The 144,179-nt window shown below is 31.9% G+C and overlaps 1 protein-coding gene and 2 long non-coding RNA genes across 10 annotated transcripts; 1 reads left to right on the plus strand and 2 right to left on the minus strand.

Annotated features, from left to right (window-relative positions):
- Positions 1-3,838: 3,838 nt before the first annotated feature.
- Positions 3,839-4,866, minus strand: LOC143062466 (uncharacterized). The gene is made up of 2 exons (XR_012974766.1): positions 4,664-4,866; positions 3,839-4,452 (listed from the first exon to the last, which is right to left on the minus strand). It is a non-coding gene; the product is annotated as an uncharacterized LOC143062466 (long non-coding RNA).
- A 22,769-nt stretch (positions 4,867-27,635) lies between these two features.
- LOC143065005 (secretin receptor-like) lies at positions 27,636-121,022 on the plus strand. Of its 8 annotated transcripts, none has more exons than XM_076238265.1 (15): positions 27,636-27,865; positions 66,733-66,796; positions 85,762-85,820; positions 92,957-93,056; positions 97,169-97,279; positions 97,909-98,036; positions 100,555-100,649; positions 102,726-102,891; positions 103,659-103,815; positions 106,389-106,449; positions 106,716-106,785; positions 107,416-107,507; positions 114,109-114,247; positions 117,730-117,771; positions 118,441-121,022. In XM_076238265.1, the coding sequence occupies exons 3-15, from the start codon at positions 85,767-85,769 to the stop codon at positions 118,765-118,767; spliced, it is 1,542 nt and encodes a 513-aa protein (XP_076094380.1). In that variant the 5' UTR covers positions 27,636-27,865; positions 66,733-66,796; positions 85,762-85,766; the 3' UTR covers positions 118,768-121,022. The 8 variants fall into 8 exon arrangements, with proteins under 8 accessions (XP_076094380.1, XP_076094379.1, XP_076094381.1 ...); XM_076238264.1 differs by lacking the exon at positions 27,636-27,865 and adding an exon at positions 51,106-51,280; XM_076238266.1 differs by lacking the exon at positions 27,636-27,865 and adding an exon at positions 51,519-51,858.
- Positions 121,023-126,408: 5,386 nt separating this feature from the next.
- LOC143062467 (uncharacterized) lies at positions 126,409-144,103 on the minus strand. Its single transcript, XR_012974767.1, has 4 exons — positions 144,042-144,103; positions 129,514-129,593; positions 127,910-128,035; positions 126,409-126,795 (listed from the first exon to the last, which is right to left on the minus strand). It is a non-coding gene; the product is annotated as an uncharacterized LOC143062467 (long non-coding RNA).
- Between the last annotated feature and the right edge of the window lie 76 nt (positions 144,104-144,179).

The following is a 144,179-nucleotide window of genomic DNA, read 5'->3' on the forward strand; positions in this document are numbered from 1 at the left end:
TTTAGCATACTAGTTGCATACACGATATAAAAACGATAAAAATAAAGGGACACGCCAATCTGTCTTATAGTTTGATTAAAAAGGCTGTTATCATTAGGAGAACAGGCATGTATAATAATAAGGAGATTTTGTAGGTCAATACACATTATAAATTGTTAATATTCATTTATATTAATATTGACTTTAGAATACCATTATGATATCTTATTGATAAACCCTTTATTTCTTGTGTATAAAACCAGTCAATAAGATTACCAAGTACTGAATAACTATTTTAAGGCTTACAGTTATTATGATTTATTAAAATCAAATATGAAATAACCTTTGATGTTCAAAACATTTCAACGGTAACATACCTCTTTTCAATCTCTACTTCAAATTTCACACGTTTTTGTCAACACTTCAAATCTGTAAATTCACTGACAAATATAAGTGAGCCTATTTAGGCATGCTAAGTGTTTTATTAACAAGTGGTTCTATATGGAATAATATATGTTGAATAATATACTTTGTTTTGAGCTAAATGCTTCTGATGTTGTTTATTTTTTTTAGATCATGTAAGCTGTGGAGCTTCTATATTTTTTTTGTTCTATGCTGCTTTTTTTTTTGGTTCTAAATATAGAGTATACTGAAAATGATATATTTATCATCTAATTGGTGTCTTTTCATAACAATTTGCACTACAAAAATTGAAAACATTAGTAGCAAGAGGCACGGTTTCATCCGCCTCATTTTGAGACATATACCCCGAATTTGACATACACTGGCTAGAGGTATAGGGAGAGGGTTGAAACATGTTTAACCCCGCCGCATTTTAGCGCCTGTCCTAAGACAGGAGCCTCTGGCCTTCATTATTCTTGTATGATTTTTTTATTTTAGTACATTTACAATGTATATGTCCATTTATATATATGTTTTGGAGTTAAGTATGACGTCAATTATCACTGAACTAGTACACCGTTTTTGTTTTGTTTAGGGGCTAGCAGAAGCACCCCTGTGGGTGTGTCGCTGTGTTGAAGGCTCGTTGGTGACCTTCTGCTGTTCTCTTACATATGGTCGGGTTGACGTATCTTTAACACATTCCTCATTTCAATTATCAGTTTTACGGTCATTTCAATACCAGAATCTATTACAAAAAAGACCTTGTCGATACATATTTCGTTTCAACTTCACAAGTAATACGCGATGGTCTTGATGTATAGGTACTGAGGTTTTTTATCATCTTAATAATGTGTTATAGTATTATTTTTAATGTCATTGTGAATATTACTGTTTGTTATGATATCCATATGACGTGACTCCGTACTTATACATCCCGTCATTGAGTTAAAATTGTTCTATTATATTGTATTGTATTCTTGTTTCATTTTCGCCAATGTGCCTTGTCTATATGCCTTTTAAATTTTCTTTGATACATATGACGTGGCTCTGTACTTGTAAATCCGCATTGTTTTATATTATTGTAAAATAAAACGTGTATTCCTTTCTTTCATTTTAGCTATTTGCTTTGTCTAAATGCTTTATTTGTTTCTTTAATAAACATGACGTGGCTCAGTACCTATCCATCACGTTTTTGTGTTATGGTAAATTTTTGTTCTCTTGTCTTTAATTTTTGCTGATGTGCTTTGTCTATACGCCTTTTTGTGATTCTTCATTACATATTTGTTTTTATAGTGATGAAGTTTATAACACAATGTTAGCCGCTGTACCCCTATTTTTGACATTTTTTTTACCTATCATGCCTGTTTGTTTTGTGTACACATCGTTGTCAATAGCTAGATACAAAGCACGGTTTAAAAAGCACGGTTTAATCCACCATTTTATATCTAAGAAAAAAGACTGCACACCTAGTCAGGAATGTGGCAGATGTTATCCATTTGTTTTATGTGTTTGAGCTTTTGATTTTGCCATTTGAATACGGACTTTCCGGTTTGAATTTTCCTCGAAGTTCATTTTTTTGGTGATATTACTTTTGTTGTAGATGATATTGAAAATGCGACAAAAAGTATTTTATGTAAAACTTGTCACAAGATTGATGGTATTTCGCTACACTTTGATAAACACATGTATAATATATATAGAGAGGTAAAGGAAAGATAAAATTATCTTGTAGGCACATCTGAACCGACTGACTATTACTATTATTGGCCATAACACATCATGGTACAGAGAGGAAGGGGTCAATCCAGAACGATTTTTGATCTGGGAGTTAGAAACGTTGGAAGTAATTGGAATCAATAAAAAGAGGTAGTTGGTACAACTTATCAAGAATTCTATATGTGTCACTTCAGTTTAAAACGTTTAACTACGAAGTCCCGGCAGTTGTCAGTTCTTAATTTGCATTTAAGGTTCATGTGGACCCTATGGCTAAAATGGCCGTATTTTCACCTCAAAATTTACTCAGAGTACAGAGTGCATTTGTAAAACTTTTCAGGCATAGCATGCCCTAGTTAAATAAATTTCAAATATGTTTTATGTTTTAGAAAAATAAAAACTTCCAAGGAATTTGCCGTGCACTTTTTTCATTCCCCCAGAAGGTGCCAAAATAAACTAAGTTGGGGAACAGGTTTCAGAACTTCCCCACAGGTAATTATAGAAGTGAGCTGTTTTGTTTGACATGGACATGAGATGAACAATCGATACCTGACAATAATTGGTTATTTAAACTGTGTACCTGAGTGGACCATATCAAGGTAAACTCAACTGTTTGTTAATTTTATCATCTTCTGCAGTGTATGTTAAAATCTAGTTAAGTTATGAATTTTCTAAATCTTGCATTTGAATTCTATTTATCTAGGGCATGCTATGCTTTAAAACGTTTCTAAATGCACAGGTTTGCCTGTACTCAGAGTTAATTTGAGGTGAAAATACGGCCATTTAGCCATAGAGTCCACATGAACCTTAAGTTCACAAGATTATAGAATACAAACAAAAGCAACTGTACGTGTTTTGTTTGTGATTAATTTATATGGAATTCAAGATTATTGAATTGTTCCTGTAATTTTTCTAAACTCGATGTGTGGTGTTTAATTTGTATAACAATCAAGATTTGTGAGAAAAAAAAACACAATAGTTAGTGAAGCTATTTAACATCAAGCTGCTAATACTATTCATTGAATTTTTAAATTTCTAATTATTGTTTATATATCACTGGTTTGACGGTACACTTATCAGACGTGTATACAATGAATCTCATCGTATATTAGAATGTCTTCAAGATTCACTAGTTAAATTATGGTTGATAATCGTTAGAAGGTTTAACCCTGCATTTAAATAGTATTAATTGTTCTGTCAATGACCTATACATAGTATATCTTAGTCCATGCATAACTATATAACTATACATGGAATATTTGTGGGGTAGCTTAACAGGTTTGATTCATGTAATAAAAGATGGGGCTATTCCAGGTTTATATGGTAAACCCGTTTTTCTTGTATTGATAAACTCGCTTAAACTGGGGTATAAAACTTCGTACATTTTTTTCCCAGTATTTGTTGAAAAGCGCATCATATCAGTTGTTGTGATAAGAGTTTTCTAACATGAGCTTTAAGGTTCATGTGTACCCTTCGCTGAAATGGGTGCATTTTCCCCTCAAAATTAACTCTTTTAAGTACAGACAAACCTGGGAATCTTGAAAAGTTTTAAGGCATAGCATGCCCTAGATAAATAAATTTCAAATATTTAGAAAAATAAACTTATTAAAGAGGATTTTGCAGTACACTTCTTTCATTCCCCCAGAAGGTGCCAAATAAACTAGGTTGGTAAAGATGTGCCTTATCAAGTACATCGAAATGAGAATATGTAACAAATAAAAGTATTGGCATGTATGAAAAATGTAGTTTTAAGATTTAAATGTCACACCACTGATTAACACAAAAATAAATATGTTTCTAATTATGAATCATCTTCAACTTGTACCTAGTTTGTAAAAATGTTAGAAAATCAGCTTTCGTCTTCCGTTTGATCTTTGTCCATTTTTCATCTCATGTTTGGTCACCCATGTATTTCAGTTGTTCTTCGACAAAATTAGAAATTTCGGCTTTCATCTAATTTGATACAGCTTCGTCATTTGCTCGATCATCAGGCAATACAAAACAGGTTCATACTTCTTCTTAGTGCCTAGTGGTTTATCGTGTAACCACAAAATGTGTTGTCGCCGATGTTCTTTGTCTTTTTGAGACATGTTGATTAAATCGTTGTCAAAGTCTTTTCCACTAAATGACTTCAGGGTTGGTTGTTCCAAGAATTTAGAATTTTTGAAAAGTGTCCGAACGTTTGAGATTTATCTACTGATGTTATATGCATACATATAATCCTCATCCACAGAAGTAAAACCTAGCAAATTGGACAAAGAGCAATACACACGGGTGCCACATGTTGAGCAGGATATGTTTACTCTCACGGAGCACTTGAGTGGGAATCGTGTTGCTTAATTTTTTAAAGACCTGGTCCTGTAACAGAAAAAAAATATACTATTAAATAACAAAATAAAATAAGATGTTGTATGAGAGTCAATAAGACATAGATCGACCCAAGACACAATGCAGTTTCAGTAGGCAATTGTTGGATACAGTATGGTCTTCAACGTGATTCTTTGTCAAACACCGAAGAGTAAGCTAAAAATAATAAATAAATTGATGAGACACTTGTGTGTAAACTTACCTGGAAGTAATAAAATATTGTACTTTCAGCAGTTCTTAATTGGAGTTACTAGACACTGATATTTGTCTCTTATGTGCTCTAAGAACGTTTCCTCGTCCTCAAATTCCATTTCACAATTTAGGAAAACCATATGATTGTCAATCACTTTGTTTCATATGATGTAAGGCAGAGCAATACCATCAAGAAATTAACTGGAAAAAGTAAGCAACTGTACGTACCGTTTCTACAGATTAAAACAAGGATGATCTAAGCATGGGTCTCCCATTACCACTTGATTTTATCATCTGGATGGCCGATTGTTACCAAGCTGTATCTTAAATATATATTTGCACACATGACATATATGATATGAAATATTTAAATGAGATAAACGTTGCTTTGGTGGATTAAAACCCATATTTTCAATTGTAGCAAGTTCAGTCTTTAATTTCATTTTTCTTTAAAACAACACATATAACACTCCTTTTTAATTTAACAACGAATGTGTCAACCTCCTTAAAGACTATTAAATGTTTACTTATCATGTGGATTGCAATTCCCATCAATGTTCCCTATCTTCAACTAAGAATAATCGAATTTTAAAGTAAATTTGGATTTAGTATATAAATACTTATCATCATAAATTCTGAGTATACCCCAACTGCGTCATAAGGTCAGATGGCTATACCCGTCTAACAATAAACGTACTGTGACTTGTCTGGACATATACCCCTGTGTACCCATATCCTCCCATCCAATTTCCTCAAGACAGATAAGACAGGACGGACCTACTGCATATGTTTGTCACCCGCAAAGCGTGACGATGGAGAAAAATAAACAGTTTAATACCCAGCCTATATAGGATTTTTAGACACTTTTTTTTTTACAATAAATCAAATAAGCAAGGTCATCGTTTTCATCCTATCATTATCCTAATTTATTCCTTACTTACCTGTTACGTTTAAAGATTCCAGGTATTCATCATCATTAAATTTTCCACCAACATTCTTTGAATTCTCGTATATGGCTCTAGTTTGACATTTCCCTATGGCTCTTACAAGTTGTTGCTGTTCAATAGAGCACTCATCCCTTTCTAAAAGGGAAATAACAGCTTGAACCTCTTCTGACAAGTCAATCTTTTTTCGTGGCATTTCCATGTATTCATGAAAATTTTTCTCAGCATACTTCACACAGCCTTGGCTGAGGTAAATGATATGGGCAAATATGTCACCGCTCTCAATGATGACATCTACAACAGCCATTCTCATCGTGTCTGCCTTTACCTTACTGATGTTGTCAACAGTGATATCACTGGTGTAGTTGTCGTGGCTTTTACAGCTGCAATGTTTATATGATTCCATGTCGACTATTAAAAGTAGTAATTTGAATTCATAAATCAATTTTACTCTTAATTATTATTTTCTTATAAAAATATAAATGTACCCACATTTCGAGTTAAGGTACATCATCTGTCTTCCTCCAGCGTCGATTGTATAATAGATGTACACAGTCTGTATAGTTCTTAAATGTGATTTTCAAAACTAATAGATAATGGTCATACATTCCCTGGTTTTATCAGGCAACCCCATTTAAACACCATTAAAGCAAACACCTTATAAAACACTAGTATGATAATTACACGCCTGTTGCATGTGAATAGATATATACTAGTTGTATTTTACATGTATTAATAAACATAATTCTCAACAGTTATCGGGAAACCAACAGCTATATTCTAAGAATGTTTATGTGTGCATTTTGACCACCCATTACATCTAACGGCAGTAATTAATAAATATTTGTTTTAATTCTATTGCCAAACGCCTTATTTACCCATAGTCACCACATCTCTTTATCTAATTCGCCGTGCCTTTTCTTCAAAAATTAATTTTATGAATATGCCATAATATACAAATTTTTTTCACGGCACTCAGATGAACAGGTGATTTCTCCGACCAATGGGTTAGTTCAGTCTCAATGAATGCAAATGTGTTTGTTGTTGAATCATCAATTTTTCTGGAATGGGAATATGTGTGCCATATTTGAAAACTGATGCTTGATTTATTTGTTTTTGTTACATTCATGAAACTGTAATCTGAAAATGTCAATCTTTGCTGCATATTGCAAACAAAGAAAATAGAAGAAATCATGAACAAAGAAAATCTAAAGATTGTTAGTTTTCGAAGAGAACCACAAAGTCCTTTTAATGTTTCAATTTCGCCAAACTACCTATTTTACTTTTGTTTTTAACTACATAATAATTTTATTCATCAAATATTGCTTGTTACATAAACCAGCAAGATTCGAAGCTTCTCTTGACGTACCCTGTTACAATCCACTGACTACCCAGGGAATCAGCTGATTAAATTAATTGACATACATTTTGTTTACAAAACTCTATATTAACAATATGAAAAAATCATTCATTGATTATGTTTCTTTTAATTGAAAGTAACATTGGACTTATTGTCTTATGTCCATTAATATTGGTATCTACTCTCTTGGTGTATTCATTAACAAAAAATCAGTAGACGTCTTAGTTTTTTGTTTTCTGCTCAGATACATACTACGACTTTTATATTGAAAAACTAATAATTGAAACAAACAAATTTATTGGGTAATACTTGCTGTCTGTAGTTTTGTATCCAAATATCATGTGTTGTAATTTTATTGAAAAATCTAAATTACCCTTTTTTAAGAGATCGTATATTTGTTGCCAAAATCTTGTCAAATAAGAGCAGTTGAAAAAATAATGAGCATAGTCTTCTTCTATGTTACAAAAACTACACAAACTGTTATTAGTTATTTTCCATTGTTATAAATGCTTTTTGGTTGGTACACTAAACTGCAGTAGTTTTCATCTGTATATTTTTAATTTTATTTTCAGTTAAGAATTTGTAAATAAAGTTATATAATGAATTCATATTTGAAGTTTCTTGCAATAGTAGAATTTTGAGCCACTTGTTTTTGCCTACTGACGTTTCTTTTTTACTATTCACTAGAGAGTCATATAACATTTTATTTGAAAAAAATGTAGTCTCAAAATAACGATCTTTCCATGTGATCTTATTTCTCTGGATATTTACTTTACTTTGGACAGAATTTTCTTGTTTGACTATGCCAATCCAATTTTGTGGAATGGATTGTTTCAATTTATGAAATTTAGCAATCCAGTTTACTTTACACTTTAATTTGTTCAAAGTATAATTTTCTGTAATAGTGACATAGTGTTATCAAGAATGTCATTCAAGTATATTATATCACTTTTAATCAAGTTTTCAAAGATAATTGGTTTCTTATGAAATGCAATAAACGTATTCCCCCAAATTGTTTGTTTTCTTATATCAGCATATGTCACTGCTTGTTTTGTTTGGCCACCCCAAGTCAAAATCCAGGACTTTATTACTTCTCTATAAAATTCTGGAACATATTTAAAATATTCTAAATGTTTTATATCATTTAAATTCATATGAAACATAACTAAAATAATGTTAGACACTTTTAAATATTTAAAAGGTATAAGCTTCCAGTTGGTAAATTTACCATTAACTAGTCTATATACCCATGATGCTTTAAGTGATATAAAATAACTTTTAAAATCGACTATTTGTAGGCCTCCTTTTTCATAAGGAAGAGTTATCAGTTTTTACTTTGTCTGGCTTCCATCCCAAATATATTTAAAGCTTCTTGTTTCTGTAAGATAATTTTCAGGAGTTAAGCAAACCCTTCCCAAGAATGTAAACGGCAAAATTAATGCTTTAAAAAGAAGTATTTTCCCTAAAATTGAAAGATTCTGTTTTCCCCATGTCTTGAAAAAAGTTATCAAAGGTACCAGGATTATAATTTAGTACGCCAGACGCGCGTTTTGTCTACATAAGACTCATCAGTGACGCTCATATCAAAAAATTTATAAAGCCAAACAATTACAAAGTTGAAGAGCATTGAGGATCCAAAATTCCAAAAAGTTGTGCCAAATACGGCTAAGGTAATCTATGCCTGGGATAAGAAAATCCTTAGTTTTTCGAAAACTCAAAGTTTTGTAAACAGGAAATTTATAAAAATGACCACATTATTGATATTCATGTCAACACCGAAGTGTTGACTACTGGGCTGGTGATACCCTCGGGGACGAAACGTCCACCAGCAGTGGCATCGACCCAGTGGTGTAAAAAGTTATCAAAGGTACCAGGATTATAATTTAGTACGCCAGACGCTTGAACAATTTCATCATTTTCTCTATTTTACAATTCCAATTTAATTTTTTGCATTCATCTTTATCATGTCCAAAAACACCCCTAATGCTTTAATAGGTTTATCTCCCCAATTAATCCCCGCAATTTTGTCTTTACATGATTTCAATTTCCCGATCCATAATCTTTCTGTTTTATTTCTATTTACCAATAGTCCTGAGAATGAGCCAAAAATTTCTATTATATTCATTGCAGATATTACATCGTTTTTATCTTTACAAAATAATGTTGTGTCATCTGCTAGTTGTGAAATTTTAATGCTGATAAAGGACAGCCTTGTCGGATTCCCCTTGAATTTTTGAAATTTTCTGATACCCACCCATAGTTCATAACACATGTTTAAACGTCTGTATACATGGTTTTAATCCACTTAATGAATAATTCATTAAACCCAAATGTTTCAAAGTTCTAACAATAAAATCCCATTCCAAGGAATCAAATGCTTTTGTTAAATCCACAAAAACAATTGTTCCCTCTATTTTGTATGTTTCTGAGTAGTCTATTACATCTTGGATTTGTCTCAGATTAAACCCAATCAATCCATTTTTGACATAACCGGTTTGATCCTCATTTATAATTTTTGGAAGTACATTTTTTAAACATTGCGCAAGAACATATGACAAAATTTTAAAATCTATATTAAGAAGTGATATTGGACGATAATTTTCCAAAAGTAATGGATCCCCCTTTTTAAATATCAAAGTTAATATACTGGTACGTTGTGAATATGAAAGACTGTTTCTATCGTATCCTGTATTTAAGACATTTACCAGTAGTGATTTAAGTTTATTCCAAAAAAATCGATAAAAGTCCATCAAGACCTGGAGATTTATTTAATTTCATTTTAAAGATACCATGTGTGCATTCCTCCACTGTAATTTTCCCATCGCATATTAGTTTGTCATTTTCAACAACGGTATTTTCTAATTTTGTATCGCTGATATAGTCTTCTGTTAAATCTTTATTTAAACTTTTTTTTTTGTTATACAAGTTTTCATAATAATCTTTTATTTTTTGTAAAAGTTTCTATTGATCCCAAGGAAGTAAGAATTATTTTTTTCACTTGAGCTCCCTTCGCTTTTTCTTCATATATCTTATTTAGTTCTTCTTCAATACCCATTTCTTTTTCTATTTCATTGTCATCTATATTTGTCTCGTCTCTTAATTTTATTTTTTCTTCTGATTCTTTTTCCAGAGTATATCTCCGCCCCTTGGTTAACTTTGCTTTATTTTTACAATAATTTGTGGTTACTTCCCTTACTGGGATTTTAAAACCATCCAATAATACTATCTACAATCCAATGTTTCCTTTTCGAAATTATATTTATATATCAAAGTATTAATCAGTTCTTTGTCATCTTTTTCGTGCAAACTACCTATTTTTTACATCTAAGTATTCAAGTACGCCGGTCTGTATTTGTAGCGAAAAAATGCATATACAAATATTGTCTTTTCGTCAATGTAACCATTTAATAGGTTTAAAACCCCGGTAAATATTTATTTTGAGATAAGTAGGTTATCTGGTTAAAGATGCTTTGTTATTGTTTGCTCTTTGGTTTGGTTGTTGTCTCTTTGACATAATTCCGATTTCCATTCTCAATATTATTTCTATTTTTCATTTTTATGGCACAATAACCAAAGACGCAAATTCAGCTAGAAGCTTTAGGACACAACTCCAGCCTCCATATCGTTAAATCATTCTTGAGACTATGTTTGAATTATTGTCAGTTACATCATCAATGCTTGATATTTGCATTTTAAGTCATTAAAATCCTTTCAATCTAACTCTTTTGTGTGGCGAAAAAAATATTTCGAAACATTTTTACTAAAACAGAGTTCATTTGATTTACTATTGTTGCCACCGGTTAGTTTATGCAGTCACTACAAGGCCTTTACAATGCTTCCAAATACTGCCCACATTGAACAAAAGGTATTTTCTGGCAAGTATGTATTTGAGTATATACAATGGACTGATTGATGTTTTGCTAAGAAGAAAGTAGTATGAATTTGACGTCGTAATTTTAAGGTCGCAGGTACAGATGTACAAACGCATATCGCATATTATGAGATCAATCTGTTGTGCTATGTTTTGTTTTAGCCAAGTGTTACCCTGCTGTGAAGTGCGTGAAGATTTACACCACCATCTGATATCTAATTCTATATGACTATTCACTTTATCCTATTAAACGAATCCTTAACTGTCAGTTAGGACAACGGGTGTAAGTGTTTTATCGCCTATAATAAGCGTCGATGCTCTTTTTAAGTATTTCTTCAATTTTCTTTTGGACATCAATAGCAGGAGAAAGTAATAATGTTTAATTTGTTACTATGTTTAATAAGTATGAGCAAATATTAAGTGAAGATGCGAAGCAAATCAGTAGCGTATTCCATGCAGTGAAATGAGGATTTGTATAAGTTTAGACCAAATTCTGTTTTCAGATGAACATATAACTATGAGCGAAAAACAAAAGGCCCAAAGAGTCAACACGTCATGGATATACCCACCGTTGGAAGGCTCAATTTGGTGACGGTTTTAACTTCTGTTTGGTAACTACAGAAAAGTCAATATCACTTTTTTTTGTTGATTTACAATTTATTTGTGTTTACAATTGTCTGTATTATCTACTAAAATCGACTTTGGTGCACTACTAGGGTACAATGTGTAAAGTATAAGTTCTTCTAAAAAAAAAAATAAAATAAGAAAAAGTCTTCTAGATTTTTAAACATGTATTTCCGATTTTCTCGATTCATTCAATTTAATATTATATATCGAAATAAGGTCCGTTTGCATTTTCTTAACTTACTTTAAAAGTGTTAATCTGTTGCATATCAAAAAGTAAAATCACAAAAATACTGAACTCAGAGGAAAATCTATTCGGAAAGTCCATAGTCACATGGCAAAATCAAATTACAAAACACATAAAAAACGAATGAACAAGAGCTGTTATATTCCTGACGTGGTACAGACGTTTTCAAATGTAGAACATGCTGGATTAAACCTGGTTTATAGCGCTAAACCTCTCATTTTGATGACAGTCTCATCAAATTTCGTTATATTTACGATGATGAGTGAACTAAACAGACATAATAAATGAAATAGTCAAAATAAGGGTACAGCAGTCATCATCGTGTAACAATTTTAAAAGGAACAATTTAACTGAACGCGAAAACATCTATCTACGAACACATTCATTGATTCGCGTGTCTGACGTCAATCGATTCCTTTTCAATTGTCCCCCTGAACGCCTCAAGTATATGCATACACATCCGGATAATTGGTATGTTTTATGGAGGTAGTTGGTACTCCAGGAATTCTAAACATTGTTTTAATTTAAACTTATTATATATTTACTAATTACTAAAACGAAAGAAACATTGATAAAACAAAGTGTACAAAAAAGGGAGGTAATACTTTGTCACTTGTTTCTCACTGTATGGATTCTAGGTGCTGAATTTGTGTATCTAAGTATATACCTAACAGTTTCTAGCTATTATGGTTCAGGGTTTATCACATAATGAGAGTCAGGAAAGGGGAATGAATACGCCATGATATACACATTTTTTTTTACGGCACTCAGAATTAAATAAGTAGTCCACCGCCAATGGTTTGATTCAGTATCAATGGATGCAAATCTGTTTTGTATCATAGATGGCATTAAAATCTTAAAACCAATAATTTATTAATAACATTTTAATGACCACTGTTTTTTTTATGCCAATGGTACAACCTGAACAACGTGTTGACAGAACACAAGCTAAGCCATAGCTTGAAAGGTGCGATTCCAAATTATCTGTTATGTCGCCATTAAAGGAAATTGTTCTTGCTGTTTTACAAAGTATTGTATGGTTAGTTATTTCAGTAAAGTGATGTTACAATGATTTTAAATTGACAATTTTGTATCAAGATGTAGTAGTGTTTGAAATGTTGTGTCTTAGATATTTTCTTCCTTGCTTCGACATATGCACTTCTTATATTCGGAACACTTGTGCTAAAAATGAATTCCCTCTGGTTTAAATTGCTTCAATCTAACCTGTCTAATCAGTTTGATTTTTAAGTCCTGTTCATCTACCTGGCACTCAAACTCACTTTTCTGGCGATAACTAAAAAAGCTTTCACTCTTTTGAGCCTTTCTTCTGAGTTGTTTCCTCTTCTTTGTCATGGATTTTATTTCAGTTTAGAGATGTGATAGCACGAAATGTGTTTTTAAAGTGCCAGCAGCATCAACAGATCTTAATATAGTCGTGTGTGTATACACGAAAGTAATTCGTTTATAATAAAGCAGATTTTCCCACATTCTCGCGTTCAGTGAAAAAGGTACAACTGTAAAGATAAAATGATAAAATAATTACAATACAAAGAGTTGTTAGCAGACACAAAATTGCAGCCATATCTGCTTGTTGTTTCTTACCCGAATGATTAAGAATTATCACTTATTCTGGAATGGAAATACGTGGCCTAAAAAAAGACACGATGCAACATAGAAAACTAAAGACTAAGCAACACGAACTCCACCAAAAACTAAATCTACCTTTAATTATGCAGCTTTTTGTAAATGGAAATAATTGCAGGTAGACCTTTTTCATCCTTTATTCAAATATGCGTATACTTATTTGAACGAAAGAGGAAAGGCCAATTTACCGGGGATTTTTTCACAGAAGTGCCAATTTCAAAAAGTGCCGACAGAATAAAATTTACTATAAAAAAAAAAAAAAAAATGCTTTTTGATCAATATCTCGATTTACATATATTATGATATATGTATATGTGATCAATAGTTAATTTAACCCTCAAAAATGATGACAGTCCAATATGCGGATTTTCGGGTGTTTTTAGGTGGAAAAAAACAGGGAATTCTCCAAGAAAGGACATTTCAAACCAACACAAAGTTATGCTTTTTATGACTGTTGTTATTCATACTACTTTTTCCCTCAAAAATGAAATGGGTTTAGTGTGTCCTTATTACATAAAAACAACTTTTTGAAGAAAAAATTGTAACATCGATCAATTGTATCGATATAGCTTCTTAATAAGAGTTATAATGTAAAGTATCGCGGTAGCTCCATCAGTATTTGCAGGTAGACCTTTTTCATCCTTTATTCAAATATGCTTATACTTATTTGAACGAACCAGTTAAGGAACATGAGTTTATAGGTAATCATAACATTTAACATATATATATTGTGTCAAATTGAGAAAACTTTGCAATTTTATTGACTAACTATAACTAGACAATAGAACAGATAACCTGGCTAGGTTTGGTTAAAGTGGCTGGTATTTTGTCATCATGAATAGCAAGCAGTATGTGTTAAAGATTGACTTCTGTAATCGATCTCAATCTCTTATCATAACGATGAAATATATGGTTATTTTGTTTGTCAATGATATATATTTTTCTACAGCTGTGTTGAAATATCTAATAGGCTTTCCACAAAACTATCAATTCCATAGCCATCTAAATCATCTACTTCTGAACAGGGTCAAAACATCTGGAGAATGCCACCACACCAGTATGAGAAAACCAGCCTTTGATCTGGATGATGCGTTGATGTGTTAGTCATGGGTTTTGAGTGAAGTTGTCGAAATCAATAAATGCAGGAGCCCAGATCGTATTATGTTGTCTGAGTCTGATCTGAAATGACGATCAGGTCTACTGCTGTTGCCCGGAAGCACTAGCTGATATTACTGAGCACGGTTAAGAAGTCGCACAGCATGAAGAGTGTGTAGATGAAGTTCTCTCAGTAAAAAGAAAATAGTTCTTTTGGTTGTAATGCTCTTGACGTGACTCGGTATTTATGTATCCTGCCAACGGGTTTAATTTTAGCGTTACCATAGCAGGTTCCATTCAAGGTGCGATTTGGTGACAAGAGGCTTTTATTTGGTTGACCGTTATGAAATAACGTTTCACAAATGATATCGGATATGTTCCTCACGTCGTGACTACCTTCCCTTTCATGAATGTGACCTACCGAATTAGACTATTTACCGGATTTGATATCACATAAGCAACACGACGGGTGCCACATGTGGAGCAGGATCTGCTTACCCTTCCGGAGCACCTGAGATCACCCCTAGTTTTGGTGGGGGTTCGTGTTGTTTATTCTTTAGTTTTCTATGTTGTGTCATGTGTACTATTGTTTGTCTGTTTGTCTTTTTCATTTTTAGCCATGGCGTTGTCAGTTTATGTTAGATTTCTGAGTTTGACTGTCCCTTTGGTATCTTTCGTCCCTCTTTTACAGCTTTTACAGTGATGTTTTCATTTGGATTCCCTCTTATATCTTTCTTTTAATCTGTATCTGTCATTTTTTTTTAATCAACTACAAACACTTAATATGCGTATTACAATTTAGAACTATTTAGTCAATTGCATTGTGTGTCTGTAATGTATGTATACAAACGTTTGCTGTTGAATACGAATAATGCTCACACAACTGACACTAACGGTACCAATAATTCCGCACTAGGTACACGTGTGCTTACTTTATTTCGTCAATACAACGGAACTATATTCGACTGTCATGCAACTGGGAGGTTTTGCTAGCTTTATTAATTTAAAGAAAATGGTTGCTCCAAATTAGGAATACTACTGTTGTTTTTCATTGGATGCGGTTTCTTTTATAACGTTGATTTTGTCAATTTTTATGGATATACCTTGGAGTTTTGTATTTTTGTTAAAAGTTTATTTTAATGATTTGATTCATAATGCATATGATTGTAATCCTTTAATAGTTCCAACTTTTGTCATTTAGAATCAATGCAGTAATTAAATGCAACATGTTTATTCTACTGAACTTAAACATCTGCTACTCGTGTAGTTCGGTGCAATCCTTTTATATGTAGAAGAAATCCGAACTTCCTTAACCTCTGTTGATAAACACGATTCTAAAAATACAATTTAAAACTAGAAGATCTATCATTTTTGATAGCCTTTATTTATAAAATTGGATCAAGGAATGCTCAAACAATATATACAAGGCCTATGTGGTATCTCTTAACATATCTCTGTACCAAATACCAAATAAATAAAATATTCGAAAAGACGTTTGATAACATGATTATTTAAATAAATAATGCTATCAATAACATATCCTTGACTTAATACAGCAAGGTTTTGCTTGAAATCTTAAACCTACATTTGTACATATTAAAGTTTTTCTTTGATTAAATTGGAAATCCAGTTATTATTAAATATAAAATATGCAAATTACACTGAATATTAGCCTATAGCAAGACAATGGAAGAAATATAAAATTTACAGTAAAGGAGGTAAATAAGGAGCACTATAGTGTTACGCCAAAAAACAACGGGGAAATCATCAAACTAGGAAAAGGGACACACTTTCATAAATAAACTAAATATTAAGCCCGACGAGAAACCAATTTCGGGGAGGTGTCAACGAAGTAAGGATATATAAATAGGTGTCTTAGGATTGTCAACAAAATTAAGATGGCCTAATGAGCTAGAACAAAAACAACAAATATGGCCGCTGTGTATGTTCATGTAAGACGACGAGCGAATAACATTCGCAAAAACCGAGAGTTTTTGAACAGAGACAATCTTAGATTATTTGACGATGCTGATGTTGTTGGTAAATATAGACTTTCAAGACCAATGATTCTATAAATTTGTGGAATGTTTCAAAATGAGCTATTGTGTGTCACTTTCATTTTGGCGTTGCTCATAAATGTTGTTCATTTCTTTTGGCGTTGCTCATAAATGTTGTCCATTTCTTTCGAATTTCTTTAACTGTTCTTTGGTGGTGGGTATTTGAAGAATTTATCTTTATACAAATCCAATCCCATGTCTTTTTGCTAAATTTTGTTCCTTTATGTTTTTCAACTTCAGCTAGCATCATTTGAATTTCGATTTCAGAAAAATTCGAGATTTTTTCTTGCTCATGCTGATCCAATATACGTAATGAAATCGAGTGGACCTAAGCATACTAGTTTATATATTTAAATTTCAGCACAACAATAGCCTTTAAAAAGTGTTGAGACAATCATTTAATCGTTGAAAGAATTCTTTTTCTCAATTAAACTTTAAGCAGTTTGGAGGAAATACAACTAGTTGAAGAGTTTGTCTATTTAAAATGAGGTGTCCATATTATCTCATCCCTTTTTCCCAATTTCTATTTGGAAAACAACTTTCCTGTCTGAAATATTAGTAAGTCTTTGTTGCACAATTTTTCTTTTTCTAGTCTACCAGCAAAGGTTAATTAGGCTTTCATATATCAATAATGCAATTTAGAGAAAAAATCCACAAAATTCATATTTGCTGACTAGGTGTTTGTTTATAATGAAATACTGGTAGATAATTATTTGTCCAAACTGCCTGATCATGAAAGAAAATAGATATGATATTTACAATTGAACGTACTTAAGATGTATATTTCGTACTTAAATCGTCTGCTCTAAGCATAGTCATAATAAGATTCTTAACAATCTATTGGTTTTATAATTCAAGATGAAGAAACTGGATTGACACGAGACAGATTTAAAAGTTTTTTACTTGCCGATATATATGATATACAATATTTCCCCGCAGCATGTCAATAAGAAGCAGACATCTCAAGCTTATTTATTAAACAAACTCATTGTGTGTGTGTGCTTGTAAGTCGCTAGTATCAAATAGACGCAATAAACTGAACACATTGAAATATTAAGATGTTTATGAGCATTTAGACTGTTTTTGTGTTTTGTTATTTTACTCTTATAGTTGATGTGGTTCCCTCGGTTTTAGTTTGTAACCCGGATTTGTTTTCTCTCAATCGATTTATGACTTTCGAACAGCGGTATACTACTGTTGCCTTTATATATCGTGATGACAACACGTTACCCGCACACACCAGCAAGCAGCTTAACCTTCAGAAGGAGTTTGGGATGAACGGACGTATACTACTGTTGCCTTATTTTGCTAATTAAACATGTTTACTTTGCAACACAAAGCTGTGTGACTGGCACATAGCAGATATTGATGGTTTACTTGTACAAGGTCTAATACAGAAGCATGCTTCATACAATTTACACATTACCAGTCGTCTAAAAAAATCAGTCTTAAATTTGAACCTTGACAAATATTATACAGGCGTTAGCGCGTCAATTTTGAAACATTCATTAAGCAAACACTTGTGTTAAGGGGGCTTGCAGGTATATATTTTTTTTAAATATAGGAGTTCGCTAATTTTTTTCTATAAATGAACTTTATCATATACATGTACTTAATAGAAAAATTAAATTTAACAATATGGGGTCATCGTTCATTTAAGCTGCCTTCAAAAGAAACCTGCATTATCATTAATGTACTTTTTTTCTGTTGAACTAATAGGAGAAAAAGAGGTAATAACGAAATAAAAAGAACTACTAGTAAATAACAGAAATCGCTTAAATTTTACATTTTTTAGCTCACCTGGCCCCTTTGGGCCAAGTGAGCTTTTCCCATCACTTGGCGTCCGGCGTCCATCGTCGTCGTCTGTCTTCGTTAACTTTTACAAAAATCTTCTCCTCTGAAACTACTGGGCCAAATTAATCCAAACTTGGCAACAATAATCTTTGGGGTATCTAGTTTAAAAAACATGTGGAGTGACCCGGCCAACCAACCAAGATGGCCGCCATGGCTAAACTAGAGGCTCTAAAGAGCCTGTGTCGCTCACTTTGGTCTGTGAATATTAAACAAAGGAAGCAGATGGATTCGTGACAAAATTGTGTTTTGGTGATGGTGATGTGTTTGTACATCTTACTTTACTAAACAGTCTTGCTGCTTACAATTATCTCTATATCTATAATAAACTTGGCTTAGTAGTTTCAGTGGAAAATGTTAATAAAAATTTACAAATTTTATGAAAATTGTTAAAAATTGACTATAAAGGACAATAACTCCTTAGGGGGTCAATTGACCATTTCGGTCATGTTGACTTATTTGTAAATCTTACTTTGCTGAACATTATTACTGTTCACAGTTTATCTCTATCTATAATAATATTCAAGATAATAACCCAAAACAGCAAAATTCCCTTAAAATTACCGATTCAGGGGCAGCAACCCAACAACGGGTTGTCCGATTCATCTGAAAATTTCAGGTCAGATAAATCTTGACCTGATAAACAATTTTATCCATGTCAGATTTGCTCTAAATTCTTTTGTTTTTGAGTTACAAGCCAAAAACTGCATTTTACCCCTATGTTCTATTTTTAGCCGTGGCGGACATCTTAATTTGATGGCCGGGTCATCGGACAAATTGTTGAAACTAAATACCCTAAAGATGATTGTGGCCAAGTTTGGATTAATTTGGCACATTAGTTTCAGAGGAGAAGATTTTTGTAAAAGATAACTAAGATTGATGAAAAATGGTTAAAAATTGACTATAAAGGGCAATAACTCCTAAAGGGGTCAACTGACCATTTCAGTCACTTGACTTATTTGTATATCTTACTTTGCTGAACATTATTACTGTTTACGGTTTATCTCTATCTATAATAATATTCAAGATAATAACCAAAAACAGCAAAATTTCCTTAAAATTATCGATTCAGGGGCAACAACACAACAACGGGTTTTCCGATTCATCTGAAAGTTTGAGGGCAGATAGATCTTGACCTGATAAACAATTTTACTTCATGTCAGATTTGCTCTAAATGCTTTTGTTTTGAGTTATAAGCCAAAATCTACATTTGACCCATATGTTCTATTTGTAGCCGTGGCTGCCATCTTGGTTGGTTGGCAGGGTCACGCCACACATTTTATAAACTAGATACCCCAATGATGATTGTGGCCAAGTTTGGATTAATTTGGCCCAGTAGTTTCAGAGGAGAAGATTTTTGTAAAAGATTACTAAGATTTACGAAAAATGGTTAAAAATTGACTATAAAGGGCAATAACTCCTAAAGGGGTCAATTGACCATTTCGGTCATGTGGACTTATTTGTAAATCTTACTTTGCTGAACATTATTGCTGTTTACAGTTTATCTCTATCTATAATAATATTCAAGATAATAACCAAAAAACAGTAAAATTTCCTTAAAATTATCATTTTAGGGGCAGCAACCCAACAACGGGTTGTCCGATTCATCTGAAAATTTCAGGGCAGCTAGATCTTGACCTGATAAACAATTTCATGTCAGATTTGCTCTAAATGCTTTGGTTTTTGAGTTATAAGCCAAAAACTGCATTTTACCCCTATGTTCTATTTTTAGCCATGGCGGCCATCTTGGTTGGTTGGCCGGGTCACCGGACACATTTTTTAAACTAGATACCCCAATGATGATTGTGGCCAAGTTTGGTTTAATTTGGTCCAGTAGTTTCAGAGGAGAAGATTTTTGTAAAAGTTAACGACTACGGACGCCGGACGCAAAGTGATGGGAAAAGCTCACTTGGCCCTTTGGGCCAGGTGAGCTAAAAAAGAACATAGGGGTGAAATGTAGATTTTGGCTTATATCTCTGAAACCAAAGCATTTAGAGCAAATCTGAAATGGGATAAAATTAATTATCAGGTCAAAATCTATCTGCCCTGAAATTTTGAAATGAATCGGACAACGGGTTGTTGGGTTGCTGCCCCGAAATCAGTAATTTGAAGGAAATTTTGCAGATTTTCGTTATTATCTTGAATATTATTATAGAAAGAGATAAAATGTAATTAGCAATAATGTTCAGCAAAGTAAGATCTACAAATAAGTTAATATGACTAAAATGGTCAGTTGACCCCTTAAGGAGTTATTGCCCTTTATAGTCAATTTTGACAAATTTTTCGTAAATTTTTGTAATCTTTTACAAAAATCTTCTCTTGAAACTACTGGGCCAAATTAAACCAAACTTGGCCACAATCATCATTGGGGTATATAGTTAAAAAAAAATATGTGATGTGACCCCGCCAACAAACCAAGACGGCTGCCATGAAAAAAAAAAAAAAATTAATTATCAGGTCAAAATTTATCTGCCCTGAAATTTTCAGACAAATCGGACAACCTGTTGTTGGGTTGCTGCCCCCGAATTAGTAATTTTAAGGAAATTTTGAGGATTTTGGTTATTATCTTCAATATTATTACAGATAGAGATAAACTGTAAACAGCAATAATGTTCAGCAAAATAAGATCTACAAATAAGTCAACATGACCAAAATTGTCAATTGACCCCTTAAGGAGTTATTGCTCTTTATAGTTAATTGTTAACAATTTTCAGAAATTTTTATTAATTTTTGTAAAGTTGTAGGAAATATTTTCCACAGTAATTACTTGGCCAAGTTCATTATAGATAGAGATAATTGTAGCAACAAGAATGTTCAGTAAAGAAAGATCTACAAACACATCACCATCACCAAAACACAATTTTGTCATGAATTTAATTTGTGTCCATTGTTAATATGCACATAGACCAAGATGAGCGACACAGGCTCTTGAGAGCCTCTAGTTTAGTTTAAGTACAGCTTTTTGGGAAAAAAAATGAAAAAATATAGGTCACCGATGAGTTAAAAAAAGATATTTCAATTTTAATGCAAAACAATTGCATTTTTGCACCAAAGGGAGATAATTTGGAGCTTTTTCAACAATATAATCATTTTAAAAGTCATCTGGGGCCAAAACGAATTGATATTTTGGTTGATTTTTGTACCATATATTATATAATCAAGTAACAACTAATAGTGTTATCAATAAAATTGATAACGAAAAAAAATGTTTAAAAGTTTGCTGAATTTTTTGTTCCCTCGAGCCTCTTTATAGGACCATCAATTTTAGGTCTCGTTGTAATGCATTTCATACAAATTGAACTTGCATTTAAAGCTCACCTGTCTTGTGAGACCACTTTTTGCTACGTATAAGAAAAGTAAGAAAGTACCATATTGACAATCAAATGTATCTGTTTAAGTTTAAAGTTAATAAGCATAAGGATAATAGAATGATCCCGCAAACATTTTTTTTGGTCAAATATACTTTAATTTCAATAATGACTGCTTACAGTTATTAACATTCAGGTATATTTAAGGCATGTTGAGAACTCCCCCCCCCCCCCCCCCCAAAAAAAAAAGTAAACACATTGTTTTTTGCGAACATCTGTAGATAGACTGCTATATGTTTTCAGCTTAAAACGGAAGAAAAAAAAACCACCACCGCATAGAGCTTTTTAAAATTACATTGAAACCAAAATGAAAAATAGACGCGATACTCATTTCGTTAAAGTCGATATGGAACTTCATATTTGTTTTTTTAGGCATTATTGACGTATATTCAAACTGTTGTAAGATGATAAAGATCGAAATTTAAAGTTGAAGTTACTGAACGATGTTTGTTTATCTGACTAGACAGACAAGGTTGTGATTTTATGACTTATTTTCCACAATCCATTTGTACATGGTATGTTCTTATGTCATATAACTGCCTCTTGGCTAAACTTGTAACTAACACATACTGCTTTGTTCCTTCAATAAATTAGGATTTGAATTTCATTATAATATTGTGATAAATTACTATTGATTTAACCGATGACTTTTAACAAATGTATCAAAGGACCTGACAATTGTTTGTTTAGTCGATACTAGATGTCTGATGCTACCATCTAGAAATAAGATGCTATCAGATGGATATCAGCCTTTATTGAAATTTGAGGCACTAGTTTCGGTTACATTTGAAAATAAATTGTGTCGTAAAACATATAAAAGAAAAAATCCAAAGCCAGAATCAATCTAATAATTTTTTTTTTAATAAAAAGTTCCTGTGCCAAGTATGGAAAATGGTAGTTGTAATCTTAAAATTCGTTTTTGTGTGTGTTACACTTTAGCGTTTCGTTGTTTTCCACTTAAAGCTGATGTGTTTCCCTCGGTTTACGTTTATAACCCAGATTTGTTTTCTCTCAATCGATTTATGACTTTCGAACAGCGGTATACCACTGTTGCCTTTATATATCTTGATAACAACACGTAACCCGCACACACCAGCAGGCAGCTTAACCTTCCGAAGAATTTTGCATGAACGGACGTTGCTTCCAACCAGTGTCCGTGTATTTACTCATGAATCGTTCCATCGAAGCTTTTCAAATTTAAACATGGTGTTCCTGATGTCACCTTGGAGGCCAAGTTTTATATTGAAATTTTTTTCACTCATATTTTTCTATTTGAAAGAATCAATTTTAACTTTATACAATTTAAAATCGTAGTGGTTGAGGGTGTAAGTTCGAAAGTGTGTCAATTCGAAACATTGTTGTCACAATGCTTTTCAATAAATGAATGGTAGCAATGACGCTAAATTTATTGCTGTTGGCTACCATAGCCCAGATATGTTTTGTTCATAGTTATCATACAGACTACAAATGTTACCCAGAGGAACAAGTTATTAGTATACCGATGTTTCTTGTGACAACATAATTATTTGTTGAATTAGAAGGTAACCGTTTTCAACAAATTGTCTACATTCATATGTCAACGAATTGTGCGCCTTTCCTTAAAAGAGGGGCGAAAGATACCAAAGGGTCAGTCAAACTCATAAATCTAAAACGAACTGACAACGCCATGGCTAAAAATGAAAAAGACAAACAAACAACAGCACACACGGCACAACATAGAAAACTAAAGAATAAACAACACGAACCCCACCAAAAAACTAGGGGTGATCTCAGGTGCTCCGGAAGGGTAAGCAGATCCTGCTCCACATGCGGCACCCGTTGTGTTGCTTATGTGATAACAAATCCGGTAAATAGTCTAATTCGGTAGGTCACATTCATGAGAGGGAAGGGGATTGTAGTTAAGTAAGGAACATATCTGATATCATTTGTGAAACGGTTATTCCATAACGGTCAACCAACTCGTGATGGCGTCCGTAAAATTTACGAAGGGATGATTCATTCACCATTTGGAACTCTTGGTTTAATAGCTTCCTTGTGAGCAGCAACCCTCTATCAAAAAAATCATGATAGGAAATGCAAGCACGGGAATATCGCATCAATTGGGAGATATATACCCCGTATGCAGGTGCTGCTGGAATGTTGCTACTTAGAAATGGAAAGTTCACAATTGGAAAGCTGAAATCATTTCTTTTGTCGTAAAGTTTTGTTTTCAACCGACCCTCATTGTCAATTTCTAGATTTAAGTCAAGATATGAGGCCGACTTAACTGTATCTGTAGTACCGCTCCTTCTTATTAACATATGAATCAGAGTTTGAGTTAGACACTTGTTTTTGTCTAAAACAAGAAGACACGAAAAGCCAGATCATTCAATTTCACTTTTTGATATATTGATGATGTCTTTTTTTCATTAACAATCAAAACTTTTTTGATTCGGTTCCATTCATATATCCTCTAGAATTACAATTAAAGAAATAACAGACATGGCTTCCTTCGCCTCAGTTTAAGACTTATACTACGTATATGACAAAAGTGGTTATCTCAGTACCAGAATATATGACAATTGAAACAATGTTTTGTTTTTTTTTCATCAATTCCTCCTAACCGAGCAGCAATATACCGAATTAACCTACGTATGGGATATACATTTCCTAACTTATTCGGTGCTAAAGTGCTGAGCAGAAAGTTGATGATCCAGGATTGTGTCAAATAACATTTCGTTTCTAAAAAAAGTTCATCGGTTTATTAAAACCTTGTTGATGAAAATTCAACTTCACAAATAATACATGATGATTCTAGTTATTCACGTTTTTATCATCTTTAAATGCGTCACTTTAGTGTTTCTGTTGTTTCGTTGGGTTCCTTGGGTTAAGTTTATAATCCGGATTTGTTGTTTACCAATCGATTTATGCCTTTTGAACAGCGGTATACTACTGTTGTCTTTATCAATAACGTGTTATAGTGTGCTATTTATTTATCTTTGTATTTTTGAACCTTTTATGGTTATATCCTTTTAGCGTGGCTCGGTATTTATACATCCCGCCATTGTGATATTCTGCTATGGTATTCTTGTTGTTAATTTTTGCTTATGTGTGTTTTCTATAGAGTGTTAATTCCATTTTGTTTTTATTTGTTGATATATTTTTTTTTTATAGCGATAAAGATTATCAGACAATGTTGACTGTGTTATCACAATTGTTTAACTGTTTGTTTTGTTTACATATTGTTATCAATATACTTGAAATTAAAACGACTGTAATACAAGTGAAAGGTTTAGCTAGGTAACCAGGTTCAATCCACCATTTCAACATAATGAATTTGACTTTACAAAATCAGTAAATTGACAGATGTCCATTGGTTTGATGGTATGACCTTTTGATTTTGCCATTTGATAAAGGTGTTTCCGTTTAGAAATTTCCTTGGAGTTCGGTATTTTATGCTATTTTACTTTTCACCTCGAAAAATATTTAAGGAATGACTGTTCTATTTTAGGAATGACTGTTCTATCTTAGGAATGACTGTTCTATGTTTTCTGTCTATGAAGAAATAACATGAAAGATGTGGTGCACACTAAATAACACGCGTAGTGAGTTGTTTTAAAGTGTGCACCACATTTGTTATGTTATTTCGAATAGACAGATAAAAGAGATAAGCTCACCACATTTGTTATGTTATTTCGAATAGACAGATAAAATAGATAAGCTCTGGGGTCGGCCAAAGGAGCAATAATGGATATATGCCAGTATTTAAAAAAAAATAAAACTCTCCTTTTACTCTGAAATTTTATGCCGGTCACTGATCTTTTTCTCTCTACCAAGTATGTAAAAATCACCATCGAGGGCAATAACTTTAATTCTTGTTCGACTGTCGATTTTCGTCATTTGACAAGTTAGTTTCCAAGGAAACAAGTAAAAACACAAAATATTAAATTTTGTTAAAATTTCAATTATGGGCGATTACTGATATAACCAGTGTTTGGTAATCTTGACAAATTTGTAGATCTGTTAATTATCTTTGCTATTTAAAGTTATCTATTATTATATACTAGTTTTTAAAGATAACAAGCAAAACCGGCAAAAATTAAAAAACTAATCGTCATACAGTGACTAAAACTCCTGATGAGAAGTTTGGCAACGTTTAAAAAAATCGTAAATATTTTGTCCTGCTGATATTTCTTTTCTATAAAATGTGATTTCTCTCGGTTTATGGTCATCAGCTTGATGTAATACACTGATGAAGACATGTTATAGAGGCCACAACATGCATTAGGAGTTGATCAATGATTTTGGTCAAGTTTACTTATTTTTATACGCCCATCAAAATTTTGACGGGACGTATTATGGTATACAAATGTCCGGTGTCCGTCCGTCTGTCCGTCTGTCTGTCCGGCGTAAACATGTCGCATCGTAACTTGAGAACGACTTATCCAAATTTCATGAAACTTAATATGGTTGTTTCTTATGATGGTCAAATGATCTGTATACTTTTTGATGAAAATAAGATTAATACTGTTTGAGTTACGGCACTTTGTAACTAAACCAGGGGGGGGGGGGGGGGGTATTTTTTCACATGTCGCACCGTATCTCAAAAACAATTCTTGATTATGGCTTAAAACTTTAAACACTTCTTAGTTATTTAATCTTAATATCTGTATACTTTTGGTGATGGTTCAAAGTTTCATTTTTGAGTTATTGAGTATTTTGTAAAAAAGAAGGAGGTTTTTTTTACATGTCGCGCCATATCTCAAAAACGATTTATGATTATTGCTTAAAACTTTACACATGTCTTTGTTATATTAATCTGTATACTTTTTGGTGATGATTCAAAATTTCATTTTTGAGTTATTGAGTATTTTATAAAAAAGAGGGAGGTTTTGTTTTACATGTTGTGCCGTATCTCAAAAACAATTGATGATTATTGCTTAAAACTTTCTCAGAAACTATTTATGACTATTGCATAAAACTTCCACACAAAACGTCGGGCGTATCATGCGCTCATAGCGCAGCTGTTTATTTTATCTTGTCTTGCTTATAATGTTTGCAATTAAAGTTTCTTTTTAACATATTAAGGCAATATCCCATTTAAGGGTATTTGACGATGTGATGTAAAAAAAAAACAGGAGATCTAAAATTTGAGCTTTTCTACCAATGTTTGATTTTTACATCTAGAGCGGTTTTCAACATAATAAATAAAAGCTTGCATTTTTCACCCATGATACATTTTATGCTATGTCAGACATGCTGGTTGATAAAGTTTCGTTGCAATTGTCCAAGTATTTTTATATGTATTTGTATTTAATATGATTGCCAATGAGGAAAAATGTGAAATATCAACGAGAACTGTAGTGAAAATAATTTGTTTTCCCTATCGTAATAAACATATAAATCATATTAAAAATCAACTCAAGTAACAGTTTTATCCATGCAAAATAAGAATTAATGAAAAATAACCATGAATAACTCAGACTACTTTGTAAAATGGATAAAATCGATAATGCAATTAAACAAACGTATTTATAAGATCTTTATAATTTATTTGAATTATATATTATCATTTAAACATTCATTAATATCATAATTTGTACACACCAGTTTCCATCCTATTGATCAGTTAAGCATTTAAATATTCAAATGAAATATTAAATATACAAAGCCTGCTTTTCAAGTTTATAGTTAATTAATATAGTATTGATATAAAGTGAGTGGCCCTCTTCTTTCAATGTTGTTGCTTACGTTTTAAATGGTACGAACCAATACTTTATACTGAAAATAAAGTTCAAACATTCATAAATGAAAATCGTATTCAAAAAGTTCTTTCTTGAAGCCTTGGTGAAAGCCCGTATGAGGAACATGATATTTCTAATTTATTTAGATGTATAGTTTTAAGATTATAAATTATAAGAAAATACGAATTAATTGCAGTACATATTTCCAAACCTTATGATAAACATTTCATAAGAAATGAAATTACTGAAATCAGCATATAGAACTGTGTTGACATCTACGTAGATTACAAAACATTATGTAAGTAGTTTTGGTAACAAAATAAGAGGAACATATATTCCATATCTTTATAATGCTGAATTTGTTATGACTTACTGAAACATATACGTTTTCAAACTGGATTTATAGAAAAATATCTTCAATTATTAACGTAAGTAAACATTATTTTGATATTATAGTCGAAACTACCATTTCTTTGTTTTAATTGTAATCTACAGAGATGTACATTTTATTAGAAAAACACAGAGAAAGGAACATTCAGTTATAAGGAACATGGTACAGGTTTTTCATTAACAGTAGAATTCGGGACATTTATTGGTGTGTATAAAGACCGTTTTCAGGCTTTTCTACCTCAGGCATAGATTACCTTAGCTGAATTTGGCAAAACTTTTAGGAATTGTGGTCCTCAATTCTTTGTACTTTATTTGCCCTTTTTAACTTTTTTGGATTCGAGCGTAACTGATGAGTCTTTTGTAGACGAAACGCGCGTCTGGCGTATATACAAAATTTAGTCCTGGTATCTATGATGAGTTTTTTCACATTTTGAAAATAAAACAAACATTGATCTATAATGTCATAGTTGACAATTATTATAGAACCTTCGGCATCACAATTATGATAAAGGATGATGGAATAGATAAATCTGTCAAAGGGAAACCTTGTTCGAAAGATGGTAAAAAGAAAATTGTTGGTTAACTTTCTAGTAGAAAATATTGAACCTTTTGCATTGATTTATCCTTTCAGCTCTTTATATGTCGGCGTTCTATGATAAATGATTGGAAAACAAAACAAAAAATACTGAAGAAATAAAACTTATGATGATTTCTGGTTTATATACCATTAGTCAACAGTTCCCCTTCATTCTAAAAGTGTACATGTAGAGCATAATGCTTTTACTTCTCTGCTGCAAAAGAGTCACATCTGGAAGTAAAGTTTAACAGCATATGATTTTAAATCTATCGTTTATAATTTCTGTATAAGACACAAATTAAGTGGTAGAACCGTCGTTTATAGTATAGAAGAGTTGTAATGTAGATAACTACCCCCTCCTTTCCCGTTCTTTTCTTTTTAGAGAATGGGGATACACCGGTTTATTGGTACACCTCTAAAACCGAAAAATTATAAACTCTTTCTGGATTTGGTCCACATATCAAGCAATACTACAGAAAAAAAAAACGTGTTTTTATATAGATAACACCGTTGGTTTTCCTGTTTGAATGATTTTACACTGGTCATTTTTTTATGCCCTTTATAGTCAAGGCACCGTTTTGAAGACCGTTCTTTGACCTATAATGGTTTAATTTTTAAAATTGTGACTTGGATGGAGATTTGTCTCATTTGCAATCATACCACGTCTTATATCTACTATGAAACGTATGTTATGTATATGTTGTTGAGACTACAAACAAAGTATTACCTTTAGGGCATGATTTAAAAAACTATTTGGAGACGGTTCCAGTTTGAGATTTCATTGAACTAATTGAGCTATGAGTCCAATGTTAAATTGTCTACATTTTGTATAAATAAACAAGGAATTTAAAGGATAAAAAACAGTGAGTCCCTTCACCATTCTTGACCATTCTTGACTTTATTGTTTTGGTGGGCATCGACCAGTAACACAACTGAAAAAAGTTAAGTTTGAAATAATATTTACATACTGTGCAAATATCCCGGGATAAAATATTTGATGGGTTCATGTGTGATTCTTTGTAGTATATGTGTGCTAACATACCAACATTTTTACTCTTTATAATGTGATTAATGGATTTATACTGTGATCTATAAATTGTAGAATATAAAAAAAGATCTAGAGTAATTGTTTTCACTACAAATAAAAAGTAAAATAACAACAACAAAAAAAAAACGAACTCCGAGGAATGTTCTTAACAGAAAGTACTTCAACAAATGGCAAATTCAAAAGCTCAAACACATCAAACGAATGGATCACAAAGACACATTAGTCAGTTAGTTGTCAACTTGTCAGTCTGATTATCCCTTTGGTATTGTCCGATTCTCTTTTAATGTCAGTTTTGCCACCTAAGTCAGTCTACCGTTACAAAATTAAATGAAAAGTTAATCCAGTGAAATTCAAGAACATGGAATTGGTGTATTAGGAATCAAACGGCACGTTTAGTTAATACATCCTATGAATAAATGAACTAAAAAAAAAGCAAATAAAGACAACTTTTTATACCATTTGCATGTAAGGATTAATCTATATATATCTCAAATGTACAAAGGCTGTTTATTTTTTTAGTTGAAATGTTTCTTCTTTAAATTTCGTATACGGGTTATTTTGTACTTACTATGCGTCATGTGTTTTACTTTTCGGTGAAAGTCGTACGACGACTTGAAGATTTCTTAAATTTTCAGTAGATATAATATATAAAAATTATGAAGAAAACTTCGGTTCCAACTCCCTAAGGCAAAGTTAACCTCGAACAAATTGGTCTACTTGATGTCCCTTCTGGTCATATAGTTGTTCGCGTGTTGATGTTTGATACACATTTATCTTTGATACATGTTATGATTTGGACATTTTTGGTGTAGGTTAATCCAAAAAAGTTATATGTTTTATGGTATGGAGATTTTCCAAAATGGATCTTCCTAAAGTTCAACGGTGTGGGTTTGTTCCATCTTGAGGTGTAATAATATTTTATAGAATTTGCTCATAAGTCTTATTTCCAGATTATTTAATCAAGACCAAATTTTTTGTGGAGTCGTACACAATTTGAGACCAACTTCCCAAAGCATTAAAAGGTTAGTAAGGCTGATTTCCTTAACCTATATAGACATACGGTGTCAATACAAAGCAATGACCTTTAAATTATATATACTAAAGTGCGAGTAAAGGTCAATTTCACTACTACATTATAAAGCTTTAAATGATTATAAATAATCTAGAATTATTGTAATTTCAAAATTGTGACTCAAATCCGATGCGTGTTTTTATTTTTACAAATTTAAATAGAATTGATATAAATTACAACAAACTCTACAAAGTGGATACTTGTGTCATTACTAAGACCTCAATCCGATATTTATGTGATCAATTCAACATCAAGCAAAGACATGGAAAATCTTTTCACAAAAAATAATTATTCCGCTCATTTCAATACATTATTTCAGCTTTTGAAGTAGAATTGATGTATGGTGAAAATCTAGATAACAAGTATTAAAGGCTTCAGATAATGGAATTGAATTAGATGACGTCCTACTTTATCACAAATGTACTGGCACAAGTCAGCTATATATTAAATGAGCAAAAGATTGGAATCAATAAATTTACCTTTTTAGAATACATATGTTTATACTTTAATACTTATTTTTATACCTTGGCCAACTTAATAAGGGACATTGAAAATGAAGGACACTAGTCAAGAGATTGTCGGCTATGACATTTTTTGAATGACGCATTACGTTCATTTGATTGGAAAACAACACTAATTATGCATAATAAGAGTATATGTGTAACCTTACTGGAGAATTGCTTAAAAGTAATCTCGTCATATATACCAGAATTATGACTGTGTATGCAAGACACGCTTTTTTTCTACAAAGAACTCGTCATTAATGCTTGAATCAAACAAGATAAATTGAGCAATTAAAGTACGAAGAGTAAGAGCATTTAGAACCCATCCCGAAAGGTTTTGCCAAATACAGTTTAGGTAGCTTATATATATTAATAAAGTGTCTAGTGTTTTTGTTGGTTGGCATGAGAACATTTGTTGCAAAAAAGAAAAAAAATATTCATCTTGAGAGCACTTTTAGTCTTGTCAATTTTAATGTTCTGAAGAAGAAAAAACCCAGATTAGTTCATTGTGTCCTTTATTTATTTTTCGTATATCCATTTTATTCTCAAAATCTCTCAGACTACAAAAATGTCTTCTATACAGTTGTTACATTGTTATCATGCAGACAAACATGCACTCATATTTCCCTATCTAATTAACCGAATAAACAGACGGCATATCACTTCAAAAGGAATTCCCAATAAAAAAAATATAGCTCAGAAAATAAATAACACGTGTTTGGTTGAGCTGTTAACAGTATCAGTTAGACGTGTCACTCATTGTAATACTGATGTAAGTGCCTAACTTGATATTATTAGGTCGACGAACCAGCTTCTGAAGCAATCAAATGCACAGACATTGTTTTTAAAACGGACAGATCGTTTTTATATTGACATGAATTGCTAGTTATTTTGAGTAGAATTGAAATGATAACAACGTATTAAATTGAAAAATGCAATTTTCTATACTTTGTTCTTAGTAAACGTGCATAAAACATGTTTCGATGCTTTTCGTCTGAACAATATCTTTCTTGAATAGTATTTCCTATTCATTTTAGGGATGTGTGACAGTACAAACTTTAGAAAATAATTTCCAATGATTCTGTAAATCTATGCATTCTACCCTAGGAGCAAATGTCGATAAGAATTATGTAGAATGTATTATTTTATATGATTGTTACTTATTGAAGTAAAAAAATGATGTTTATATATCTTCTGATAAGCGATTTCAATTTCCTTTCTGTAATGAAAGTTAAGAATGAAGACCCGTGCTCAGTAACATCCAACATTAATTGAGAGTTTTAGCAAAATTAATGTTAAAATACAAAACCAACTCTAATTGAAAATTCTTAAGATTAAATAACAATGCCAGTTCAGTATTATGAATCAAAGATAAAGAAGGAAAACGGTATGAATTTATAAATCAAAGATCAAAAAGGAAAACATTATGAATTTAAAAATCAATCCTTCCAAAAAATCAGTTGACAAAAAAACAGTCGACCTCTTTGCTAGATCTAATAAAACCAAAACGTATACATTGGCTCTTAAAGAGCATATGTTATCCAATTGTTTGATGTGTTTGGGCGTTTGATTTCCTCTGAGTTCAGTATTTTTGTAAATTTTACTTTTTACATATATATAGTATTTTTGTGATTTTTACTTTTTACATATATATATATATATATATAATGTTTTTGATAATATGAAATTAATCGTAACAATTGTTTTCTTATTGTAAAACATTTATAACAAATCGAAGTTCAAATATTGCATATTGCGTCATGTTAACCTAATCTAATCACGTGTTGTTCTTGTTTGAACTCTTAACATTCCTTCATAACTTGAATTTCTTCTTCAAATGAATGATTGAACAATGTTCTATCAACACTAGTTTCGGATCGTTATTGTTGCCAGCACTACTGTCAAACTATCATATAACATATAATTACTTTGTATAATAGTATCATAATTACATGTATGTGTATGCAGTTACTATATAACATTTATGCACTGCACTGCCAATAAAATAGCCGGTATGAATCTGAATTTCTAAGAAATTATTGGCGCATTTAATGTAATCTAACAACCGATGAAGGATGTACGTGACTTTGAATTTTATTGAAATTACATGCAATTTTATTTCACCTAGATAATGTCGACAAAGCAATATTCTATGAATATACAATGAATGTTTGTAAGTTGAAATCAAGTTAAATTTGCACTCTTTTATGGTTCTCATAAAAAGTAAAATCACAAAAATACCGAACGCCGAGAAAAATTCAAAACGCAAAGTCACAAAAATACCGAACGCCGAGGAAAATTCAAAACGCAAAGTCCCAAACACACCAAACGAATTAAATAAATGTCTAAAATTGGGGCACAGCAGTCAACATTGTGTTATAATCTCAATCACAATTAAACAAAGAAATATGTAACAAAGAAAAACAAAAAGGCATATAGACAAAGCACATTAGTAATAATGAAAAACAATAATACATAAAAGAGGTTTAGTGGACAAATCTTTGCATTACCATTTTTGATCGTTTATTAAACAGACATTTTGATATATTCAGAACAAGATACCATTTACCCATCTCAGTAATGAAAGGATAAAAACTATAACAGCTAAATTTAACAATGTAACCGAGGGAAATCTTTCATAATGCAGTTATATGGGGTCATTTGTATGATTGAAAATGTTTGCTATTAAAATGTGGTTTGAACTTGATGTACCGCAATGTAAAGCACAATTGATTGTACAAAGCACCAACAGAGGCAAAAACAATTAAAGTGGTATCAGTATAAATAGTTGACCATGCTGTACCTAGGATCAAAAACCTTTTATTGCAATGCTTAACCTGACATTCGAGGTAATAGAAGCACATACATAATCTAACCATCAGAACATAGAAAATGAATGGATTGATAAGTAATGTCGCGAAATGGAAGAAAAATACACGTTATATCGATTCTTCAATATCATATTATTTCCAGTTATGATTATTCCGTCTTATTACAAAATACAAAAGTAACTATTTTCGAATCATGTGAACGGAAGCTTGAAGTATGATATCTAAACTCTGTCTGACATGTGGACTGATGATAGACAATTATGTACGTAAAATGTCATATAAATTCCACTAATAATTTGTAATGCCGAGGTAGGATTGGCTTAAACATGTATGGTAGATTAAAAACATAATGAAACAATAACTTAAACTAAATGATAAAATATATTAATATACAGATTAAGAAAATTCATCGAAACTTGTGTAATGATCAATCTTTTAAGGTAAAACTGTGGTAAAATTGTGAATTAATATTCCGTACAGAGATTCTCTAAGAGTACTAGAAAACTTGTTGAAAAATCCTAAGTTAAATAACTTTACAATTGTAAATGTTACAGTTGTTGCCAATGGTCATCACTTCTCATGGTACATTCATGAGAACATCGGGTTTTACAGATGATTTTGATTACTTTTATATTTCATTATGAGGTTGTACCAAAAATACCTGGTAGAGTACACTATATTATTTCTAGTAAAATATTAATAACAAGAATATTTCCCCAGTACACGGATGCCCCACTCGCACTAGCATTTTCTATGTTCAGTGGACCATGAAATTCGGGTCAAAAGACTAATTTTGCATTAAAATTAGAAAGATCATATCATAAGGAACATGTGTAATGAGTTTCAAGTTGATTGGACTTCAACTTCATCAAAAACTATCTTGGCCAAAAACTTTAACCTGAAGCGTGACGAACAAACGAACGAACGGACGAACGGACCAACAGACCAGAAAACATAATGCCCCTCTACTATCGTAGGTGGGGCATAAAAAGTAATGTACTTCTAGTGAAATGACGTCCCGTACGGTATTAGCGATATGGGTTTTGTCTTCCAGTTTGCCTTTATTGTATTTGTTCGAAGTGTTGGAATTGATAACTATACAAATGTATATATCAAAAAGTGCTTAATTAATAGTAGAAATAGAAGATGCTTAAAAATCAGTTTCTTTTTTTTTTACATTTGTAACTCGAATGATCCGCAATAATACTGATTTGGAGCGTGTGGACAAGTAACTACAACATATGACCAATATAAAAAGTCAAGATGATAGCATAGTTTGTGTCATACATCGCGAAGTCGCAATCTTGTTTATGTTATATAAGGCATTTTCACATTAAATTTGCATTGTTATATTTATTGTGTTGTGGATAAGACTTTGTTATTAGTTACATTTTAATGTTGTGTTTCTGTTGTGTCGTATCTCTTAAGCTTATATTAGATACGTTTCCCTCAGTTTTAGTTTGTAACCCAGATTGGTTTTTTTTCTATCGATTTATAAATTTCGAACAGCGAAATACTACTGTTGCCTTTATTTATAAGTATGTTCTACTTGTGTCTGATCCATTTTGCGTTGAGCAAACAAAATATGTAGTTTCCCTTATCTTATTTCCAAGTCATCAGGAAAAGTTATTTGTCATCTGATTAAATCTTTGATTGTAATGGTTAAAACAATAGGTGGATCACGGATTTGTTTTGCGATTCTGGTGGTTTATTTGTATTGTCTTGTAGACTGATAAATTGTCTTTTTCCCCATTTGTCATGATGTCTCTCCTTCTCAGACTTAGACTTATCGCATCGTTGATATCATGTCAGTTTAACGTGATATCTTAATATATTGAAAAAACAACTTGCCATCTTTTGGATCTTTCGAATTTACCTATGGACTATTTAATAGTTTTGTTTTGCTTTCTGCTAAGATGTCTCTCCTCAGACTAAGTGATCGAATCGTTGGTATCGTGCCAGATTTAACTTGAAACCTAAATATATATAAAAATATGTCCAATTGGGTTTTTGGTTTTGACTTATGGACTGATAAATTGTCTTTTATATTTTTTCGTCCGCCAATACGCAGTCTATGAAAGAAGCGTATCGATAAAAACTTTTCTTATATCACATAGCGATATTGTCTAATATCAATTGTAAATATGCAGACATTCCATGCGGAAAATGTTGTTTTCGGCAACGAAAAATTAAGAAAATACTAACTTTAAAACTTATTGTTCAAATATAAACAACAATTGAGTCTAAATATATATTTAGAAGTTAGTTAAAAGCTCAAGTTTATGTCCGTGTAAAATTTGAAGTGCTGTGTTTTTCTTATATACATAAATAAACAAATGCTATTAGTTCTTATATCAATGCGATACTTTTAAAATATCATAGCGGTGTTTTTGTTATACTAATATTAGTACTTATTAGTATTAATATTAGACTGCTGTACCCTTATTTTGACAATTTTACCTATTATGTCTGTTTTGTTCACGCATCGTTGTAAATATGACAGAATTTGATGAGACTGTCATACACGTGAGAGGTTAAGCGCTAAAAAACCAGGTTTAATCCACCATTTTCAAAATTTGAAAATGCCAGTACCGAGTCAGAAATATGACAGTTGTTATCCATTCGTTTAATGTGTTTTATTATTTGATTTTACCATTTCATAAGGGACTTTCTGTTTTGAATTTTCCTCGGAGTTCAGTATTTTTGTGATTTTACTTCTTAGTAGTATTGTATTTAAATAAGCAGTTTTAAGACTGCTTAAATTCAAATGTTTTTTGATAACATCTTGCAAATTTCTCAATTGGTTTTGGAAGCAAAACTAATTAAATAAGGGTTTGATAAACAATGTCGTAATCAAATAGCTTAGTATCAAAAAGATTGTTCACATATATAACATTTAGCAATTTTAACATTTTATAATGAACGCACCGAAATAATATATATCCGATATTCTCGCAATGCACGCATTGAAAACAATGGAACTAACTTGTGACAAAGATGAATCATACTGTCCTCGTTCAGATTGATTCGACAAAATCTGACCAGTACTTTTGAATCTCCTTTTTTATACAAATTAGTTGGTTTTCCTGTTTGAATGGTTTAACACTAGTAATGTGGTGTTCGCTGTGAGCCAAGGCTCTGTGTTTAAGGCCCTACTTTGATCTATAGTGGTTTACTTTAAACAATTATTACTTTGATAGAAAGTTGTCTCATTCGAACTCATGCACCATTTTCTTATATCTATAAATCTTTAAAAATTTCCCCTTATAAATAACTACTGTCCTGTTCTCAAACTGAACGATCTAAATCTATAAATATAGAAAAGATATACACACATTTCTAACGTCAAAAGACATTTACATCTTATTTATTTCAATTTAAATTATTTGTGTTCTTAACATTTTTTTTAGTACTCATTGAAGAAATGAATTTATTACAAGCGATACGTATTGTTATTTTGCACTAAGAAATGTTTGCGTATTTATACCATCGGTTACTAGTCAAAAACGAAAGTCAAATCTCTGTGGCAACAATACATCGGAATGCCCTCACTGTCATCGCGATGTAAAATAAAATCTTTGATATTAAAAAAAGAACTTTTCCTTCTCAATATTTTTTTCTATGCTAATTATAAATACATTTTCTGTTTGACAAGATTTTTGATTTTCATTGTATCTGAAGTTGTTCAATTTATAGCCTGAGGCTACCCAGTTGGTATCTTCAAAGTTCGGGACATCAGCATTTGTGCATTTTAATTTGTTTGGGTTATATATTTTACCATTTGAATATTCATTGTAATTTGGAGGTGTATTGGATTGGATTGTTTGAATGAATGTTTCTTTTAAGTAATGATATTTTTTGTCTATTTCGATATTCCCAAGGTGGATAGGCTATAGCAGTGTGACCAGTATATTAGAATCTAATAGGTCGGAAGACTATTTGCAACTACATTTAAATTCCGCCATTGCATCATCACTTCAAATAGAATAAGTCGGTTAAACCATGTGATTGAAAACAATAGACTGAACAGGTTGTTAACACTTTCAACTATCAATAGGGTCAAGCAACATTTTCGAAATGATAAGTTTATGTAAGCGTCAATTTTGTTGCAGTTACGAAATTTAAGTAATATTGATCCTAAAACATTCAACCGGTCATGATCTAAGATTGTGAATTATGTTTGCAGTTTTCTTGACATGCATTGTGACGTGTCATCGTATTCATTTTATATTAGAAAACTATAGCAGTTATATTAGAAAAGTATCGCATTCATAAATTTTTGATATTAAAAAATCATCGCTATGATATAAGACAAATATTGCAGTGATATAATAAAATATAGCAGTATCTTTGACTTATAGGTGATTTTGGCTTAGCAAACAATTGAATTCATCTCAATTACATTCCACTGAATTTGTTACATGATATTTATAGAATGTGTACACCTACAAATGATAAATGGTGCATTTATGTTTCATTTATTCAACAATTCAATTTTCTCGTTTAAATACACATTGCTTGATATTACATAAAATAATTCATGGAAATTATACACCAGACGAATGTCGTGTTAAATGTCACCCTGTTTTAAGAAAAGAGTCATTACTTTATGCCGAGAAATCTGCCTTTCTTCGTACAAATGCTAACATTCGTCTGAAATTTCCCACAATGCAACTCGTTGATATAAGACAATATCGCTCGTTGATATAAGAAAAGTTTTCATCGAATCGCTTCTTCAATAGACTGATACGTATGATATTGTCATCAACTACAATAGTATTAAAACAGCAAAGATATTGGATAATATAGATGGGCCATCTTTTACATATACCAAGGGGACTGGGCCATTTCAGTTAATGTCTGCTAAAGGGGGATGGACGGTCCTTTCTGAGGGGTGTAACATTTATACATCTTATGGGTGAAATTTTGAATTTTTTCATCTGACACGTACACTTGTGTATAATAATACGCAAAAAAGTTTCTGAGGGTCTTGCAGCAGTAAATAATTAAAAATAATTACATCTTAGATGTTTTTTCTGATACTTATACAAAAATCTCCACATTCATTCCCACCTGTCAGAAATTGACTGGAATGGCCAACTTCGTGCAAAGCGTTATTATTTATTGTTTCATTATATTTAATAGAAAAGGGGGATTTTGTGGCAGATATAAACCAAGATCTGTGTAGAAAATGTAGACTTTTATACATAGACTACTCACTTGTTTCTCAATGATCTGCTAGCGTTTATTGTTTACAAAAAGCCTTGAACGACCAAAAAACCTCGTGCTGATTGACTAAAGTCGAGCACACATTAGAAGGCGTACTTGAGTTGGTCCATATATGTATTTGTTTTAACCAAATATTTGTAATGTCGGATAAAAGCTCTGCAAAGTGTATGTTGTATTGTTTGAAGTATAACCGACTTTGAATAAATCTTTTATGCTTATTTATGCTTATGCCCAATATCTTAATTTATAAACTTGTTTAATTATCTAATTACTACCACAATTTTATATTAATTAGTATTGTAATTTCCATTGTTATTAAAATATGTTATATCAGTATTACAAAACTAATCTGGAATTCTATCCTAACTCTATCCTATTTTGGGGAAATTTTAGAAATTCAAATGTGACGTCACTTTGTGTGTTGATCTCTTTGGCTAACTCGGCTGTGACGTTTTATGTTCTAGTTTAGGTTGTATTTTATATTCGTTTTTTTTTAATTTTTTTTATAAATTCACCCGTTTGCAAATGTATGAATTATTCTAAATAAAAAGGATGTCATATTCCAGGCATAAAACCTTAGCCGTATTAGGCACAGCGTTTTGTAACGTTTGTTCCTCAATGCTGTTCAACTTTGAACTTGTTTTGGCTTTCGAAAATTTTTTATCTGCGCGTCACTGGTTAGTCCTGTGTGGACGAAATGCGCATCTGACGTATTATATTATAAACCTTGTAGCTTTTGATAGCTATTATCCGTGTGTTTCTCTGTCCTATATGTTCTCCCATTTATTTGTGTTGAGGTTTGGCTAGCCACAAAACCAGGTTCAGCCCACCATTTTTTTCTTGAAATGTCCTGTACCCAGTCAGGAAAATGGCCATTGTTATACAGTTCGTTTCTGTGTGTGTTACATTTTAGTGTTGTGTTTTTGTTGTGTCGTAGATCTCCTCTTATATTTGATGTTTTCCCTCAGTTTTAGTTTGTAACCCGGATTTGTTTGGTTTTTTTTCTCAATCGATTTATGAATTTCGAACAACGGTATACCACTGTTGCCTTTATTTAAGGAAATCATTGCTAGCACTGCTCGCATTGAATGCAATAATCCTCTATCTATAAAGCACCGAATTGCCAAATGTTTGAGTACAAGGGAAAAGGCTGAGGATTTTTTATACAATTTCCATATAGTAACCATTGAATCAATACAAGAGTACATAATTCTTAAATGCAAGGTACTATATAGTATCCTAGTAGTTGACAGTTATCTATATAAAAAAAAAAAGTTGTACGAATGCATTATGATGTTTTTCTTATTACGGACCATGTTGATAAAAAAATATTACCGTGTGACAACCAACGTTGGATTTATTCCATTTGTTGTTACAACAATCCCTTCCTTTTTATCCATGATTGTGACATCCCCAACACATTTACATCGAATTGACGTTATCAGCAAAATGATGGGTGCCACTATCAGTGTAGTAACTACACCCGAATCTACATGATTAACGTTAGTATCTAACGTAGTGTTGTGTAGATTTTTGTTTGCCTGTTCGTATTTGTTCATAGTGGTGCTGTCAGCTTTTCTTCTGACATGATTGTAAGTGTCAAATCCTTCTAATATATTCTTATATTCTTTTAAAGAGAAAGTGATGTGCCATTTTAATATCTTGAAGTTGAAAATAAGTATTTGAGAGAAGTAAATTTACAGTTCAATAATTGTGAATGATTTGACCAAATATATGTGTTTACTTTATATTCGTAAGCCACAGTGAACCCCCCGATTATTATTACTTTTCCTTTAAAAATACATGGATACAAATAAATCTTCGGCTTTTACAATCCCGCCGATTATTATAATTCTAAAATCTTCGGCTTTTCAAAATCTAAGGCTTTTCAAAATCTAAGGCTTTTCAAAATCTACTGTTTTTCAAAATCCACGGCTTTTCAAAATCTACTGCTTTTCAAAATCTTCGGCTTTTCATAATCTTCTGTTTTTAAAAATTCACCGCCGATTATTATATTATAAAATCTTCGGCTTTTAATCAAATGGCCGCCGATTATTTTCAATTAAAAAATCTTCGGTTTTTAAAAGTCAGACCCCCGCCGAATATTATCAATTGTAAAATCTTTGATTTTTAAAAGTCAGACCCCCGCCGATTATTTATCAATTGTATAATCTTCGGCTTTTAATCAGGAAAGGAAAAATAATAATAATCGGGGGGTTTACTGTGGCTTTCCATACACTGTACTGTGGCTTTTCATATATTCGAAATGGCCCGATATTTAATTGATTTTATTGCAGGAAGTTAAAACGTTACATGTCATCGTACCTATATGATACGATGGTAATTATGGAAGTCACCGTAAACAATCTGTAGCAACCGAATAAATCTTTCTAAATGTAGTTTGTTGTCACTAAATAGAAAGGGTTGTTGTTCTCCACTGGAGATATTTGGTAACACATATGAAGAAATATTTTGAAATGGAGCCGCTTCAAAACCAAATCCAAATAGAACCGGCTATCCACGAAAACAAATGGCTCTGTCGGGGATTGTACAGTGTCTATAATTAGACTGCCCTCATAAGTAAGGTATTACTTAGGTGACATCAAGGAATGTTGTTTAGCTGGGTTCACTCATCGTAGTAGACTAGCAATGATCTAGGCCGTTGACCTGGTTTAGTGGGTTAGCGATGATGACTGTAGTTCTGGGCGTAGAACTCAAGTAGTTGTTACTGGTAATTGAACCCATTGCTAACGCTTTTATATATGACCTCCTGTTTATGACATATTGCCGGTGAACTTAAAGATCGGTTCAATTGATCTACTACTTGAGACGATGGAAAGACCCAGTTGGTACCATATGTTGAAGATGTTCTTCGTCAAAGAAACATATCAGTCGATGTTCATATGTCTGTACTTCTTGCTTACTGCAATCCCAACTGACAGTTGAACCAGACCAAAACCCTAGCAAGGTAATCTTCGTCATATGATGACGTGTCTTTTCCTGGGACATCATTTCATGTATCGGACACTACCGTTATTGATTCTTTGGTGGCACAACAGCTATAAAATATTTTGAAGGGCCTGCATTTGTCTCCTCTGATTCTGTTTATTCAAAATGCATGACACTCGCTTTTCGGATTAAGTGATAAAACATCCTAGTGTGAACTTATTAAAACCTCTCTTCCATCCTGAAATGAGACAAAATCAAATCATAACATGATAATTGACACAACCATTAGCACTTATAAGGAACTTACAAGAGATATAAGCATATATACATTTTATTAGCTCCCATACAATACCTGTTTTATGCTAGGCCCCTGTTCCAGTTCTAGTGTCATTGTGTATGGGTATAGGACGGGTCATTGTAAGACTATAAGGAACAATAACATTTGAAAAGGTTTATTCGTATGTTTCAAACATGTTTTGGACATAAAATTCGACGCCGTAAGGAGGGGTATTGTCAAGATTATCCCAGCGTATAAAATTAATTTGGAAAGAAAAGAGGGGGATAAAAGTATAAAATAAATATTCTTTTATACAATGTTCAACATGTACATGTTTCCTATCATATCTGTACAACAAAACCTTGTTATACTATGGGATGTCTAGACGGTATTGAACAAGTTTAATTGTTTTTATATCCAACATCATCTGATTTTATCTGAACTATGCTTCCATCCTCAGTTGTTGTCAGCTTTTCCAACCGTCACTCTACAGCATATAATGTTATTGTTGGTTATTTATCACAAGTGCTCACCATTAGCCTCTATCTTGTGGTTAATTCTGTCTTCAGACTGGTGGAGTTGGTGTGATATATATATATATATATAGGTCCCATATGTGCATCGTTAATTTGCATCGCCTCTATTCGGATTGCATCTTCAAAAGACCATCAAATTTATGAGCAATGCGTTCTTCGCTGTGTTTCTCTTTTGTGCTTCCAATCTTAGCTATTCGTTAGCAGTATCTTACGTATCTGTAATTATTCTTTGAGCATAAGCTTCCCTATCTTAATAAAATTCTTCGCACAATTGCTGAATATTCATTTCAGGTCAATGTTCTGTGAAAGTGTTCTCAGCTATGGGTTGACAACATTTGACTATATTAATAAAGTGCCAATTCACGATCACGTATTTCTATAACACAAAAGAGAAATTGAGGACTTCCAACACCACGCGAATTACGCTTTTGTTTTTTGTTTTTTTCATTTCAAACTGAAGGGAGCTAGTTTATCGACATTGACCTGCAATAATAATTTAAAACATATCCATATTGGTTATTTTTGTAAATATGTATTGAGAAATCTCCTCTAGATTACAGTAATCTAAATATTGAACAAGAGTTTTTCATAAGGCAGAAAATTTGTCATTAGTTGAAATCTCTTTAATCCTGTGTTTAGATAAAAACTATGTGTCTGAAGCGCTTTTGTGTGTTTTACTACATCATGAACTATCAAACAAAATCGTTTCGAAACCAATGATGTATAAATACGTAGCACCGTTTAGACTTATATGACTAAAAGGAAACTAAAAGAATAGGGCAGTCCTGCTGTTGTCAACTTTGTCCACAGTTTGAACTTATTTATAAGTTTCTTTGAAACTTCTCGAATTATCAAGGATTTATATTTTTTAATTCACAGTCTATGGAAGAAGCGATTCGATAAAAACTTTTCTTATATCAACGAGCGATATTGTCTTATATCAACGAGTTGCATCGTGGGAAATTTCAGACGAATGTTAGCATTTGTACGAAGAAAGGCAGATTTCTCGGCATAAAGTAATGACTCTTTTCTTAAAACAGGGTGACATTTAACACGACATACGTCTGCTGTATAATTTCCATGAATTATTTTATGTAATAACAAGCAAGGTGTATTTAAACGAGAAAATTGAATTGTTGAATAAATGAACATAATTCACAAACTTAGTTCATGACGACAGACCGGCTTAATGTTTGAGGATCAATATCACTTGATAGTTGAAAGTGTTATCAACCTGTTCAGTCTATTGTTTTCAATCACATGGTTTAACCGACTAATTCTATTTGAAGCGATGATGCAATGGACGAATTTAAATGCAGTTGCAAATAGTCTACCGACTTATAAGTTTCTAATATAGGTCCAGTGGTGGATCAAGGGGGGAGGGTCCGGGGGTTGGAAACCCCCTTTTTTGGTCGATCATTGCATTTGAATGGGGACATATTGTTGGACCCCCCTTTATGCTGGGTTCGGAACCCCCTTTTGAAAACGGCTGGATCCACCCTTGAGGTCAAACTGCTATAGCCTATCCACATGGGTAATATCGAAAAAGACAAAAAATATCATTACTTAAAAGAAAAAAAAACATTCATTCAAACAATCCAATCCAATACATGTCCAAATAACAATGAATATTCAAAATAAATGGTAAAATAAATATTCCAAACAAATCAAAATGTACAAATGCTGATGTCCCGAACTTTGAAGATACCAACTGAGTAGCCCCATATCTCTATGAACATAATCAGCTCGCCGCATGGACGCTCTTTTACATCGCGATGACCGTGAGGGCATTCCAATGTATTGTTGCCACAGAGGACTTTTCTTTTTGACTAGTAACCGATTGTATAAATACGCGAACATTTCTTAGTACAAAATAACAATCCGTATCTATTCTATATTTATAAATTAAGATCGTTCAGTGCTGTTTATTTGGTAATTTTATTGACGTAATCGTTCTTGTACCATCATAACTGTCGTTCCTGTTAAAGCTTTAGAAGTGTGCTAGTTCATATTGCACTTTACAAAAGATTCAGCACCCAAATGACGTTTTTGGAGGACTGGCAAGCAGCTATTTATAAGGGGAAATTTTAAAGATTTATAGATATAAGAAGATGGTGCATGAGTTCGAATGAGACAACTTTCCATCAAAGTAAAAATTTGTTTCAAGTAAACCATAATAGATCAAAGTAGGGCTTAAACACAAAGCCTTGGCTCACAGCGAACACCACGCTATATAAGAACAAAAAAAAATACTAGTGTTGAACCATTCAAACAGGAAAACCAACGGTCTAATTTGTATAAAAAAGGAAATTCAAAAGTACAGGTCAGATTTTGTCGAATCAATCCGAACGAGGACAATATGATTCATCTTTGTCACAAGTTAGTTTCATTGTTAACAATAAAGAAAGTCTTTCATGCGTGCGTTGCGAGCATATCAGATATATATTATTTCGGTGCGTTCATTATAAAATTTGCTAAATGTTATATATGTGAACAATAATTTTGATACTCAGCTATTTGAATACGACATTGTTTATTAAACCCAAACGGTACTGGCATTTTCAAATTTTTAAAATGGTGGATTGAACTTGGTTTTATAGTGCTAAACCTCTCACGTGTATGACAGTCTCATCAAATTCTGTCATATTTACAACGATGCGTGAACAAAACAGACATAATAGGTAAAATTGTCAAAATATAGGTACAGCAGTCAAATATTAATACTAATAAGTACTATTATGATACAATACCGCTATGATATTTTAAAAGTATCGCATTGATATTAGAAATAACAGCATTTGTATATTTATGTATATAAGAAAAACACAGCACTTCAAATTTTACACGGACCTAAACTTTAGCTTCTAACTAACTTCTGAATGTATATTTAGACCCAATTGTTGTTTATATTTGAACAATAAGTTTTAAAGCTAGTATTTTCTTAATTTTTCGTTGCCCAAAACAACATTTTCCGCATGGAATGTCTGCATATTTACAATTGATATTAGACAATATCGCATAGTGATATAAGAAAAGTTTGATTTTTTAAATATTTACGGTAGAATGTATTGACTTCAAAAATGTCTACATTGTAACACTTTAATAATAAAGTGAAAAGAATAACATTTTGAGTAATGGTTCAATATTTGTATTTTTGGAGTGACTTATGAAAATCCATTAGCACTTGAAAACTTTAAAAGAGATATAATACACATCGTTAACTCGTAAAACCCTATTTTTCACAACTATAGTGATATCTTTTCGAAGTTTTGTTCCTGTTTGGTAACTTAGAAAACAATTATGTATTTATAATGTATCATTGTTATCAGTAAGGAAGTATGATAACCAACAACACAAGTATAGGGGACAATAGGACGAGGATATACGTGAACAACTTTAGATCATCGATGGGCACTCAATAAAGAACCCATTTCTTAAATAATCTATAAAAAGCCTCTGCATGACAAAACAGAAAATCGACGATTTTTGCTAAAAACAATAATCGAAAAACAAATGTATAGACAGTAACCAACAACAATATACTGTTGCTGTGAAGGCACTTAATCTGAACGATTTATTTACAGTTTGAATAGACTTAGACGTATATTTTTCACTACATTGATACTCTGAAAAATTCATTTTAGCCATTGCACAAGTTTGTATCTGTTCGTTAAATATTATTGAAGATGTTGCTGCATGGCATTACTTTACTCGAAAGTACTGCCATGAAAAGTAGATTGTAGAACTGAATGGCATGAGATTAAATTCTCAGTTTGACTTAATTCTGGAGTTGGCTTGCAGTATATCCTTGTTCGTTTATATGTAATTTTGTTTTGATTTTTTCTTGTACATTTCCTTTCCTTTTAGTTTATTTTGCTTGTAATTATCCTTTTCGCTTTATTTATTTTGTTTGTAAACATCCTAATGTTGAAGATTGGTTTCCGTGAAGTCGTTGATAAGAAAGTTTTATACATAGTCATGGTTATTTCTCCTCTGACTTAGGGACCTCTTCGTGAGATATCTTTTGTTATTTATTAAAAGTTTTTGTCATTAAGGAAGTTTCATAATAATAGCAGAATATATCTTGATAGTGTCTATTAGTATTTCCCATTTCGAGATTCAGGGTGTTTTAGAGCTCGTAATATACATTATAATAAAAACTATTTAATAAATTGACATGTTCAAGCAAATTAAGGAAATAATACAATAAATAAGTTGGATTTGTAGAAAGATTAATAAAAAATCAAGTAAATGAAATTAAAACAGAACATTAAAACATCAATCATTTCAAATAAGAAATCGTCAAGATAATTGAATTGAAAATCTGTTGTAACATGTGTCAAGCAATGCTTTCTATACGCAAATATTACGAGTCGTTAATGTCATGGTCTATAAATAATCCGGAATAATAATAATAAACGTCGGAATCAATTGTTTAGTGCATTTAAAACTATTTTATAACAAGAATATTAATAACTCAATTTGACAGATATTTTGTCTGAATGAAAGTACATAACAAAAAGTTGCCTCTCCTTAAATGTAAAGGATTTTTAACATTGTAATACAGTCTTGCCAGTCAGTATGACCCGGATATTTTATTGATAACTTTATTGTTTGCATTGTTATTTCAGCTTTTAAGAAGAAAAAACTTGCTTTACTCAGTTTCAATAAAAATCTGACTATAGTATTGTTCCTTGTTGTAAAAACCAATTAGATTTATCAGAAATCATTGTAAGTTGTGTGGGAAAATTAGATTTTTAGTTTATACCATCTCGTTATAGTGATTATCGAACACTTTAGTTAAGTATAAACTGTTCAGACCAAACAAAATCTATTCTATTAAATGTAACGGGTTTTCTGTTCATCGTATTATCTGAAACTATAAATTACTTGGAAGGATAAAAAGAGAAGCCACATATCGCTATTGTAATTGTAAAGTTACTCACAAGTATATTTAAGTTATTACTACTTTATTTGTACTAACCATGAGCTACCGGAAGTAAAATATAGAGTAAGATGTGCTTACCCTTTCGGATCACGTACGATCATCCCATTTTTTGCTGGGTTGATGTCGCTTTAGTCTTCAGATTTTTATGCAGTTTAAGCGGAAGGCTGAATGCCATTGTGTTGTATATCATTTATTTATTTGCCATGATTTTGTTAGTTTCTCTTTGACTTCGAACTTTTAATGCTCCTCATGGTATCTTCCGGCTCTTTGTTTAAACGCGCGTAAACTATAACACTTTAACAATCATGCTTCTTGTTCTATATCACTTCCGCTTCTCATTTTGGCCTAACTTGAAATATTGCAATCTTTACATGGTCAGATAAATAAGGTGTTAAAGACGTTAAAGCAATAGACTATTTTTCATATTACCGACTTTTGACTCCGAAGTTTATATTTTTTAGACAGGTTTCCTAGGACATCCTGGTACCAAATCAAATTAGAGCAACGTAAAGAAGTAAAGTCAAGCTTTTAATCTGTACAATTCTTGGTGAAAATATACTGCCTCATATTTTCTTTACCCGACAAACACATCGGCAATTATAATGCAACAACGTTTGTAACGTTCATTTTGATTGGATAACGTCACTTTTTTACATGGCATCAATTGACAATTGATGCTATGGGACGTACGCGCAAGCGCAGACGACATATGACAGATTTTAATTACGTGTTTTAACGTTGTGTTCTGTCAGTTTCATTAGAATGGAGATAACAATATTGTATTTTAAGCTCCGACGGCATCAATTGGGGATTTGATGGTCGCAAATACCCGTTTACTGTCTCCGCTAACGCGTCGCCAGTAAACTTAATTTGCGACCATCAAATCCCCAATTGATGCCGTCGGAGCTTAAAATACAATACAGTTATCTCCTAAATAGTAAAATTTCCCCTCAAATTACACCGATTAAATGTTTGATTTAAGTTATTATGACTGCTCTTAATTGAACGAGTACGAGGATGTCGTAGGTAACCTGTCGAAAAATAAAATAAACCGGAGTCAGATGTCGGTAGTATGAAAACTAATATGGAAACTAATATTTTACGAAACTGCAAGTTGAGATTGGTAAAACATGTAGATTGTATATGTCGAATTTCCTGACAGTCGAAACTGGAAAAGAGAGGCAAAACAAGAGGCAAACAAAAACTTTTGTCGAAGACAATTAGACACCAACAAAGCACTTAGACAAAACACCAACAAACAGACAGACCAACAAAACTGTACATGTTTAAATAAGAAGGATTGACAAACATGAACCAAACGAACAACCGGTTCATACTTCAAGGATTTTCGTACATTAAGTGTCATAGTTTGATACGGTAACGGATTTCAGTAATTTAAACTATGTTTTGACAGATTTGATTTAACGCTGAGTTTGATATTCTCTCTGTTTAAAATAGTTAAATGGTTATATAATAGATCAAACGATTACTATAGTATTAAAATATGAAATGTATAAATCTTTAATCTATTACTATTTTGTTTGCTCTTACAAATACTAGTGAACAGATAAGGTCGGAACATTGTAATCATTTTAGCAAGTCATCCTCTGATTTATTGTCAGATTTAAATGATCTTTTACATGCATTCAATTTATTTAAATATGATTAATAACCATTTGAAATATTGAAGGATGTTTTGACTGACACAATTTGCAAATATTACCCCACTACTCTCCCTTTAAAAAGGTATTACGACTGGAATACTAGTAGTACTGATTAAAGGAGAATTCCGCTAGACCATATTGGTCGACTGATTAAGTCTATGCCGAGACAGGTCCGTGCTATGTTACAGGTTACTAGTGCGCACAACAGAAAATTGTATACTAGTTCTTATGTTGCACTGTTACACCACTATCCCAAGTTATGGAGGAGGGTTGGTATCCTGATAACATGTTTAATCCGCCTCATTCTGCATGAATTTGCCTGTCCCAAGTCAGGAGCCTGTAATTCAGAGGTTGTCGTTTGTTGATGTGTTACATATTTGTTTTTCGTTGAATAAGGCCGACAGTTTTCTCGTTTAAATTGTTTTACATTTGTCATCTCGGAGATTTTTATATATGACTATGCGGTATGTGCTTTTTTAGTTGTCGAAGGCATGTATGGCAACCTATAGTTGTTAATTTCTGTCTCATTTGGTCTCTTGTGGAGAGTTGTCTCATTGGCAATCATACCACATCTTCTTTTTTATATTTGAAGTGACGTCATCTCAACCCTACGGTCTAACATGTCATAAAGTTTGACATTTAAATGATCGAACTATAAGTTCTGAACAACTAGTGAGCCAAATCTTAGCGTTGATGTGTTTCTGTTTTTTTAAAATAATGTTGAAAATTTGAAATAGAACATATTTTTTCGCATGTTGCGTTTATTTTTATAGAGTTTACAAGTTATAATTCCTCAGTATCTGATTACTTTTTACGTTATTATGATACTATTTTTGTGCGCACACTTTTTTATCCTGGAAAATGTACTATTCTTTCTTATAGTGAGGACCGTACTATGTTACTCCCTGGGGCTTATGGTCTTTTCCTTCGATGGTTTGCCTACTTATTGACGGTATGCAGAACATCTCTTTGTTTATTTACACTTACTCTGACGTAAATCAAACATATTTTTTATTCAGTTATTTACTTGAAATCCAATAAGTAGTGATCTACTGCAAAATTAATATACAGTAACTAGTAAATTAATATTTTTGGGAGCTTTATGTTTCTATCTATGCCCTTGACACGTTCTATGGGGAATATAATGAGAAACCACAAAAATGGTGAATAATATTCATTTCAGTGTCACGCATTCATATGAATTACAATAGTCTTAAAATTATTGATTTATGGATAACCTTCTTCTATTTTATTTGTAAAAGTAGACTTTTCAACAAAGATATGCACTGAACAGTTTAAATTGAAAAAATGAATAAACAGAAAAGACAAACAGCCCTAACAAAGCCAAACATTTATCGTTTCTTATTGAAGGTAAAATATTTATATAACAACAATACTGCCTTGTACAGGGGTCTTATAAAACTTTCTATATATAAATAAGGTCAATATAATTTTTGTGTCATAGTTCAATTATTACAAATTTTACAATGGTAATGTTAATTTGTAATTTTGAGTAGATAATATCCAAATATTGACATATAAAGAAATGTCATTCCATATTCACATAGTTAAAACCCAACGTTTGGTTTAATAATGTGGGAAATACAAAAAACTCTCTTCATATGTATTTTTTCTATTAAAATTAGTTTTTGTCATAAAGGAACAATGAGAAATCTGTGATCAGGGTTAAAGCTTCAAGATTGAGAGTTGAAAAAAAGTTTGTTTCGGGAATACGTTATTGGCTGAAAGTGCACAATTGGTTGAAAATGCACAAACAATAAATTCATTATAGCTATTGTTGCACACATGGAGGGCACACGTAAGTATTGTACTAATGAAACATGCACGAAATGTATCTTAATAAATATATAAGAGCTTGTTCCTCATCTTAATCAAATGTTTATTAGAGGTATTAGAAAAATTAACTACATTTAGTGTTGATTTTCGGCATACATCATTGAAAAGTGATAGTGATCTCGTTGGCATCAACTTCCTTGTCGGAAACGTTCATCCACTTTCCAAAAATATACCCAATGTTTTGTTTTAAAACTTAAATCATGTTAATGGGAAAGGGTTATCAGACGCGATGAAGATGTATTTTTCCATATACGTAATATTATCAGGAAAACTAAACACAATTTCTCTTAATTTGTGTTATGAAACTATGTTTTATTAAATACTTACGCGCAAATGTATACGGTACCGTACGCAGCCGAATAACAAATTATCGTGATAACTCGAAAACGTTGTTCAGCTATTTTGACACAAGGTCAGCCCTCGGACTGTTAGTGACGCTTTCAACTTAATCCGTGGAATGTGTAAAAACCAATACTTAAGGATGGGAAAATCATATTTCATTTAGGAGTTGTAAATGGTTTAAAACAACTTTCAATAATTGTGAGTAATCTTATTTCGGTACTTTGTTATATGTTAAGATAGATTGATAAATAGTCAAAAAGAGAAAACAACTCGACCAAGGAGTAGAACAAAGCCCAATGCCACTTATGGGCCTTCAATGCAGCGAGAAAATCACGCTCAAGGAGGCGGGATTCAAGTGGCCCCTAAACAATAACGTATAATAGTTCAGCGAAATGGACGCCACAATCAACTCCGAAATATACAAATGAATCAAAATAAAACAAAACAAAACAAAAAACAAAACAAAACAAAACAAAAAAACGATATACTAACATATCGCAGATCAAATTTATTCGTTCATAGTGTGTTAATTTGCGTTTTTTGATTGAGTTAAGCCTTCCAATTGATATTTTATCGTGTGTTTTTCATTGTTGTGATGTTATACTATTGTTTCAGAAAAAGGGAGAAGGTTTGGTACCATTAAAACGTTAAATCCCGCTGCAAATGTTTGCACCTGTCCTAAGTCAGGGATCTGATGTACAGTAGTTGTCGTTTGTTTATGTAATTTATACGTGTTTCTCGTTTCTCGTTTTTTATATAGACTAGGCCGTTGGTTTTCCCGTTTTAATGGTTTTACACTAGTAATTTTAGGGCCCTTTATAGCTTGTTGTTCGGTGTGAGCCAAGGATCCGTGTTGAAGGCCGTACATTTACCCATAATGGTTTACTTTTATAAATTGTTATTTGGATGGAGAGTTGTCTCATTGGCACTCACACCACATCTTCCTATATCTATAGACTAGTTTATTTGTTTGTGCTCAATATCGATTTATTGAGTTCATCCATTTTTAAATGATTTTACAGTTTGGTCTTAATTTTTGCATTTACAGAAAAATTCTCAAAATCTCCATCATATAATGTCATTGTGCCGCTTCTATTTTGTTTATTATTCAATTTTTTTATTGCTTTCCTGTGCATATCAATGACTTTTTTATTGCTTTATATTTGGATATATAATTTGTATTTGCAATTTCTCAACGACTGGACAAATTTCATTTTCTAAAACCCTTTACAATGTAATGCCATTATGAAACTTCTGTTTCTTCGAATAATTTGTATATTAAGATGAATACATTGGAGTGTTATCATTTGTTTCTAGCTTTGCTCGCCGAACCCCTGGTTATTGTTATAATTATTGTCACATATTTTTTGGTAATTGTAAGGTCACTAACTTTATGATTACTAACATTCGCCTTAACAAGATGAGAATTTCGCATGGATATAGTTTTGCAAATATTTGAAAATAGACTAGCAAAAAAAGTTATCAATTTGTTAGAAGAAAAAATTATCAGATGGCGATTTATTAATGTAAAAAACTGATTAAGAACGGATAGATGATTGTTTTCCTTGACAACAAAGATTACAATCAAGTCACAATAATATAAAAGCAGATAAAAAAAAATATGTGATGATTGGTATCGAGCGATTGCAAGATGAAAAAAAAACTTCAGTACACATTTTAATCGTTTAAACCTCGCGTCAATAAAGTCGTAATGGTTAATTCAAACAAATACAACATTTTCAGATAGATTCAATAAAGTTTAACGGAGCACTGTCTAGGACGTAGATACAATCAAAAAACATTTGAAACATTGAAAATGTGCAGACATGTGGTGGAAGTCAATTCTTGTTGTTGACACACCAAATGGGTTTGCTCATCAATGATTTATTCGATATTTCAACTTGGAGAAGTCTACATATAAATATCTTCTGTGCTAATTATCCCAGATTGAAGAAATAGTAGTAGGATACCACAAAATAACTAAATTATAACAAAGTAAGTCAACACATCTATTTATACAATTGTTCTTAATTACGTATTATATTTGTGACTTTTTCGAATAACTTTTTATCAAACTTAAAAAAAATATTCTTGTAATTACAAGCATTGCCAACCTAAATTGTTATCTAACAGTATCGTTATAAATTTTTAATATACTTCCAGCTGTCAGAAAAAAGTTTAATTATTCTTCGTAACTTGATTTACACATCAAGTATATTTAAAATTTGGAAGACTCTTACTAACAGCTATGCCAAATGGCGTATATCTCACGGATTTAGTCATAACATAGAAAAAACTACATTCAGTTTCCACTTCGAGAAACTATCCCAACCATGTTCTTTACATGTGAATTAGTGGATTTTTTTTTTTTATATAAGATGGTTGTCACAACCAATGATGCCCTGAATAATTTTGAAACTTGTACATCTAGAATAATAAATAGCTATTGTGGTCGTAGCAGTGGTACCATTTTAACGGACAATGTCTGTAACTTAGTAAAGAATTGACGATCAAACTTTGCAGCATGAAATTTTCAGTGTACCTGTTTGAAACATATGTATTTCGATCATAGGGAAAACCGCCTGTCGGAGAAAGATCTAAATGAGTAAAAAGTCAAGTGTTTTATATATTTGTAGATTAAAAACCGACAAATAATTGATCAGTTTATATCGAAAATCTCTTTTTAAAATCTAAAATCATCAAAGAATAAATCAGACCAGATAAAATAATCTACTTCGTTGAAATACGTGCTTGAATCTATATCAACAGATGCTTCTGTCAAACAAGACAATCTGCAACGTTTCATGTGTTGATGTTTATAAGCAAATTCGGTTTATATGTTGTGGATTAATTGCTACATATACGCAGAGATAGATGAGGAATTCCAGTATTTACTGAAATAAACATGCCCAACTGCTTTGATGCATGTACGTGTCTAATTCATGAAGATGCAACAACTTAAAAAAAAATAGGGGGGGGGGGGACCATTGAGATAAAAATGTCCAATAATTTTACATTGGGTTGTTTTTGTAACATTTTTGGGACCTTGCTTTTTCTATACTCGAAAGGATTATCTAATCCTAAGTCGTCAATTTCAATTTTTTTTCAAAACCGTACGTTTTTCCAATGCATAACTCGGATACCTTGTCCAGGTGTTGCTTCACGTGTAATCCTTTTTGATTTTATAAGCTCTTCAACGTTTCTAATAGGTTCAATAATTTTAGGGCTCAATACTTACTTAAAAGACATGAGTTGTCGAAATGCACATCTGATGCTGAAACATTAGGTACCGTCAATGTTACTAAAACAATAGTAGTACAAAAAGTTTATCTTCAAGTTAAACTGTTATTTTTATAAATTTTGTTTTCATTATTTTTTTTTTAAACAGATGCATTTGTGTTAATTTGTTTAGACATTAAATTTACCAAAACAAAATTTTCATATATTTTTAGAGCAAATTTCAAATCATTTGTCTCAGTGTATCTAGTATTTCATATTTCTGCATGGGCAAACGATATTTTTACATGCACACACCCTGATGTATCAGCTACAAAGCATCATGAAGACACCATCTTATCTATCTTCTACCTTAACAAAATTAGAATGATTACTTCAGTTGTGCATGCTAGGTCACTGACAAGTCTTCGAATAAATATCACAATCAACGTGTTCCATACTTATCAACAAAATTGCAACTTCTTACAATTATCCACATAAAAGTTCTGATAAAATTACCCATGATGTAAACTGTACTATTATAACATTACTCAGTTCGTAGGTTTTCTCCTCTGAAATATTTCACGTTTTGTCATGCATTGGCCTGTTATAGCTTACAATACAGTATTGGTTTTGCTCATCGATGAAAGTTGTTTACATTCACATCCTTTGGACTCCGATGAATAGTTGTCACATTGGGAATCATATCACATCTCCTTAATTATTACAGTCATATGATATAGTTGTCACATTGGGAATCATATCACATTTCCTTAATTATTACAGTGATATGATATAGTTGTCACATTGGGAATCATATCACATCTCCTTAATTAAAACAGTGATATGATATAGTTGTCACATAGGGAATCATATACATCTCCTTAATTAAAACAGTGATATGATATAGTTGTCACATTGGGAATCATATCACATCTCCTTAATTAAAACAGTGATATGATATAGTTGTCACATTGGGAATCATATCACATCTCCTTAATTATTACAGTGATATGATATAGTTGTCACATTGGGAATCATATCACCTCTCCTTAATTAAAACAATGATATGATATAGTTGTCACATTGGGAATCATATCTCATCTCCTTAATTATTACAGTCATATGATATAGTTGTCACATTGGGAATCATATCACATCTCCTTAATTAAAACAGTGATATGACATAGTTGTCACATTGGGAATCATATCACATCTCCTTAATTATTACAGTCATATGATATAGTTGTCACATTGGGAATCATATCACATCTCCTTAATTATTAGTCATATGATATAGTTGTCACATTGGGAATCACATCACATCGCCTTAATTATTACAGTGATATGATATAGTTGTCACCTTGGGAATCATATCACATCTCCTTAATTATTACAGTGATATGATATAGTTGTCACATTGGGAATCATATCTCATCTCCTTAATTATTACATTCATATGATATAGTTGTCACATTGGGAATCATATAACATCTCCTTAATTAAAACAGTTATATGATATAGTTGTAACATTGGGAATCATATCACATCTCCTTAATTATTACAGTCATATAATATAGTTGTCACATTGGGAGTCATATCACATCTCCTTAATTAAAATAGTGATATGATATAGTTGTCACATTGGGAATCATATCATATCTCCTTAATTATTACAGTCATATGATATAGTTGTCACATTGGGAATCATATCACATCTCCTTAATTAAAACAGTGATATGATATAGTTGTCACATTGGGAATCATATCACATCTCCTTAATTAAAACAGTGATATGATATAGTTGTCACATTGGGAATCATATCTCATCTCCTTAACTATTACAGTCATATGATATAGTTGTCACATTGGGAATCATATAACATCTCCTTAATTAAAACAGTGATATGATATAGTTTTAACATTGGGAATCATATCACATCTCCTTAATTATTACAGTCATATTATATAGTTGTCACATTGGGAATCATATCACATCTCCTTAATTAAAACAGTGATATGATATAGTTGTCACATTGGGAATCATATATCTCCTTAATTATTACAGTCATATGATATAGTTGTCACATTGGGAACCATATCACATCTCCTTAATTAAAACAGTGATATGATATAGTTGTCACATATGGAATCATATCACATCTCCTTAATTAAAACAGTGATATGATATAGTTGTAACATTGGGAATCATATCACATCTCCTTATTTATGACAGTCATATGATATAGTTGTCAAATTGGGAATCATATCACATCTCCTTAATTAAAACAGTGATATGATATAGTTGTCACATTGGGAATCATATCACATCTCCTTAATTATTACAGTCATATGATATAGTTGTCACATTGGGAATCATATCACATCTCCTTAATTAAAACAATGATATGATATAGTTGTCACCTTGGTTCATATAACATCTCCTTAATTATTACAGTGATATGATATAGTTGTCACATTGGGAATCATATCTCATCTCCTTAATTATTACATTCATATGATATAGTTGTCACATTGGGAATCATATAACATCTCCTTAATTAAAACAGTTATATGATATAGTTGTAACATTGGGAATCATATCACATCTCCTTAATTATTACAGTCATATAATATAGTTGTCACATTGGGAGTCATATCACATCTCCTTAATTAAAATAGTGATATGATATAGTTGTCACATTGGGAATCATATCATATCTCCTTAATTATTACAGTCATATGATATAGTTGTCACATTGGGAATCATATCACATCTCCTTAATTAAAACAGTGATATGATATAGTTGTCACATTGGGAATCATATCACATCTCCTTAATTAAAACAGTGATATGATATAGTTGTCACATTGGGAATCATATCTCATCTCCTTAACTATTACAGTCATATGATATAGTTGTCACATTGGGAATCATATAACATCTCCTTAATTAAAACAGTGATATGATATAGTTTTAACATTGGGAATCATATCACATCTCCTTAATTATTACAGTCATATTATATAGTTGTCACATTGGGAATCATATCACATCTCCTTAATTAAAACAGTGATATGATATAGTTGTCACATTGGGAATCATATCATATCTCCTTAATTATTACAGTCATATGATATAGTTGTCACATTGGGAACCATATCACATCTCCTTAATTAAAACAGTGATATGATATAGTTGTCACATATGGAATCATATCACATCTCCTTAATTAAAACAGTGATATGATATAGTTGTAACATTGGGAATCATATCACATCTCCTTATTTATGACAGTCATATGATATAGTTGTCAAATTGGGAATCATATCACATCTCCTTAATTAAAACAGTGATATGATATAGTTGTCACATTGGGAATCATATCACATCTCCTTAATTATTACAGTCATATGATATAGTTGTCACATTGGGAATCATATCACATCTCCTTAATTAAAACAATGATATGATATAGTTGTCACATTGGGAATCATATCACATCTCCTTAATTATTACAGTCATATGATATAGTTGTCACATTGGGAATCATATCACATCTCCTTAATTAAAACAGTGATATGATATAGTTGGGAGACTAATATACAAAAGTGAAGATTTCTTTTCAAATAAATGAACAAAACAAATTGGAAAGGTGAAATACACCTGGTTCGCTTTTGCTTTCATCGTTATGACTGGAGACAATGTTAATTATTGCATCTATGTTAACTGACTTAATATGATATGGTTTGTTTCGTCCGCTAGAATAATATCATCATCATCATCTAACATTTTACAATATGTGACCAAAGCCATCTCCTTCGACGGTATAGAGAATAAGCCACAATAGTGGAGTAACTGAATGTGTCCGCTTACATAGTCTATATTTATGACCGTTACAGGTTTGAAATATAAATTCACTGTCAATACAACAGTTCATAGATATTTCTTCCTTTTTCAGCTTCAAATTTTCAAATACATAGAAACGCATTTTAAAGAATGTTTTTTCAATCATTTAAACTAACTATAACAGACTGGCATTTAACTTAAACTGTTTCTAAAAGAGTTATTTAAAATGTTGGCACTACGTCGAAAATTTTACATTGTTGTCCGGTTTATTGAACAATTTCTTGTGGCAGTGATCTTGATCAAGCTTAATCTACGCATACTGTATAAGATTACAGTTCCAGTTTAACGTTCGGAGATTAATTTGAGATGGTCATCTTTGTTAATCATTCATCCGGAATAATAAAAGTTTCACTGACTTTGAGAGACGGTATAAATTAACAAAATGTTCAACCAGGCAATTTGTCAAACGAGAAGCATTTTTATAGTCGTACTGGAAGATTTTTTCCCAAGATTTTATACGAAAGAAACATATAATAGCAACTACAAAAACAGTATTAGTTAAATGAAATATCGGACTGTCATTATTCTTGTTTCATCAAACGAAGCACCACGTTTCTCCTGACAAAATGTCTGAATTTAGATGCGTTAGACATTCTGTCTTTGGGCAAAAATTCTCTTTATTAATAAACCTGCTTCCTGTACTTTATCAACACAGTCTCATTGTTACTGTGTTGGATTGTCTATTTCTGCACGTACTTTACGAATAAATCTTATTGCCGAGATATGTTAAGACTCACAATTTCAATGTGCGAGGCAGTTTGTTTCTGCACTTTGAAGAATATAAAAACGTATGCGTTAATAAGCCTTCTCTTGAAAGCATTCATTCAAAGGAAAACAATAAGATTGCATCTACTTAATTTTTTATAATTTTTTAAATTAAATCATGTGTAAAAATAAAATCCTTAACATTAATGTAATAAATGTTTCAGTGTCAGAAAACTTTACGATAAATTTGGAGTGGTTATTTTCAATTGTGTTAGGATTTGTCCTCGATCACAAAATACCGCACCCTTAGAGATCTTCCTTGGAGAATAAATTATGGTCACTTTTGGCTTATTTCTGATCAGCAGAAAAACTCTGACAAATGTGTTCGTCTATTTTGTTATGCGGGATGTATAAATACACAGCCACGTCCCATTTGCAATAACTCTTGGGGTGGGTGGGGTCCATAGGTAGTATGTTGCATAGCTTAAATTCTAGTTGAAATGGTCTATTTTAACGCTCTAACCCTAAGGGTCAATCTAAGCACAGCGTGGGCTTCATTGGTTAATTCAAAAACTAGGCTCACCGCTGTTTCAGATTTGGTGGTGCATAAAAGTTGGAGTAACCAATTAACTATGACAAATTGTTTGGAAATGTTTATATTTTGAAAAAAAAATGTTGAAAAAGAATTAAATATCATCGCAGGCTAGTTATGAGCTATGCCTTTAAACTGAATTGCAAGAAACAAATTGATTTATCATTTCTCTAAACAAAATCAAAACTGTTAGCAGACCGGAAATGAAGTATGATCGAAGAGAAAATACAACACTAGAACAGACATGACAGAAAATAAATACGGTAGTAAACATACAATTTACTGCAGTGATGAAAAACTTATAAGGTTTTCTTGTAATAAATTGTCAGAAACCATATTGCATTTTCTCATAGGAAAGCTTGACTAACAAATCAATTTTCACCAGTTTCGAGTGGTGTTTATTGTACCTTAAGCATACTTTTGCTAACTAAATCGGACTACTTGTGAGATACCTAATCATTGTACATGCCACTAACAAACCAATTTAGATATTTCATTTACTAAATCTTGTCTCGGTTGTTAAAATAATATTGAAGTCGAAAATGAAAGAAAGTTCATAAAATCGGGATGTGAATGATAATAATAATACTACTAATAATAATTATATTAATCATCACAACCATACTCATGATTATAAGCATAGTGTTAAATTATGATAATTGTGAGAATTTCAGTTTTTTCTACATTATTGTTTGTTGGGTGTGATCAAGGGGACTGGACAATTAAAAAAATTCATTTATAATTTATATCAGTAAAGGTGAAACGTGACACAACGAAGATATCGTGTAACGATTTGTAACACAGTGATCACTACCAATGTTAAAAACCCTATTCTATACTGATTTCCTAACACCTTCAATATAGATTTTATAACATGGCTGTTAGTTACATGTACATCAGCATCTAACAGTTTCACAAGTGTTAATATCCTTTTGTTTTAGTCACAAAGGGGAGTCTATTGTACGGAGCCCTGTTGGTCTCACACAGATTATAGTGTCTTTTAAAGTCCTGCGCTGAAGATGTGTAAAGTCTAGCGCTGGAGATGAAAAGTCTAGCGCTAGAGATGTAAAGTCTAGCGCTGGAGATGTAAAGTCCAGCGCTGAAGATGTAAAGTCTAGCGCTGGAGATGTAAAGTCCAGCGATGGAGATCTAAAGTCTAGCGCTGGAGATGTAAAGTCAAGCGCTGAAAATGTAAAGTCTAGCGCTGGGGATGTAAAGTCTAGCGCTGGAGATGTGTAAAATCTAGCGCTGGCGATATGCAAAGTCTAGCGCTGGAGATGTAAAGTCAAGCGTTGGAGATTTAAAATCAAGCGCTGGAGATGTAAAGTCTAGCGCTGAAGAAGTAAAATCAAGTGCTAGAGATGTAAAGTCTGGCGCTGAAGATGTAAAGTCAAGCGCTGGAGATGTAAAGTCTGGCGCTTGATATGTAAAGTCAAGCGCTGGAGATGTAAAGTCTAGCGCTGAAGATGTAAAGTCAAGCGCTGAAGATGTAAAATCAAACTGACAGACATGTACACCTTATGACAAATTCATAAAGCAAATATTGACCTTCCATACCTAGTTACTGCCGATGAAACTGACATAATCACAAAAACTTGATTGTGAGGTCAAGGTCAATTGACATATGTCAGACTGACATGCACATCTAACAATGAATTTCACTCCAAATATTATTGGCCTACCATACCTTGTTACTGAGAAACTGACCTTATCATGATAACTTGACCCTGGTCACTGGACCATGACAACGAGGTCAAGGTCAGCCGATATGTGACCGACTGACAAGCTTATGCCTCAAGTTACATTAGCACCAAATTTGATGGTCCCACATCAAAAATTTCGTTAGCTATATTTAAACCAGAGGCTCTAGCGAGCCTGGTTAAAGAAGTAGTTATTATGTTTTTCTTATAGGGTTCAATGTTAAACTATATTTGGCCATGGAATCCATGTTGGATTTGCAGTTGTCATAAAAATCATAAAATTGTCAAATTCAGGACCATCATTTGATCATTCCTGCATAAAGTAAATTGTACCATACGGATGCTCAAAGAGAGCAGTTCACATGTTTTCCCTTATGGTCCTTGGTTAAACTGCCTCGGCATGTGGCGACCATCTTGGTTCTCCAATCAGCACCGAATTCATTAAAATTATTAAGGACTATTATCTGATCATTTATCCATAAACTGGAATCGATATGTCAAAGTTTCTTTGTAAAAGTTGTTTGTACATTTTGTTTCCTATATGGTTCTATGTTAAATTTTATTTGACCATGGAAGCCCTCTTGGATTTACAGTCGACACCAAAATCATAAAATTTATCAAGAACCTTCATTTGATCATTCATGCATATATTGGATTAATTTTGTAATATGGTTTCTAAACCAGAGGCTCTAGAGAGCATGTAATCGTTCACTTGGTTTAAAAGAAAACGCTTTTTCAGTAGAAATAGTTTGCATTTTTCCCATAGGGTTCAATGTTAAACTATGTTCGACAGTGGCGGCCATCTTGGACTTCCGATCGGCACTAAGATCATAAATTTTATCAAGGACCATTATCTGATCATTCATGCATAAACTGGAATCAAAATGTCACACAATGTCTCCGTAGACGTTGTTTGCATGATTTCCCCATAGGGTTCTATGTTAATCTATGTTGGACTGTGGCGCCCATCTTGGATTTCCGATCGGCACCAAAATAATGAAATTTATGAAGGACAATTATTCGATCAATCCTGACATATATTGGATTCAATGTCAAAAGGTATCTGAAAAAGAGCAGTTTTTATGTTTTCCCATAGGGTTCTATGTTAAACTAATTCCTGCGGTGGCGGCCATCTTGGATTACAGATCGGCACCAAATGAACAATCTTTGGTCCTCTACCCAAGGAACATTCCTGCCAAGTTTGGTTTGAATTGGTCCAGTGGTGTTAGAGAAGATGTTTACGTACGACGACGACGGACGCAAAGTGATGACAAAAGTTCATACGGTCCTTCGGACAAAGTGAACTAAAAAGAGCAGTTTACATGTACTACCATATGGTTCAATATTAAATGTCCATCTGTGGCAGCCATCTTGGATTTCTGATCGGCACCAATATCATAAAATTTATTAAGGACTAATATCTGATCATTTATGCACAAACTTGAATCAATATGACAAACGGTTTCTCCGTAAAAGTTGTTTGCATTTTTCTCCATAGGGTTCTATATTAAACCATGTCCGGCTGTGGCAGCCATCTTGGTTTTCCGATCGGCACTAAAGTCATAAAACTTTTGAAGGACCATTATTTGATCATTCATGCACAAGGCCAAGACAAAATATATGTTTCCTATTACACACTCAGGAAAAATAGTGTAGGTAGGCAGGTAGGCAAACTATTTTATTTTTTCTGAAAAAATTTACTTATTTATACATGAATTAAGAAAGATATTCCTTTTAACAGTGCTTCTTGAAAAACTGCAATAAAATGTTTAGGGTAGGGGATAACAATTAGGGTAGGTAGGGAAATAGGAAACATTGGTATATTTTGTCTTACCATGGCCTAAACTGGAATCAATATGCCAAACGATTTCTCCGTAGAATTTTTTTTGCATGCTTTTTCCATCGGGTTATATGTTAAACTATGTTCGGCTGTGGTGGCCATCTTAGATTTCCGATCGGCACCAAAATTATAAAATCAATGAAGGGCCATCATTTAATCATTCATGCATAAATTTGATTCAATATGTTATGAGGTCTCTCAAAAAGAGCAGTTTTCATATTTTCCAATAGGGTTCTATATTACACTAAATCCTGTGATGGCTTGACTTTACATCTCTAGTGCTTGACTTTACATCTCCAGCGCTGGACTTTACATCTCCAGCGGTGGACTTTACATCTCCAGCGCTTGACTTTACATATCCAGCGCTGGACTTTACATCTCCAGCGCTTGACTCTACATCTCCAGCGCCAGACTTTACTTCTCAAGTGCTTGATTTTACATCTTCAGCGCTAGACTTTACATCTCCAGCGCTTGAATTTACATCTCCAGCGCTTGACTTTACATCTCCAGCGCTAGACTTTGCATATCTCCAGCACTAGATTTTACACATCTCCAGCGCTAGACTTTACATCTTCAGCGCTTGACTTTACATCTCCAGCGCTAGACTTTAGATCTCCAGCGCTAGACTTTACATCTTCAGCGCTGGACTTTACATCTCCAGCGCTAGACTTTGCATATCTCCAGCGCTAGATTTTACACATCTCCAGCGCTAGACTTAACATCCCCAGCGCTAGACTTTACATCTTCAGCGCTTGACTTTACATCTCCAGCGCTTGACTTTACATCTCCAGCACTAGACTTTACATCTTCAGCGCTGGACTTTACATCTCCAGCGCTGGACTTTACATCTCCAGCGCTAGACTTTACATCTCTAGCGCTAGACTTTACATCCTCAGCGCTAGATTTTACACATTTTCATCGCAGGACTTTGAAAGACACTGTATAATCTGTGTGAGACCAACAGGGCTCCGTACAATTGCACACTAAACTCAGACAAGCATAACTAATGCATTAGAGGAAGACAAACATTATATTACCGACACTATAATGAATCATCTTGTGTTTAATTGTATTATATATATACATGATTTGATTTTTTGTTTTTTTACTCTTTGTCATTACATTTGATTTCAGAAATCATTTTGTCTTTTTTTTAGAACAAATCTTCCGTTAATGTTTTTCTCAGTAAGTCATTTCCGTCAAAAGGCTAACAGCGGACTGTATCACGAAATAGGAAATAATATCTGTTTATAACTGATAAACTAGTTTAAAAAGTGTGAAACGTCCTAGTATTGCACGTAACAAGGCAGAATAAGTTGATGTCTTATCTTAAGTTTGACCAATGAAGAACTGACAATACGCGAACAAATTTGTGATTACAACATCGGCTTTGGTACATATAAATAATTGTACTTTTCTGGCGTCATTATAATTGATAGCCTGGTTCAAATAAATCTCTCCCTAAAAAAATCCCCGAAAACTAACTAGTCATTAACTCATAATAAAAGACGAAGATGAAATCAAGATATGGAGTCTGTATTTGATGTCAGGAGTTCTATTGTCTTTTGTCTATTTATTAGTTAAAATTTTACTATGAACTATCTTTCAGTAACTACTAGATTCTTAGTAAGTGACAACACTTTTAGGAACAGTTGCCCTCAATTCACTTCAACTTCCTACTTTATTTGGTCCTTTTAACTTTTTTTTTGAGCGTTACTGACTAGTCTGTTGTAGAAGAAACGCGTGTCTGGCGCAAATACAAAATTTCAATACTGGTTTCTATGATGAGTTTCTTTTGAATTGTTACGATTGGTGTAAGCTGTTTAAAGCTTAGAAACGAACTGCGTGGCAAGTCATTCTCATTTGTCCTTTACTGTTTGTTCTTATGTTCTGTTGTTACACCTTGACATAGTTGTAGGGTTTGTTGTAAAGGGGTAGGCGAGCTCTCACAAACATGTTTAATGTCGTGCGACATTATTTTTCTGTTACAGGTTACAGGACAGCAGTCTGTCGTCTATTGAATTTTGTAATTTTCTGTTCGTCATAATTGTTTTTGTTTAATGTTATCTTAAATCGGGTTGTTAGTATTTATATTTTAAATTGATTTATTGGTACTTTTTTTTTTATTCTTAAGCCTTTTATAGATCTCTTTGCAGTATAGGAACTTTGTTCATTGTTAAAAGCCAATCGATGACCTAAAATTGTTAACATCTCCCTTCTTTATTCTTCGATGGATAGTTGCCTCTTGTCAATCATACCACATCTCCTTATTTTTGTATTAAGCATGTTTTTTTTTAAATCTATTTGTATTACGTATACTGAAAGGTATTAGTTTTTTATTCCATCGATTTTAAAGATTATAATATTGAGTGCAAATGAGTTTTAGTAATCCTATCACAATGCACTTGACTGTCCGATGTCATTTTACTGAAATTCTAACGGTTTCGTCCTTTAAGTTTGTCCATACTTATGGCTTATCTTTAGAAGTCTTTGTAAAATTAATTCTTTCATGTGATTGAAGCATAACATAGGGAATTTTCCTTATTCTTTCATTGTATTTTATTGGTGACCGTATGTAGTATCGATTCTAAAAGGGATTTACAAATATTTCTTTCCTTTTTTCATTAATATTGTGAATACTTGCAATTAAAATGAATTTATTATTTCAATGAATTTCTGTTGTATGTCCTACTGTTTGTTTAATTAATCGCAACAGTTAATAATGATTAATTACGGTGTGTTTCTGTGAGCACTATGTGATTTTAATCCTGTGTTACATTATTGATGGTACAACTGCCAATGGTTCTGATCTCTGAACTATCTCTTTAAATAAAGGGCTATCCGTTTTGTGATGTGGTTCACTTGACTAAATACATTAATAGTTATAATCAATCTCTACTGGATTTCTAGAATTATATAAAAAGTAACTGGAATAGATTGGTAGGAATCATAATGAACAGTATATTAACGCTGGTTTTAACAAGCTGATGATCCATTCATGAAATAGTCGGCCATTTCGAAATTAATCCCATTGAAAAAACGCCTACGATCTCTTGCATTGCTGCAATTTATGTTATATCTGTCCTAAATACATTATTTCACTTTTCAGTATAATATTCCGGAATAACAACAGAGCCTACAAAGAATAGCAGGGTGCACTTACTACTTCTCAGGTGAGTTGCTATCTCATGACAACTTTAATATAAAAAATTATCGCAAACATGTCTTTGTACTACGTCACTTTAATGTAATACAGGTGGCAGAAACCAGTTATTTTACAATAAATCTCTAGAATTTCATTGATTTATGATTTTGTTTTCTTGAAAATTCATTCAAGCTTATATACAAATAAAATGTATGGTTTCAAGGAACTAAGATGTGTGCGTGCTTATGTAAATACATGTATATAGAAAACCTTTAAATGTGGGTGTCTGTCCAGCATGGAGATTTAAAAATTAATAAATGCATTGCAAATATTGCAAAAAAGTAATGCTTTGATACCAATCTAATGCTCACCTGCAGAATCCAGTTAAAAGCCGACAAGAATTTTAGGCAAAATTCAAGAGATAAAGGATATTTAGTGAATTAGAGCCTTGTCCGAACCCATCCTTACCATCAAAATCTCAAGATATTTTTGTTTACAAAAAAATGAATATTTTCCCCACTTTGATTGGATGCCGTCAAGTGAGGAGACCACAATTTTGACATCTGATTGGACCCATGTGAGAAGGAAATCCCCAACCTGTGTATGCAACTACTTACTTGTGTAGTGCACTAGCCTAGAATTTACATTCATTTATTTTTTAGTCCTCATGATGCAATTATATACCCCAATGCTTAACTATAACACAATTTCTGCGTGGGACACATGTTCTGGTACACCAAAACTGGTACCTGCCACCACATGATTGCCTAAAAAAACACATTTCCTTCTAAATTTATAGAGCTGATGATGTTTAAAACAGAAAGTGAAAAAAAAAAAACCATATACACAACAGTCCTCATATCTCATCTAACATATGTAGGCTAAATATTTATTTCAGATGCAAACAGTGATCAATTCATTAAAAACAGTAATGAGATGTTTGCAGTAGTGGCGCTACATTACAAAAATGTATCTGATCACTTGCATATGATTATCTTGTATTTAAATTAATCTGATATTCAGAGACATAGTTCAATGTTGCCAATGTACTTTGTCTATATGCCGTTTAGTGTTTCTTTGATACATATGACGAGGCTCTTTACTTATACATCCCGTCGTTGTGTTATTGTTCTATGATAATTTTTGTATTCTTGTCTTTTATTCTTGCTAATGTGTTTTGTCTATATACCTCTTTGTGCTTCTTTGTGACATATTTGTTTGTATTTATAGTGATTAAGGTTAAAACATAATGTTGACTGCTGTATTCTTATTTTTGACATTTTTACCTAATATCTGTTTGATTTGTTCACGCACCGTTTATCAATATAATGGAATTTGTTGCGACTGTCATAAAAGTGACAGGTTTAGCTAGCTATAAAACCTGGTTCAATCCACTATTTTCTGCACAAGAAAATGCCTGTACCAAGTCAGGGATATGACAGTTGTTAATCATTCGTTTAATGTGTTAGAAATTTTGAATTTTCCATTTGATTAGAGACTTTCCATTTTCAATTTTCCTCGGAGTTGCAGTATTTTTTGTGATTTGACTTTTTTTTATATACGTTGCAGTCCGGTGTATACGCGCGCCTAAAACTTTTTCATTTTATTTCTAGTTTTTTTTTGTGTGTCTTTTATTAATAGTTCTGCCTGTCAATCTACAATTCATGACTTATGATTGGTCTTTTTTAGTATATATATTCTTGCCAATGTATGCCTTATCATGAAATCAGAAAACTTAAACTTATAATTTTAACAAAAATTAGATCCAAACAATACTGTACTCAGAGGAAAATTCAAATCGGTTTGAACTTGTAATCATCGAAAACATGGAGAGTAAACTCCTAGAGGTTAAATAGATCCTGTTATCTTAAGACTAATAACAGAGGCAATACATGATTCATGTTAAAGAATCTTACGATTCGTTGCTAAAATCTAAATGGGTAAAGAACTTTTCCCCTAATTTAGTATAAATTTATTCTATTAATTGATGTATTTTATAAAATTTTAATAATACACAATAGCCACATATGTTAAATTATATTATATTAAATGCTAGCTAGGTCATCAACACGGCAAATGTCGGCTTGTTCGCAAATGTCGGCTTGTTCGTCCACACGACAGTGCAGTTATGTATTATGTAGTAAATACTCTTGATTTATAATCCGTTTGTACTATTATATTGTCTACCTTAAAACGTGAATTTTCTTGCTATATGTACGTTCAAGAAGGAAAATTGTGTTAACGCCTTAAATAGCTAATATTGATTCAGAAAACATTGCAATATGCAATATCTATATCGATATTAAAGACGGGCGGTAAGAATATAAAGGGTGATAAATTTAAGTCAAAAGTTATTTCACATGTAATTAATCCAATAAGAATATAAAAATACCGATACAAAATATAAAACTGAGGAAACTGCAGAATCTCAAAAAAGAGCGATATGGGTTGTGTCTACATGGATATACCAAGCAAAAAACAATATACTCCCACATTTCCATCCATAAGGTTTTATCTAAAAATTTAAAAGAAATATAGCGTTATGAAAATGACAAAGCGTTTTTTTTTTTTTTTTTTTATTTAAGCAAACTTACTTTAATATAATCAATTGGGACAGTAAGAGCTTGGTAAAACTGAAATCAATAACTTAAGTTATAAATTTAAAGTCGTTGCTATATTGTCTGTATTTTATTTTACACTGAGTTTATATTAATAGAGAGAAGGTAAGTCAGTTAAACTAATTTTGATAATCAACATGCTGAGTTTATATAAATTGTTTATCAACCATATGTTTAATGGGTAAATTATATAACCATTGTCAAAAAAATATGTATCGTCAAAATTAATTCAAATGAAATGTAAACACTACAGATTTTGGTCAGGTTGGACAAAGTCCAAAACCGGCTAATAGTATGATGGTCTCCGAGGGGTTGGGCGACGCATGGAAGCAAGGAATAAAGTGGTTACATAATAATGTGCAATAAACTCCTCCTACAGTTGTCTACCCAGCTCCTTTAAACTACACTGGAGGCAAACATGATTAAGATTTGCACATTGAATTAATGAAATTATTTGAGGATTTTTCTTTGTCTCATTTTTGAGACTTGGGAATTTTAATTTAGTAATTTTCAGCAAAATTTACAACCTTCATTTAATTGCAACTACATTGCAAATATCAACATTGATTAGAAATGAATATTGTATTTGATACTTTGACCCATTTTTGATTTTGAATTTAGTACTAGAATCGTTATTGTGGTTGAATGAAGGTGATAAGGGCGTTGGTTTTCTTGTTTAATTGATTCACACTTTGTCATTCCGAGGAACGTCGATTTTAATTGACTAGGATAGCATGCCTCCTTGCCTAATGTCGGTGGTTCTCTCTTTGTACTCCACCACAAAATAAAATACAAGCGCAATGTTAAAGCAAAGCCAGCTGTAAATTGCGTTTAAAACCAACAATCAATCAATTGAACCAATAATTTTTAGGACTTTTATAGCTTACTATTACAGTACGGTTAGTAATGAAAATAAGAAGATGTGGAATAAATGAGACAGCTCTCCACCAGATACCAAATGACATAGACGTTAACAACTATAGGTCACCATATCAACGAAACCCATACCGCATAGTCGGTTATAAACTTACGGTCTGATTTATGTAAACATCAATGTTCGAAATACAGATATGTTATAACAACACACAATAACAACATAATTACAGGCCCCTGACTTCGGAAATGCACATACATAAAGGGGCGGGTTAAACAAGTTAGCGGGTGCCCAACTCTCTCCTAATCGCGGACAGTTGTGTTAGAACACAACATATCAACAAAGTATAAAAATAAAATCCGACACTCTACGGAATTGAAAGATATTTACTAGGTAGGACTTAATTAAAATTCATGCTATTGCGTAGTGAATTATATTTACCAATGAGACAATGGATAAGCATTCAGTCTGAATCATTCAACTTCTCGAGTTTGTTTCACACTTAATTTCAACAGTTTAATACCAGTATAACTTACTAGGCATTACAATATCAAAAATTCCATTTTGGTGTATTTAAGTGTGATGCAGCTTAAATAAGCTGAATCATCGTGCACTACTGTAACTAATTATTCAAGTAAGTCTACTCAGTGCACATATTAAAAGGACAATTTTAAACATCGCTTTAACAAAGTTATTAACCGTTCGATACTCTCGTTGGTAGCCAAATGTCGTTAAAACCCCCTCTTGTATTAATTGCAGTTCCCACCTTCAAACTTTCAAGTTCTTTATTTCCTTTTTACAAGCACAAAATCATGTTATCTACTCAGTAATAATGATAAAGAATACGAGCTGCTCTATAATTTCCCAGAAAGGTTAATACTTTTATCATGATGGGGTTCATTTGATGTAAATTTTTCAATGTCTAATATCAATTATGACAATACATTTTATTGCATTTTCTGGTTTCTTCATTGTAATATTACAAAAAGTACGAACATGCCTGATGGTTACACATAAGGAAACCACAATGTTTTTGCAGATAATTTTAAAAGGTACCACGATTTCTTGGTCAAGATATCGTCTAAAAATCTTTAAAAAAACGAAAATAAAGCACTGTTTCTCGTGCAATACCGTGAATACGACGTTTCTCCGCTCTCGATAGGTTAATTCAAAGTCTTGAATTTTAAATTTTAAAATATAACTCTCTAGAGAGGAGAATTGTCGTATTTCACTCTTTGTAATATTTACCAGTTCATACTTAAGATGAATTATTCAATGTCTATGCGATCCAACAAATCTATTGCAAACATTATACTATTTTCTATGTTTTCCTTTAACTCGGGTTTGAAGATCATTGTGACCCTATATTCTACTGAAATCAACAGCAATTTAACAATTTTAGGAATTCTTATTTATTTATCTTACATTTGAAATGAACTCTTGACCATCCAGATGTATCAACATAAATTTTGTTTTTACCTAAGCTAAACTGCTATAAAAAATTTAGTGGTCTGTTGACAAATACTATCGAAAGCTTGCCAGTTTTTAATCAAATCTGCGAATTTATGTGATCTGTAACAGTTTTAACCCTTTGATCTTTTCATGACTAGGCACCAGAAATGATCACACATTTCACTAATCTATTTAAATGTATTAAAGCTTGTTGAAATGGGATTCTTTTTCATTAAAATGTAAGGGTAAAATGGAGGTCCCTAATGATCACTGTGTTAATGACTACCCTTCTATAACTTTGAGTTATATTGCACATTAGGATCATGTTCGCTTTACACATTACAGGAGATTTAAAAAGAATCTAAAATATTGAAATAAATAAATATATATGATGAAGTTTATATTATAAACGAAAATCCCATATTCATGATATATAAAATCCATATTATATATGAAAGATAAACAATTTTAACAAGACTAAAGAAGAAATCAATCATTTGCTAGTTTGCTTGAGTATCATATAATGAATAACTTTCAATACAACGAAGTCCAACAACTTTCTGTAGAGAAAATTGAAAGCAACTTAAGTCGTGTGATATTAATTTTACTTCACATATGGACATGGTGATTAAATAAACTAAATTTTATTTGATTTTACACTTTTTATGTTTAATTTTGATTTACAAAATCGTACTATTTTAAGAAAGATAGCGATTTTTTTTTATCAGGTGATAAAATTCAACATGTCTACTTTACGTCCTTATTCAGTATGAAATTTATATTTGATCTTAATTTAGATCACAAGTACTATGTACACTGTAAAGTAGGACTGTAAACATTATAAAGCTTGTTTTAGTGCTTTATGACAAACTGAATTGATAAAAGAATGTAACGCATTGACTAAACATTTCATACTTCCTATTGATTAAAATATCAACCCTGTTTGAGCTTTAAAGATAAATATAGTCACTTTTTGTCAAAAATAGATTTCAAATTCGGGTCGAGGAAATAATAACTTCCTGTAAAACCTGTTTTTTTTTTTAAATTTAGATAACAGAAATTATGTCAGTTTTAAAATTTAATCTATAAACTGAAAATGAATTGTCCTTATAAGGACATGAAAACAAAATGTCGATTACAATGTTGTTTTTTTTTTAATGTGAACAAAACATTGTAGTCGACGTCTTGCAACACCTAAGGAGTTATTTTTTTTTTTATACTTTTACCTATAAAACACCTTAGATGCCAAACTTGTAATATGAAAAACTCTAACTTGAGAAAGTTGTGAAGTAAATTATTACACCAAGGGAACACTAAATAGGGTTGAAAAAAATTTCAAATATCTCACTATTAATTCCTTCGCCAAACAAATCATTATTAAAAACAGAAAATAAACATTGATCCGTGGCAAAAATTTCCGTATATAATACACAATATAAATTCACAGATGGAAAAGGGACAGACAACACAACGGTAAAAACAAGTCTAGAAAACATGTAGATTGAGACTTAAAAATCTAGCATTGATGAAGTCATCTAGCTAAAAATCCAAAGAGACTATCTTGAACGCACCTATCCCTTTAAAAATGAGATATAGGATACAACATATACAGTTAAGTCGGTCTCATATCTTGACTTACGTTTAGAAAGTGACAATGAGGGTCGGTTGAAAACAAAACTTCACGACAAAAGAGATGATTTCCGCTTTTCAATTGTGAACTTTCCATTTCTAAGTAGCAACATTTCAGCAGCACCTGTATACTGTGTATATATCTCCCAATTGATACGAGAATCCCGTGCTTGCATTTCCTATCATGATTTTCTTGATAGAGGGTTGCTGCTCACATGGAAGTTATTAAACCAAGAGTTCCAAATGGTGAAGTTAAAATCATCACTTCGTAAATTTAACGGACGCCATCACGAGTTGGTTGACCGTTATGGAATAACCGTTTCACAAATGATATCGGATATGTTCTTTACGTTGTAACTACAATCCCCCTCTCTTTCATGGATGTGACCTGCCGAGTAAGACTATTTACCGGATTTGTTATCACATAAGCAACACGACGGGTGCTACAATTGGAGCAGGATCTGCTTACCCTTCCGGAGCACCTGAGATCACCCCTAGATTTTGGTAGGGTTCGTGTTGTTTATTCTTTAGTTTTCTATGTTGTGTCATGTGTACTATTGTTTGTCTGTTTGTCTTTTTTATTTTTAGCCATGGCGTTGTCAATTTATTTTCGATTTATGAGTTTGACTGTCCCCCTGGTATTTTTCGTCCCTCTTTTAAATGGGTTCATGTTGCTATTGTTTTAGTTTCCAGCACCAGTAAACCGATTTTGAACTGAAACGGTCATTCGATCCGAAAAACTGATCAATTAGTCATTATTTTACTTATCATCTGCAGTAAATTCATCAGTTGTTAGACAATTTGCTTGCTGTCAATTAAGATTTGTCCAGTTTTTGATCAGATTATCAGTAGGTTTTTTACCTGTGCGAAACGATATTCTGAATTGATAGGACAATGAATGTTTTTGATTTACTGAAAGCAAAACGTCTAAATATTTCTGTAATTTAATGCATGGAAACATCTGAAAAATAACTGTTAGCAAGACTATGTGTAATTTGTTCCAGTCTTTACTGATGAAATTAGATCAAAATGACTATTGAAGACAACAAAACATATACTTGTTATAATCAAGTGCATTATTTTTTGCATTGTGTCTTTTTTCTTTTTTTTAAATGTCTGAGAAACGTTTTTGTCGTTATCAGTCTTGTCTGTCCGTTCACATGAAAACCTTGTTAAGAACTTTGAAATTTGGTTAAGTTTTTGGTTACAATTTTGTTTCATAATTTCAGTGTTCCGTTTACTCGTGAATTAGTATGACTCAGTATAGTTTCACGTTTCACAGCAGTATACTACTGTACATTTAATTATCCATCCCTAATTTCATTGATTTTGTATATACTTTGTATCATAGATCAAATGTATTCGTTCAGTGTATGTCAACTTGTTTTAATATGTCTTTTGATTGAGTTAAGCCATTTTAATTTATATTTTATAGTCTTTCTACGTTGTGATATTACACTATTGTTTCAGATAAGTTTGCAAGTTTGGTACCATTGAAACGTTTAAACCCGCTACAATTGTTTTTGATTAAGTTTTTCGAACGCAATGTCATTTTTCTTTTTTCGTAATTATTTCTTTACTTATTCATCAAGTTTGTTTCCATTAAACCCATTAATCATGAGAAAGTATAAAGTATTAATCATATCGCATGTCTTCCCACCAATAATATAGAAGAATTAAGACACGTGTGCTCATACTATTAGTTATAGCCATCCCCGTTGATTTCAATTTTGATTTATCGTCAACCCTCTTTACCTTCAGCTATTGTTCACCAGTAAACTCTTTATTACGATAAATTCGTGCTTTTTAATTTTGGTTTGCCAGCTTTGGTTGTTTTGTTTAGTATAATTACACATTGTTCACCTTGTCTTATATCTTCTCCTTTACATTATGATCATGCTTCAAGAAAATTCAAATTGTAATTTTGATAACCGAATATGAAAGAAATTAAAATACTAAGGACAAACATGTTAAATCTTAAGCTTGAACCATTATTATTGATAAAGCCAGGAAAAACTTCCAGATGATTGGAAAAATAATAAACAATTTTGTCCTTTTGTGGACTCTTTCATTCAAATCATTCTATTATTTTTCTCAGGTAATAAATTAAAAGTTTTAAACAAAATTATTTTATAATTCGTAGTTAGTGTTTGTTTTCTATTTATGAATAACAATCTGAAGTCTTATATTTGTTTCGGATATAAAAACTTTCCCTGTTTTACAAATATCCGTATCATGCGTAAACGTCAAAAGTAACAGACGATCGAATATACTAATTGTCTCCATGCATACATGAAGAATAAAACAAACTCATCATAGATACCAGGATTAAAATTTTATATTTACGCCAGACGCGCGAAAATAGTTCTAATCACATACGTATCTTTTCAGTTAAAATAATGGTATCTTTTAATTTGTCTTGGTTTGTTTTAGCATAAGACAAAATGCTATCATGTAGGTTTATAACATAAAACGGAAGAGATTTTTTACATACGTTATGTCGAAGATCTTTTAAGTTTAATCATGTACTCGTCCTTTTCTGTTTTTCTAATGTATGTTTTAATATGCTGTATACAAACAATACTGTAAATAAAACCATCTATTACACTTTTATACTGTTTTATTTTGTTAAGGTGGAGTATAAAACACATACCAGATAAGTTTGTTTGTATAACATGCTTCCTTAAATTGATTATCTAACACGGAAAGTTTTATACTTTTTGATATATACATATCTGTATCATGTAAGTACATATTTTCGATCAGTTCTATTGTTGTTAAAAATAACATGTTAATCTTTTTGAAAACCTGTCTATAGTTTTATTACACTAAGGTACAAAATGTCTACGATAGAATTGAAACTTTCTATAAATGACACATATTTTTATTCCTTACGCGCAAGACAAGACAGTGTACAGTACACACGAGAGTTTGATAAATGAAGATAATTTAATTTCCTCGATAAAGATAAAATTAAGAAAATACCACGACGTTTTGTGTTAAAGGTTGAGAACTTAATAGTAATTATTGATTCCAGGGAGTATGATCAATGCTAAAAGATTAATATTCACTGGTAGAATTTAAACACGTTAGACAAACTGTCAAGAATTTATGTCATCTTCTGGTTCGCTTTGACCTTGAACCTGACTTAACCTTAAAAGGAAAACATAGACTGTAAAAATATGTTTTATCTTGGATCGCTATGTTATTTGTAGTCATTGCATACTCAATATTCAAGAAAAGTCCTTAATATAACTTAATAAATCAGACTATTTTTATTTTATTTTGAATTTTGAAAAGTGCAATTGAATATTATATAATATTGTGAACAATTTAAGTACTTGATAAAATAAGTAACTTCTACAAAACATAGTTAAGTATATTGATAAACTAATATATTTTGTTATACTGAGTTAACTTTTACAATTATCACTTCGATTTATTTTGTTTTTATTTGTGCAAGTACCAGATAATTAACAGAATATGTTTCAATAGTAATAAAATATTTCAAATATTTTACCGAACCATTCACAGTAGGTTTTGAAAAATAAGGTTTTAAAAACTTTGCTTTGGACACCTATCTATTTTTAATATAGTTTCTTAAATAGTTTGCATTTTAGCTTTTTTAGCTCATATGAGCTTATGCCATCACTTGGCGTCCGTCGTCTGTCGTTGTCGTCTTTTTTTTGAAGTTTTTTTGTAAATATTATTAAAGTTTATGATAAGATTATGATAAGTGAAATAGCAAAAGTGTTCAGTGAAGAAAGATTTACAAAGGACAATTTTACACAATTTGTTTATCATGGTTTCTAACTTTATAAGACATCTTCATTTGAAACTATCTGAACAAATTAAAACAAACTTAAGATGAATGATTTTTTGGTTATCTGAAATAAAGTTTGTGTTTTATTTTCTGTATCCCAAGAAACATTGCCATGTGTCCATAGTAAACGGATGTCCTACTCGCTCTATCATTTTCTTTGTTCAGTTGACCGTAAAATTGCCTGTTATTTGGCATTGAAATCAGAAAGATCATATCATAGTAAACATGTGTACTTAATTTCAAGTTGATTGAACTTCAATTTCCTCAAACACTACCTTGACAAAAAACTTTAACCCGAAGTGGGACAGACGGACGACCGGACGAACGAACGGACGAACGCACTGATAAGTGTCTTTTTGGTAAAATCTTTTCTGTGACTAGCTATTGTTAGTTATGTGTGTTTTTTTGTTTTAAATGTTTGGTTCATTTGTATGTTTTGTAGTTCAATGTGACTTCATATACGACAATTAACAAAATGTTTTTTAAAAATAAGATGGTCATTAGGCAAATTATGCTTTATATGTAACATAAGTGTAATAAAAAGGTACAGATAAATAATTATGAAAAAAAAATATTTGAAATATTGGCTGTGCTATAATTGAAACTTTTTTTGGTCAAAATAAACAATAACATATGTTATATTACTAATTCGTTTGTGGCTAGTAAACTAGAAACATTGATTACTGTGTTTATATATAGTAATACTGATATATAGTAATGAGAATTTTTACTATTTCATATGTACCATGAATTACTTATATTTATTTAATACCAGTCACACTACTTAATGCCACCCGTCTTATTTTAATATGAATTCCATTGTTTCATAGTTTTCAATATATAGTTATAACTTACAAAAGTTAAAGATAACGATATTAATATTCATTTCACACTAGGTTTCGATAGTAGAATTAAATCACAATGAGAAGACCATTTAAATATGTTGAATAGTCTAAGAGTTTATATTCTAAGCGTGTGTAGTGCCGTAAAACTTCAACATGTGTAACAATCGACTATTTGTGTCTTTGTATGAAACAAAGCTATTTGGAAATTTGGAAAAAAAAATTACAATTTTCCACCGAACTGCCTGACATAACGAGGTTAGTCAAGAACTATACGATAAATGTATTTTAAAAAGAGTACAACTCTCTCTATAGAGATTTATTATTGTTTGAAGTACTACATAATAGGGTCTTCGATAGGATGTAGGATCCTCTTTTTTATAAATGTAAAGTTATGTGTGTTTGTTTAATCCATATTGGGTGGAGTAATAAAGGGAGAGTTGAGATCTCGCAAAACATGTTTAACTTCGCCGCATTTTTGTGCCTGTCACAAATCAGGAACCTCTGATTTTAGTTTTCTGCTCTTTGGTCGGCTTGCTTTCTCTTTGACAAATTCACAGTTTCCATTCTCAATTTTACGTATATGTGCTTAATAAAAACATTAATTTTCAATTAGGATGTGATATATATTTCGTTAATACGGTAATAAGAGATTTATAGGTGGAGTGAAACTTCAAAATCCAATGTTTGTATCTCTGAAATAATATGATTACGAAAACCTTGACTAGATATTTTACCATTCAATATTTATACATAATTCATGTTCATGGAAATCTCAAATGACACTAAAAATATGTACAAAGAAAAAGAGTTGGAAAATGTATTACTTTAAAAAAGAAAAAGAAAAAAGGACCAAACAAAAGTCATCTTCTTAAGGAAAATTGACATAAAGGAAAATAATATAAACGTATCTTTTGTTGTGATATTTTGTTTTGAATTTGCCCGTATGAAAATAGCCTATAAAAGTACATTCTATGAAGTAAATCAGTTTTGTTACAACATCGAAAATCATTAAAAAATTAATCCATGACAAAAGTTGTGCAATTTGTTGCGAGTAATTAATTTTGATTAATTGTGACAAACCATTAATACATGTAATCAAATTGAAGTGAATTAATCACTTAATAAAAAAGAAACCCACGTAATATACCAGCTTGACAGATTTGAAGGAAAATAACAAAACATCGTTCATTGTTTTCCTTTAAAAATATCATCAAGAAAAATGAGCGCCACTCTCCTTGGGATTTTTAAAAGAATGGCTTGTTTTACATCAATACGACCTTTGTTTTATGAAGTTGTAAATGGTATAAAGGCGTATTGCTGATTGTTAATGGCCATACAGTGACCCGTAGTTGTTTACTTCCACGTGGTTTGGTCTCTTATAGAGATTTGTCTCATTAAAAAGTATATCGCGTCTTCTTATTTTTGTATGATATTAACTTGACTTGTATGGGTTTCTGGGCATAGAAAAGATACATATTTTCCTTGATAACATTCTTATGAAAATGAATAGAATTTGATGAGTTTACCAACTCTTATGTCACTTTTTGCATGAAGGTATGAGCTATAATTTGATAGTGTAAACACTGCTGCTCCTTTGATCAAGAATGATTAAGTTGTCAAGGGGTATGGTTGGTCAAAACTTTTCAAAATTAGAATATGCGTTATGTTTTTGTATTTGTGCATCAAAATTGTTCTATATATTTAATGCTTAGAAGACATGATAACAGTTTTATACTGAGAATGTATATGCATTTGTTTATCAATTTGGTCCCTCTCTCTTCTGTTCATGTTCATTAATTGTTTTTTTAGATCAGGCATGTAAATTGTCGTGTTATACATTGGTTTTTGCAAATTACTTATTGGAACGTTTTCAAGTTCATAACACTGAAGAGTGGAAAGTTTTAAAGCCTGATAGGGTTTGACAGAAATGAACAAGTAAGGGGACTATTTTATTTCAACATCCGCTGTATCTTGTTAACATTCAATTAGTTTTTGATATGTCGACAAGTTTTGCAGTTGTAGGTAGCATTTCATAATATGCAAAGTCAATAACTAACCTCTTATCAAATCTGAATTTTTTAAAATTATTTATTTTTTTTATTTTCTATCAATTTTATTTAGATTAAAAGAAAATTTCTGAATAATACTCATTTGTTATTTTACTTTATCCGGAAACGGGATGTATTTTACGCGGATAGAGATGTAATTAACGTCTTGTATATTAAGTTTATTGTCACTGAATGCGAGAACACAAGCTTATCAATCAACAGTTCTCCATCAAAAGTTTAAGTCGTCATTTCGAAAACTATACTGTAAAAAGTCGATCAAATATCTCTGTCAATTAATGACAACATTATCTGTTCTCAATTGTGATGCATTCAACATTTGTTTTCAAGAAAGTGACGTATTTTGGGTTTCCAGTCGCTCAACAAATTGATGTACAAATTCAGAACAGGTTCTTGTACTTTTGAAGTATCAGAAAACAACTATGAATACAGGTATATATTGTGTAAACGTCAATGGTATAACATTATGACGTCCTCCACTCCTAATATCGATATCCCAATCTAGTAGTTTTCATACAACAACGTCATCAATTTTACTGGAAGACCGTGCTTTTTTGAGAAATCCCCAGAATCAATAAATACAGAATTTCAAAGCAGATAAAAATAGACGAAACGGTTAAGTCCTATTAGGAAATCAAGATATGAGGAACAGAGTTGTTGTATATGCCATGCAATACAGGCGCAATCAATGAGTAGAACAATAAAATGATATTATAATTTTATCAATCAATGTCTTATGCAAACAAAGAAAGATTCAAAAGACAATGCCTTGAACGAACTATTACAATCGTCGCTTACTAGATGTTTAACAACAGTAAAATATATATACTGAATTGGTCAAAACTTCCCGCAATCTTTTAGCATGCTACAAAAAGTCTCGGTATACTGATACGGCATCAAATCAAAATATACATGGAAGCCCTTTGTTTTTTTTTATATTGCACCAATCTTGATTAGACATTTAAAAATTTATATAACAATACATACATAAACATCTTGATGATTATACTCAGGGTAACGTTGAAATATTTTTTGGCATGAATACATTTATTATTCAGTAATATAGTTTTTGGATAGTTGTCGTTTGTTGATTTGGTTCATAAGTGTTTATCATTATCGTTTTCAACAACCATGCTATCAAACACATCCAGCTGGAATAAACCAAAATCATTTCTTACATTCAAAATAACATTCACATTGAATATTATTTACATTTATTTGCAAAGCTGAATTTGAACCGTCTTCAATGTAAAAAAACTATGTAGTTCACATCATTTCATGCTAGTGTCAAAGGGTAGGTAAATAGCTATCTGACCATTGGTTTATCTGAGTAAAATTCACAATAAGCTTTGCTTTAAATTCATGTAAATCCTCAGTGAATAAGTTTAGTACAGAAATAATTGATATAAAAGTAGCGTTATTTATCCAATGAAATCAATGAGATAAAATAGATGATAACCAGTTTCTGATTGAAGACCAAATTGCAAGTGACAAACGTATTTGTGTAATGTTAACATCGTCAAGTAAAACGGACACTTTGTAACACCGTATCATTCTGATCTTAATTTCAAGTTATCTCTTAGAATTACTAACAAGCATGCCTATTCTTATTTCTAATGATAGCCAAGCGATGTTAGGTTACATCTAGCAAGCAAGGGATCAGAAAGTGTCTTAAATCATGTTGAAAGCTAGACAAAAAATGTTCAAAGATACCTAAGGTGATAAGACACGTCAATCAGAAAGAGACGACTGCAATGAAATTCGAAAAAGGCAATAACAATAAATCAATAAATTGCTTCAAACCCCAGTACAAGGAAAACCCCAGAAAATTCTAAATATTATGACAATATGTACTTTTTTTACTATTATTGTTAACCATAAACTAAATCTACTTTTCTGTTATTATTTGATTCAACTGATAAATTGGAGACAAGCTAAGAAGATTAAACAAAAAACACGGATTTCATAAGTCCGATTACAATAATTATTTAATGATAAAGATGTTAAATCATGCTTCGTTAGCAGTCAGCATAAATCTTTACATGGTATTAAATGTACCAAATACGACTCAATCTTGAAATAGCTAAGATTTGTTTTGAAATCAAACTTATACTTCCGTTGTAACACTCGTATCTTATGGCATTGATCTACTTTCTGTAAAATCGCAGTTTATAATGTTTGAACATATAGATTTTTTTATCTAATTTGAACATGCATCATAATTCATTTTGCTTGTATACTCTTCAACAGTAACATCAATGCTTATTTATATTCCTAACTGTGATCTGCATTTAATAATTGACGTTTTCCTTTTGCACTCATCTTTTTTCATAGCTATTCGTTGTATGACATCATATATGTTGCAGTGCACGTATCAGCTCCCCGATTTGTAAAACACGTTATCGCTATTTGTCCGCCATTACTGAATATCACACAGGTTCCCGTAAAATTTTGACGTCATAAAACAAAATATCTGACGCCACAATGGAAAACTGATTGTTGTTGACGTCAAAAGTTCAAGCGGCCGGGTCAGCCGGGATTAGCGATAAGGTGTATTACACCTATACTGGTGTTTCATTTTGCATTTTTTAGGGAATCATGCACATTTCCAAATTTATGGTTTGAATCAAAGTATGCTTTACTGCTTTTAACTTCAAAATCTACAAAAAGATATAAAATAAGGAATGGTGATATGATTGTACATAAGAAAACCATCCAACAGCGTCTATATTAGGTAGATGTTAGCAGCTACTAGTATATGGATATAAGTTTGTTCCAATTGTGAATGGTGTCTTCATGTTCGGATTCTGATGTTTTTGTTTGAAATTTTAGATGATGTACAGTCATCCATTAACAAGTGTAGAATGCTATGAGTATCATTGGTTTAAAGTGAAAACGTTGAAACCTATAAATGTTACAGTGAATTTAAATGACAATGGGACAATTTTCATCCCCTGACATTAACACATCTAAAGTGGACAGCTTTTCCAGGGAAATGCTGATGAACCACATTAAAATTAATCATAAATTAAATACCAACATTTCAATGATAGTGATAATTGCAAATGTATACAATGAATTGTTTTGTTTCTTCATAACAGCGTCAAAAGCAAGAGATGACTGTGAAGTGACTGATTCACTCTTTTAACACCTGCTAATGAATACTTTTTTCTCTCACCAACATTCGATAAGATCAGAGGTTATTTTTAAAATTGATGATGCAAAAAATAAAACAACACACAACTGATTGAGTCATTCAGTTTAGTTTGTGAAAATAATAATTTGTGTTAGAGAGTGTTGAGCCTATCACTTTGAGTTTATGTTTATAAAGATGTTTCAATCACATTTTAAAGAATCAATTACAAAGTCTCATCATGAATGTATAATACCTTGCATTGTTTTTAGTAATTATATGCATATTTCCTGCAAATTTTATTATCATAATCAACGTTTTCAGTGATTCGACATAATCCCTTAAATTGCAGCAATTTTATATAATCCCGAATCATACAAACTGTCGATTTTGTTTTATATAAGGCCAATAGGCGTGTTTTATTTTATATACATGTACACGGTCAATGGGTGTGGTCTATTTCAAATATACGATTAGTGGTGAATAATTATCATTTTGGCAAGCTTTTAGACAAAAACATGTCTATCAGTTGTTATCCATCCGTTTGATGTGATTGAGCTTTTGATTTGGCCATTTTCGTTTTGTTTTGAATTTTCCTCAGAGTTCAGCATTTTTTGTGATTTAATTATGTCCTATAGACGCTTACTTTTTCATTGCTAATTATTTGATATTCTGTTTAATGTTATTGTCAAAAGGTTTTCATCTACATTTCCAATATAAAGATAGTCAATAAAATAAATTCGTTACACAGTATGATATTGACCTAATACGATATATACGGACCAGTTAGCTCTATAAATAGAGCTCAACATTCGCTTACTCTGTTCAAATATGGAAATTACTGACACCGTATACATGATTATAGGTCACTATATATATAGCTAGCAAGCACACTGTAACTATAACAATATTAGCAGGTTACGTAGTTTTATTTTGCTTTCGGTAAAAAAGAGCATTATCTGTGTCAAAATACTACTATAACATGTATAAGCTACAAAGTGTGCTAGTGACTTACTACGATATAAATAGATGTATATAGGAGGTTAGATAAAATTTATTACTGTTTAAATGTATTAGTTCATTTTAAGATATGCGCTTTTCTCTACTGGTTTTATTGGATATTATTGTGAGTAGTTTTTTATGTCTACAAAAGTAACATATTGGGAATTAGATATCAAAATCTTGTTTTACCATGCCACATACTTATATGGATGTCCAAAGTTTGGTACTTCGTTCGTTGTTGTCTCATGTAATCTCTTCATGTGCTGATAGAATTTGGTGTCGATGGTATATCTTTGTCAGTTTCTGTTAATTAATTGATGTTATTAAGACTCCATTTGTTAGTAACAGTTCAGGATATTATAAAGACGTCACTCTGTCTATAATTGTTAAAAGTTTATGTTGACCCCTTAATGTCTTTTTGGTTATTTGTATCTCATTGAGGTATGCACACATCTCAATTTATTCATTCTCATAACATCTATAGAAGATTACAGGATGAAACAATTTATATTATAAACTGTCAAGTATTACATCAAAGTCAATCATAACAGTATGTGCGCTCGATACTTAAACATGTATTTAATTTGACACAAACGGCTCAGTGCCAATGTTTGGAAAGTACATCAGGTACTATGCAACCAAACTGATTTTACAACGTATGGCCATTAATCGTATAAATTCAACTTAAGATATCTTAGTTGCAACTTTAATTTCAGTAAACTTTTAATTATTTTTTATGCCTTCTCCGTCTTAGAATTCATCTCTACTGTAGTTCAACTTATATTTTAGGTCTATAGTCTCATTGACATTTAAACCAGGTTAAATCCATAATTGTCTACACAAGTCAATACCTGTACTTAGTCAGAAATATGATAGTTGTTGTCCATTCGTTTGATGTGTTTAACTTTTGATTTTGCCATTTGCTTAGGGACTTTCCGTTTAGAACTTTCCTCGGAGTTCGGTATGTTTGTTATTTTACTTTTTAACTCACACGAAATTTTTGATTTCAAATTTGTATTGATACAGATTTAAAATGTAGCATATAGAGTAGGTATGTCTATTTAGATCATTGGTACCAGTCTTATCACACGAAAATGTTGTCTCAAACAACTGAAATTCTTTGAAATTTGTATTTGAAGATTTTATATTAAAACATAATTGAAAAATATCAATGACATACAAGTTTTCAGACATATAAATATTTTATTATGTCTTTTTGTCTGAAGCTTAATCATTATTCACTTGCATTTTCAAGTAAATTTTTCAGTACATTAAGTTGTTCAGAAACTGTTCAATCGACGGTTATGCTGATTGACTACAATCGTCAGTGCCGTTAATAGATGCACTTTTTTGTACTAACTGTATATCAATGATGGTTAAATGACTTCTAGCTTTTTCGTTATTTGTCTTGTCGTTTGATTAAGTTCGAATTTTGTCAACAGGAAAATTAAAAAAGATTCTTTTATTAGTTTTTAAAAGAGTTTGTTCAAACACTATATAGCGTTTTGATAGCAATCTTGCAATGATATTAAACAAACATATCTTTTTCAGGTGCAATGAGTCTACATTTATCATGTTTTGTACTACTGATGTCGACAGAAACCATGGGGGTAAGCTATAGATTTCGTTTTTATGCAATACCAATATCAAACTGTTCGTGCAGTCAATAGACTTACCTATACTTCTAGAAGGCGATTAATAGATGGATAAAATCACACTAGTAAATAATTGATAAAATAAGATGTAAAAACAGACTATCCATATCTGCATGTCCATAAAATGAAATGAAATCTAAGGTAAGAATAAAACATTTTGCATAACCAATCACAACTGTACTAAAGCAGTAAATGTTCTCTCTAATGGGGGTCTTGTTGGGGGTTCTGATCCCGGATCCCGCTTACTGTTTTGTCAAATTCCCGTATCCCGCTTACACTATGTACGTAAGCAATTATCATTATTTTTTTTTTTTTTTTGTTTGTAAATTCCCGTGTCCCGCTAGACTTCAATTCCCGTTTTCACAGCACAATAATTTGATTTTCACGTGTAACGCTTACAAAAAGTCAGATTTAGTTTTCATTTGAACCTAAAATGCTTAAAAATTGAGAAAGGGACAGTAACATGACAAATAAGCAGAAAGCAGTCGAAGGCCCTCAATGGGTCTTCAACAAAGCGTGAAAATCTCTCGACCGGAGGCGGGCTCCAGATGGCCCCAAAACAAAGTGTGTACTAGTTCAAACTGAAAAACTGAAAACTGAACTTACAATTAAAAATATACTAGATCAACAAAAAACAGAGACTCCTGTCGTCAAGGTTATCATACCAAGAGACACACCCAATATGCAGAGGTCAAGAGTCAAAAAGTCATAGTCTGGTCAAGAGTTCCTTACAAAAAAACACAAAGCAGATTTTGAGGAAAGGGTAGTCGTGCTACACAAAACTAACAAATATATCTTTATATCTAAAAAAGATATATTAAGATGTGGTATGAGTGCCAATAAGACAATTCCTCATTTAATTCAATCAAAATATACAAGTTGTACATTGAGGGCAAAGGTCAAGCTCACATGAAGTAAAAATATACACAGCAGTCATGCACGAAAGTTCAGTGAGCACAAAAAACTAGGGTTTACCATTTATTTCAAACCTAACCATGTAATAGTTCTATGGTAACTGATGGAAACACATGATACAGTCATGAAAATTAATATTTGCAATAGTACGACCAGAACAATACAAGACAGAGTTGGAAACAAATGAAAGTAATGATACATACGAATGTTTAATCACAATGCACAAATAAGGAACCGTAGTTTTCATTCAATTTATTTATCTAAAATGTACGCTTGCGTTAAACAATGGAAATTAACACAGTATATGTATATAAACGACCAATCTTGTACTTGATAAAATAAAAAAAATATTTTATCAGAATCGATAACAAAATGTGAAAAGAAAGATAACTCATCACTGAACAGAAAAATGCCAAGATTGGTCTCAACAATAGCCAAGATATACACGTAAAACATAGGGGTGGACCATGATGGGGGAATCTGATTGAAATAGTCACGTTTTGTGCATATTTATTTAGATAAAAAGGAAAAGATTATGTCACTAAATACAGTTATAATACCATTATTGATTTTTCCTATTAGTCTTTGTTAAATTTGCACTTTTCATTCAAGAATATGTGCAGAATTTATCTTTGTTACAAATAAGGAAATACTGGGCATGAGTAAAGTTTTATCCTGTGCAGTACTATAGACAAAATTGTGCATAACGTTTCATTGCACAAAAGAAAAGAAAAATCACTGGAAGATAATCAATCAAATGTTCACCTCTTTTTTACCTGTGTACCAGTTTTAGTTAGTATGTTTCTCAATTTTCCAATTTATGGAAACATCACATAAAAAATGGTGCTTTAGTGTATGTTGATGACACAGAATTTTGTGTACTGCAATGAAACGTAGGATTCATTACCCATAACTGTCAAATTCAAGAAAAATGTTTGTTTCGACCCTTTTTCGTATGATTTGGTGGTATTACACCTTCAACAATCAAAATTGCTATTCCTACAAATGCAATAAAAAATAAAATCACAAAAAAAATGAACTCCAAAAACAAAATCAAAGACTCATACACATTAAACGAATGGATTACAACTGTCATATTCCTGACTTGGTACAGTCATTTTCTCCATATATTGTTGGGCTGTAAAAAAAATATCCCATCTCATTGCCCAATACTAGCAACATTTCGTGTTCATTTTATGTCTCTCAGTTCCTGTTTCTAACATCGGTAGAATCTCAGTCTTCTACTAAAGCGTCAGCAATCAACAATCCATCAAGCAATCAATCAATGTATGGTTGTTCTCATATAAACAGAACTTAAATATTTAGACATCATCGTTCTTTAAATTCAATATTACAATTAGAAAACAAATTGAATAATCCCGCAACTTAATTATATTTGAATCAAAATTTTTCTGCAGAAATTGTTTTAATTTTTAAATCCTAGAGCTCGCATACTTTTGTGCTCAATTACTTGTCATACCATTTTGGTTTTAAAAACAATTTCATATCAGGTAGATTTCAATTAAATATGTGAATCAATATAAGTGGACCCGCAAATTTCAAAGATTAATAATGAATTGCATCTATCTTAAAGTCATAAGAAACGAGTGACCGGTGAAAAATAATGTTCTGCCACTTCTTGAACCAATGGGAAACCATCATAAACTAAGTCTTCTGTGCACGAATTTGTCATTTTTTTCGTGTAAATTTCGTATAATCGTCAATTTTTTTTTCAATCGGTCAGTGTTGTTGTCAAAATATGACAGGTAATTAAAGTTCGTGTTTTGAAGCCGAAGCTTAAGGATTGTCACCTGTTTGTCAACAATCGACAAAAAAACAACCAAAAAGCATGGAAATTAAGCACGTGCTTAACATGTAAATTCAGATAATAGTCTATTTTAAGGACATCCATGCGTATTGTGATCACCGGATTTTTACGAGATGGGTCACACTGAGGTCACTTTGCATACGGAAAATATGTCGGGGTAATTTGCTTCCTGGGAGAAAGCAATTAAAATAAAGTAAACTTCTTCTAAATATGAATAAATTAAAGAATTTTCTTCAGAAAAAAGTAATGTATATGTACATAAGTTTTATAAGGAAAACTATCCATTGAGTTATAAAAAAACATATGCATTATTTTGTTTGATTTGAGGTTTCTTATGACTTTAACAAACATTTGCATTGCAGGAAGTTATAAGTTCTCAAATTGCATCTACTTTAAAAAAAAAAAAGAATGCACTGAATATTTTCTGTTGAATTTCAAGGACTTAGCGTGTTTCGTCAGATACTTGCGTACTGTTTCCAATACGAATTTCAACATGTAAATTCTCGACAAAAGATTGCATTTTATTTGTGGTACAAACTTAATTTCTATGTAAATCGGTGAAACACTTTTTTATAGTAGCAATCGTAATTATATAATAATTTTCCTATACTATAGCATGTGCTTCATTCATCTTATTTTTCTTCTTACCAATATGGAAACCGAATTAAATAATTTCAACTTGACGTTAGCGGAATTGGTTTTTATAAGAGTTCTATTCTAATTTGCTAATCCCAGCTTTATATTGTTATGCAATGTGTGCTCTGTATAAATCCTTGTACATAACGAATTCATAAATAAAAGTAAGGTTTCCGTCATGTATCGGCTTCCGTAAATGGCATTGTGCAAACAAACTCGTTTATATTTCGATTCTGTTTGGTAACTGAAGTTCAATGAAACAAAATTAAACTACAAGAGTAAACTAATTAAGCTCGGAGACAAAATGCCAAACTATGTTTTCTTAATGGAAAATATGGATGGTTGGAAGTTAAATTATTTACCTGAATTTCAATATTGATATGTTCGTTCTAGTTACACAATTTCTAACACGATTTGATGAACTGAGTGATCTTCGGGTAAATGCATGAAGTCTGTACCCCAAACTTATATTGTATATGTAGGAACATAATATTTCAAACACCAACCCCCTGACCAGAAAAAACCCAACTTTTCTCATTGTTATCTGTATAATAACGCCTTTTGAAAATGATGGTGTACTGAAATCGATAAACTTAATTTTGAATCAGCCTGGACACATCCTTGTTACCTATTGTTAGATTCACGATTTTCTTATCCAAGACATGTTTGTCCTCGCAGTATCACTGACTTTGCTGAGAGTTGAGTTTAGTTTCCCGAATGATTTTGTTTAGAGGAGTTATTTGTTGTATATGAAGACAGCCGTGTATTTTTGGTTTAAGTTTCTAGATTTGTGTTACCTTTTCTCTTATGTCGAAATTGATAGGAAAGGACAGTCAATACATTTTATTGTATCTGATGAAAGGTTGTCTACTTTATATATAGCTATCAGAAACTCTTTTTCTTTTGTCTCTTTTGACTTATTAAATTTGTGCAACATCTAAAATAATGTAATTCCTGTATGGTTCATGTCGCTTGTTCCTTATAGTATATACAAAAAAAGCATGTGCTGTTGGAATGCGTTCTCAATATGATTTTCCAGTTAATCCTACAGTGGGATTGTTATTGCACCAGTAATAGACCAATTTTCGCTCGGAAAGTTATGCTGTTTACAATCATCTCTCAAACAGAAACTCTTGCTATCTGTTAATAATATAGGTAGTTCATACCTGATACTAGAGTGTCTGTATGGCTGCTCTTTAAAGTACATTTTGTATCTTCATAACTCACTCATACTCACCTGATTGTTACGGTTTTTATTTGTCTTTTCGTTTACGTTTAACTAAATGTATTCCCGGTTTATTTTGTATATTTGGTTAGAGAGTTCACCAAAGGGACAATACTGTTGCATTCATCCGGCAAACTACCAACATGGGGCCGGTTTTATTTCGATTTGATGACATCTCAAGTATTGCTCATTTTGATTGGGTTTTTTTTTGTATTTTTCGTATTATTAAAGTTAAATAATGATACTTATTGACTCTCGTCAACGTTTTTACACGTATGTTTCTAGCTCCAAAAAGGCGACAATTCATTCCCCATGCATGCGTAGAAAAAGCTGTGAATATGTTTATTATTTAGTGACCTTTCATGTCTAAATTGATTCATGCATTTTTGTTTCGCATTGCTGTTTATTAGCCTTTGCTTAAGATTTCCCTTAGCCATACGCATGATTGCAACAAACCACCACTTCATTAATCTATCTGTCTGAAAGTGTGAAAATGTTTGTATTCAGTTATGTTTTGCGAACGCGCAAGAATCTCCATATATTATGTTGCAAAGTTTTTTAAGTATTATTTTATAGGGTTCATATGTAGTTTGCATTAACGAGTTATCGTATTCAATGGTTAGTGCTATTGAACTAAACAGAAGAAGAAGATTACCAAAGCGGTACTTTCAAACAGTTTCAAATATTGAAAACCCTTAATGACATTACAAACCCAGGACAGCTGTCCAATGATCAGAACTGATTTACAAATGGCCCACAATAATCAACATTTAAATTAAATCGGATGAAATTCATGAGTCATATCATGTGCTTCAAAATACTATCATAGTCTTTTGAATATACGATCGCCGTCATTAAAATCCATAATGATAAACATTAAGGAAGATTCCAACCGTAAATTGAATTTGCATATATAATGCAGAACTTCTATTACCATGAATCTTTTGAAATATTTTTTTTCGATTCTGTATTATATTTTTAACACAAAAATACTTTTAAAATTTAGTGAAACAAAACATGCACTTTATGCCGCTATGGCTGATTACAAAGTACTTCCTTTACGCCGACTGGCTTTTATTTTCTAATTGAATTGTTTTTGAAATCTGCATTTTAAATTCATTACTTTTTTGAGTATATATTATGGTGTAATCTATAAAATTCATTAGCTTGAATATTAAAGACCATGCTGCAGCTGCGATAAAACTACGCTCTTAAGGCAAAATTTCTATGCAGTGCGTTATATTTCCAAAGCATATACTCATGTAAAAGTGCATGATTGTTTTTAATAATGAGGGTCACAAATAACGTACAAAGAATGTACTTTCTTTACAATTGAAAATGTTTCATTTTAATGTTTAAAAAAAAATAACGTTTAATCATTACTTCAATTTATTACTATAATAAAAATAGAGGAAAATAGTTTTGCTTTAGGTGTTTAAATCTACTGTAGTATAAAAAGTAAAATCACAAAAATACCGAACTCCGAGGAAAATCAAAACAGAAAGTCACTAATCAAATGGCAAAATCAAAAACTGGAACACATCAACAGAATGGATAACAACTGTCATATTCCTGACTTGGTACAGGCATTTTTTTATGTAGAAAATAGTGGATTGAACCTTGGTTTCATAGCTAGCTAAACCTCTCACTTGTATGACAGTAACATCAAATTCCATTACATTGACAACGACGCGTGAACTTAACAAAATGACATAATAGGTAAAAAAGTCAATAACAAAGGAGTCAACATTGTGCTATGATCCTAATCATTAAAAGTAACACCTAAAGGTAGATAGACAAAGCTGTTTTTTCATATTTTCTGTTCTTTCTTTATTCTGTTTTTACTAGTCCCTAACAGTGGGAGTTTATACGATATCATCCCATTTTCTTATTTTGGTGTCCCAATATACAGACAGATGTTTCAATTCAGCATCAATGTTTAAGCAAATAGAAAACCCAGAACGAATTCTTAACAAATGGATTATTTATTTTCACATTTTGTTTTGACATGCACCGGGAACTGGAGTTGTAGAACAATACTGGTACCAATTATAATTACCTACTCTCCGAAGCAATAATCTTGTTGTTAATTATTATCGGTCTTGATCTCGGACTCTCAGATCCAAAAGTTTGGGACAATCAAAGTTTATCATTTGCATGAGGAAAACAGCAAAATAATAAAAATATTAAACGAATATGAACTAAATCACAAAAAAATAGAACTTTTACGACAAAATTGGCCAAGGAACTACCAAATAAACCGTCTGTGTGTTTGTACTTACTTTAACTTCAGGGATAAGATCACTGCATTTTGTAAAATAGTTTGGGAAATTGAATTATCATTTACGTTATGGGGTTGTTTTCATACACACGCATACAAATATACATGTATATTTTTATAATTATAGTGTTCGTTTTTTAACTGCATTGGAGTATGTATAATATAGAAATGAATATCTAAATCAGTAAAATATTTTTCATTGATAGGTAATTGTGGACATTTCGTTGAATGAACAAAATCGAGGCATTGCCGAAGCTAGTCAGATTTGTCAAGGACTAGTAGAAAATGAAGGAAATCAGAAAAATGGTAAATTTAAAGTTTAAAAAATAGAGCTTATATGTTAAAACGTTTCTATTGAAGTTTTATCATTTTATCACGCAGTTCATTACAGAATCAAGCTCAACAAGTAAAAATGTTAAATACTTCAATAACAGCTACGTGAAACATGAAATAAATAGTCTATGTCATAATAGAGGTTTCCCGATTTGCTACCGTACCAACCGTAGTACGAACTGGGAGCCGTCATTGATCTTTTGAAATTAATTCATATATGTCCTTAATGTCAATGTATTTTTTATGAATCATTATAAAAAGTATTTGAATGATTTTTAGCTACAACTTGGTATATTTTTTATGTATATATCTTACCTAATCATAACAAACGATATCGTGTGTACTCGATTATGCTTTCAACAAACCGTTGCCAGTAACCGTTGCAACGAACGGTTTGTAATTAAGATTTACTTCCCCTGAAATTTTACAGGTAAAATCAAGCTATATATATATATATATAGCACATTCATAATTTATCTTATGTTTGACTGTTATATTTATGTAATAGTATAAAATGAAAAGGTTGGCATACTTTAGGGGAAGGTTTTAAGAAAAGATAATAGAATAAGAGCTTTTTTATCATTCAAAATTGACCCCTTTCAAAATGTATAATGTTAAAGGTAAATACAAATCCTGTTTCAATATTGAGGTCGCTGAAATGTTTTTAGAAAGTGTATGCAAGGTACTGCACAGTGAATAATTATAAACACAACGGTACAGCTTTGATGGTGTGACTTGGATTTTAATAAATTATCAGGAGGATTTCTTTCCATTTAGATATAATTTCAAATTGTAGGTTAATTCAGTTGTTCAAATTCATTATCTTTAGTACCATTCTTATATTTTTCTGCAAGTTGCAAAAATCATCATTCAGACGTATGAGAAATTTTACCAAAAGTTAAAAGTACGAATAAAGTATCAAATAAAAGATACACACACACAATATTCAAAGAAAACAAGTGTCAGTACAATTTATTACCAACCGTACTTGATACGTAGCAAATCGGGAAACCTCTAGTAGGAGAGATGTATCGATATAAGTTTTCATATATCTTTTAGTAAAGGTAACCTACTTATTCAATATCAATTCTATACTTTTACATCTATACCAGAAGAAATTAACCACAATTTTATGCTTTTTAGTGATAATTTTGTCAAACAATAGATATAGGAAGATGTGGTATGAGTGCCAATGAGCCAACTCACCCTCCAATAACAATAAATAAAGGTAAACCATTATAGGTCAATGTACAACCTTCAACATGGAGCCTTGGCTCACACCAAACAACAATAAAGGGTTCCAAAATTACTAGTGTAAAACCATTCAAACGGGAAAACCAACAGTCTAATCTATATAAAAAAAAACGAGAAACGAGAAACACGTATAAATTACATAAACAAACGACAACTACTGTACATCAGATTCTTGACTTAGGACAGGTGCAAACATTTTCAGCGGGATTAAACGTTTTAATCGTATCAAACCTTCTCCCTTTTTCTGAAACAATAGTATAACATCACAACATAGAAAAACACACGATAAAATATCAATTGGAAGACTTAACTCAATCAAAAAACGTAAATGAACACACTATGACGAATAAATTTGATCTGCGATACCTGAATGCAAATGCATAGTTAATAAAATGTTAGGGACAAATGCATAAATATAACTAACCAAAAATTCCAAATTCAACACAACAAAGTCAAAATTGAATTTGTGGTGATCTAATTATAAACATCGTTAAATTTGAGTGTAGTTCTTTTGGTTAATACATTAAGCCACGGATTGACGAGCTAAAAAGACAAAAACAAAAGCTCGAAAAGGAAACACAAATTATTAACTTATCTACATAAAACAAATCATAATCCATAGAGGAAAAAAAACTCACCCATCAACTCATTGACCTAAGGTGCCCTGAAAAGCTTAACAGTGGTTGCTACAAGTAACAACCATTTTCTTATAAAGTTAAATATGGCATGTTATTTGGTACTACAATTTATAACAAAAACGGAACCATAGTTGCTTAAACATCACCAAGCGCATTATCCATTCATACACAGGCCGGATCAAACAGGTACGAAAACAAGTTTTTTTTAAGGTTGAAGGATAGACAGATATATATGATTTTCTAATAAATGTTTCAATATTACGGTAACGAACTTAATTAGATTATCTTTTTCCGATGACATTTGCTAATGGTTGTATAGTCTCAGCAAATTCGAAATATTCGAGTCTAAATAAGAAGTAACAGGAAGACTTTCGGATACAAAAGTCGTCATTACTAGAATTATAATGTCTAATAAACATATCTAATCCACCAAAGGCAGCTACAGATAAGGATATTGTGACAGGAATTCTAAATAACCATATTTTGATTATGACGTTTTTTCAAGAAATATTTTGAAAAAAAATGTGGGGAATGTGTCATTGAGAAAACAACCCGACCAAACAGCAGAAAACAGTCAAAGGCCACCAATGGGTCTTTCACACAGCAAGAAATCTGGCAGCTGGAGGCGAGCTTCAGCTGTCCCTTAAGCAACAAAGTTCACCATTGCAGCATACATAGTCGTCACACGGAACTGTAAAACATATAAATGAACTAAAATTAATGAAAAAAAACCGTACACGACTATCAAAGGTTAGAGGATCATGACTAGTGACAGGTGCAAAAATGCGGTGGGGTTAAACACGTTTTGTGAGATCTCAACCCTCCCCATTTACCTCTTGCCAATTCAAGATGTTAATGTCTGTGTCATTTGGTATCTTGTGGACAGTTGTCTCATTGACAATCATACCACATCTTCTTTTTTATATATAAAGTTGAAGAGCATTGATGACCAAACATTTCAAAAGGTTGTGTCAAAAAACGGCTAACATTATTTGAATAAAACTCAGTCAAAAGTCCAAGCATGATGTCATATAAATATGTAATAGCAAAAAACTAAGAAAAATGACAATGATAGATAAGTTAATATAAAAAAGATGTGGTATGATTGCCAATGAGACAATTAAGAAAAATGACAATGATAGATAAGTTAATATAAAAAGGAAGATGTGGTATGATTGCCAATGAGACAACTGTCCACAAGAGACCAAAATGACACAGACATTAACAACTATAGGTCACCGTTCGGCCTTTAACAATGAGCAAAGCCCATACCACATAGTCAGCTATAAAGGCTCCGATATGACAATGTAAAACAATTCAAACGATAAAACTAACGACCTTATTTATATAAAAAAAAAATGAACTTCTAGCAGTTATTTACATGACAGCCCCAGACCCTAATTAAACTGACCGAAAGATATGTCTTTATTATGGATTACCGTTGTCTGTTTGTCCTAATTTCAATGTCTAATCGTAACTCTAGAATGAGTCGATCTCGTAGATTGATATACAGATTGATTCTGTTCTGGTGTTTTGTATTAAGTCATGGCGGTCATGTTGATTCATACACAAAAATGTAGTTTTTAAACTTAAATCTAGCCTACAAACTTAAATCTAGCTACATTAATCTGAATATGAACATAATGAACCCTAGAAGATGAGAAAATTTAACAAAGATATAAATGATTAGAAATTCAAAATCTACCAGAAAAATGTATCCATCAAAATTATCAGGTTATTTTCTGATGTAGTTATTTCTCGTTTAGTCCTGATTTTTCTGTAAAAAGGTTTGTCCAGTTTTCATGATAAGGGAATAACATATGGCCGACGAAAAAATCAAAACACTGGTTTTGATTTCACTTGAACACATTTGAAATACTGCATATTTGAAAAGAAAATATCTAACAAAAAAGATGGTAATGTATACCAATATAAATATCAACACTGGTTCCATAGGAGTAATTCAGGTTTCAATGAGTTTGCAGTTTATAGTGTTTTCCGTTATTGATTTATTATAGTATTATATTATAAACCAGCATGCTTACTTTGTAAATCGAAGAGATGACGTTCAACTTTAATAATTGACAAAAAATTATGCGATAAAAATAGGCTAGGTGTGAAGAATGTCTTGTATAAATGAGGACAATCATAAAAGGAACTATTTCTGTATTATTTTATTTGTTCTGTTTTCAGATAGTTTATGTGGAAGAGTATGGGATACAATAGCATGTTGGCCTCCTACACCATCTGGAAGCATGGTAACAATACCCTGTCCAAATTACCTCAATGGCTTTAATACAAAAAGTAAGAATTTAAACATGTACAGCCCTTGGATGGTGTAAACCTCCCAAAAAATGTGTATGGTGTAATGGCGTATGGCATATGGTGCAATGGTGTAAGGTGTATGGTGCTATGTCGTATGGTGTAACGGGAATGGTGTAATGGTGTATGAGAAATGGTGTGATTGTGTAACGTGCGATCGGGAATGGTGTGAATAAATGGTGTACGACATTTCATTAGTTGAAAACAAAGTTCTTTTTATTATAATTTTTCGGATTGTAAACATAAACAATAATGATAATCTTAATATTTGAAATTTAATTGTATTATGGGTGATTTCGGATCGTGTAGATAGAATGGGTAATGGTGTATGGTGTAATGTGTAAGGTGTATGGTGCAAAAGTGTAACGTGTATGGTGTAATGGTACAAGGTGTATGGTGTAATGGTGTATGGTGTATGGTGTATGGTGTATGGTGTATGGTGTAATGGTGTATGGTGTTAATGGGAAGTTTACACCATCCAAGGACTGTATATAGGTTTATTAACAACAACATACTTATTACACGTATATATCATATTCAAACTTCATCATTGTTAGTTTTTTTAAATGATTTATATGACAATTAGATAAATATTATTGATATATTTGTAGAATTCGCCAAGAAGTACTGCACAATGAATGGGACCTGGTTTTTCCACCTAGGTTTGAATGTTACGTGGACTGATTATAGAGAATGTCCATACGTGTCTACACTAGAAGAGATACCAGAATTAATAAGAGTAGGCTTTTTTATAAAAAAAACCACCATCGGTCTCATAAGTTAAAAATAAATAACAAGACACGAATGATTGTAAATAAAGGTGTTCAAATCGCATAAAGCTTGTGAATAATGAGTTTACTAAGTTGCATTTCTTAAGAAGCTTATGACATATATCTATTGATGTGAGTTTGTTTTATATCTACGTCTAAAAAGTAAAATAATAATAAATACCGAACTCCAAGGAAAATTCAAAACTGTAAAGGCACAATCAAAAGCTCAAACACATCAAACACATACCAACTGTCATATAACTCCATTGGTACAGGCATTTTCAATATGGTGGATTAAACCTGGTTTTATAGCTAGCGTAACATCTCATTTGTATGGTAAAAGAAGGCAACAGTAGTATACCGCTGTTTGAAAGTAAAAAATCGATTGAAAGAAAACAAAACCGGTTTACAAACTAAAACTTAGGTAAACACATCAACTATTAGAGGAATACAACGAAACAACAGAAACACTGAACCCAAAGGGCAATGCAACAAACACAGAAACCGACTATAAGATAACAACTGCCATTTTCCTGACATGGTACAGGACATTTTAATAAAAAAAATTGTGGGTTGAACTTGATTTTGTGGCTAGCCAAATCTTGCACTTTTATGGCAATGTTAAATATAACACTAAAATGACACCACTACAATCGTATTTAATTTGATTATATTCAGTCGGAAACCAGGTTGAAATAGAACAAAAGAATCGAAGCTCTTTGTTAGAGAAGGCGATAAATGTTTACTGTATTGTTTACTTTAGTGACAAAATTTTTAAAAGTTAATAGAAACAAACAAAATTGCAATTTTCTTCTCAATTACGAGGTGTTTTATTTTAAAAACACCATTTGCATAAGTTTTCAATTTATCTAGTTCATAGTTAAGCAGAACAATTAGATATCAAGTCGACGACATGGGTATCTGTCAAGTTGGATGACAAAAATGCATAACCTCCGATTTTTTTGAAAAAATTACCACGGACGGAAACCATATCAATCTATTACTTCAGTAATTTTCGTGTCTGCCCTTCCATTATGTGACTGAAGAAAAAATTCCAAAAATGGGTAACAATTGTATCGAGAAGAGAAAATCGAGTGCACCGTTTTATGTTAGGGCGTGTTTGAGTTGAGTATTTTGTCTTGATATCGTACAAAGCAAGAATATTTCATACATCGTCTCGCTTCAAATTCTATCATTTTTATACATTAAAGCTACAGGTTGACGTTATAACACAAAAAAATCACAGTACTAAAAGATGAAATATATAGGTCAAGTGAAATACCTATCTAATGAGTCACAAAAACAGAGAAGGTGTGTTCGAATAGCTATTTTTTTACTGAAAGTACTTGACGACAGTCTTTCAAGTTGGATGATGAAAATGCATATCTTCGAAAAATTCCAATTTTTTGTGTGTGATACCTAGAGTTTATAGTCTTCATACACTAAAAAAATCTAGTCTGCCCTTCCACGAAATATTTAGAATTTTTTAAAATGTTTATGAATTTTCGAAAATTCCACCTGACAACCGATCAGACAATAGTTTTAAGTTGAATCAATGCAGACAAGATTATTAACTGATGCTCATTAGCTAGTTGATACATTTGTCTTTAAAAATACAACTGACATATAAGGATCGTAATGGTGCAATATGGATAAATTTATCGGTTTCCAAGAGCAAAATTGGTAGCGCGTCATCCCTACAATGGCTTCCGTTTCTACGATTGTGAAAATGAACTGGTGTAATGGGGAGATAATTTTGACGAAGTAGGATCCTGACTGTGACAGTTTGCGAACAAAACAAACAGACATGATATATTAAAAAATCCAAAAAGGGACTGCAATCAATATTTATTTATAATCTTAATCACTATAGAAACAACCAAATGTCGACAAAGAAAAACAAAGAAAAACAAAAAGGCATATAGACTAATCACATTAGCAAAAACAATCGACACGAATACAAGAACTTAATACAGCACAATAACATTTTCAGCTGTTCATACAAAATCATCATCGATATCATGCTTAATATTAGTATGCTAGACGCGCGTATTAATATTAGTATGCTAGACGTGCGTATTAATATTAGTATGCTAGACGCGCGTATTAATATTAGTATGCAAGACGCGCGTATTTTTTTTTGCAAAATACTCATCAATGACGCCCTAAACAGTGGCAAACAATACCGGAGAACATGTATGTAATAAGCTCCAAACCAGTTTTGAAAATCAGTCCAAACAATTGCTACCAAAATCACAAACTCAAAGTTCAAAATTCAAGATGGGGGGGGGGGGGGGGGGGGAGGCAAAAAATCCTTTCCTGACATAATAAATGAATTCATCGACATAAGACTTTTTATAAATAATATAACGAAAGCTAGTAAAATGTGATCAATTAATTTGTTATCAACTTGTATTAAATTTTACTCATTTATTATCACTTTAGAATAAGTATTATAATATATTATTTATAATCCATATTTTACAGAATCACATGCCGTACATCCGTCTAATGTTTAACATTGGATATGGAATTTCACTGGTTTCATTAGTGTTAGCAACAGCATTAATGTTAACATTCAGGTATTCTTTATTTCATTCTTGTTTCAAATACTGAATATTAAAAGCAATGGACAACTTCCGAGTTCGATGCGTTTCCACCAATAAACTTAGGTTTCAGTGAACATCATGAGTGCGTTTATTGGCATCGTCACTTCCGTGCTCGTGTTGGGCGAGCGTTGATGCTTTATTGCATAAATTATTCGACAAATTAAATTATTAAAATTTACAATCAGCAATGCTGTCATTATGGAAACAAGAAATATTTCTACCTAATCCTGTACAATGCCGATCACTAAGACGCTTGATTAATGTTAAAAGCGCAGAGATACAGGCGATTCCTTCTATCTGGCAAATGACTTAATAAAGGCGCGCATGCATAATTGACGATTTTTTTTCCAGTGAAGTACATAACTCGAAATGGTACATTCGAACATATTATTTTGGCTAACTCTATATAGAAAAAGGAGTTGCTTGACCCTAACTCGTATGCAGTTGACTTTATTACAGCATTTTCTTCCAAGTGTACATGTGCCTATCAAATATTACAAGATTTTCTTTATTTCAACATTTCTCGTGAAAGTAATTAAATGAGGGTCACCTGTAAATTATAAAACATTTATTAAACCTAATTAAATTGCACCTTGCGTTATAATCCAATAATCTGACCCCAATTTAGAAATGCATACTGTAATTGGCCTTAATAAATCCGATTGTGTGTTAGGAATGTTGTTATCCACATTGGGAATATAGATAAAGCAAGCATGTTTCGTAATGTGTTGATGAAAAAGAAAAAAATATTAATATGATTACCCGATACAACTCTGATGCCGTGCAAAGATATTTTCTTCATCAAATTCGCCATTGTATGCCCACCATTTCGAAATGGAAAAGGATGTAGTTAAAATAAATCCTCTTCATACAAATATGTTGACATAATATAGGAAAATCCACCCAATTGTCGAATTTTTGTTTTAGTATATTCTCGCTCTCCATCTTGCTTGTGAATTTGAAAATGATAAAAAGGTAATGACAGCAACAAACTAATGTAACAATCGAATTATGCAGAATGAGCAATACATCATAGCAATTTGAGTAAGTGGAAACCCAAATGAAAAGCACGATAACGTAAATAAATTTCCCCACACTACTTGAGGGTAGTAAATTCCAAGCTGTTCATGAACAGAATAGCATCGGAACTTTAAGCAAACGAAGCAAGAATTGCATAATTGGATTGAAATAATCGAAATATACACGATAAGAAGTTAACATGCAAAATTGCCCCCAAAATAACCAAGTCCATTTTTCAATAGTGTTGTAATGATATTAAATTTATCTTTTTGGAGGCAAAATCTTTCATTTTAATACAAAATTCATTCGGGTTTTTTAAATGTAGAGGAAAATCATTGTTTTCATCCCTTTAATTAAAATGTGGAATCCTATAATTCTATAAAATATATTTCAATCTTACAGCCAAATGACAAACAAAATACAATAATTTAGAAGTTGCATTGTCAGTTTCTTTTTTCGACTTATTTATCGAATATCCCTTTTTCTTTATTCGAAACCTCTGTAATACTACTATTCTAAATGATTGAGGAACTATTTGACAGATATTGACCTTACAATTTAAGGCCCATATTGCCTGTGGTAGTATATTGTCCCGTATGTTGAAGTAAAAAAGTAATACAAAATTGAGATATTTTAATGTTTCTAATATTTCAAGTAATCATCCTTTACAATGTATAATCCAAAGAAGCGAAGCATTATGCTTTATTTTTCCTCCTTCTTTTGTTGTTTACGTGTTATCAAAATGAAGGATAACCATTACATTTTTACACAGAGAAAAAGAGTTTTCATAAACAACAGGTGTTACAAATATTGGTTTTAAATTAACTCCCCATAAAGACCGTGATTGAAATTTTGTTCGCCAGACGCATGTTTTGTCAACAAAAGACTCTTCAGTGACGCTGGAAAATTTAGTAAGTATTTTGATTTGCACTAGGTAATAAGTTCGTCCGTAAACTCAGTGTGTTTGAGAAATGCAAAAATTTATAACCAAATAAATAAAATGTTTATATATTTTACTTTTATTTGTAGACGATTACGATGTCCTAGGAATATTATCCACATACATCTATTTATATCCTTTATACTGAGGGCATCGATATCTTTCATGAAAGAGAACTTGTTGGTAAATGGAACTGGATTTCCATCAGATATTCGAGAAATTAATGGCAATTTAGAGTTTATTACCGAAGGGAACGTGAGTATTACCTTTAACTGTATATTTTTCTTAATTTATAGATAAAGCCAATATCAGTATAAAAGGAAAAACAGGCACACTAAACTATTATACAAAAACAAACACAAATATACATAGTAACGGACTATTAGATAACAACTATCATATTTCTGACTAGGTACATATTCGTTGCCATCTGGGAAACAGATATTCCAGAACGAAAGAAAACTCCTGAGGGCTCGAAACAGACCCTGTTCTAAAGTTATCAGTAGAGCTGTTTCACTGTCTATTCTCGAAAAGTTCTCCTGACAGTTCTAATGAGATTTTCAGAGAGGTTAGATCCCGTCTTTACTATACAAACATGAAGTCTCATTACTTAGTCGACGGACACAGCTGAGGAATGGCATGGGGTTGAAAGAAGTGATTGCAGTAGCATTATCAGTACAAAAACCACCTGCTGTAGAGAGCTAGACTAAGTAGTACCCATCATCCGAGTTCATGTAGTAAACATAATGACGGGGAACATGATAATAGTTATCAAAAGTACCAGGATTATAATTTAATACGCCAGACGCGCGTTTCGTCTACGTAAGACTCATCAGTGACGCTCATGTCAAAATAGTTATAAGGTCAAACAAGTACAAATTTGAAAAGCATTGAGGACCCGAAATCCATAACGTTGTGCTAAATACGGCTCAGGTAATCTAATAAAACATACAACCACTTTGATCATTTCTGTTCGTATGAACGTTTCTTTAATTTTGAATATTCATATATTATGTTTTCAGCATTGGCAGTGTAAATTATTCTTTACAACATTTCACTATATACTGGCAACAAATTACATGTGGATTCTTGTAGAAGGATTATACTTAAACATGTTAATAACTGTAGCTGTGTTCTCAGAGAAAAGTGGAATAAAATGGTTCACCCTTTTCGGATGGGGTATGTTCATGATTTTCTCTAGTATTATTTATGTGATATAAAGGCCAATACTTAATGACTGTTTTCCTTTTCTAGATAATTATATGTTAAAAAAAGAATGATCAATTATACACACACAAACTGAAACATTTTTCATCATTGTAATATATCAGCAATATAAGACCTTCAAAAATACCAAAATAACTGAAACCACTAACGATTCAAAATATCATCTATCGCTTATAAATAACGATGTGTGATTTATAACGCTTCTGCCTTTTATCTTGAAAATTGCCCTTATCCCCCCATACCATTCCCATATTCTCAGATCACTTTCTATTGTGCGTCGCCATGTTTGTTTTGGTCTCCTTCATTCTCTTTTCCCCTCGGGTGTCCATCAAAGGGTTATATTTGTTATGTCACGTTTGAATATTCGAAGAAAATAGCCAATCCTTTTACTTCGCCTTACTTTAATTTCTGCTCTGATGTGTCTTTGTAAGGTTAGGTAGAATAGATCTAAGAACGACACTGATTGTTATGCCCCATTTATTATGTCCTATTTATGGGCATTATGTTTTCTGGTCTGTGCGTCCGTTCGTTCGTCTGTTCGTTCGTTCGTCCAACCGTCTGTTCCGCTTCAGGTTAAAGTTTTTGGTTCAGGTTAAAGTTTTTGGTCGCGGTAGTTTTTGATGCATTTTAAGTACAATCAACTTTAAACTTAGTACACATGTTCCTTATGATATGATCTTTCTAATCTTAGTGCCCAATTAAATATTTCCCAACATTTTCATGGTCAATTGAAATGATAGTGCGGATTGGGCATCCATGTACTAGGGACACAATTTTGTTTTCTTTTAACATTATGATATTTTTTAACCACGTTTTTTTTCATTATTTATTTACAATATCTAAATCATACCATTTGAATGTTTAGTTACGTGCATTTTGTTTAGCACAAAAGCTTCATCTTATATGTCAGACACAATGAAAACAAAAACAACGCCATTATATGAACAAAACGGATTACAAATTGCTAAAAAAAGTTACCGTAAAATTTATATTTCTCTACCTTATATAAGATAAATTTATATTCTACAAACACAATATTTGACACAGAAAATAAGATAAAGCAAGCCCAAACTTTAGCAATAATTAGTAATCAGTAATTTAAGTTCTCTTATAGATATGTCAGTCAATATTAACACATATATGCAAAATCATGGAATAAAATTCTATATTTAGAAAATTTTAAACTGCAATTAATCAATGAATATAATACTACTGACAGAATAATAACTGAAAGCTGTTTTATCTGATTTTTTTGCTTGAAAATGGGGTAACGAGTATGCATGCACAACAAATTCAAGAATAAAACAAACCTTCAAGCGAAACGTTTTTTTTTTAAATTTCCTTTTTTCATACATTGGTTTCAATATAGTGAATTGCTGTGTGTTTGTTGTTTCTAAATTTACTAGAGGTATGAGAAGGGGGTGAGATATAAAAAAAAAAACATGTTGAACCCCGGTGCATTTTTGTTAGGAGCCTCTTGTCTTTTTTAGTCTTGTATGATTTTTAATTTTAGTTCATTTATATATTCAGAAGTTAAGTATGACGTTCATTATCACTGAAATAGTTCAAATTTTGGATCAGGGGTCACCTGAAGCACGCCTCCTGGTGGGGGATTTTCTTGCTGTATTGAAGACACATTGGTGGCTTTCGGCTATTTACTGCTCTTTTGTAGGGTTGTTGTTTCTTTCCCCATTCCCTATTTCCATTCTCAATTTTAATGATAGATGGATTGATGAGCGGCTGGGTATTTAACGTAGAGAGGCAATTAAGTGAAATTGAGAATGGAAATGCTTTTATATATGCATAATTTTATTCAGTGCGTTATCGAAAAATGACCCTTAAGATACAAAAGGAAAATAAAAAAAAAACATTTATGTATGGAAACTGCCGAAAATCGAAATAGTTGTCTAGTTAAAGATTATTAGTATTGTAGCATGGCATCTTTTTCTTAATCCAGTTTAAATGCATCCTGTAGACGTTTTTAAATCTATAAAGGAGAAACTAATTGCCTTTTTTAAATGCCTTTTAGTCGATACAAAAAACTAAGTTCTTAACTCAGCGTTTTTACCTAAAATGAATTGAATTAAATCTTGAACTATATTTCTCAAAATATTTCCAATTTATAGAAACTACCATGTTTAATCTTATATCGTGGAATTTTAACCGATTATACAACATCGAAATTGTTAAATATAGATGCATTCATGATTTTATTTAATATGTTAATGTTATAAATAAATATGAGGTAGTTTTTTTTTAATTGTTGATTTCAAAGTTATAATTTTCAAAAATTAATCGAAGTAATCTACATGATATATAAACATGTCAATTCGCAGAAATTTCCAAAGCGATGACATGGATGTTGTTTACAATTTAATTCAAACTCCGACATGCCTCAACATTTCTTAACTAAAAAGGGTTAAAATTAATAAAATATTTGTAAGCGACAATCATAACTTACCCACTACGTTTTGGTTTCTTAATTTTGATATTGTTCAATCAGTCTTATCTTTTTTATATTTCAGTTTCACCTATTCTGTTTGTTGGTCCATGGGTGATAGTCCGGATACTATACGAAAATACTTAGTAAGTTGTCTTTTATTTCGAGTTTTTACTTATAGGGGAATGTAGAACATTTTGCAGATCTTCAGCATATTTGCTTTTTGCAAACACACATTCATTGGAAGACTATGCAACACCTTTGAAGCATTGTGCCTATAAATTAATAAGTACTTAGTCTAAAAAGATGAAATAAAACAGACACACATATCCTTTTATTAATTATTAAGAAGGGTTGAAATCAGTAAATAAGCTTTATCATTGACTTCGTTAAATTATTTTATATCTATCAGCTGTTGGAACACTCACACTCGACCAGGATATTTCTGGATCATGAGAGGACCAATTGTTTTATCTGTAGCTGTAAGTAGAAATTCCGTAATGTCCATATACAAAGTTACAATTTAATAGACTTATATTCTGATACATTATTATTTTATAATTGAATGCAAGATAAAAGTAGGGTGCAAAATGTTTATTCTTCATCCCATTTGACAATTAACAAAATCACTGCACGTTAAAAAGGCAATACACTCAATAAATATGCTCAAACTGTTTTGAAAGTATCGGCAAAGGGGACATAATCAGTATTTCATCTACGAAACTTATTAGTGATTTATAAAAGATAAATAAACTAAAAATACTAAAAGATATGCAGTACATATATATAACATCAATTATAACAGCATACTTTTGTAAAGGGATCTATATGTTATTAAAATACCTTAAAACCACAGAAAATTTAAGAAAATTAAATTGTCAATTTGTAAGTCATGATATTGAAAAATGAAGAGCAGACATAGGAATAATGCACATACATGTACATATAAATCGTGGAGATGAAATAAAAAAATAATAATTAATTGCAAAAAACACTAAGTCATGATATTAGTTTAAGTGTCTTGAGCAAAAGAGACAGTTTTGGTTCTATGGTAGGGCTAGTTTTATAATAGGAACTTTCGTCATATTAAAAACGTTTTCTTTTCATTTCAGATAAATTTCATGATCTTTTTGAATATAATTAAAGTTTTATTTACAAAATTAACTGCATTCAACTCTTTTGAAACGAAGAAATTCAGGTACAGGTGAGTACATACATGCTATGTTATTGCAGATAGGAAATGCTAGTTAGTAAGCTCTGATTGGTAACATAATTGCTTTCAGAGGGACCATTCCTTAAATTTCTTAAAATTATATGTTGTATCCAAGTGCATCAGTATAAGTTTTCTATATGTTTTCGGGTTTGACGATATAATTTTCTTTGTTTTCCTATTTATATCCTTCAGGTATATGTTTTTCTATGATTATCTCAACAACGGTGAATTAAATCAAATAATGAAATGAGAATTTGTTTCAGTACATACATTACCATTTAGAGTGTCTACAGGCTTGAATTGCTTATTTTATAAATCATCGTTATTTATATATAAAGTAAAGTTTGTTTTTTACTTTCGCATTTTTTCTCTCTCATAAAACCACGACACGCTTATTTTTACCAAACTGATTTTGATATTCGTCAATTAAGTAATGATAAGAATTAAGAAATTTTTCACGAAAAACGATGAAAAAATATTCCATAAAAAAATTGATCTGGTTAAAGAGACTAACAAATAAAAAATATATATAACAATATAACACATAAATAGAGCATTTATCATAATGCACTTTCCATGAAACGATACATTGAAAGCGCTTTGACTTTTGAATTTACATGTTTTATTCAAGTCATTTTAAATAGAACTAAAATGGCTGTATGTAGTGAACATTTAAATTCATTGTTTAGTGGAAAAGGTCTATAGCTAATCTATGAACTAGTTTTGCAACTTGAATACACTTCTTTGTATCATGTTAAGTATTTATATATACGTTTTTTCTCTGCAACATTTTAGGCTATTGGAGATTAGTGCAAATGAAGTTACAAATGAAATCTTTCTTTATAAAGGCATTTTATATAAATTGTTTTGCAGGTCTTTCCCATATTTAGACTGGTTTGTAAATAAATAAAATGACATCAAGATATAGGGTATTCAAAACGAAAATGATATACATTCAAAGAATTAAACCGACCATGAATTACTTAGGAATTCTTGAAAAGACCATTTATTTTGCAAATATTGAATGAATGATTGGATTGGACATGTTCATCACATGTTAACCTAAAATGAGATGAAGTTTATAAATATTTCTCATATGAATTTACATATACTGACAGAACTAAATATATTAAGTTATATAAATGTTTGCTGATATAATTATCTTGATGTCATTCATGCTGCATAATACCTAACACACTCTTAGTTTATTTAACATATCACATATGCTATATGCTGCAATGCACTTTGTGTTGGATCCCTGCTTTTGTGTGGTTTGTTATTTGTTATTGTTCTATGTTTGAAGAATTATCAGTTTTTTAACTTATGAAACAAGTTTCTGAAAATCTAGAAACAGTAAGATGAAAGTATATGTAAATAAAGGCAATAGTAGTTTACCGCTGTTCATTAAACAATCCAACAATCTTTCATTTGGGAATATTTAATATCAGGCTAATGCAGCAGAATCGGAACGATGTCAGGACATTGCATTGATTCATACCATTTTGTATGTACTATATTTAGAAATGTTTCTAAATAAACGCGAAATTTTGTTTTAATTTCATAGACCACAATATCAATACCTATGTAGGAAAAGATTTAATTTGTTTGCAATACTAGTAGGTCACAATAACATGTACCCTTTTTGGATGTTTTCATATCTTGCATTATGTAACAAACAAATCGTCCTATCTAAGCCTCGGTGGCCGAGTAGTCTAAGTAGTTACTACGGTAATCACTAGTCAGTCAACACTGAGGTTGTGAGTTCGAACCCCGCTCGTGCGGATGCACTCGACTCCAATCTTGTTTGACTAGGATTGTCAGTTTTCCTATCGAAGGTCGGTGGTTTTCTCCGGGCACTCCGGCTTCTTCCACCAATAAAAACTGGCCGCCACGAAATAGTCTAAAAGCGGTGCTTAAAAGTGGAGTTAAAACACCAAAAATCAATCAATCAATCCCATCAAAGCTTGGCAACTGAAAGGCATTATTGAGTCCCAAAACATTATTTCACACACGCTTAAGTAGGATTTCTCAAGAATGTCGTCCCCAAACTAGGACGAGGAACAATATATTGCCCGAAGAAAGCCATTCAATAATTTAATTTCAAAAATAAAATAAAAATAAACGACATTCAGAGGCAGATAGAAAACAGAGAGCTTGGAGATAAACGTACAAATAGTAACTGAAGGTGAAGCCAATATTTCAACGTCGAGAAAACAAATATAATACAGTTTTTGGTCCATGTAACTTTCTATTCAGACCGTTCCTCCTTCAAAAAGAAAACCCCATTCCTTTTGTGTGAATCACAATTTGGAATAAAATTACTCCGTTCCTATCCCTTTTTATATATGGAATAAGACATGATATTACATGAAAATTACCAATTATTCAATCGATTACGAAGGAAGTGTGAGAAAAAAGTGAAATCACAAAAATACCGAACTAAGAGTATATTCTTGATTTGGTACAGGCATTTTCATATGTAGAAAATTGTGGATTAAAACTGGGTTTTAGCTAGTTAAACCTATCACTTTGATGACAGTCGCATAAAAATCCATTATACTGACGGTTAAACAAAACAAACAGGCATAATAGGTAAAAATGTCAAAATTGGGATACAACAATACAATGTAATAGTGTGTGAATACTATAAAAATAAACAAATATGTAACAAAGTAAAACAAAAAGGCTAATAGAAAAAACACATAAGTAAAAATGAAAGACAAGCATACATAAATTTATCATTGCACAATTACACAATGACGGGATGTCACAAAAACATAGACTAAACAGTTAAAGTAATATTCAAAAAGACAAATAAAAGAATACTCTAACACTTTATTAAGATGATAAACAACACCAGTACCAGAATGTATACGACAAGACCATTGTTTATTATTCGTGATGTCGATACGGAATATTTATCAACAAGGAATTGGTACGTTCTTGTAAACTGTTTTAGAAAAAAGAGAAAATGTTGAAATGTTCTTTGACATACCCCTGGTTCATCAACTTTCTGCTCAGACATTGTGACATTTTACAAAATTTGAGTAGAGCTGCAAGCTCTTGAATACCAAATAATTTGGGAAAAGTATATCCCATGTATAGGTGTTGGTAGTATATTGCTACTTAGGTCGGAGAAATTTACAATTTCAAAATTAAAAGCGTCTCGTTTGACATAGATTCTGGTACTCGAAAACATTTTTGAATAATAGATAAGCAGTAGAGTAGAAATACCACACACGTATGATACGGAGCAACATAGATTTATACACATTGCACGATTTCTTATTTGTCTTTACACAGTGCCACATTAAAACATATGTTATTTAGTTTTATACTATAATCCAGCTCTACACCATAGACCATTGCACTATGTATCTTCATATCAGACCATACAAATTTATTTTGGAAATTGAAGCAATTCAAGGGTCGAAACTACATTATATTATTTGATAACACCACCTTAACAGTCAGAACTTCAAATTTTTGACAGCAACCACATCAAACTGTCATAATATAATTATAACCGAAACATTTTGATAGGGAATAATCACGGCTATACAAATGGATGATACTAAATAAACTCATCTTAGATACCAGGACTAAATTTATTTACCGTTGAATAACTGTCATCAACTGTCCGTCAGTATAACTGTAAGACAATCAAGATATACATAAATACAAGACAGCATAACAGGAAGTTACTTTAGAATAGAGCATATAGTTTGGTAGAATGGCATAATGTCACAATGAAAGAAAATGAAGGAGCAAACATGAAATACTTTATATGAAGAATACACAAGCTTTCAATGTCATCAATATTCCCCTGTACGGCATTTGATATGATTGTTAATTACCTTTGGTTCATTCGTGTCTCTGATTTATTTCATATTCACTATTTGACAGTAATTGAGGTCTTTTAAGCACCTGTTGTTATTACATTGATCGAGGTCATATCTTTTACCTGCTACACAATATTTTTGTATTTGGTGGCAATACTATTCATTTGGAGTTCAAACTGGTAAATCTATTTAGAATATACAAATCAAGACAAAATTAAAACAAAATCTTAGGAAATTGCTTGAATTCCAAATGAAGCGAATATGTACATTGTACTTTTCTTATGTTTCGTTGGAATGGTTTAATATTGACACCCGATAACAGCATATGCTTTTTCCTCACGTTCTTTTCTCTTGGTTTATAATTTTTGTCCTTTTCCGTATGTCATAGCACCTTCATTCATATCGAACATTCGATATCGGCGAATTTTCTAATTGATTGTTGGTAGTGTTACCTTGGGATCTTCCGGCATCGTTGTCGATAACCATATTATAAAAAGAGTGGAAGATATCAAAGGGACAACCAAAATTCATAGGTCGAAAGAAAACAATAAAAGCAATGACGAAAAGCACAAAACGACGAAATGACATTCTTCAACAAACAACACAATAAACTAAACAGAGGAACATTAACCCTATCAAAACAAGCGTAATCCCAGGTGCTCCGTAAAGGTAAGGAGTACTCTGTTTCACATGTGATATAAGTCATATTGTTGATGGTAGTTTCAAATTCGATGATGTAACATCCTAACTGATGTTTCTGATTGTTTTAACACAACTGAATGATAGTTAAAAAGTTATCAAAAGTAATAGGATTACAAATTAATACGTCAGACGCGCGTTTCGTCTACATAAGACTCATCAATGACGCTCAGATCAAAATAGTTATAAAGTCAAACAAGTACAAAGTTAAAAAGCATTGAGGATCCAAAATTCCAAAAAGTTGTGCCAAATACGGCTAAGGCAATCTATTCCTTGGATAAGAAAATCCTTAGTTTTTCGAAAAATTCTCAGTTTTATTAAGAGGAAATTTATAAAAATGACTATACAATTGATATTTATGTCAACACTGAAGTGCTGACTACTGAGCTAGTGATACCCTCGGGAACTAAACGTCCACCAGCACTAGCATCGACCCAGTGGTGTAAAAAATTGTCAAAGGTACCAGGATTATAATATGATACGCCAGACGCGCGGTTCGTCTACATAAGACTCATCAGTGACGCTCAGATCATATAGTTATAAAGCCAAACAAGTACAAAGTTGAAGAGCATTGAGAACCCAAAATTCCAAAAAGTTGTGCCAAATACTGTTAAGGTAATCTATTCCTTGGATAAGAAAATCCTTAGTTAACTTAAAATTATCGGACATGTATCTATTATGTCTAACAACATAGGGTATGCACAGACGGCGTTTGCAAATTAAAGAAAAACTAATAAAACCCACTGTTATAAGATACTATATTTCCCATTTATGATGTTTGTTTAAATACTATCGGGGTGGTTATAGAGCAAACAAACAGAAACCTGGGAAAAATGGTTTTGTTACATATTCCTCATCACTTTCTATTTGACTATTGATCGTTGAATAATTCATTATGATATATATTTTGAATTTTCTATTTACTTGGTTTGTCGGTTGAGTGTAAATATTTACATATTGGTCTTTCGGATGTTACACTGAATCATGATTCGAAAATTATATTCTTTGATTGTAATACAAATGGTTGTTTTGAATGTATTACAATCATGTTTTGAACGTAAAGTTTCGTTTCCTGAAAGGCAGAAACGACCTTTGTTAATTTGCTATTTGGTAAGCATTTTTGTATTTTGTTTCCAACTATTTATTCTTTAACTTCTCGTCTATCTAAATATTATGCCGCTAAACATACCAATAAAAGCTGTTATTAGTATTTGGCAAATAAAAAAATTCCCCAAAACAACTTATTTAAAAGTAGATCTAGATCATTACTGGTACATGGGGTAGTTGCAGAGGTGCTATTGTTAAACAAAGTAAGACAATTTGCTCATAAGCAGTTCATCCTGAAAAACCTGTTATTTCTGTAGATATCTTTTTAATTCGTTTACAACTTTTTAGTTAACTAATATATGTTTAGTACTATATAAAACTTTAAGTATACTCTAAATATCAGCACAACAATGTTAAGTCTGCAACACACTGCACGAAGAGTGATAAAAACTGTGTTTATGTGATAAGCTTTTCCAGCGTCATAAGACGATATAAAGACATTTTCATCAGCTTTTACCTAGGTCATTAATAATTTAAAAGGGTAGGACGATATACATTCCGGTTTTTTTCAACGGACATATGTGATTTCTTTGATAATAAACAAATCATCATCAGCAAATCTTTCGAAGGAATGACTTTCATTTTTAAACCTTTCTAGTAATAAATATCTATCTACTTCGGTTATCAGGAGGGCAGATATAAGCCCTTCAATTCGTATCAACTCGGAGACGTATACTCCATGTGCAGTCGCTGCTAGAATGTTTATGCATAACAATCGGAAAATCGAAATGAGAAAATTGAAATATCTTGTTTTTGAAGTTTAAATCTCAACCTGCCAATTCTAACAAACAATAATCCAAAATGTAACCTTCGCATTCAAGTTAATGACATAGATTGACATATTATATGTAACCTTATTTATTTCTTCACATTTTATAAATTTGGAATTGATATTCAATCATTGTACATATAAATATAAATCATGAGTTTTTCCTATCTTTCAGGCGGCTGGCTAAATCAACAATGGTGTTGATTCCGTTATTTGGCGTGCATTATATTGTGTTTATCGGTCTACCTGATAATGTCAGCAAAGAAGCAGAACTAGTCAAGTTATACTTTGAAATGTTCTTGAATTCAATACAGGTATGTTCTTATTCATCATCTTTTTTTCGGACTCGGAGTATCGGTTACGAGTAATACACTTCGTGTGTCAATTGAGCTTCGACTTTTCAAAGTCTTAGTGTAGTAGTTAATATCTTGGTTGATGAAACTGTTGTTTAAGTTCAAATAAAACATCTAGCGCAGTAAATAGGACTTTAGCATTGGCTTGATGGTATTTTGATTGGTGTAATATCTTTATAGTGTGTACTACTTAAATGAAAACTAAAAACATAAAAAACACCACACTCCTTGAAAATTCAAAATGGATCGTCCCTTAACAAGATGCAAAATCAAAAGCTCAAACACATCAAACAAATGGAAAGCAATTGTCAAATTCCTAACTTAGTACAACATTTACTTATGTAGAAAATAGTAGATTTAACCCGGTTTGATAGCTAGATAAACCCTTCACTTGCATGATAGTCGCGTAGAATTCCATTATATTTGACAAATGTGTATCTGCATTATATTTTTGTTCATTGAGTACTTCTGCCTGATGGTCGGTTTTATAATTTGTCATTGTGTACTTCTACTTGTGGGGAGATGTTAAATCACGTCCTTTGTACTTTAACCATGAGGTTGATGTGACATGTATGGTGTACTACTACTACCTGTTGGTTAATGTTAATTCGTGTAATTTTTATTTCTACCATTGGGTAGGTGTGACAACTCTTCATTGTGTTCTAATACGTGTGGGTTGATGTTAATTCGTGTTATTTGTATTTCTACCATTGGTTGGGTGTGACATCTCGTTATTGTGTTGTACTTCGTATGGGTTGATGTTAATTCCTGTGTTTTTTTTTCTACTATTGGGTCAGTGTAACAACTCTTTATTGGGTTCTTTTACGTGAGGGTTGGTGTTAATTCGTGTTATCTGTATTTCTACCATTGGGTAGGTGTGACAACTCTTGATAGTGTTCTACTACGTTTGGGTTTATTTTAATTCGTGTTATTTGTATTTCTACCATTGGGTCGGTGTGACTACTCTTGATAGTGTTCTACTACGTTTGGGTTTATTTTAATTCGTGTTATTTGTATTTCTACCATTGGGTAGGTGTGACAACTCTTGATAGTGTTCTACTACGTTTGGATTTATTTTAATTCGTGTTATTTGTATTTCTACAATTGGGTCGGTGTGACAACTCTTCATTGTGTTCTACTTCATGTGAGTTGATTTTAATTCGTGAAATTTTTATTTTTACTATTGGATCAGTGCGTCAACTATTCATTGTTTTCTACTTTGTGTAGGTTGGTGCTAATTCATGTAATTTTTATTTCTACCATTGGGTCGGTGTGAAAACTCTTCATTGTGTTCTACTTCGTATGGGTTGATGTTAATTCCTGTTTTTTTTCTACCATTGGGTCGGTGTAACAACTCTTCATTGTGTTCTACTACGCATGGGTTGATGTTAATTCGTGTTATTAATATTTCTACCATTTGGTCGGTGTGACTACTATTCATTGTGTTCTACTACGTGTAGGTTGGTGTTAATTAATGTAATTCTTATTTTTACAATTGGGTAGGTGTGACAACTCTTCATATTGTTCTACTTCGTATGGGTTGATGTTAATTCCTGTTTTTTTTTCTACCATTGGGTGGGTGTAACAACTCTTCATTGTGTTCTACTACGCATGGGTTGATGTTAATTCGTGTTATTTATATTTCTACCATTGGGTCGGTGTGACATCTCTTCAAAGTGTTTTACCTTGTGTGGGTTGATGTTCATTCATGTAATTTTTATTTCTACTATTGGGTCGGTGTGACAACTCTTCCTGGTGTTTTACTACGTGTGGGTTAATGTTAATTCGTGTAATTTTTATTTCTACCATGGGGTATGTGTGACAACTCTTCAGAGTGTTCTAAAACGTGTCGGTTGATGTTAATTGATGTAATTTATATTTCTACCATTGGGTCGGTGTGACAACTCTTCGTTGTGATCTACTACGTGTGGGTTGATGTAAATTCATATTGTGTTTATTTCTACTATAGGATCAGTGCATCATATCTTCATTATGTACTTCTAACTGTGTGTCGGTGCTATATTTAACTATTTATACTACTATCATTGGGTAGGTGTTTAATCTTTTTATTTGTACTTCTACCAGTGGTTCTGTGTATGTTATGTTTAAACAATTTACACTACTACATAAAGATCGGTGTTTAACATTTTTGTACATCTCCCATTAGCTCGGTGTTTTATCTTACAATTGTATATATCTATAATGGAGTCGGTGTAATACCTTTGCATTTTTTAATTTCTACCTATGTGTTGGTGGTATATCCTTTCGTTACGTACTAGTACCTGTGTGTTGATGATAAAACATATTGTCATTTGTTCTGCTACCATAGGGTCAGTGTTTTATCTCATTATTGTGTACTATAGGTCTCCTTGTGAATTCCTACTCGTGGGTTGATTTTATACCTTCTCATTGTGTACTGCTACTTGTCGGTTGTTTTTTTTTTCTTTATTGTTCTGCTTCCATTGGCGTTGGTGTAATATATCTTTATTGTGTAATTCTTACACTAGGTTTATGTTCTGTTTTTTTTTTCTTCTTCGCCGAGAGGGATGTTTTTAATTTTGATTCTTGTTTCTCTTTGTTGGACTGTAATGTCCCAGGTTAATGATCAATTTTTTCATTCTTTCTGTCAAGTTTTAAAATCTTAAAAAAATATTAAACATGATGTCAATACTGTATACAGTAACTAAAGTATTGCTTGATAATACGCTCTGACTCATTAACAGTACACTAGCAGCGGAATTGACGTATTGCTAGAAAACTAGCATAACTCTTAATGAACTCGCGAGGGTTTTATTCACTTACAAGATAATAATTAGTTAGCATATGTACCAGACTTATAATTTGATTCGGCAGACGCTTTTTTTTTGTTATACATAAGACTCATTAGCGACGCTGATATGAAAATAGATAGAAAGTTAAACCAGTATAAAGTTGAAGAGCATAGGGGACCCAAAATGCCAAAAAGTTGTTCCAAATACGGCTAAGGTAGTCTATGCCTTGGAAAAGATAATCAACTCTACTGTAACGTATTCGTAATCGCATATGTACAACTTGTATATAGTTTATGCAACTACTGAATACTTTAATAGCAAAATACTACGAAAATATATTTGTCAAAATAATTTTTAAAAAACATTTCTAATACATTGTTGTGTACTTCGCAAGTTAGACATTAAACTTAGGCCGCAATGCAATAATGACTGATGTTTATAAAACTAGCTTAAAAGGCAATGGTCATCAAACATACCAACATATGTTTCTATATCAAAATGAATATACTTCTGTGTGTGTAAGTAATTGATCGTGTTTATAAAAAAGTGAACATGTGTACCATTAATGTGATTCAAAAAAAGATATCATTATCTATATGGTTTTGAAAAAAATACAACGGATCCATATATTAGGCTATAAAACTTGATATTATTTTCATTTATAATTTACAGGGCTTCGTTGTGACTTTGTTATTTTGCTTTTTAAATGGCGAGGTATGTATATACTAAATTTGTATCAAAACACCTTTTAGAACGGACTTAATTTTAAAAACATTTATTTTCAACTAAAAATATGTGAGTGTAATTGTTGCATGTAATAATAGTTATTAAAGGTACCAGGCTTATAATTTGATACGCCAGACGGGCGTTTCGTCTACTCTAGAATCATCAGTTACACTAAGAACAAAATAGTTAAACGCCAAACAAGTATAAAGTTAAAGAGCATTGATGTCACAACATTCCCCAAAATAAGTTGTGCCAAATACGGCTATGGTAATCTATGCCTGGGATAAGAAAATCATTGTATTTCGAATAATTCGTACTTTTACAAACAGTTAATGTATGAAATGATAACTTTATGATCCTGAAATAAAGTCATAGTATCTAAATAGATTTATTAAATGCAAAAACTCACATAAAAAAATTGACAAATCGTGACTAAATGTTGCACACAGATTTGTTGTTCATATAAAGTATTCGTTTCAGTTATCGAATAAAAGGTAATACAACATGTAATACTTTAAATTCTACTATGGATATTATGACAAGCAGTACGCTTTCAAATAAAGTGATTTATTTTATTTCATCATATAGTGAAAAGTTAAAATGATACTTGGTGTAACAACATGACAAGCTTAACTTAAAACATGCTTAATATTGCAGGTGCAAACTGAAATAATAAAAACATGGAGAAGATTTAGACTCACGCATGGGCATGCTTCACTGAATGGACATCGAGATACAATGATGTCATATGTATCACGTGGTAGAGGATCACTTGCCTCAAATTCAAATTCAGAAGCCGAACAGCGGGACACAAGAAAATTATCAGAATATGAGCTTAAACCATTAACTAATAAAAGAGTTCATAACGATCCGAATGAAAATCATAAAACAAACGGTCACGTTAATTGGCAAGATGAATACCAGCCAATGATTGAGCATCATTTAAGTAATTCAGAACATCATATTAACAGACCAAACGGATGAACTATGTGATTTAAGTAGTGTATTTATTAATGTGTTCGGACGAGAAAAACTATGTCGCGACAATATTGTGCGACATCTAGATATGACAATCACAGTTCCTTGACTGAAAGTAACAACCAAAATCAGAAAAGACTAAGTATACTGACAGATCGTATAGCAATGCAGGCTAATGAGGATTGTAGAATTGTTGGTTTGTTATCAACAATTGAATGAACGTAATCATAGTTTACTCCTTCATAAGAAAGTCTATAGTGTAATCACCTTGTCTGTCCGTCCGTTCGTCCAAAAAAAAAATTCGTCACCTCTATTTTTACATTATACTGAATAAAATGACTTAAGTAGTAAGATGTAATGTTTAAGCTTACCAAACTATACTTAGGACTCGGAGAACAAGCGTCCATACTTTGATTTGTTCATAATGCTGAATGGTGTTCATATTTTTGTCACTAATTACCAAATAGAATGACTTCATATTTGGTATGTGGTTTGCCAGTGATTACTTGTAACGTGAAACGTGTAGGCGCTGTTGAGATCTAGCATTTACACTTCCTGTTGCCGATACCTTCAAAAATTCATAATTTCACTCAGGCGGTTAAGCTGAATTGATATATATTTTGTTGTATATCGCAGTGACTCGACATTATTTGTCGTGATCCCCTTTCTGTAAATTAATATTGATACCATGTATGTCGTTGACACAGGGAGAACATTTCTCCGTAAAAGTTTTTCGTGTCTAATCTTTCGTCAACCCTAGCAATTTTAAGCAAAACTCAGTTACATAAATGTGTAAAATGCGTTTGTTTTATTTTCACGTAACTATATAGTATTGCAAAAGAATTATTTTGGAGAAATAGATTATCAAATTTAAAAGAAGAACAAAAAATATTTTGAAATGATTAATTTGTGTAGATTTATACTAAAAATAGTGATACCCACTTTATGAAAATTGGTCTTTGCTCTTCAAAACTCTATTTTTATACAGTTATGCCATTGACACTAGTCTGAACAGTTTTGAAATCGGATAATTATACCCAATATAATTAATTGCAATGTAGCTAGATGACAAAATGGAAATTTTCAATTTTAGGTAAATCTGGTGGGTTTGTTGTTAAAAAAATTTAAAAACAAGACAAAACTGTGAAAAGCCCATATTCAAAGAAGTTGATATATACCCTCAGGATTAATTGTGTATTTTCTTATTCGTTGTTTAAAGTGTCACTTGTATATCCTTTAATATACATGTAGTTGTTTTTAGAATATTTTATATTTGCTATGTTTTCCAAGTTTTACTTTTATTTATTTTTAAGAAATATGTTTTAATTAAAAAAAAATGGTATCGAAATATGCAAAAGTGTTTACTGAGCTGTAAACATTTCTTGTTCCAAAACGATGACATACAAATAATAGTTTTACAAAATACAGAAATTTTATATATTTCGTTAATAAAAAATTGACTGCCCTTTATGTTGTGCATATCTTTCAATTTACCAATAAAATAAGTTGCATAAATTCCACATGTTGACAGAGATACAAATTCAAAAATGATATTCATGTAATATAAAATGTACAAGTTTGATTATTTTCACCAAACGTTTAGGATTGAAACTGAAGGAGTTGAATACACACAAAGTCACTCTTTATCATAGCCTTTACTTTGAAGATTTTTTCAAATTGTCAAGTTCAGTTAACAACGAATAAATCAAATTATCCTAAACTAATTTAATGTCGTAAGATGCAGTAACAACTTTGTGTGTAAATAAAAGTAAAAAGTACGTAGATAGAAACTCTACAAGACACAAGCAATGCAAATAGGAAACCACTTTTGATCGATCTTTCGGTTCTCATTTCACGCCAATCATCGTACGATAACCCCGACAAAAAAATGTTTTAATGATCATATTTTAGGCTACCAACATTCTGATAAAAATAACATAAATTATCACAAGCCTGGTGGTCTGTCATTTAAGCAGATTGTCTACCAACAAAATGACTGCAAAAATATCCATAAAAATTAAGGTCTTTATCGGTAACTAGCCCCCTGCTTGCTTTATGAATTCGATTATCTATATTCTTTTCCATAATCGAACAACTAAGTTTCCTGGATCTCATCAAACAATCATCATTCCAGGATACTTTTATTGAAAGTGTAGCGAATCAGTCCTATTTCATTTTGTGATATTGTTTTATTTATTATTTGTATTTATGTACTCGTATACACTGTTTTGAATCTAGAAACTAAATACATTTTGATTGAATTTTAGTGTATTTTATTAATGCGTTGATTACTAACTAAATATCGAACATGAGAGAAATAAACCGATGCTGGATTTTTATTACACAATTAATTTGATGAAAGCATCATGTAAAATTCCTCGGTCAATGGCATCCTTGAAAACAGTTTTGTTAAAATAGATATGAGCTATCTCGTCACTTTATTTCCTACGTGAGTCGTCCATCGTCGTCTTTCGTTTGCCTTAAAAAATGTCATCCTCTTGCACTACTTGGCCGAATTGATTCAAACATAGCCTCAATCATTATTGGGGTGTTAAGTTAAAAACAAACTTCCAAAAATCCAACTTCAAAACTTACATTGACGACATGGCTCAAAATAGAATTTAGGGATACAATGCAGGTTTGGATATTAGCTTGAAAACTGCTGTTGTCAGAGAAATAAATCAGGCAGATCAGTTAAGTTCAGAATGTTGAGATCTACCTTCTGTTTGCGTACTGTAGTTGTTTATCATCTTACAAACGTGTTAAAATGTTCCTTTATGTGTCCTTGTTCTATTATCAATGTTACTTTTACTGATTGGTCTGTTTTCTGTAATATCGACTAGACGTGGTTCAGTACTTATACGTCCCGTTAATGTGTTGGTTGTATTATCTTTTATTTTTGCTGGTGTGTTTGGTCCCTGTGACTTTTTTGTGGTTTTTTTTTGTTGGTACATATAACGTGGGTCAGTACTTTTAAATATGCCTCTATTTTGTTAATTGTTCTATTATAATGCCATAATGTTGTTATAATTTTGAAAATACTTTGAATGACAAAATTAGTTTACTCGTGTAGTGGTATTAACCATATGTGGATTCTTTAAAATTGTGAAGAACTTTTGCATAATTTTAAATCTCGGTCTTTTTCTGAATTAAGTTCTAACAAAATTTTTGATTTTTCAACCCTGTATAAATTCCTACCATTCCCCATGTGAAATTATTGAAATTACTTTGAACGATAAAATTATTTAATTTTGACGTTTACATTCTGACGCCAAAAACGCGACTCTTAGCAATGAATATGGTTGTTTTTATACATTGACTTATGATATTTGGCATACAGTGTATAGCCATGACTCAAATATCATAACAGTCTAATTTTGTTTATTTTCTTTTGTTACATCTTCTGACATCAGACTCGGACTTCTCTTGAATTGAATTTTAAATGTACGTATTGTTATGCGTTTACTTTTCTACATTGGCTAGAGGTATAGGGGGAGGGTTGATATCTCATAAACATGTTTAACCCCGCCGCATTTTCGCGCCTGTCCTAAGTCAGGAGCCTCTGGTCTTTGTTAGTCTTGTATTATTTTAATTTTAGTTTCTTCTGTACAATTTGGAAATTAGGCATGGCGTTCATCATCACTGAACTAGTATATATTTGTTTAGGGGCCAGCTGAAGGACGACTCCGGGTGCGGGAATTTCTCGTTACATTGAAGACCTGTTGGTGACCTTCTGCTGTTGTTTCTGTTGCTATGGTCGGGTTGTTGTCTCTTTGATACATTCTTTGATACATTCCCCATTTCCATTCTCAATTTTAATATCATTATGACATTTACCGTTGATCTCAAGGTCCAATTAATTGACCTTTAACTTTCATGGTTAAATGATTGTCCAACCCTTAAACCATATATGTTCTTAAAGGCTATGCCAGTTTCTTTACTGCACAATAGGCTTAATTTCTTAGGTCAATTAATGCCTCGTTAATAACTCTAAAAATGATTTATACACCCCCCCCCCTTTTTTTGCCTTGATAAGTCGTTTCTAATTCACCATAGGTTTTGTACCCATGCAGAGGACACATTCCAACCCCTACATCATATTAAATCGTAATTGCCTGGATTAGACATTTTATTCCACACAATGTCTGTAAGTGGTACAAGTCATGTCTCTTTCGTTCCATTAACTGTTAAGTATCTTTAAAAGCTGTTCAAACTCATTTCAAATTATTAAATTCTATATATTCTTGTTTTCATGAAAAGACTTTCACATTGAAACAAAGATTTTGTAGTGGTCTACAATTTAAAAAAAATGTTTGATGTTGCTTAGCAAGATGTGGGATTCTATACTCGATATAGAATTCGTCCAAAAAATAATGATAATCTAGATGTTTATATTATAGTGTAACACCGTATTAGGAAGTATATTTTAAAAAAATAACTAAGCTCATACTTCAAAAAATATAAAGAACCTATTATTGCATGGTTGATATGCACTTGTTATGTAACTTAGTTGTTGATCAGCGTGTAGTGACCTACAATTGAACTAAGTTTTCATTTCTAACTAAACATGTTCACAAACAGACAATCTGCATTGCATTCAATTTAATTTGTTCAATAAAATGACTTATTGATTTGTAGTTGGCTTTAATTCAAACATGTTTTGCTGTTGCTTAACAACACTTCTGTTGCTATGCTCAATACGGAATTTGTAAAGAATAAAAAAAGATGTATATGAAAAAATATTGGAATGCAACACCAAATGGAAAGAAAAATCTTCAAACAACAGCTTAATTCATACTTAAGAGGGGCAAGCACCAATTTTTTAACCGTTGCTAGGCAACATTTCTGTTGCCAAGATTGTTTTTAAGCATATAATAAACAAAATCAAAGGGTATTTTCATTTGTGACTTCAAGTTCTTCTTGGACAAACAATATCATGTGCAAATATTTAAATTTTTACTGATAAAGCAATTAATATGTGATAATTTTCATTCTTAATAAAAACCGTTGCTAGGCAACCTTCCTTGTACCGGAACACAATAAAATCATTATTTTTTCAAGTGTCTACACTAAGACCATCATCTATATCAATTTAAACTTATTTGGAGAGGGGGCCAAAAATAGCCCTTATCATACCTTGTCCTTTGATAGAAGCCTTTTGTGCTTCTTTGTTAAAAATTTGTTTGTATTTTTGTTCTAATTGAGACTGTGACACAGTGATGACTGCTGTACCCCTGTTTTGAAAATTTTACCTGTTATGTCTGTTTTGTTCACGCGTCGTTGTAAATATAATTGAGTTTGATGCAACTGTCATACCAGTGAGAGGTTAAGAGCTATAAAACCAGGTTTAATCCACCATTTCCTACATTTGAAAATGCCTGTTCCTAGACAGAAATATGACAATTGCTGTCCATTCGTTTGATGTGTTTTGTCCTTTAAGTTTCATTAAGATTTTGTTATTTGTTAAGGACTTTCCGCTTTTGAATTTTCCTCGGAGTTCAGTATTTGTGTGATTTTACCTTTTTTATCACACCAGTTGTGCCAGACGACTTCTTATAAGAATTGTTGGCTTTAAATCACATATATGACGTTTTTCAAGTTTTCCTCTAGAAAACTATTAGAGAGAGAAAAAGTTTTCCAGCAAAATTGAGCAGCAAGAAAAGATTTACAAATAAGTCAAATGTAGCAGAAATCGAAAGTCGACTCCTAATTTTAGTTGTTGTCATTTATTGACCATTTTTCATTTTTTCGATTACTTCTTGCTTTTTTTTTCATTTTGAAAGGCCAAAGGACTTGGCGTCCGTCATCTGTCGTCGTCCTCCTCCGTTGTCTGTCGTCGTAGTGGTCGATATCTTTTTTAACATTTTTGAACAACTGGAATGAAATCAAACATGACATGAATGTTCCTTGAGATGCTGACCTGGTGTTGTTACTTTGTAGCTTATCTATCATCCAAGATGGACGTCAGCGGTTGACATCATTTAAAAGAGGGACGAAAGATACCAAAGGGACAGTCAAACTCATTAATCGAAAATAAACTGACAACGCCTGGCTAAAAATAAAAAAAAAAAACAAACAGACAAACAATAGAACACATGACACTATAGAAAACTAACGAATAAGCAACACGAACTCCTAACATAGGACCATATGGACAATAAATACAAATGTCTTCTTTGAGATCCGCTCAATGTAATGAAATAAAACATGACATGAATGTTCCTAATGAGGTGCTGACCACATGTTGTAACTTTGTAGGCGATCAATTATCCAAGGTGGCCGCCAGCGGGGGACTTATTTTTAAAATAAACCTATATGGACAATACATACAAATGCCTTTTTTAGAGAACCACTCAATGGTATGAAACCAAACATTGCTTGACATTTCCTTATGAGTGTTGTAACTTTGAAGTCGATGCATCATCAAAAATGTCCGCCAGCGGGGGACTTCGTTTAATATAAGACCCTATAGACAATACATACAAATATTTTCTTTTAGAGAACCACTAAATGGAATGAAACCAAACATGGCATGAATGTTTCTTATGAGTGCTGACCAAGTAGTGTTAATTTGTATCAACCAAGACGGCTGCAATTGGGAAATTTATACAAATGTCTTCTTTTGGAAAACTGCTTGATGAACCCTATTGGAAAAATATACAAATGTCTTCTAAAAAACCGCTCAATAAACTCTATATGAAATTTATACAAATATCTTCTAGAAAACCATTTTAGAGATTTCCGTGGCCGTAATTTACAATGCGAAATGTTCTGTAAACAAAACATGTAAAATGTGCCATGGTTAATATTGAATTCCAGAAAACACAAAAAAATAATGAATCAGGGATGCATGATGGTTAATTTAAATGAACTGAATACAGGAAAATTATAACAAAACTGACATTACACAAATATAAAACACAGAGTCATACTAACTTCTTTACTTATGATGATAGGTGCTATAGATTTACTAGGCAAGCTTTAAAATTAAATTTTAGGTTATTTATATGTTTATAGTTAAACAATTTCCCTTTGAATCACCTCTGATAAAGATATTTAGTATTTAAATAATTCACATATCAATGCATGCCATGCTATTGGAAACAAAATTGTAATCAAATTTAACTAGCTACATGGAGGCTCCCAACTGTGTTGCTCAGCCAATCCATCTTAGTTTTGAAACCATAAAAAAAATATTTTGTGTCAATACTTATATTATCAATATTTCTGGGTGGAAAGAAGAAATATTTGAAAAAAATTGAGCCCTTCGTTAACCCTGATCACCAAAATCAAACAAACTATAACACAAAAAATTACTTTAACAATGAATACTAAAATTAAAATAGAAATAGAAAAACATTATGTTATAGAATTGAGAATAGAAACACAGAAAGTGTCAAAAGAGACAACAACCCAGGCCACCAATGGGTCATCAACACAGATAGGAAATCCTGCATACAGAGGCGGGTATCAGCTGGACCCTAAACAATAATGCATACTAGTTACGCGCAATGGATGCAACACTTAACTCCAATTCATAGAAATGAACATTTTGGTTAAACACACATTAAGAGTAGCGAATGTGGAAAATATACAGCAATTTCTAAAAGAAGTCCGAGTCTGATATTAGAATAAGTAACAGAAGAAACTAAGAAAAATGAGTATTATGTTAAAACACAAATTAACAAAAGCTTACTAGTAGTTACTGGCATGCCAGCTCCAAACCTCAATTACACTAATAACTAATGTCTTTATCATATGACAATCAATCACAATCCCTCCTGTCAGGGGTTTAGTACCGTGTAACAATAAATCTATATCATGCAAACAACTGATTTTAAATCAGTGTGTTTATTTTCGATTTATGACGTTCTCATTTACTTTGTGGTGAACAGCAGTACGGGAATAATGTACTTGAGCAGCATCCCAATTTATCTCCGGTTGCATCTTCCGCAGAAAACCCGGTAGGACAATCTTCCGGCCTACTGGCACATTGCCTTTCTGACATAGGCTGCTCGCAGTCTGTGCCTACATCTGAAATGAAATTTTTGTGAAGTGTGCAAAGAGATATGGCAAAATTTCAGGGTCCAAATATTCAACTAAAAAAAACATTAAAGAGTTCCAAGAACTTATTCATTGCACATAATATTATTGATGAAAACAAAGTTTTGCTTTCGATTAAACATTGGTTTTGATTCGGAAAAACTCTACTTACTAGTACTTTTTTACGCGAAGATACACAATATATGCTAATTATTGTGAACTGCACACATATATTAAACATACGATTTGAACGCTTTGACAGTTTGAAAATGAGTTTTGGTTTTATTTTTACGGTTGGTTATAAATGGTCTTGGTCATTCAGAAAAGAAAAATATATTGCACATATTTTGAATAATGAACTTTGACCCCTAATTTTTGACAAATCAATAGTGACAACCTTTTTATGTATGTGCGTATACTTTTAATTTATCATATACCTTTACCATCATTGTGCATTGTTACGAATCCTTTTTTTCATACTAAAACAGCATATTCACCAGAAGAAGGGTGATATTTTCTGCATAAAACGTCACATGCTACTTCACACTTTGAGTTAAGGGGTCAGCTGAAGCACGCCTCCGGCTGCAGAATTTATCGCTGTGTTGAAAACCCGGCTGTTTTGGTCGGATTGTCAGGAAAATGACCATTGTTATATTATAGTTCGTTTCTGTGTGTGTTACATTTTAATGTTGTGTTTCTGTTGTGTCGTTTTTCTCCTCTTATATTTGATGCGTTTCCCTCAGTTCAGTTTTTGTAACCCGGATTTCTTTTTTTCTTTATCGATTTATGGGTTTCGAACAGCAGTATACTACTATTGCCTTTTGTTATCTCTTTGTCAAATTCCCTATTTTTATTCTCAATTTTATTTTAATTGGTTTTAATAAACAATTGTCATTAGATACATATTAGGTTGTTTTTTCAGAAAATAAAATAAAACAATTACTGTAGTTCGTTTCGGTAAATATTTGGTTTCATTGACTTGATATACACTTTAACCGTTGGCCTCAGTGAATATCAAATTTTCAAAAGTCAATAAAACCACAAATTTACCTCACCAAAAGACAGTTATTGTATAAAATTTAGAAAAACACTACGGTATACTCACTAGAGCATGTCTCGGTGCAACATACTTTTTTACCACAACATGTTCCGCCGGGTAGAAGTATATTATTACCACTGCAAAATTTCATACAGTTTCCTCCCATTCTTCGACAAGAAGGACGCTTTGATTCTACAATTGGTAAAAAAGTTAAAAAAACAAAAACAAAAAACACAGAAGAAAATGAAAATAACACTTAATAAAATGTATGCGTACGAAGAGCCATCATCAGGAATGCTAAAAGTGAAAATAAAATATAAAAAAATACAAGTCAAGGATTGTAAACTTCGAATTGAACGCAAAAATATTATTAAAGTCACCGTCACTCCTAAATAGACAAGAACATACAGTAAAATACATGCTGGTTGATGATAATTCAATAAATTAATGGTCAAATTAACACTCGTTAAAAAAACCCAGTATAATCGTGAAGCGATGAAATGATACCACATTTTTACTTGGAAAACAACATGGAATACTAAATAGCAGAAAAGTAAGTGGTGGTCAAACTATGACTCAAATCAATCAAAAGTATCATACACTATATACTTCATGGCCTATTTAGGTCATTTGTAAAAAAAAAAGTTCAACATTAATACCATCTTTTTCCATAATTTTAAGTTATTAGTTTTGCGAGTTTTCGTTTCTTTAAGTTTAGAAATGCAATATGCCTAATTTTTTAGATGTAGAAACTTTCTAAACTTTTCCAAGTGCAATTCCTATTCTCGGCCTTCTGTTTCTATGGTCATTCTCTTCACTTGACGATATTACATAAACAGAGAAACCTTATTCTGTTTCTATGGTCATTCTCTTCACTTGACGATATTACATAAACAGGGAAACCTTATTCTGGTCATTCTCTTCACTTGACGATATTACATAAACAGAGAAACCTTATTCTGTTTCTATGGTCATTCTCTTCACTTGACGATATTACATAAACAGGGAAACCTTATTCTGGTCATTCTCTTCACTTGACGATATTACATAAACAGAGAAACCTTATTCTGTTTCTATGGTCATTCTCTTCACTTGACGATATTACATAAACAGGGAAACCTTATTCTGGTCATTCTCTTCTCTTGACGATATTACATAAACAGGGAAACCTTATTCTGTTTCTATGGTCATTCTCTTCTCTTGACGATATTACATAAACAGGGAAACCTTATTCTGGTCATTCTCTTCTCTTGACGATATTACATAAACAGGGAAACCTTATTCTGTTTCTATGGTCATTCTCTTCTCTTGACGATATTACATAAACAGGGAAACCTTATTCTGTTTCTATGGTCATTCTCTTCACTTGACGATATTACATAAACAGGGAAACCTTATTCTGTTTCTATGGTCATTCTCTTCTCTTGACGATATTACATAAACAGGGAAACCTTATTCTGGTCATTCTCTTCTCTTGACGATATTACATAAACAGAGAAACCTTATTCTGTTTCTATGGTCATTCTCTTCACTTGACGATATTACATAAACAGAGAAACCTTATTCTGAGAACATTTTGTTTATTCTTTCTTGGGATACTGTTTTGCGGTATTTAATTAGTTTGTATGCCATTGGACAAATTATGTATAATTATCTAGAGTTTGTGTTACCTGATAGAACTGCAGACATTACAAGGACCAGCAAAATATACTGTTTACCACACATATTTCGGACTTTCGGACTACGATTTCTACAAGAAAGGAAAAAAGGTTGGAAATACAGACATGTACATAGATTTATTATATTACTGATATTGAAAAATTAGAAACCTGTTCGGTCTGTTTTAGATGAAATCGATGTTTGTGGTGTTGTTTTTCGTCATCTTCCACTTCAAGTTGAGAACGTAGACAATGTTATAATAACTTTAGAAAAAATAAAGAGCATTTGCCATTTCGTAAAGAAACAATAAAGTATCTTACCTGTTTACAACTTCACATTGTGTTGAGTTATTTGAGGGTGTTGACGTTGTTGATGATATTACATTGGTTTTGTTACGGGAGATTTGATACATTACATAGAGAATTTTGCTGTCCGAATATTGATACATGTATCTATGACCCTATATGCTGCTAATACTTAAAATCTTTGGATGAAATGAACATATCATTATTTCAAGCTGATTATAATGTATTTACAATAAACCTATTTCAGGTGTATTGATGGCTACGCCACTGAGGTACACCATTGTTTAGCCCATTCACATGTTTTGTGTACCTGTCCAAGACCATACATCTTTGGTCTAGGAATCGTCGTTTGCTGCCATATGTTGAATCGTTTAAAGGTTTACGCGTTAATGGTTAATCATGAGTTTTTATTGCTGCATGTTTCCATAATTTTGTTAATCGGGGTTTTAAAGCTTGTTTGCGCCATAGTTCTTGGGTCAATTTGAGAATAGGTGTTTGATTGGAAATCGTGCAATATCTGCCTTCTGATGTTGGTAACCTAGTTTTCGGTCAAAATAACAAATTATGTGTACACATGGTACATGAAATATCAATAAGTATGTATCATGACATGCGGGAAGTACTGACTTTTAATACGTTTTAAAACATATGTTTCAGTAATCGATTAACTGATAAATTGTACATGATTTCAAGAAGGCTAGTGATAAATATATATTAACTCATGAGAAATTAATATAGAACATGTATCTGTGTTTACAAGATAACTGTTTGCTTTACCTTAATTGATCTAGGTACACTTTAAGAAAACAAAGTATGACATGATGCACTTAATTCAACGGTCAACTTCCAACTTGTAACGGTGTGTTTTTACAACCCAATTAATCACGTAACATATTTTATAATCCGACTACGCTGATCTTTTTATTTTTAAAATAACTATCAAAGTATAAAATGATTCAAAATTCAATTTATAGTATCACAAACTCGTTTTGCATTAATTTATTCTGACATGTCGAGTACAGTTAATCTACATCTGACAGGACTTTCTCAGACAAGAAGACAGTAAACCAACCGGTTTCTGACAGGGATACAGCCCCCTTACATCTGACATAACTATTTCTGTCAGGAATGCATAACACTTGCATCTGACAAAATTCTTTCTGACTGGCTTAGAATACAGTACATAAACCAGCTTCTGCCATACATACAGTAACAAAACTATTTTATACATAAATACAGTTGATCGCCATCTGACATGAATCTAAACCAACATCAAACAAATTTATTTCTGACAGGGATACAGCCCCCTTACATCTGAGATAACTATTTCTGTCAGGAATGCATAACACTTGCATCTGACAAAATTCTTTCTGACTGGCTTAGAATACAGTACATAAACCAGCTTCTGCCATACATACAGTAAACCGGCTTCTGCCATACATACAGTAACTACAGTAATTCAAATACTGACATAGATACATCTAAAGTAATAGAACAGAAAATACCATCCTTTGAGGAAAATTTAAAACGGAAACACATTTAACAAAATGATAATAAATGTCATATTCCTGACTTGGTACACCAACATCTGACACGAATACAGTAAATACAGTAAAACAACATTTATTATGAATACTGAATTATATACAGTAACTCAAGTTTGACATTAATGCACTAAACCATCATCTGACATGAATACACTAAACTAACACATGACGTGAATACACTGAACCATCATCTGAGGTGAATACATTACACTATCATCTTACATGAATATACTAAACTAACACATGACGTGAATACACTGAACCATCATCTGAAGTGAATACATTACACTATCATCTGACATAAACACATCTTACATGAATACAGCAAAACAAAATTTGATATCACTATAGTAAACCAACAACTGCCAAAATTCTCTGAGACATGAAAACAATAAACAAACATCTGACATGAATTTAGTAAACCAGCATATGACATGAAAAAAATACTTTCATCTGATATAAATATTCATAAATCCAACATCTGAGATGAATACATTTAACTAACATACAGTATGACATAAATGCAGCAAACTTATATCTTACATGAATTTGGTAAACAAACATCTGACAACTCTCTCAGAATATCATAACAATAAACCAACATCTGACACGACTATAGTGACTTACATATTATAAAACCATCGGAGACATGATTAGAGTTAACCAGGATCTTATATGAATACAGTAAATCATTATCTGACAAAACTTTTTCAGACATAAATACAGTAAACAAACATGACATTGTGTAAAACTCGCACAGACAAAAATACAGTAAACCGCCATATCTTTGACATGAATACCATCTGAAATATATGTATAAAACACATTCTACCTGGATATTCATAAAATCTAAGATCGACAGATTAAACAAATCCACATTTTACTTATAAACGATAGGTATAAGACAATGCTTCATGAAGTTTCTTGTACCGGACATAAAATCTTCATACACCAAAATAAAAAATTACCAAAAATATTGGACATTCAAATAGCAGAAACAACCGACAATACCAGAATCTGCCTATTAAAAAAGACTTAGAAATAGACAATCAGTTTGAAAGTTACCCTGACAAATGAGATGGAATTGATACCAGTAAACATATCTACAACCTTCTAGACAATATTTTGTAAAGTTTAACACACCAAAAACAAAACAAAAAAACCACAACATTCAAACAATTTATAAATAAGCTTACTTACAGAAGGGAACACAAATTTGAAAATCGGTGCTATATTAATATTATGATAATGTGCCTTAAAACAGACTGATATATCCAAGGATTTTAAAAGAACTAATATTTGATGGACATTTGTCTCATATTCAAAAATGTCAATATATAGATCTAAAATTTATTCCTACCAATCAGGACAGATTCATTTCAAAAAAAAAGTCAAGGTTTCTATCGAACTATCATGTTTATATCATCTCTTCAGGTGTATTTTAGAGTATTTTCTAAATCTTAACCTAAACCAAAAATGTTTGTTCATCAGCTGGTTGTTAGTTTTTAATTTATGTCTTCTATCTATCGGATATCTGAGTGTTATCTATATTACATATGAGTATGTGAATCGTAAGAATTTCTGTTGACCATTTTGTTTTTATAAAAATAAGGAGATAGCGAATATCCTCGACAAACATTTCGTACATAAAATGCAAAGGACTAAAACTCTATATTTACAACCAAGCTCCTCAAATATCAACTTCCTAAAATACTTCATCAAAATTAAACAAAAATGCCTGAAAATTCAATCTATATAGTTAGTTATGTAAAATGTCTTACATTAAACACTTTATATCCGTTGGCTACAAACCATAAAAAATCTGATTTATTTTATTCTCAAAGATACAAGTACTCTTTAAAAGAAAAACAAAAGAAATATGAAATGTATGTTTCATTTCTTGAGGAAAAAAATATATCTTACCTGTGTAAGGTACGCTGAAACAAATAAGGATGTTAAAGTTACTAATGGAGTGTACACATGTTTCTACATAACATTATATATTGAAAAACAAGTTTGTGGCATTAAGGGGCTACCCAACACTTTGACTAAAATAGATTTGACTCGTTTAATTTTCATAAAGTTTTTACAACATATTTTCTTTTACCTGTTTACAAAAATACGAAAAGTTCTAAAAATTGGAACCGTTCAATTAACAGGAATAATTTGGTTGGCTATATAGCAGTTTGACTAACACTAATTTTGATCGTTGAAAAGCTTGATTTCTCCTTATAAATAGTATCTGATTTAAACACTCAGCTGAGTTTAAAGAGTAAGCTCCCTTATATGTTCTGTACCCCCTTAAGTACGCATTTACACGTTCCAGACATGTTTTATTTATTGATTACTATTGGTTATAGAAATGTAAGTTGTTCAACCATAAATTATCGATAAATTTAAAAACAAACCTTATCTTTAACCTTCATGTCTGTTCATAAATGACTTAGATTACTAGACTGGTGTTTTTTCAGACGGAAATATCCAGCCAATTAGCCAATACATGGCATCAGATTCAACGTTAAAATTTAGACCAGATATATGACTGCGAAGACATATTTTGCACAGTAACATAGATAACCCTTTGCATTGACAAGATTAACTCAAGATCACCAAATTTCTGTATTTCAATCATATCGATGTAATGGTTAACTGTGCATAAGTACAAGAAGGCCAGTAATAACTCTATCTTTATCTTATTAGAACTTAATATAGAACATGTATCTGTGTTTACAAGATAACTGTTTGAATTAGCTTAATTGATCTAGATACACTTTAAGAAAGAAAAAAATATGATATAAACTCATCATAGATACCAGTATTAAAAAACTTTATTTACGCCAGACGCGTGTTTCGTCTCCAAAAGGCTCATTAGTGACGCTTGAATCAAAAAATGTTTATAGGGCCAAATAAAGTATGAAGTTGAAGGGCATCGAGGACCAAAAATTCCTAAAAGTTTTGCCAAATACAGCTAAGGTAATCTATTCCTGAGGTAGAAAAACGTTTTGTTAACAGTTAATTTATAATTATGAACATATCAGGCACTAAATTAAACTTTCAACTTCCAACTTGTAAAATTACTGTGTATTTCAACACCCGAAATAATCAAACATACATCACTTGACATATTTTACTATTCGACTACGCTGATCTCTATTGTCCAAACGTATACAATGATTCAAAACTCAATTTGCCGTTCCATTCATTTTTATTACATTAATTTATTCTGACAATACGAATACAGTAAATCTGCATTTGACAGGACTTTCTAAAAGAGGGACGAAAGATACCAAAGGGACAGTCAAACTCATAAATCTAAAACAAACTGACAACGCCATGGCTAAAAATGAAAAAGACAAACAAACAACAGCACACACGACACAACATAGAAAACTAAAGAATAAACAACACAAACCCCACCAAAAAACTAGGGGTGATCTCAGGTGCTCCGGAAGGGTAAGCAGATCCTGCTCCACATGCGGCACCCGTCGTGTTGCTTATGTGATAACAAATCCGGTAAATAGTCTAATTCGGTAGGTCACATTCATGAAAGGGAAGGGGATTGTAGTTACGACGTAAGGAACATATCCGATATCATTTGTGAAACGGTTATTCCATAACGGTCAACCAACTCGTGATGGCGTCCGTAAAATTTACGAAGAGTTGATGATTTCAACTTCACCATTTGGAACTCTTGGTTTAATATCTTCCTTGTGAGCAGCAACCCTCTATCAAGAAAATCATGATAGGAAATGCAAGCACGGGAATATCGTATCAATTGGGAGATATATACCCCGTATGCAGGTGCTGCTGGAATGTTGCTACTTAGAAATGGCAAGTTCACAATTGGAAAGCTGAAATCATCTCTTTTGTCGTAAAGTTTTGTTTTCAACCGACCCTCATTGTCAATTTCTAGATGTAAGTCAAGATATGAGGCCGACTTAACTGTATCTGTAGTATCCTTTATCTCTAGCTCGATTGGATAGATGCGTTCCACATAGTCACCAAATTTTGAATTATTTAGTGAAAGAACATCATCTATATAGCGAAAAGTAGAGTTAAAGGATATTGCTAACTTCTTATCTTTCCTGCATGAAGTCAGCCTCATAATAATAAAGAAACAAGTCGGCAAGTAGAGGGGCACAGTTTGTTCCCATTGGAATGCCGACAGTCTGTTGAAAAACACGTCCTCCGAACGTAACAAATATGTTGTCGATCAAGAAATCAAGCATCTTGATAATATCAGTTTCAGAGAATTTTTTGTTCGAATCAGAGTGATCCTTTACAAAGTAGGATTTATCCCTCCCTAAGACAAGATACTTGTATCTACGTTACCCATTCTTTTTTACGAAGCAAAGCAATACCAACTCTTTCAATTTGTCTTTTAGTTTGGAATGTGGAATACTAGTGTACAGAGTAGAAAAGTCAAATGTTTTAATGCTGTTACAAGATGGAAGAGAGTTAGATTGTATGTACTCTAAAAGATCTTTGGAATTTTTAATTATCCACATCTGATTCACGCCCCCTCTAGAATAGGTAGTTTCACAATAACTTTGAAGCCCGTCTTTGATTGCTGATAAAATAGATGTAAATAATTTAGAAAGAGGTTTCGTGGAGCACTTGGAAGACCCAGCAATATACCGTTGTTTGTAAGGACACTTATGTAGTTTAGGTATCCAATACAGTGATGGCAGATCCAGTTCTTCATCTTTGGTTGAAATTCCAAAGGAACACAGAACAGACCTATGATTATCTAGGATTTCCTCTTTGGTAAGTGTCGTGAGGGTATATGTTGAGTTTTCAAGTGAATTGTCAATACCTTATTCGTTTATCAAGCAGTTAATGTAGTGAGTTTTACATACAAAAACGATGTTGTTTGGGGCTTTATCTGCGGGGACAACAACATATTTGTCATGGAGGTAGGATAGGTGTTTTGCAACATTTGGGTCTTTAAAGATTGACGTAGCATGGGCATTGATATACCCATTCAGTTTCTTAATTCTGATTTGTATCAACGACCTCACTGCCTTAATCCATTCGGAAAGAGTGTCTACGTCTTCCTTCTCGCGCTTAGCCCATTGCCTGGCATAATCCTCAACTGAATCTATCAAAATTTTAAAGTTGTATTTCCAATTGATGGATTTAGGCTCACGATATTTCGGACCTTTCGATAACACATTTCGTAGAGGAGTGTTATTAACAATGTTGAGGTCACCGGTAATAACGTGGCCAGCAGGATTATATGTGAATTGGGAACTAGCACAAGTGCAATCAGGAGGTTTAGACTTGACGTCGTCAATATCGAGATCCTGCAAAACGTGTTTGTAATTGAAAATTTTAGTTGCAATAGGTTTGGTATAGGTATAAGAAATGATTGGTACAGACTGGTCTTTGAAATAAGGAGGTATATTGCCTAAGTTGACGCCATCGATACCTTTGTTGGCAAAGGAAAGATTAAGGAAAGATCTTTTCTCTTTTTCATCTTTGCCAATGCGGACTGGCTTGAAAAGTCTGTGACTTGCAATATCCGAAATTATAGCTGTAATTTTGTATTGGTTTGAATGAGGGTTTGTAACAGTGGATTCCAAACATAAATTGAACAGAGAATGAAGTTTTGAAAGGGGTAATGAATAAAGTTTCGTGCGAATGTGATGAATACCTAACGGCTTTTGTATAAATGGCAGCAAGTCATTAATAGATACATCATGCAGAGAAGGTGATGTATAATGACGATGACCATGACTGCGTCTACGTCGAGGAGTCGAGTTGAAAATATTCATCACATTCACCGAGTTACACGAAGGACTAGATAGAATACCTATACCATCAATTTTGTCATTGCAACCATAAGGTGTCGCAGTTCCCTATTGTCTAATCCAGTAGTCCTCTTTTTGTCTACGGAGAGTTGTTGAAAGATTAGGATTGTTAGAGCTATGGTATATCTTTTCGATAATGCGAACTGTCATGGAAACGATGGAATGATCGGGCTGATTGAAATGCTGGTATAGAATGTCGTTAGCATTGAGGATAATGTCTGATCTATGACCGCGCATACGTTTGTTTAGCCTTCCTTTCGTTTCACCGACGTATACCAATCCGCAAAGGTTGCACTCTAATCCGTAGACGACATTTATCGATTTACAATTCAGATCATCGTAGCTTCTGGTAAAATATGACTTCTTGGTCAAATTGCTAGTGAATTCAGCATCTGTAATTAAAATTGCACAAGTTTTGCAGCCTTTGGTCTCACATTTCGAAGTGCGACAGTGTTGTACTGTGTCATCAAAAACCAAAATGTCTTAAAGGAGAACTGAACATGGCTGTATATGTGTAATATTGCTGTTGTCACAAGGACGATGATCTGAATGAGTCATGTTTGTGATATTTGTCATGTCTAGTGATGAAGGGACACCTACCGTATCAGACGACACCGTGTCTATGGTGACGTCTGTTTCGGACCTTTTTATACTGGGCGACGTCCGAGCCAGTTTCCTGTTAGATCTTCGTAAATTCATGCAATTGTAGTTTTGCTACTGGACGGATGATGTCCTCGGGGACAAAATGTCCACCAGCATAGACATCGACCCAGTGGTTATAAAAGAGGGACGAAAGATACCAAAGGGACAGTCAAACGCATAAATCTAAGACATGAAAACAGTAAACCAGTATCTAACATGAATGTAAACAAACGGGATTTTCTCGCTGTTTTGAAGACCCATTAGTGGCCTTTGGCTGTGTTCTACTGTTTGGTCGGGTTGTTGTCTCTTTGACACATTCCCCATTTCTTTTCTAAATTTTAAACATCTGACATTTTTTTCTAAGGTAGGAATACGCAGTTCATCAACACCTTAAAATCTCTTTTTGACAGGAATACAGTACACCAAAATCTTATATAACTCTCTATGACATGAATACACTAAACCACAATGCCACTGAGATGAATACACTAAACCACAATGCCACTGAGATGAATGTACTAAACCACAATGCCACTGAGATGAATGCACTAAACCACAATGCCACTGAGATGAATGCACTAAACCACAATGCCACTGAGATGAATACACTAAACCACAATGCCACTGAGATGAATACACTAAACCACAATGCCACTGAGATGAATGCACTAAACCACAATGCCACTGAGATGAATGCACTAAACCACAATGCCACTGAGATGAATACACTAAACCACAATGCCACTGAGATGAATGCACTAAACCACAATGCCACTGAGATGAATGCACTAAACCACAATGCCACTGAGATGAATGCACTAAACTAACATCTAACAAAACCTCCTCAGACGCGAATTCACTAAACTAATTAGTGTAATCAAGCATCTGATGTGAATACAGTAAACCATTATCTGACAAAATCTTTTCAGACATGAAAACAGTAAACCACCATGCTCCTGACATGAATACCATCTGAAAAATACCTATAAAACACATTCGTCTCTGGATATTCATAATATCTAAGTTAGACGGATTCAACAAGTGTCTTGTGCCGAAAATAAAAGTTAGTTTCGAAAATAAGCGGGACAAACTTGATGGGATTAAACCAGTGAACATACATATAACCTTCCGCTTTTACCTATCTAGAAAATATTTTGTAAAGTTGAAAACACCAAAAAACATTAAAAATTCAAATAAAAAAATCAAATAAAAAAGCAATCATAGACTTATTATCAATAAGCTAACCACCTACTTACAGAACGAAACACAAATTTGAAAATCGGGGCTACATTAATGTCATGATAATGTGCCGTAAACCATTTTGATATATCGAGGGAATATATATTAAAGAACAAATATTTGAAAGACAGATGTCTCATATTTAAAATTTGTCAAAATATAGATCAAAAAGTCAGAATTTTATTGCTTCACTAACATTTCTGTTAAATGTATTCCTACCAATCAGGAGAGATTCAGTTTAAGAAAGCAAGGTTTCTATCATCTTTACAAAGATTTTTAAAATATGTTTAGCTTTTTTTAACCTAATCATTTAAGAGCCAGTCTGCCATAAAACCATGCAAAATTTCAAATTACGTCCAAATTGGTAGTTATAACTGGGCAACATTATATATATTTCCAAAATCTTTGGGTATTTAGGAGTTAAGATAAAAAAAATTTTTTTGTAAATTCACACTATTTTTCATTTAACAGCCTTATTTGCATATTTGTGAATTATTAAAAAAAAAATGCCAAAAAAATCACCATATTTAGGTACTTTTTAAAGGTCTGGATAATTGATATATTTCTTAAATATAGCATTATCTTGTTATATTTTGCAAAGAACATTATAAAAAAATAGAAAAAATGCATTTTGACATTTTTTTTACCTTTTGGCAGGTTGCCAGAGAGGTTCGTGCAACAGATGTTTTAGATAACTTGCATGTAGTACATGTACTCAGTAGGTGTTTTCTCTCAAGATCATATTTATTTTTTTTCAACTTTAAGGATTTTGTTAAAGGTGCATATCAGTTCTAAGACAAGTAAAAAAATTTAGCCTGGCAAATATTGGGAAATTGGTAAATAAATGCTCCCAAATATCTGTAAAATGCACTAATTGTAATAGTTTTTGCCCCTTAATATTTTAACTAAAACTGATCAAAGTAGACTTATATTCCGGACAATAACTTAAGTTTAAGTGTATAGATCTTTATTATTTTTTTTTCAGAAGGTTCAATACCACAAAAGGAAGGTATGGATCGATTTTGGGGATGATGGTCCCAACCGTTTAGGAATTAAGGGCCCAAAAGGGGCCCAAAACAAGCATTTTATAGTTTAAGGATAATAACTTGTGTATAAGTATTTCAATTGCTCTGATATTGTATCACAATGTTTAAAACCACTCGTAGAAGGTTTGGATTCATTTAAATGGGTCATGGATTCAAAATTAGGAATTAAGGGCCAAAAAGGGGCCAAAAACAAGCATTTTTCTAGTTTCAAGACAATAACTTGTGTGTAATTGTATGGATCTCTCTCAAATTGTACCACAATGCTCCATATAACAAAAGGGAGGCTGGGATTTAGTTTTGGATTAATTGTCCAAAATATGTAGGAATAAGGGGCCAAAAAAGGGCCAAAAAGAAGCATGTTTCTAGTTTCCAAACAATAACTTGGGTTTAAGTATATGGATCTCTCTGTAATTGTACTACAAGGTTCTATACTTAAAAGGAAAGGATGGGATTGTGTTTAAGGGTTATTCCTTAAAGGGGGTTTCAATAAATGGGGGGGGGAGAATTTGTAAACAATTTTTTAAGGGATTTCTTTTTTTTTCAAATTTTTCAAATTTCAAATTTTTCAAATTTTCATTCAATTGCACAGTATTGTGCAATAGATTTGTTGATCTTTTACCACATTTATTTTGTAACAAAAACCTTTATTTTGTCAAAAATGCAATCACAATCCAAATTCAGACAGCATCAAGCTTGAACATTGTGACCAACTTTAATTTGCCCCAACTGTTCAGGGTCCAACCACTGCGGTTGTATAAAGCTGCGCCCTGCGGAGCACCTGATTTTCACATACTTTCAATTGATGACAGTCTTTTAAAAAGCTTGTTATATGAAACAGAGTTGTGAACATACTTGTACTTCAAAAAATCTTCCTCTTTGAAACTTTTGAATGGAATTCAACCAATTACAGGGGCAATCGCTCATTCTAGTCTAGATTCGAAATCTGTGTCTATTAGAGCGTATGTAAAAAATGTGGCCATTTTTTTTCATCTACGAAAAAAGTTTATATGTGCATATGTAATGTGCCATATAAAAGTTTTTGATGTATATCTCAGATTAAATCAAGATAAACGAAAGACATTTGAGGTGACCCTGGTTCTTCAAAAATCGAAAGCATTTTCCAAAATTATCTTGAATGTTCCCTCTCCAAAGAACATCTCTTTCCTGTTTGTTGATACTTTGAGATTTTGATTTTAAGTCCCCTAACGGCTAACGTCTAAGTGGACTCAGGTTTGCACTGCGTTTGTCTGTCTGTCAGTCTGTCTATCTGTCATTTTGGCAAATCAAGACTTTTTGTGCTTGTAGATTTTGATTTGATATTTGGTTTATTGTTTTATCATGACAAGTTACAGGTCAAATTCATTATTCACGCTTTAAGCTTTTCTCTTTGTTCAGTTGAAGCCCTTTCTCTAGAATTAAATTTTTGATGAAATACTTATTCATTAGAAAATTTCTGTTCAAACGGAAATAACTCATTTTTTTTAAGACAAAATGACATTTTGAATGTTTTTCCTTTTCTTTGGTATTTAGTGATTCAGTTTTGTTCCAGTCTGATATTTGTGTGCAGAGTTGTGGTCTTTGGACATATGAAATTCACTTAGATAGTCAGAATTCAAAAAGTTTTTTTTTGTTTTGCTTGAAGATTTTGTCTCGATATTTTTATGTAGTTTACACCATGACAAATTATAGATCAAGTTAAAATTTTGTTCCATTACAATGAATTTGTAACGGGTTGGGGACTATGTATTGCCATGTATTACTCACAGAATGCTTGTTTTTATCCAAAAAAATTCTGATTCGGCAAAATTGATTAATATTTAGTTAAAATAGATATTGATGACTTTATTATGTTAAATTTTTTCAGATCTATCAAACTTTTACTTTTTTTTGCTAATACCTTCATCATGTTCATTCATGACTAAAAACTTGTATTTAGAACATTTTGCACGTTTTTCTTTTACGGTAGACCACCATAATATTACATGTATATAAACAGTAAAATCTTACCATTTTAATGACAATATAAAAAAGAAGATGTGGTATGATTGCCAATGTGACAACTGTCCACAAGAGACCAAAATGACACAGACATTAACAACTAAAGGTCACCGTACGGCCTTAAACAATGAGCAAAGCCCATACCGCATAGTCAGCTATAAAAAGCCCCGATAAGACAATGTAAAACAATTCAAATGAGAAAACTAAAGGCCTTATGTATATTAAAAATGAATGAAAAACAAATATGTTACACATTAATAAACGACTACCACTGAATTACAGGCTCCTGACTTGGGACAGGCACATACAACGCCCCCCTCCCTTATGAAAAGTTCTGGATCCGCCACTGTAAACTAATTGATAGTAAATAGCAAATATTATTCATTTTCGTTTTCCTCCCAAAATAACCCAAACTAAAACACGTTAAGCAAGGATGATACATGCTAGAACTCAAAATGATAGCAGAAAGCAAATTCATATACTTTATTTCATAGTCTTTGTATGTTCGAAGTACATAAAAAACACAAACCGGAAGTCTAATCTGACTTAAAGTTTTGTCCAATGACGGGAAAATATCCGGACGCATTCTTTTTCGTTTTTTATCCCAAAATAACTCAAACTTAATGATCATAAGAATGGATGACAAATGCGACTATACATGTTACCTATAGGACACAGAGGCATGATGATTAATTTATTGTGAAAGGAGGAGAAGCGACACCAAAAATGAGGTCTTCTCGTTTAATAGTATAGATTTTCTCGTAAGAAGGTATCATTTGCCGAGCACCATTTTCTTGCATTTTGTAGATAAATATATAAGCTTCATGAAATATTACTTTTTATTGAAAATAAAACATGATCTTACAAGATTCAAGCCTTTAAAAATATACAAATTTTGCTGAATCGGCACTTTTTCAAAACCATGCAATTTCAACCTGTTAGTAGGGGTATTGAGAAATCTCACAACTTTTTGAATTATCATAATTTCCTTTCATTTTAAGTTGTTAGATAAGATATTTGTTATCATTAAGCTGTATTTTTTCTATAAAACAAAAAAAGCAGGTCAAAATACCCTAAAATAGGCTTGAAATGGCCATTTGTCAGTACAGAAATAGACAATTATCGAATGTTCGGCATACACAAATAATGGCTGCATATTTTTTCAAAATATTTTGCACAAATAGTTATTACATATAAGGTATCTAAAATACAAAATATCAGTCTGATTGGAATATTTTGGATTTGGACCATTTTGCATGGTTTTATCACAGACTGGCTCTTAAGTTAACCTAAACAAAAATTGTTCATTCATCAGCTGGTTGTTAGTTTTTAATGTATATGTCTACTATCTATCAGCCTCTGTGTGGTATTTATGATACATATGAGTATGTGAATGGTAAGAATTTTTGTTGACCAAAATTTTAAAATAAAAACGGAGATAGAAGACATTCTTGACCAACATCTCGCATATCACATACAAAGGACTAAAACCCATTATTCACAACCAAGCTACTCTATTATAAACTTCCCAAAATACCTCTTTTAAATTAAACGAAAATGCCTGAAAATTTCAATCTATATTATAAGTTATGTAAAATGTCTTATATTAAACCCCACATATCCGTTGGCTGCATACTATGTAAGATCTGAATTAATTTTCGTAGATAAGATTACTCTTTTATAGGATTTGATTTTAAATGTTCCAATGTTAATAATTATATTGCTGAAAACTATTGATAAAAACTTGTTATATACGTTTTAAAGCTAAAGAGACCGCAAATCGCCAATAGCAGTTCTATTTATATATTTATCCTTTCTGGAAATAATTGTCTCAGTCCTTCTTCTGAAATTTAATAAAAGAGATTTTGCTGAAAATGAGATTTTTTTTTAATATAGTTGGTTTTATTTTTTTAGGAAAAAAGAAAAAAAGAAATTTGAAAGTATCTTACCTGTATGAGTTACGACAAATAAGTATGTTAACGTTAATAACAGAATGTACACCTGTTTCTACATAACATTATATATAGAAAAACAAGTTTGTGACATTAAGTACGCATTTACACGTTTATAACATATGTTTTATTTAT

The sequence above is a fragment of the Mytilus galloprovincialis genome, chromosome 2 (genome assembly GCF_965363235.1).
Source record: "Mytilus galloprovincialis chromosome 2, xbMytGall1.hap1.1, whole genome shotgun sequence".
Taxonomy (NCBI): Eukaryota; Metazoa; Mollusca; class Bivalvia; order Mytilida; family Mytilidae; genus Mytilus; species Mytilus galloprovincialis.

What these genes read in the sequence shown, in the direction of transcription:
- LOC143065005 (XM_076238265.1), top strand. Translation starts at nt 85,767, where the DNA reads ATGAGTCTACATTTATCATGTTTTGTACTACTGATGTCGACAGAAACC. An exon ending in GTTCACCCTTTTCGGATGGG is followed by an intron (nt 103,816 to 106,388) that starts GTATGTTCATGA and finishes TTTATATTTCAG; the next exon opens with TTTCACCTATTCTGTTTGTT. An exon ending in CAATTGTTTTATCTGTAGCT is followed by an intron (nt 106,786 to 107,415) that starts GTAAGTAGAAAT and finishes TTTTCATTTCAG; the next exon opens with ATAAATTTCATGATCTTTTT.